The sequence below is a fragment of the Oncorhynchus clarkii genome, chromosome 18 (genome assembly GCF_045791955.1).
Source record: "Oncorhynchus clarkii lewisi isolate Uvic-CL-2024 chromosome 18, UVic_Ocla_1.0, whole genome shotgun sequence".
In the NCBI taxonomy this organism is placed as follows: Eukaryota; Metazoa; Chordata; class Actinopteri; order Salmoniformes; family Salmonidae; genus Oncorhynchus; species Oncorhynchus clarkii.
The window spans coordinates 68,812,768-68,956,946 of record NC_092164.1 but is presented as its reverse complement, the minus strand read 5'-3'; the positions used below and the strand labels follow the sequence as shown (position 1 = coordinate 68,956,946).

General features: G+C 43.4%; 6 protein-coding genes across 8 annotated transcripts; 3 read left to right on the top strand and 3 right to left on the bottom strand.

Annotated features, from left to right (window-relative positions):
• Positions 1-5,565: 5,565 nt before the first annotated feature.
• On the bottom strand, positions 5,566-7,449 carry LOC139372793 (brain and acute leukemia cytoplasmic protein). The gene is made up of 3 exons (XM_071112597.1): positions 7,246-7,449; positions 6,214-6,341; positions 5,566-5,883 (listed from the first exon to the last, which is right to left on the bottom strand). Exons 1-3 carry the CDS (start codon positions 7,427-7,429, stop codon positions 5,761-5,763), a joined length of 435 nt encoding a protein of 144 aa, XP_070968698.1. The 5' UTR covers positions 7,430-7,449; the 3' UTR covers positions 5,566-5,760.
• A 9,532-nt stretch (positions 7,450-16,981) lies between these two features.
• LOC139373876 (metadherin a) lies at positions 16,982-40,591 on the top strand. Its single transcript, XM_071114972.1, has 11 exons — positions 16,982-17,402; positions 17,786-17,875; positions 18,291-18,375; positions 24,444-24,599; positions 28,341-28,388; positions 28,590-28,757; positions 35,913-35,990; positions 36,110-36,181; positions 36,269-36,516; positions 37,201-37,294; positions 37,577-40,591. Exons 1-11 carry the CDS (start codon positions 17,061-17,063, stop codon positions 37,648-37,650), a joined length of 1,455 nt encoding a protein of 484 aa, XP_070971073.1. The 5' UTR covers positions 16,982-17,060; the 3' UTR covers positions 37,651-40,591.
• A 15,847-nt stretch (positions 40,592-56,438) lies between these two features.
• LOC139373875 (large ribosomal subunit protein eL30) lies at positions 56,439-59,633 on the bottom strand. The gene is made up of 4 exons (XM_071114970.1): positions 59,546-59,633; positions 58,675-58,820; positions 57,505-57,635; positions 56,439-56,534 (listed from the first exon to the last, which is right to left on the bottom strand). Exons 1-4 carry the CDS (start codon positions 59,564-59,566, stop codon positions 56,482-56,484), a joined length of 351 nt encoding a protein of 116 aa, XP_070971071.1. The 5' UTR covers positions 59,567-59,633; the 3' UTR covers positions 56,439-56,481.
• A 10,710-nt stretch (positions 59,634-70,343) lies between these two features.
• Positions 70,344-94,318, bottom strand: LOC139373874 (serine/threonine-protein kinase 3-like). Of its 3 annotated transcripts, XR_011627620.1 has the most exons (12): positions 94,147-94,302; positions 93,353-93,433; positions 92,890-93,018; positions 92,444-92,558; positions 92,135-92,299; positions 91,479-91,646; positions 89,066-89,203; positions 82,767-82,889; positions 80,591-80,786; positions 78,726-78,910; positions 73,687-73,973; positions 70,344-73,593 (listed from the first exon to the last, which is right to left on the bottom strand). XR_011627620.1 is itself a non-coding variant. In XM_071114969.1 (11 exons), exons 1-11 carry the CDS (start codon positions 94,167-94,169, stop codon positions 73,812-73,814), a joined length of 1,482 nt encoding a protein of 493 aa, XP_070971070.1. In that variant the 5' UTR covers positions 94,170-94,318; the 3' UTR covers positions 70,344-73,811. The 3 variants fall into 3 exon arrangements, 2 of the variants coding, with proteins under 2 accessions (XP_070971070.1, XP_070971069.1); XM_071114969.1 differs by having other exon boundaries at positions 70,344-73,970; positions 94,147-94,318; XM_071114968.1 differs by having other exon boundaries at positions 70,344-73,973.
• A 1,567-nt stretch (positions 94,319-95,885) lies between these two features.
• Positions 95,886-98,153, top strand: LOC139372792 (DNA-directed RNA polymerases I, II, and III subunit RPABC4). The gene is made up of 4 exons (XM_071112596.1): positions 95,886-95,995; positions 96,535-96,603; positions 96,873-96,965; positions 97,925-98,153. Exons 2-4 carry the CDS (start codon positions 96,543-96,545, stop codon positions 97,945-97,947), a joined length of 177 nt encoding a protein of 58 aa, XP_070968697.1. The 5' UTR covers positions 95,886-95,995; positions 96,535-96,542; the 3' UTR covers positions 97,948-98,153.
• A 7,374-nt stretch (positions 98,154-105,527) lies between these two features.
• Positions 105,528-130,926, top strand: LOC139373872 (sperm associated antigen 1a). Its single transcript, XM_071114967.1, has 8 exons — positions 105,528-105,984; positions 109,115-109,214; positions 113,613-113,765; positions 113,951-114,087; positions 120,157-120,298; positions 121,827-121,953; positions 128,015-128,152; positions 129,450-130,926. The coding sequence occupies exons 1-8, from the start codon at positions 105,645-105,647 to the stop codon at positions 129,453-129,455; spliced, it is 1,143 nt and encodes a 380-aa protein (XP_070971068.1). The 5' UTR covers positions 105,528-105,644; the 3' UTR covers positions 129,456-130,926.
• Positions 130,927-144,179: the final 13,253 nt, after the last annotated feature.

Here is a 144,179-nt window from a genome sequence, read left to right as displayed (position 1 = left end):
TGAATGGCCAGTAAGGGTTAAAGAAGCAGAGATTGTAGGATTAGAACTGTTCAACATGTCTCTTATGCTGAGCGAAAGTGGTTTGGCTGCCATGGAGACATCGCTGTCCATTGCTGGAGCAGTGACGTCCTCTCAGGTCTCTGGGTCTGCGGAGGGCTGCGAGTAAACTTGATTGACAATTATTTTTTGTTTTGTATGTTGTTGGTCCCCCCCCCCCCCAATTCCCTAAAACCCTACCAAAGAAGGTGTACGCAAGGGCTCCACCAGATGACCTTTCACCTCTCCAGCCATTTAGAAATTCTAATTAGTAAATATTACTTCAAGGAAGGGAGGAAGGAAAGATAAGCCTAGGATTGGATGAGCCCCTTTGTTTGTGTAGGAAAAGAAACCAAAAAAAACAGATCCCAAACCAAATCAGTTGTCAACAAAGATTGCTTGGTCAGATGAAACCACTTTATGAGGCTCAGATGGTTCAAACACATGCAGAACATATACTGTAAAACACAGGTGGCAAAAACTTCAAATTAAATGCATAAAAACATGTCATACATTCACTTCAGAAGCTTGTCCTGAGATAGTAGAATGGTAGAGGACTTTGTCCACTGATTAAAACCACTCTAAGACCCCATTACAGAGCAGCTTGATTAAAACCACTCTAAAACCCCATTACAGAGCAGCTTGATTAAAACCACTCTAAAACCTCATTACAGAGCAGCTTGATTAAAACCACTCTAAAACCCCATTACAGAGCAGCTTGATTAAAACCACTCTAAAACCCCATTACAGAGCAGCTTGATTAAAACCACTCTAAAACCCCATTACAGAGCAGCTTGATTAAAACCACTCTAAAACCCCATTACAGAGCAGCTTGATTAAAACCACATTACAGAGCAGTTTATCATATTCACAAGAACTAAACTCAACAACGAACCAGAGTTTGTATTCATCGAGTGTCTCAGAGTAGTATTGCTGTTCTAGGATACGTTTTTAGATTATAATAAGACTATATGGGGAGACCTGATCCGAGAACATTGCTCCTACTCTGACACACTTTATGAATACGAGCCCAGAAGAATAAGACAATATTATTGTATAGGCACATGCGGGATATTTATATTTAGTTGTAAAGCCCCCTGTAGTCGTCGGTCGACAGCACTTATGGTCTAACAACAACATGCCATTTTAGCAAGCGCTTTTATCCAAAGTGACTTAGAGTCATGCGTGTGTATCTAGCTGCTTTTAGTAATGCTAGTATTTACACGCTAGTGTTGCTGGGTATTAGAATAGTCCGCCGGAAGCCGTTTGTCAGTAACAAAATTGAATTTCAACTTACTCTGTCGATTTGTCTGTAGGCTTGGCCCTTATGCAGGGGAGAATGAGAGAGAAAAACATCTCATGGAATGTACTATAACTAAACAGACTTCCCAAACGTGGGTCTGTGTGGACCCGTGCAGTTCCTCAGAGGTCACTTTCTCTCTGCTTACCTCATGGCAAAATAAAAGTCGCCCACAAGTTCTTGCTTTTTTGTGCAGATATGGCACACATGCAGGACTTATTTTGACATGAGGTAAGCGGAGAGGAAGTGGGTCCACAACAGACCACGGTTTGGAAAGTAATTTATATGCTATTAGATGTGTTTCTTCAAATTCCTCCCTGCATTAGGACAGAACATACAGACAATTAAAATTTTAGTTAATTTAACTTCTGGCTTCCGGCGGACTATTCTGTTTTTTTGCAAGCTAATTCCCAGCACCACTAGTGTGTAAATACTAGCGTTACTAAATGCAGCTATTGGGTATAAATGTTACATAATGTTGTCCCCATCAGGAATCATACCCACGACCCTTGGCGTTGCAAGGCGCCAAGCTCTACCAACTGAGCCTAACAGAACCACACACATGTTTTAACTACCTATATATACACATCATTCAATCATTCATTGGCTTCCCACTCACCCACTCTGTTTCACCCATTCACCCAGTTCTCCCATCCATCTGCAGTTCTCCCATCCATCTGCAGTTCACCCATCCATCTGCATTTCGCCCATCCATCTACAATTCACCCATCCATCCATCTAAGGTTCACCCATCCATCTGCAGTTCATCCATCAACAGTTCACCCATCCACCTGCAGTTCATCCATCTACAGTTCACCCATCCATCTACAGTTCACCCATCCATCTGCAGTTCACACATCCATCTGCAGTTCGCCCATCCACCCATCTGCAGTTCACCCATCCATCCATCTGCAGTTCACCCATCCATCCATCCATCTGCAGTTCACCCATCCATCAACAATTAACACATCCATCAATCTACAGTTCACCCATCCATCCATTTGCAGATCACCCATCCATCCATCTACAGTTCTACAATTCACCCATCCATCCATCTGCAGTTCACCCCCCATCTATCCATCTGCAGTTCACCCATCCATCCATCCATCTACAGTTCTACAATTCACCCATCCATCCATCCATCTGCAGTTCACCCATCCATCCATCTACAGTTCATCCATCCATCCATCTGCAGTTCACCCATCCATCCATCTACAGTTCACCCATCCATTAATCTACAGTTCACCAATCCATCCATCTGCAGTTCACCCATCCATCCGCAGTTCTCCCATCCATCTACAGTTCACCCATCCATCTGCAGGTCTCCCATCCATCCATCCATCCATCCATCTGCAGTTCACCCATCCATCCACAGTTCTCCCATCCATCTACAGTTCACCCAACCATCTGCAGGTCTCCCATCCATCCATCCATCCATCTACAGTTCACCCATCTATCTGCAGTTCGCCCATCCATCTATAGTTCTCCCATCCATCTGTAGTTCACCCATCCATCTGCAGTTCACCCATCCATCTATAGTTCTCCCATCCATCTACAGTTCACCCATCCATCTGCAGATCGCCCATCCATCTATAGTTCTCCCATCCATCTATAGTTCACCTATCCATCTGCAGTTCACCCATCCATCTACAGTTCACCCATCGATCTGCAGTTCACCCATCCATCCATAGTTACCCCATCCATCTACAGTTCACCCATCCATCTACAGTTCACCCATCCATCTACAGTTCACCCATCGATCTATAGTTCTCCCATCCATCTACAGTTCACCCATCCATCTGCAGTTCACCCATCCATCTGCAGTTCACCCATCCATCTATAGTTCTCCCATCCATCTGCAGTTCTCCCATCCATCTACAGTTCTCCCATCCATCTGCAGTTCATCTACAGTTCACCCATCCATCTACAGTTCTACAATTCCCCCATCCATCCATCTGCAGTTCAACATCCATCCATATGCCGTTCACCCATCCATCCATCTGCAGTTCTCCCATCTGCAGTTCACCTATCTGCTGTTCACCCATCCATCCAACTGCAGTTCACCCATCCATCTGCAGTTCTCCCATCCATTTGCAGTTCACCCATCCATCTGCAGCTCTCCCATCCATCTACAGTTCACCCATCCATCTGCAGTTCACCCATCCATCTATAGTTATCCCATCCATCTACAGTTCACCCATCCATCTGCAGTTCACCCATCCATCTGCAGTTCGCCCATCCATCTATAGTTCTCCCATCCATCTGCAGTTCTCCCATCCATCTACAGTTCACCCATCCATATATAGTTCTCCCATCCATCTACAGTTCACCCATCCATCTACAGTTCACCCATCCATCCATCTGCAGTTCACTCATCCATCCATCTATAGTTCTCCCATCCATCTGCAGGTCACCCATCCATCCATCTATAGTTCTCCCATCCATCTGCAGTTCGCACTTCCATCTGAAGTTCTCCCATCCATCCATATATAGTTCTCCCATCCATCTGCAGTTCACCCATCCATCCATCTACAGTTCACCCATCCATCCATCTACAGTTCACCCATCCATCTACAGTTCACCCATCCATCTACAGTTCACCCATACATCTGCAGTTCACCCATCCATCCGTCTAGGGTTCTCCCATCCTTCTGCAGTTCACCCATCCATCCATCCATCTATAGTTCTCCCATCCATCTGCAGTTCTCCCATCCATCCATCTGCAGTTCACCCATCCATCTACAGTTCATCCATCCATCTGCAGTTCACCCATCCATCCATCTACAGTACATCCATCCATCTGCAGTTCACCCATCCATCCATCTATAGTTCTCCCATCCATCTGCAGTTCTCCCATCCATCTGCAGTTCACACATCCATCTGCAGTTCATCCATCCATCTGCAGTTCACCCATTCACCCAGTTCACAGTTCATCCATTGACAGTCAGCTTCATCCATCCCAGAACCATCTGCACCTCCTCCATATGTGTAATTAATCTCTCTGTGTAAGGGAGGGAGGGTGCATTGGTGTGAAGCAGGGGGTCATTTCAGCTAAACCAAATTGAAGCTCATTTACTTTATTTCTACAAAATTTAAAAATTCTTAAAAGCAAATGGGAGAACAGCAAAAACAAGCTAAATTGACTCCAGCCATTACCACCGTGTTCCTGTAGCACCGTTCACCTCAGTCAATAGGGGACTTAACATTCTACAAAACACGTCATTCAGTAATTAGCTGCTACACACTAGCTCAGCACAGGGATTAAAACTCTAGTCTAGTTTCATGTCAAGTCAAACATCAGTTACCTAGCCAAAGACATCTTAACTCTGCACTGTTTTGAGAAAAAGTTCCCTGCAGCTGTGTGCCCTCTTCATAAAGCCAACCAGCCAGCCAGCCATACAAACAGCTTTCCCTCCCGCTCCCTGACCTCCGTATAGTCCTAAAGTCAGTCATCAATACCCACTAAACTGCATTTGCCTTTTACTGGGGATTGGACTGATTTTAGTAGCCTATTTTAAATTGTTGGCGTTAAACTAGGGTATGTCTGCCTTACCCAATTGATGCCCCTGGGGTGAAGATAAAGAATGCATCCCAAATGGCACTCTATTCCCTACATAGAGCACTACATAGGGAACTACATAGGGCACTACATAGGGAACTACATAGAACACTACATAGGGAACTACATAGAGCACTACATAGGGAACTACATAGAGCACTACATAGGGAACTACATAGGGCACTACATAGGGAACTACATAGAGCACTACATAGGGAACTACATCAAATCAAATCAAATGTATTTGTCACATACACATGGTTAGCAGATGTTAATGCGAGTGTAGTGAAATGCTTGTGCTTCTAGTTCCGACAATACAGTAGTAATCTAACCTAACAATTCCAAAACTACTACCTTATACACACAAGTGTAAAGGGATAAAGAATATGTACATAAAGATATGAATGCGTGATGGTACAGAACGGCATAGGCAAGATGCAGTAGATGGTATCGAGTACAGTATATACATATGAGATGAGTAATGTAGGGTACATAGAGCACTACATAGGGAACTACATAGAGCACTACATGGGGAACTACATAGAGCACTACATAGAGAAATACATAGAGCACTACATAGAGCACTACATATGGAACTACATAGGGCACTACATAGGGAATCGGGTGCCATTTGGGACACAAGCAACATTTGTCACCAGGAATCAGGACTCGTCTGCAACCCTCCAGGCCTATTCCAGCTCAACCCTCCAGGCCTATTCCAGCTCAACCCTCCAGGCCTATTCCTGCTCAACCCTCCAGGCCTATTCCAGCTCAACCCTCCAGGCCTATTCCAGCTCAACCTTCCAGGCCTATTCCAGCTCAACCAGACAGTAGATCATCGTTCTCCAACCTCCTCTGGCTGTTTTCACCTTTCATCACCGGCCTGACTGAGTGGGACGGTGTCCCCACTGCCACTGACAGACTGGACCGCTTTAGACGGAGCAGGCACCTCCTTAGATGCTCTCCTTCTGGACTCCTTTTTTGTTTGCTGTAAAAGGACAAAAGACGATTTAATTCTAACAGTCATAGACATGGAGGCTTCAGTTTAGTATTACAGACCCTCTACAGTAGTATAGTTTAGTATATAGGCCCACACTGTCATCTTGAGTTACACTGATTCATTAAACCACCCATGTTATGTAGGCTACTAGTCTATGGTTTAGATAAGTACTGAGTAGACAAAGCAACAAGTTATATATGATAATCCCACCACTCCTGTTTTATACTGATTGTCGGGACATTGTCAAGAGACTGGTTTCATTGATTATGACAGTCATCATCTGATTATCAGGAGACTACCCATTTGGTATGGACATACAGTGAGGCCTATATCGTGGCAGGACCGCCAGTGGTTGGGTCCAGAGCTGGTGAGGGTCTGCTTCCCACACTGGGTCCCTGTGGTCACCATCATCCTCTTCTCCTTCTGAATACCCTCCAGCCCTTTACCTGAAGAAGAGGAAGAATCCACCTTTCAGCAGGACAATAACCTAAAACACAAGGCCAAATCTACACTGGAGTTGCTTACCAATAAGACAGTGAATGTTCCTGAGTGGCTGAGTTACACTTTTGACTTAAATCTACTTGAAAATCTAATCTAAGACCTGAAAATGGTTGTCTAGCAATGATCAACAACCAATTTGAAAAAGCTTGAAGAATTTAGAAAATAATCAAATGGGCAAATGTTGCACAATCCAGGTTTGGAAAGATCTTAGACTTACCCAGAGAGACTCACAGCTGTAATCACTGTCAAAGGTGATTCTACAAAGCATTGATTTAGGAGTGTGAATACTTATGTAAATTAGATATTTCTGTATTTCATTTTCAATAAATTTGCAACAATTTCTAAAAACATGTTTTCATTTTGTCATTATGGGGTATTATGTGTAGATGGGTGAGAATTTGTATTTATTTAATCCATTTTAAATTAAGGTTGTAACATGTACTTTGCTGACTAGGTAAATCACAGAGTAAGGGATTACATATCAATTACAAGGTAGCAAAAGTAGTGAGATTATTACCTTGTGTAGTTTGACTGTAGTGTACATGAAAACAGAATGGGGCATTGAGAGACTGACCCTTTGTAACAGAGGTGGATTAAAACAATCTTAACCACACAGTTCATATGGGCCATCTCACCACACTGGTGTGAAGATGATTCTGCATACAGTATTACTTATTATTGACCCGTTTTTATCCAATATATTTACACCAAATTGCCGCTGTTCACCATGACAATGAACAGATACATGATTCACTCACTGCCTCAATAAAAAAAAGTATAGGTAAACTACAGCAGGTCTATACAGCAGTATAATAGACAAGCTACATGATAGCTGCTACCCAACCCAACCTGCGTATTTTTCAGCTTTAAATCCAGAATATTTTCCACAATCACGACACTTCTTACTGTTGATAGTAGAAAGAGCAGCCTCGGCGTCTGTATTGGTGAGCCATGTCGACTCGGTTTCTCGGGTCCAGCTTTCATGATACCTCGGTTCGATTATTGTGTCGGACCGGCTTCCTCCACAACCCATCAGAATATCATCCACTGCACCGCTCGCTTCAAAGTGTCAATTTTTACTGACACACAGCTGTCCACGAAATGCCCGTTAGATTCATCTAGGCTAAAGCATCTTTTATTACTCCGTTTGCCTCCATCCACTGCGAAGATTCTGCGCTTTGCTGATCTACGCACGGTGCGCTTTGCAGCATCGCATAGCTCACAGAATGGTTAGTGCTATCCCAGCCTTGTCTCATAAACCAGACGTAACATAGTAAACGTAAATCCGGGACACTAAAATTATACTTAACAAAAATACAAACTAATCATGTAAAGTGTTGGTCCCATGTTTCATGAGCAGAAATAAAAGATCCCAGAAATTGGTCAAACGCAAAAAAAAACGTGTTACCCTCAAATTTAGTGAACAAATTTGTTTCCATCCCTGTCAGTGAGCATTTATCCTTTGCCAAGATAATTAATCCACCTGACAGGTGTGGTATAGCGAGAAGCTGATTAAACAGCATTATCAGTACTCAGGTGCACCTTGTTCTGGGGACAATAAAAGGTCACTCTAAAATGTGCAGTTCTGCCACACAACACAATGCAACAGATGTCTCAAGTTTTGAAGGAGTGTGAAATTGGCATGCTGACTGCAGGAATGTCCACCAGAGCTGTTGCCAGAGAATTGAATGTTAATTTCTCTACCATAAGCCACCTCCAATGTTGTTTTAGAGAATTTGGCAGTACGTCCAACCGGCCTCACAACTCCAGACCACGTGGAACCACGCCAGCCCAGGACCTCCACATCCGGCTTTTTTACCTGCGGGATCGTCTGAGACCAGCCACCCGGACAGCTGATGAATCTGAGGAGTATATCTGTCTGTAATAAAGCCCTTTTGTGGGGAAAACACATTTTGATTGGGTAGGCCTTTCACCCCAGTGGGTGGTCCAGTCTCCCAAGTGGGTGGACCTACGCCCTCCCAGGCCCACCCTTGGGGCTGCACCCCTGCCTAGTTATGTGAAATTAGGGCCTAATGAATTTATTTCCTTATGTGAACTGTAAATTTGTAAAATTGTTGAAATTGTTGCATATTGCATTGATATTTTTGTTTAGTATAGTATGATATGAAACATTTGGTATGGTTACATATATTCCGAACATCTGGCAACCCAAAAGTTGTGAGTTCGAAACTTTTCACATACAACTTTATCATTTTAGCTAATTAGCAATTTTTCAATTACTTACTACTTTTTAGCTACATTGCAACTATTTAGAATGTTAGGTTAAAGGGTTAGCTAACTTCTAACCTTAACCCCTAGCCTAGCTAACGTTAGCCACCTAGCTAGGATTCATAACATATCATAACATATAAAGCGAACATCTAGCAACCCAAAGGTTGCGAGTTCGAATCTTATAAGGGATAAATTTAGCATTTTAGCTAAATATCCACCTAGATAGAATTCATAACATATAAATGTTTTCAATTCGTAACATATAGTACATTTTGCGAATTCCTAACATTATACGTTTTGTAAATTCGTAACATATAATACGAATTGTAATTCATAACATATCAAACAAAATGGGTGATGGACATGCACAGATTAATCCATATCATAGGACATTTAAAACATTATAATAGATCAGGTGTCTCGGATTTACATACAGAATAGTCTCGGATTTACATACAGAATAGTAATACATGCTCTGAGACCAGGTTGACTTTCTGGGTCTTTGGGACATCTTTGGGACATCCCTACCCTAAACTCTTACCCTAACCTTACCTAGCCCTTGACCATTTTACATTTTAACTTCCCAATGATCCCAGATAGTAAAGACCCTCACATAATCTGTCAAAATCATGAACTTTGTAATGGACTCATTTGACACAGGCCAAATTCTAAATGTTACTGCAATTTAAACACAAAAAAGCCTGTTCGGAGATTGCTTAATGTTTCTCAGAGTTCAGTCTACGACCATGGACAGCAGCCGACCTGTTCAGGCCAAAATCCATTTCTGTCACAACCTACTTGCATTGGTGCTTCTGAAATCTTAAGCACACCGTTTTACAGCATAAGAAGAGAGCATTACATACATTTTAATTAGATGTTTGGTAGATTCTTTTCAATTACCATGCATCGGAAAGTATTCAGACCCCTTGAATTTTTCCTAATTTGGTTACATTACAGCCTTATTCTAAAATTGATTAAATTGTTGTTTTCCTCATCAATCTATACCCCATAATAACAAAGCAAAAACAGGTTTTTAGACATTTTTGCAAATTTATAAAAAATGAAATGTGCTTTGTTGAAACATCTCAGGCAGCGATTACAGCCTCCAGTATTCTTGGGTATGATACTACAAGCTTGGCACACCTGTATTTGGGGAGTTTCTCCCATTCTTCTCTGTAGATCTTCTCAAGCTGTCAGGTTGGATGGGGAGCGTTGCTGCACAGCTATTTTCAGCTCTCTCCATGTCATGTGTCTTTTACTAAGGAATGGCTTCTGTCTGGTCACTCTACCATAAAGGCCTGATTGGTGGAGTGCTGCAGAGATGGTTGTCCTTCTGGAAGGTTCTCCCATCTCCACAGAAGAACTCTGGAGCTCTGTCAGAGTGACCATCGGGTTCTTGGTCACCTCCCTGACCGAGGCCCTTCTCCACCGATTGCTCAGTTTGGCCGGGCGGCCAGCTAAAGGAAGAGTCTTGGTGGTTCCAAACTTCTTCCATTTAAGAATGATGGAGGCCACTGTGTTCTTGGGGACCTTCAATGCTGCAGAAATGTTTTGGTAACCTTCCCCAGATCTGTGCCTCGACACAATCCTGTCTCGGAGCTCTACGGACAATTCCTTCGACCTCATGGCTTGGTTTTTGCTCTGACATGCACTGTCAACTGTGGGACCTTATGTAGACAGGCGTGTGCCTTTCCAAATCATATCCAATCAATTGAATTTACCACAGGTGACTCCAACCAAGTTGTCGAAACATCTCAAGGATGATCAATGGAAACAGGATGCACCTGAGCTCCGTTTCGAGTCTCACAGCAGAAGGTGGTAATATTTATGTAAATATACCAAAGGGTCTTAACACTTTTGATCTGGTAATTTATTATACATTTTTATTTTTAATACATTTGCAAAATTTTCTAAAAACCTGTTTTCGCTTTGTCATTATGGGATATTGTGTGAAAATTGATGAGGAACATTTTAGAATAAGGCTGTAATGTAACAAAATGTGGAAAAAGTCAAGGGGTCTGAATACTTTCCGAATGCAGTGTATATCGACAACACTGTACACCGTATATATCGACAATACTGTACACTGTATATATCGACAATACTGTACACTGTATATATCGACAATACTGTACACGGTATATATCGACAATATTGTACACTGTATATATCGACAACACTGTACACTGTATATATTGACAATATTGTACACTGTATATATCGACAATATTGTACACTGTATATATCGACAATACTGTACACTGTATATATCGACAATATTGTACACTGTATATATCGACAATATTGTACACTGTATATATCGACAATATTGTACACTGTATATATCGACAATATTGTACACTGTATATATCGACAATACTGTACACTGTATATCGACAATACTGTACACTGTATATATCGACAATACTGTACACTGTATATCGACAATATTGTACACTGTATATATCGACAATACTGTACACTGTATATCGACAATATTGTACACTGTATATATCAACAATATTGTACACTGTATATATCGACAATATTGTACACTGTATATCGACAATATTGTATACTGTATATCGACAACACTGTACACTGTATATATCGACAATACTGTACACTGTATATATCGACAATACTGTACACTGTATATATCGACAATACTGTACATTGTATATATCGACAATAATGTACACTGTATATATCGACAATACTGTACACTGTATATCGACAATACTGTACACTGTATATATCGACAATATTGTACACTGTATATATCGACAACACTGTACACTGTATATATCGACAATATTGTACACTGTATATCGACAACACTGTACACTGTATATCGACAATACTGTACACTGTATATATCGACAATACTGTACACTGTATATCGACAATATTGTACACTGTATATTGACAATACTGTACACTGTATATCGACAACACTGTACACTGTATATCGACAATACTGTACACTGTATATATTGACAATACTGTACACTGTATATCGACAATACTGTACACTGTATATATCGACAATACTGTACACTGTGTATCGACAATATTGTATACTGTATATCGACAATACTGTACACTGTGTATCGACAATATTGTACACTGTATATATCGACAATATTGTACACTGTATATATCGACAATATTGTACACTGTATATCGACAATATTGTACACTGTATATATCGACAATACTGTACACTGTATATATCGACAATATTGTACACTGTATATCGACAATATTGTACACTGTATATCGACAATATTGTACACTGTATATATCGACAATACTGTACACTGTATATATCGACAATATTGTACACTGTATATCGACAATACTGTACACTGTATATCGACAATACTGTACACTGTATATATCGACAATACTGTACACTGTATATATCGACAATACTGTACACTGTATATATCGACAATATTGTACACTGTATATATCGACAATATTGTACACTGTATATCGACAATATTGTACACTGTATATATCGACAATACTGTACACTGTATATATCGACAATACTGTACACTGTATATATCGACAATATTGTACACTGTATATATCGACAATATTGTACACTGTATATCGACAATATTGTACACTGTATATATCGACAATACTGTACACTGTATATATCGACAATATTGTACACTGTATATATCGACAATATTGTACACTGTATATATCGACAATACTGTACACTGTATATCGACAATATTGTACACTGTATATCGACAATACTTGCACCACTTACACCAGGGTGGAGAGGAAAACACCTTAAAAAAAACGTAATTTCTAAGGATTCATTCTATATAAATATAGGAACATATAGCTTTCTTGTCATTTCCCCTGAACATTTAAAAAAAAACCTTGGTGTTTCTCTCTCTGAAAAAAGCTAAGATGATGGGAATGAAAAGCAATGTTAATTGAATTTCCAAAACACTTGAAAATTCAATTGTGAATGTTCTCTTGGAGAGAGCATGAGTGTCTACGAGTAGGCGTCATTCACTTCCACCCAATGTAAAAGAACAGGCGGCGGTAAAGGGGAAGTAAGACAAACACATTAATTAAGACAAAAAGAGGTGCAGGTGCAGGTGTGAGAGAAAGCTTTAGAGGATCAGTAAAATTAAAGCTGGAGTTGTCTGAGCGTTTCACATTAAAACACAGTGGGGTGGGACAGGGGAGGGGAGGGGAGGCGTTCCATGTGGGAGATGATGTCACAGGAAACAGGAAGTGACATTGTGGTTTCTACTTGAAGTCTAGCAGGCTGCAGTCTATCTTGTAGTTAACATAAGGGTAGTAGTCCTGCTGGCTCAGGTTCAACCCTGGGAAGTCCATAGTGGCCTGTTGGTCAGGGAGGAAGACAGAGAATCAGTACAACATATGACCACAATGTCATTTTAGAAGGTGTTTGGGGGTTTTAAAATGACAGGGGTGAGGGTGAGGTGGAGAACTAGGATGGATGAGAGGATATGTTAGGTGTAGTTCTCTATAACGGTCTTAACCATATAATTTCTAAAATGCTAGATGACAGTAGCTCAGGGGAATAGATGACAGTAGCTCACGGGAATAGATGACAGTAGCTCACGGGAATAGATGACAGTAGCTCAGGGGAATAGATGACAGTAGCCCAGAGGAATAAATGACAGTAGCTCAGGGGAATAGATGACAGTAGCTCAGGGGAATAAATGACAGTAGCTCAGGGGAATAAATGACAGTAGCTCAGGGGAATAAATGACAGTAGCTCAGGGGAATAGATGACAGTAGCTCAGGGGAATAGATGACAGTAGCTCACGGGAATAGATGACAGTAGCTCAGGGGAATAGATGACAGTAACCCAGGGGAATAAATGACAGTAGCTCAGGGGAATAAATGACAGTAGTTCAGGGGAATAAATGACAGTAGCCCAAGGGAATAAATGACAGTAGCTCAGGGGAATAGATGACAGTGGCCCAGGGGAATAAATGACAGTAGCTCAGGGGAATAGATGACAGTAGCCCAGGGGAATAAATGACAGTAGCTCAGGGGAATAGATGACAGTAGCCCAGGGGAATAAATGACAGTAGCTCAGGGGAATAGATGACAGTAGCTCAGGGGAATAACTGACAGTAGCTCAGGGGAATAGATGACAGTAGCCCAGGGGAATAAATGACAGTAGCTCAGGGGAATAGATGACAGTAGCTCAGGGGAATAAATGACAGTAGCTGAGGGGAATAGATGACAGTAGCTCAGGGGAGATTAGATGACAGTAGCTCAGGGGAATAAATGACAGTAGCTCAGGGGAATAGATGACAGTAGCTCAGGGGAATAGATGACAGTAGCTCAGGGGAATAAATGACAGTAGCTCAGGGGAATAGATGACAGTAGCTCAGGGGAATAAATGACAGTAGCTCAGGGGAATAGATGACAGTAGCTCAGGGGAATAGATGACAGTAGCTCAGCAGAATAAATGACAGTAGCTCAGGGGAATAGATGACAGTAGCTCAGGGGAATAGATGACAGTAGCTCAGGGGAATAAATGACAGTAGCTCAGGGGAATAAATGACAGTAGCTCAGGGGAATAGATGACAGTAGCTCAGGGGAATATATGACAGTAGCTCAGGGGAGATTAGATGACAGTAGCTCAGGGGAATAAATGACAGTAGCTCAGGGGAATAAATGATAGTAGCCCAGGGGAATATATGACAGTAGCTCAAGGGAATAGATGACAGTAGCTTAGGGGAATAAATGACAGTAGCTCAGGGGAATAAATGACAGTAGCTCAGGGGTATAGATGACAGTAGCTCAGGGGAATAAATGACAGTAGCTCAGGGGAATAGATGACAGTAGCTCAGGGGAATAAATGACAGTATTTGAGTAAGCCTAGCAGGTTTCTGAGAACAATTTGTTGTGATAATACCATGACAGTATTATAAACATGATAGTATTACAGAAAATACTCACCCTTGCATTTGCAACCCTTTGTTTGGCAGTGTGGTGCAGGTGTGTGGTGCAGGTGTGGCAGTGTGGTACAGTTGTGGCAGTGTGGTGCAGGTGTGTGGTGCAGGTGTGGCAGTGTGGTGCAGGTGTGGCACTGCCAAGCTGGAGTTGGCAGTGCCACATCAATTTACGGTTGCTAGGCTGCCATAACAATGTTGGATCACAATGATATTTTTTATTATTATGATGATGATGATCTGTTCAAAAAAGTAATGTGCGATTCACCAAAATTAATCCATTTGAAAGTATCTGCCTGAACCTGTTTCACTGTCAGCTGCTGTGTGAGCGAGTCACTCCCTTTCCCCACTGTGCGCCCAGAGGAGAGAGAGGTGCATTCTAATAAGCGTAACCACATGGCTGTTGCTCAGAATGCAATTTGCAGGAAAAATACCGTTTTCAAAGCAGCTACTGTTGTTCTAGATACAGAGAGGATCGTCAGCTTTCTGTGAGTATATCATTTATTACCACTTAATATTGAATTCACGGCACCCCTTTATACCCGGAGTACACTGTGTAGTATATGGTTTTGAAGAGGATTCTTTGACGAAAGCAAAGTTTGAAGGACACAATTATTAATTCAATTAAAAATCATTATTGACTATATTTCCTATTTATTTTTCCACTCATTTCATGGAAAACAAGGACATTTCTAAGTGACCCCAAACTTTTGAACGATAGTGTATATATTTTTTTACATTGTTTGCAAACTGATATGTGACACGTATTAATGCCAAAATAACATTCAAAACAGGCAAGCCCCCAAACAATATGGGGCTCAAAACATGACTGAAGAATAGTAACAGCCATACAGTAGAACATATGGCTGAAACTTAGCAAAGTAACAGGAAGTAATTAGTGGTAATTACCTACTTTTACACAGCATGTAAACTCACTAATAAATTCCCCCTGAACTTACATTTTGATGCAAGCACAATCACACATTGGTGTTACTGTCGACAATAAAAAAAAGTCCTCAAATGTGCATCTTCTCCCTTCAGAAGACTCTGACCTGAGTGGGCGGGTGCAGTATCTAGATGCGCATTTCAAAGCGCTCCGATTGGTTTGGAATGGCAGGGCTATGATGGGTGAGGGATAACTTGGGTAGGCTGAGCAGCCAAACAAACATGACTTAAGGGAGTAGAGCTATGGGTCACAGAAGAAGGGCTACAATATCACATTACACAGGACCTTATTAAGGAGCACACACAGCTTTTGTATTTGTCTTAAAATATAGTTCAATTTATTTTTGTAATGTAAGAAAATGTGGTGTTTTGTTTGTAAATTTACATTTGTGAATATGAAATTTGTCCAAAAGAATAATGAAATTAATGACATAAAATTGTTTCAGCTTATTTCTATCGTAGGTAAAGAATCCAAGCAGTACATCTCTCCATAATAGTGTAAAATCTTCATAAATGTGTTTGATTATAAATCTACTGATGTCTTTCCACAGTTTTCTTACATGAACACAATGCCAAAAAAGATGTAACACCGTTTCTGGGTGGTCATTACAAAAGGAGCAATTTGAGTTTATGTTTTCCTTAAACTTCTTCATATAGTGGTTGGCAGGATAATAGTTATGAATAATTTGAAAGGAAACTTCCTTAATTTTGTTAACAAGTAGGTATGTGTGTGGCAACATCCAAACTTTTCCCCAACAGATAATATCAATTGAACGTTCCAATAAGGCATGAGTTAAGGGTGTAGATACAACATACTCATATCGTTCTGTTGTTGAATGGACCAAAAGAGAACCAAATCTTTCCTACTGATGAGTCAACCGGGTTAACGGAAGGTAGGCTCTGAGGGTCAGGTCTTAACCATTCCTGAATAATAAAGCAACACCTGAGGGAATGGTATCTAAAACAATTGCAAAATCTTTAGATGTTTCAGGGATCTTGTAAAGTGATCAAAATTCCTTATAACTATAATTTTTTTAAACTCTGCATTTACAAGTTGTCTCACCAATAGGATATTATTTCGGAACCAATATTCTAAAAACAAAGAAGTATTTTATACAATATATCCCGATTTTATCAGGGCGCTCCTCGGTCCCCGCTTTCTCTCGATGACGTACCTGGCCTTTTCCGGGTGCCCCGCCGCCCGCCCGCACCTCCCCGCCGCCCACCCTGCCCCCCTGTAAACAGCTCGTCAGACCGTCCAAGCCCCTCCCCGCCGCCCGCCCCGCCGCCCTGTAAACAGCTCGTCAGACCGTACAAGCCCCTCCCCGCCGCCCGCCCCGCCCCGCCGCCCTGTAAACAGCTCGTCAGACCGTACAAGCCCCTCCCCGCCGCCCGCCGCCCTGTAAACAGCTCGTCAGTCCGTCCAAGCCCCTCCCCCAGCTAGCAGCGGTAGCTAACAAGTTAGTGGTGCTAGCAGTGGCTAAGCTACATGCTAGCTGGCGCTTTGAGAAGATGGCAACGGACTGGCAAACTTCAGCTATTGAGCAAGCCGAATTGATATCCAGTCGTCTCAGAGAGCTGTTATCCACCGGGGAGGGATATATCCGATCGGAGTTTGGGGTGGAATTGGGACTGACGCCTGAGCTGTACCCGTCATGGGCGATTCTCTCCGCGGCGGCCGCGGTGGGGCTGCTGGTCCTGTCGTGGGCCGCGGTCTGTAGCGGACTCTTCGGTGGGAAAAAGCTAGGAGCTCCGGTTACACAAGACAGTGGTGATTCCCTCAAGGCCCAAGTGAATAAGATTGTGAAGCCCGAGGCACAAAATAAAAAGACTAAAAAGAAATCTACTGAAAAGGTAGCTTCACATATTAGCCGGTTGTAAATGGCCATTGTCGTGGCACTGGCAAACTAGCTAGCTGAATATCGAAACCATTTCTATGATCTTTGTTTTGAAAGTTTACCGTGTAGATAGCTCTCTTCGTTAGTATGAGTCGTCGTATTCTCATGTAATGTTAGTTTGCTTTCAATTCCATGTGAATCATAAATCACCTAACTAGTACTAAGACATGCAAGTTTAACTAACTAGTCAATTTAGCTAGTTTGCGGTAGTAAGCTGCCTGGCTGGTTAACGATAGCTTGTCTGATCACCGCCTGCCTGATGTCTTGGTTTATCATGTTATTTGTCACTCACACACGGCTTCAGAAATAGTTCACATGTTGTCGTTTCTCTCTCAACAGAAGGCTCAGTATAATGGACGAACAGTTCCAGAGCCTCAGGAGGAAGTGACAGAAGAAATTACCAAACCTTCCCCAGAGATTACAACTGAGGTTTGTACCTAACAGTAACGTATGTTTAAGTCTTCTGAAAGTCTATTTTGGATGACAAGAGGGGAATGTATTTATCCAATTCCAAAAGACTAAGCGATCCTTGCATCTGTAGTAGTTAGAGTTGATGAAAGCCCTGTCTCCACAGTAGTTAGAGTTGATGAAAGCTCTGTCTCCACAGTAGTTAGTTGATGAAAGCCCTGTCTCCACAGTAGTTAGTTGATGAAAGCCCTGTCTCCACATTTTAATGAATGTATTTCTATTGCTTTGTGCCGAAGGAGACACTGTGGCTTCAACACAGTTGTGTGTGTATATATAAATCATTTCAATACACCCATTACCAGTGAATGACAATAAGGACTAATGTTGCTTGCACTTTTTGAAAGTTTGACTTTTTGTTGTCTTTTTAATTGAATAGGTGAAGAAAACCAAGAAGAAAGCCAAACCCGAGGTGAAACCAGCCATGAGGGTTTCTGCTGGCGATGGCAAAGAGCCTGATGATGGTATGACCCTTAACCCCTGTATGAACCCGGCACCTTGGTTGACTTCTTTAAACCCTTGTAGCTAAATGTATCCTTCAGAATTCTACTGATTTCATTCAGACTGTGCCGTAGAAGACCCTTGTATGAGGCCACAATGGCATTGTTAGGGGATTAGGCAGTGACACACAGGACAAGTCTCAAATGGCACCCTATTCCCTACATAGTGCACTATATGGGGACTAGGGTGTAATTTGGGATGCAACCCTAGTGTCCAACTGAACTTGCTTAGTCAGATGGGTGAGAGGTTATGACTAATGGTTCTGGTCCAGTCCAGGACTTCCAAACTTCATCTGGAAAGTGGCAGTTGTTTGGCCATTCAGCTCGTTGTGATCACCGATTTTAGAGAAACATCAAACGTCTGTACATATAAGTGTCTATATATCGTCTGAAAGCTTAAATTCTTGTTAATATAACTGCACTGTTCAATTTACAGTAGCTAATACTGTGGAAAAAATGCCATGCTATTGTTTGAGGAGAGCTCCTAACAACAAAAGTTTTCACCCAGATAGGTTTGATAAATTCACCTCTGAAGGTAAAATGTGTACTTACATTCTGAAATCTTGCTCTGATTTATCATCCAAAGGGTCCCAGAGATAACATGAAGTGTCTTTTTGTTAGATAAAATAATTTTTCATATCCTAAAAAGGTCTATATAGCATGCACAATCGATTTTGTTTTTCCACTCGTTCAATTTGCAAAGAAGGGAGTCTGTGAAAATCTAACCCTAAACGTTGTTTGAACGAGTCAAATCACGTTTGTATCTATTCCTCAGAGATCCTAGAAGGTAACAAAACTTCACTATTTCATTAGGGGTGTAGTATATCCTATAGGACATCATATTTGGTCAGAGAGCGACGACTTCATGGCACGCCGATGACGCGGGCAGCCATCACTTGAATGACAATCTTTGTCAAATAAGCACCAATCGGGGTCAAACAAAGATAGCTAGATAGCCAATGAGCTGGGCTTTACGGGAGTACCCGAAAACCATGTGTATGTCATAAAATGTAGCTGACAAATGAAAGCTATGATCGTTTGTATTTGTGAGAAATTTAAAATGTGTGTGTATATACTGTGCATTCGCAAAGTATTCAGACCCCTTCCCTTTTCCACATTTTGTTACTTTACAGACTTATTTAAAAATATATAAAATCATTAATCTACACACTACCCTGTAATGACAAAGCGAAAACAGGTTTTTAGAAATGTTTTAACATTTATTTATATATATATATTTATATACAGTGGGGCAAAAAAGTATTTAGTCAGCCACCAATTGTGCAAGTTCTCCCACTTAAAAATATGAGGCCTGTAATTTTCATCATAGGTACACTTCAACTATGACAGACAAAATGAGAGAGAAAAAATCCAGAAAATCACATGAGGATTTTTAATGAATTTATTTGCAAATTATGGTGGAAAATAAGTATTTGGTCACCTACAAACAAGCAAGATTTCTGGCTCTCACAGACCTGTAACTTCTTCTTTAAGAGGCTCCTCTGTCCTCCACTCGTTACCTGTATTAATGGCACCTGTTTGAACTTGTTATCAGTATAAAAGACACCTGTCCACAACTTCAAACAGTCACACTCCAAACTCCACTATGGCCAAGACCAAAGAGCTGTCAAAGGACACCAGAAACAAAATTGTAGACCTGCACCAGGCTGGGAAGACTGAATCTGCAATAAAATGCAAACTAATTACTTAAAAATCATACAATGTGATTTTCTGGACTTTTGTTTTAGATTCCGTCTCTCACAGTTGAAGTGTACCTATGATAAAAATTACAGACCTCTACATGCTTTGTAAGTAGGAAAACCTGCAAAATTGGCAGTGCCCCAGCCAGAGCCCAGATTTGAACCTGATCGAATATCTCTGGAGAGAGCTAAAAATGGCTGTGCAGCGACGCTCCCCTTCTAACCTGACAGCTTGAGAGGATCTGCAGAGAAGAATGGGAGAAACTCCCCAAATACAGGTAAAGGGAGATACCTAGTCAGTTGAACAACTGAATGCCTTCAACTGAAATGTGTCTTCCGCAATTAACCCAACCCCTCTGAACCAGGGAGGTGCGGCTTCGGTGCCCGGGGAACAGGGCCTTGCTCAGGGCCAGAACGACAGATTTTTACCTTGTTAGCTCGGGGATTCGATCCAGCAACCTTTCAGTTACTGGCCCAACACTCTAACCACTAGGCGACAGGTGTGCCAAGCTTGTCGTGTCATACCCAAGAAGACTCCAGGCTGTAATCGCTGCCAAAGGTTCGTCAACAAAGTACTGAGTAAAGGGTCTGTATACTTATGTAAATGAAGAAAAAAAAATTCAGTTATTTTTATTACATTTACAAAAATTTCTAAGAACCTTTTTTTGCTTTGTCATAATGGAGTCTTGTGTGTAGATTGCTGGGAAAAAATATTCAATCCCTTTTATAATAAGGTTGTAACGTAACAAAATGTGGAAAAAGTCAAGGTGTCTGAATACTTTCCCAATGCCCTGTATTTTACATTTCCAACCTAAAAAATAGGAAAAAGCAAATGCTTTAAATTTCTGGTCAAACAGGAAAAGGAAACATCTACCTGAAGTCTAAGAAGGTATAAATAAACACAATAATGTTGACGTACAGACCCCTGCCAACTAATATGAACACTTATATTTAGTTTGACATTTTTTTTTCCTTATGTACGTTTTAAGAAACATTGCCTTGTGCCTTGAAATTCCATTACCAAAAGCCCACATATTTAAGATATTTAAAACAAATCTCCCCCATGAAGAAGGATAATGAAAGTTCACAGAAGTAATAAGTAAAGAACCTATCAATTAATTTGTTTGATATCAAATTTGTTTATGAATTAAGTGATTAAAACTAAATTCTGTTAGAAAATTGGTAACAGAATTTCTGCAATTTTACATTTGCTACAATGGGAAATAAAAGTAGTCACAAACCACAGTTGGGTTCACAAGTTTGGACAGCACAGTAAAGTAAGAGTACTTTAATGTAGAGCACATGAGTTGAGTACACTAGTGGACTGGACTGAATAGTTTTTTACAGTATGCTGAAACTAATGCACTTTTGATACAACAAAAAAAATAGGTTCAGTACTAGAATTTATGTCGGGTACTTCTGTCAAATGGGGAAGTGTGCTCTTCAAGGATGAATCTCGGTTTCAACTGGACCAGGCAGATGGCAGACAGCGTGTATGGCTTCGTGTGGTTGAGCAGTTTGCTGATGTCAACGTTGTGAGCAGAGTTCCCCATGGTGGGGTTACTGTGTGGGCAGGCATAAGCTACTGACAACGAACACAAATTGCCATCGATAAAATCCAATTGAATGCACACAGATACCGTGATGAGATCTTGAGGCCCATTGCCGTGCCATTCATCCGCGGCCATCACCTCATGTTTCAGCATGGTAATGTACGGCCCCATGTCCCAAGTTATCACCTCATGTTTCACCATTATTAATTTTACCTTTAAAAAAAATAAAAAAATAAGCACACATAAAACTTGAAAAGGCCATACATGCACATGAATAAAATGTCCCAGTTCTTCCACGGCCTGCATACTCACCAGACATATCACCCATTGAGCATGTTTGGGATGCTCTGGATTGACGTGTACAACCACATGTTCCAGTTTCCGCCAATATACAGCAACTTCACACAGCCATTGAAGAGGAGAGGAACAACATTCCACAGACCACAATCAACAGCCTGATCAACAGGCTGACACTAACATTAATTCACTACCCTACTACTTGGTTTGTGATAAGCTAACCATAGTGCAAAATATACTGATTTCAAAGCTGATTGTCCCCAAAACTTTATTAATCACGTCTTTGTCTACCTCGCCACCCGTCTGGTTTCCACTAGATTCCACAGCCACGTTCTGCCTCGCCTCCCGTCTGGTTTCCACTAGATTCCACAGCCACGTTCTGCCTCGCTTCCCGTCTGGATTCCACTAGATTCCACAGCCACGTTCTGCCTCATGTCGTTCTGCCTCATGTCGTTCTGCCTCATGTCGTTCTGCCTCATGTCCTTCTGCCTCATGTCCTTCTGCCTCATGTCGTTCTGCCTCGTGAATAACGTCATTACTTTCTTAGAAACAGTGCACACTTTTTATAAAAGAGAGAGCTTCTTCTATGCAAATGTTAATCAGTACAATAACATATGTTCTCTTACATTTAGGATGGATTTTTTTGGCAAATGCTATGGGGTTGTTTGTCATCTATAGCACCATGATACCAGCTAAAACAAGCTGACTAACTCGATGCATTCATACTCCTATTGAATGTGTGTTAACCTGTGTTGTTGGGGCGGCAGGGTAGCCTAGTGGTGAGATATCAGCTGATGTACGAAGGGCTATATAAATAAATTTGATTTGATATTGAACAGCACAGTAGCTGAGATTATTTGTCTGGATAAAGTGTAGTTCTGGGACTTTTTGGCTAATACGCCTTTGTTTTTGTGTCATGACGGTATCAGGTATCATGAAATTTTAAACCTGGTATCGAAGTAAAATTTCTGATATCATGACAACACTAGTACTGGACTGTAGTCTAATCTACTATGCGTTGATGTCCAAACTTGAGAAACATGGAAGTCTATGATTGGTTCAGATTTGGTCCGGACCAACCAAATTTGGTTATGTTTGGGCTCATTAATATAATAGCCAGTGTGTAGAATAATACCAAAATATGCAAAGGAGGATATTGTGTATTTCTACCTTTTTTTAGTGTATCTATTTAGGATACATCACCATGAAGAGAATTCTATTCATATCTGTAATTATGGATTTCTGTATAGTTCAGATCAAGGATCCACGCTTCGTTATCACTAGTCTGCTACTGGGTATAAATCCACTTCACTTACTGTAGTTCATTAACCCAAAATATATTTTTTTCAATGTGTCATATCATAGCTGACACCCCATTTCTTTCTGCAGACATTTTTTTATCTTAATCCAGAGTAGATATTTAAGAGTTTTTGGAAAACGTGGACACAACTTTTTGTGTGATTTTACTGAAATTCTGTTACCAAACTTTGCAAATGCACAGCTCTTTCAGTAAATGTTTTTGTAAAATGTTATAAGTAGTCCTTGTGCATAGAGTTTTATGGTTTGTTAAACTTCGAAATTATTTTTTTAATTTGGCATACATTCGAAGTGGAAAATCAGTCTCGCCGCAAATCCGTTACCTTGGAAATACCCTCAATGTTAGAATGTGGGAGGGGAAGCTGATCCTACATCTTTACCTAGGGGAAAATTCACCCCAGATCTCTTAAAGGTAGGGAGATGAAACAAAATGTTATAATCCTAGTAGATTTAAAGAAGCCAAACCCCTGCTCTTTCTTCCAGGTGAAACAACATTTATAATCCTAGTAAATTGAAAGAAACAAAACCCCTGCTCTTTCTTCCAGGTGAATCAACATTTATAATCCTAGTAGATTGAAAGAAACCAAACCCCTGCTCTTTCTTCCAGGTGAATCAACATTTATAATCCTAGTAGATTGAAAGAAACCAAACCCCTGCTCTTTCTTCCAGGTGAATCAACATTTATAATCCTAGTAGATTGAAAGAAACCAAACCCCTGCTCTTTCTTCCAGGTGAATCAACATTTATAATCCTAGTAGATTTAAAGAAGCCAAACCCCTGCTCTTTCTTCCAGGTGAAACAACATTTATAATCCTAGTAGATTGAAAGAAACCAAACCCCTGCTCTTTCTTCCAGGTGAAACAACATTTATAATCCTAGTAGATTTAAAGAAGCCAAACCCCTGCTCTTTCTTCCAGGTGAAACAACATTTATAATCCTAGTAGATTGAAAGAAACCAAACCCCTGCTCTTTCTTCCAGGTGAAACAACATTTATAATCCTAGTAGATTGAAAGAAACCAAACCCCTGCTCTTTCTTCCAGGTGAATCAACATTTATAATCCCAGTAGATTGAAAGAAACCAAACCCCTGCTCTCTCTTCCAGGTGGAACAACATTTATAATCCTAGTAGATTTAAAGAAGCCAAACCCCTGCTCTCTCTTCCAGGTGCGTGGGAGACTAAGGTGAGTAACCGGGAGAAGCGGCAGCAGAAGAGGAAGGAGAAGGGGCCTGACGGGTCAGGAAGCCCGGAGGGGGTGGCGGTACCTCACCGCCAGGTGGAACAGCCTCCTCTCACCGCCCCGGTCAACAGGAAGAACAGAGGTATGCCATCTGTATTAGTCTGGTAACTTTCCCATGTCTCCCAGAAATCCTGGTTGGAAGATCATCAGAATCAGTAAGGAATAAATAGAAAATCTGTGACTCTGGGCATTTTGGGAAAGTTACTGAGAGCTTGCAACCCTAGCACTGACTCACTGTGTCTTTTGTCTTCACAAAGTGTGCCAGAGGCTCTCAAGGATATGTACTGGTGTGTAGTTAAAAAATGTACTACATTGAACAGACGTATGTGTATGAAGCCGTTTATAGGGCCAGTTTATTCCAAAGCATGTCATATTTCGCTCCCTTTTTAGTTGGGTTTGAACACCTGAAACTAATTTCACTCCTCTCCTGGGGAGGGCTCCGGTGTTATGTGATCTCCTGGGGAGGGCTCCGGTGTTATGTGATCTCCTGAGTAGGGCTCCGGTGTTATGTGATCTCCTGAGGGGGGCTCCGGTGTTATGTGATCTCCTGAGGGGGGCTCCGGTGTTATGTGATCTCCTGAGGGGGGCTCCGGTGTTATGTGATCTCCTGAGGGGGGCTCCGGTGTTATGTGATCTCCTGAGTAGGGCTCCGGTATTATGTGATCTCCTGAGTAGGGCTCCGGTGTTATGTGATCTCCTGAGTAGGGCTCCGGTGTTATGTGATCTCCTGGGGAGGGCTCCGGTGTTATGTGATCTCCTGAGGGGGGCTCCGGTGTTATGTGATCTCCTGAGGGGGGCTCCGGTGTTATGTGATCTCCTGAGTAGGGCTCCGGTATTATGTGATCTCCTGGGGGGGGCTCCGGTGTCATGTGATCTCCTGGGGAGGGCTCCGGTGTCATGTGATCTCCTGAGTAGGGCTCCGGTGTTATGTGATCTCCTGGGGAGGGCTCCGGTGTTATGTGATCTCCTGAGGGGGGCTCCGGTGTTATGTGATCTCCTGAGGGGGGCTCCGGTGTTATGTGATCTCCTGAGGGGGGCTCCGGTGTTATGTGATCTCCTGAGTAGGGCTCCGGTGTTATGTGATCTCCTGGGGGGGGCTCCGGTGTCATGTGATCTCCTGAGTAAGGGCTCCGGTGTTATGTGATCTCCTGAGGAGGGCTCCGGTGTTATGTGATCTCCTGGGTAGGGCTCCGGTGTTATGTGATCTCCTGAGTAGGGCTCCGGTGTTATGTGATCTCCTGAGTAGGGCTCCGGTGTTATGTGATCTCCTGAGTAGGGCTCCGGTGTTATGTGATCTCCTGAGTAGGGCTCCGGTGTTATGTGATCTCCTGAGTAGGGCTCCGGTGTTATGTGATCTCCTGAGGAGGGCTCCGGTGTTATGTGATCTCCTGAGGAGGGCTCCGGTGTTATGTGATCTCCTGAGGGGGGCTCCGGTGTTATGTGATCTCCTGAGGGGGGCTCCGGTGTTATGTGATCTCCTGAGTAGGGCTCCGGTGTTATGTGATCTCCTGAGTAGGGCTCCGGTGTTATGTGATCTCCTGAGGAGGGCTCCGGTGTTATGTGATCTCCTGGGGAGGGCTCCGGTGTTATGTGATCTCCTGAGTAGGGCTCCGGTGTTATGTGATCTCCTGAGGGGGGCTCCGGTGTTATGTGATCTCCTGAGGGGGGCTCCGGTGTTATGTGATCTCCTGAGGGGGGCTCCGGTGTTATGTGATCTCCTGAGGGGGGCTCCGGTGTTATGTGATCTCCTGAGGGGGGCTCCGGTGTTATGTGATCTCCTGAGGGGGGCTCCGGTGTTATGTGATCTCCTGAGTAAGGGCTCCGGTGTTATGTGATCTCCTGAGGGGGGCTCCGGTGTTATGTGATCTCCTGAGTAGGGCTCCGGTGTTATGTGATCTCCTGGGGAGGGCTCCGGTGTTATGTGATCTCCTGAGTGGGGCTCCGGTGTTATGTGATCTCCTGAGGGGGGCTCCGGTGTTATGTGATCTCCTGGGGAGGGCTCCGGTGTTATGTGATCTCCTGAGTAGGGCTCCGGTGTTATGTGATCTCCTGAGGGGGGCTCCGGTGTTATGTGATCTCCTGAGGGGGGCTCCGGTGTTATGTGATCTCCTGAGTAAGGGCTCCGGTGTTATGTGATCTCCTGAGGGGGGCTCCGGTGTTATGTGATCTCCTGAGTAGGGCTCCGGTGTTATGTGATCTCCTGGGGAGGGCTCCGGTGTTATGTGATCTCCTGGGGAGGGCTCCGGTGTTATGTGATCTCCTGGGGAGGGCTCTGGTATTATGCGATCTCCTGGGGAGGGCTCCGGTGTCATGTGATCTCCTGAGGAGGGCTCCGGTGTTATGTGATCTCCTGAGTAGGGCTCCGGTGTTATGTGATCTCCTGAGGAGGGCTCCGGTGTTATGTGATCTCCTGGGGAGGGCTCCGGTATTATGTGATCTCCTGAGTAGGGCTCCGGTGTTATGTGATCTCCTGGAGAGGGCTCCGGTGTTATGTGATCTCCTGAGTAGGGCTCCGGTGTTATGTGATCTCCTGGGGGGGGCTCCGGTGTTATGTGATCTCCTGAGTAGGGCTCCGGTGTTATGTGATCTCCTGGGGAGGGCTCCGGTGTTATGTGATCTCCTGGGGGGGGGCTCCGGTGTTATGTGATCTCCTGAGTAGGGCTCCGGTGTTATGTGATCTCCTGGGGAGGGCTCCGGTGTTATGTGATCTCCTGAGTAGGGCTCCGGTGTTATGTGATCTCCTGAGGGGGGCTCCGGTGTTATGTGATCTCCTGAGTAGGGCTCCGGTGTTATGTGATCTCCTGAGGGGGGCTCCGGTGTTATGTGATCTCCTGAGGAGGGCTCCGGTGTTATGTGATCTCCTGAGTAGGGCTCCGGTGTTATGTGATCTCCTGGGGAGGGCTCCGGTGTTATGTGATCTCCTGAGTAGGGCTCCGGTGTTATGTGATCTCCTGAGTAAGGGCTCCGGTGTTATGTGATCTCCTGAGTAGGGCTCCGGTGTTATGTGATCTCCTGGAGAGGGCTCCGGTGTTATGTGATCTCCTGGAGAGGGCTCCGGTGTTATGTGATCTCCTGAGTAGGGCTCCGGTATTATGTGATCTCCTGAGGAGGGCTCCGGTATTATGTGATCTCCTGAGTAGGGCTCCGGTGTTATGTGATCTCCTGGGGAGGGCTCCGGTATTATGTGATCTCCTGAGTAGGGCTCCGGTGTTATGTGATCTCCTGGGGAGGGCTCCGGTGTTATGTGATCTCCTGGGGAGGGCTCCGGTGTTATGTGATCTCCTGAGTAAGGGCTCCGGTGTTATGTGATCTCCTGAGTAGGGCTCCGGTGTTATGTGATCTCCTGAGTAGGGCTCCGGTGTTATGTGATCTCCTGAGGAGGGCTCCGGTGTTATGTGATCTCCTGGGGAGGGCTCCGGTATTATGTGATCTCCTGAGTAGGGCTCCGGTGTTATGTGATCTCCTGAGTAGGGCTCCGGTGTTATGTGATCTCCTGAGTAGGGCTCCGGTGTTATGTGATCTCCTGAGTAGGGCTCCGGTGTTATGTGATCTCCTGAGGGGGGCTCCGGTGTTATGTGATCTCCTGAGGGGGGCTCCGGTGTTATGTGATCTCCTGAGGGGGGCTCCGGTGTTATGTGATCTCCTGAGGGGGGCTCCGGTGTTATGTGATCTCCTGAGTAGGGCTCCGGTGTTATGTGATCTCCTGAGGAGGGCTCTGGTGTTATGTGATCTCCTGGGGAGGGCTCCGGTGTTATGTGATCTCCTGAGGAGGGCTCTTTAGTTTGTTCTCTCCATTGAGACAGTGTCTTCTCTTCCCCCTTAGAGCCCTTGCACCTGAGGCCTGGGAAAGGAGATTCTTTCACGACACCAGGTAAAGTACCGCTGTCTCCTGGTCTGATTCTTGTCCCGTCAATAACTGAACTGTTCAATCCTGTACAGACATATTTTATCCTGGACTGTCCTTTCCTGTGAAGAACACCGCTTGTTGCATCCAGCTGAGTGTGTCCATGGAAGGATAACATTTTCACTAAGCCAAAGTAACACTGACCGATCCATGTCTCCCTCCCTCTAGTGTCCACCAGCTGGAGAGAGGAGCCGTCAGTGAACGGTGGAGGGTGGCCAGATATCTCCATGAAGCTGCCCACCCATATATGCTCTTCAGATGTGGAGAAGTGGCCGGCCATCCCTAAAGGACCCCGACACCTGAACTCTGAACCCACCTGGAGACAGGACACTGAAGGTAACCTATTGGGCTTACCCCTAACCCACCTGGGCACACCTAACCCTACCTGGGTACAGGACACTGAAGGTAACCTACTGGGCTTAACCCTAACCTTACCTCGGCACACCTAACCCTGCCTGGGCACAGGACACTGAAGGAATTGAATTCCTTGCAGCATAGAGAAAATGTTGTTGTATTGTAAAGCAAATTTTCAGCATGCCTTTCTAGCTAATATACTGTTAGTTTACACTTCTTCTTCCAATTCACTTTGGGGAGGTCACAATAATGAAAATTGACCATCTATTCATTTTAAAAATGTTGATTACTTGTACTTGCCATTATCATTCACCTGATAAGACAAGATGTGACCTTTGTTGTTGCTAACATATCATATTATGGGATCTCTGGGTCACCGGTTTGCCTGGGTGGGAGTCCCTGGGCAAGAAAAGTTGGAAAACCACTCCTACCCACCTGGGGATAGGACACTGAAGGTAACCTACTGGGCTTAACCCTAACCCACCTGGGGATAGGACACTGAAGGTAACCTACTGGGCTTAACCTTAACCCACCTGGGGATAGGACACTGAAGGTAACCTACTGGACTTAACCCTAACCCACCTGGGGATAGGACACTGAAGGTAACCTACTGGGCTTAACCCTAACCCACCTGGGGATAGGACACTGAAGGTAACCTACTGGGCTTAACCTTAACCCACCTGGGGATAGGACACTGAAGGTAACCTACTGGACTTAACCCTAACCCACCTGGGGATAGGACACTGAAGGTAACCTAGGCTTGGGTTTGGATGGTGGAGTCATCATCTTGGTACTGTTAAAGTTGTTTTATTTTTTTTATTTTTTATTTTGGACTTTTAGCACGTATAGCATTTTAGCACATTGGTGTCTTGTTAGTGGGAAGGTGGGAAGGTGTTTCACCTGTGTTGGCCCAGGTGCTATTTAGGAGTGGCTGACCCAGCCCAGTGCTTCATTGGAGCGTGATAGATGTTGGGGAGAGCTACACTTCACATCAGCTGAGGTGTGAATTAATGCTCAAGCTATATAAGGTTGAAAGAAGTCTGAGTTTTGGTTTTCCCTGTTCGTTTTGCTCCATATTCTTTTTACTCCCTATCCTAAGTTGTGGGTTTTTACCGCCCTTCAGTCAGGACCACCCCCCTCGGTCAAAAAGCAGACCTTCCTACAGAGCACAGTGGGGAGAGAGAGCTCACACCTCCTTTCGACATTACGTCTCAGTGTACGCAAGTCTGCGGTAGGAACCTCACCGACAGGTCTTGCTCTGAGATCTGCCTTGTCAAAATCTACCCAACAGGCAACCGAGAGAGAGCAGTGAAATTCTATACCATCCTCGACGAGCAAAGCAACAGATCATTCATTGGTGGTTCTTCGATATCTTCAGGGTACAAGGCCCCAGCTCTCCCTACTCCCTTAGTCCTGCGCTGGAGTGATGGAGACAGTTGGAAGAAGAGCCAACGGCTACCAGGTAGAATCTATGGATGGGCAAGTCAGTCTTCCGCTGCCAGCTCTCATCGAGTGTAATGAGATCCAGAACAACCGATCTGAGAAACCAACTCCAGACGTAGCGCTCCACCATGCTCACCTCATCCCAGAACTCGAACCCAAGGCTCTCATCATGCTCCTTCTTAGAAGAGACATTACCAGAGTCTACAAGGTGCGCAAATAAGTTAATGGGTCCCATGACTTATCTTTCGCCCAGAAGTTTGACCTCGGATGGGTCATAATAGGCCATGTCTGCCTATGCAGTGCAGCTTGGGTCTCAAATGGGACCTCAGGACCGACACTTTCACCTTCAAGGTAGCCGAAGATGAGAAGCCCTTCACACACCGAGGAGTGCGATCAACTGGGAACAGTCTGTACGACCCTCTGGGATTTGTGGCCCCTGTCACCATTCAAGGCAAGTCTATTCTCAGGGAGCTCACAATGGCGAATGGGACTCCCCCCTGCCTCCAGAAATGGAGGAGCCATGAGTTGCATGGAGAGAGTCTTTGAAAGAGCTATGTAACCTCCATATCCCTTGGGCCTATACTAAGGTCTCACCCTATGAAGCGAGACGAAGAGAACTATGCATATTCTCGGATGCATCCACAAAGGCAATAGCCGCAAGTGCCTACCTCAGTGACAGACGTCATAGGATTGAGTCACATGGGCTTTTGTTATGGGTAAAGCAAAACTGACGGCACACCCAGAACACACGATTCCAAGGTTGGAACTCTGCGCAGCAGTCGAGTTGGCCGGGCTCATCACCTCAGAAATAGACATTGAGATTGATGATACAACCTTCCACACAAACAGCTGGGTGGTGTTAGGCGTTTCTACGTCTGTCAGTAATTGAGTCCATCGGATAAGGAGATCTACCTACAGATCAGCAGACCTCTGACACAACCTGGCTCTCTGGCCCAGCGTTTCTGACACGCCGGTCTCTGTCTTGAAAGGGATGCTTTTGAGCTTATCAACCTCCCCCCCGAAGACAACTTCCTTACGCTTTTCAAGGTTCTCCACGTGGAAGTTGCCGACTCGTGCCATCACTCACCTCGTCCACGTCCCTCGTCTCTTTATCAACACTACTGCGGGGAAAAACAGCAACTATAAGGGCTGGCACTACTGTCACAGCATGCACACCAGACAGATTCTCTCAGTCAAAGGATATTGTCATACAGACAGTCCAAGAGGAAATCAATCCAAGAGAGTTTGAGTGGATCAGGAACCAGGAAAAAAATCCTTATAAAAGCTATCTGAGAGCCTTAGATCCATTAACTTATAAAGACGGCCTCCTGAGAGTTGGGGGTCGCATCACAGAAGCAAAACATGGACATGACGAGAAGAACCCCCTGATCATCCCGGGGAAGCATCACGTCGCAACTTTACTGGTGAGACACAAACGGATCCAACATCAAGGATGCCTTTTCGCAGAGGGAGCCAGCCGTACAACCGGTGTTTGGATAGTTGGCAGCAAAAGGTGCGTGAACAGCATCATCCACCAGTGTCACCTGTCAGAGACTTCACTGTCCTCCTTAGGCACAGAAGATGGCCAGCCTTCCTGCTGATCATCTTTCCACCGAAACTCCGTTCACCCATGTCGGCCTGGATGTGTTTGGTCCATGGACCGTTGCCTCTCGCCAGACAAGAGGCCTCGCCCACAGTAAGCGGTGGGCCGTCATATTCACCTGTATGAGCGTGAGAGCCGTTCATATTGAAATCCTTGAGTCACTGGATACATCAAGCTTTATCAGCGCTCTGAGGGGTTTCTTCTTGATCCGAGGCCCAGCAAAGCAGATTCACTCCAACCGTGGGACCAATTTCATTGGGGCCTGCAAGGAACATAAGATCCCCTCGAACATCAACGACGACTCTGTGGATACCTACCTGTCAGAACAGGGCTGCATCTGGATATTCAACCCCCCCACATGCCTCTCACATGGGTGGTGCCTGGGAGAGGATGATTGGTGTAGAATCCAGGATTCTCCTTGCTATGTTCCTCCAACAGGGTCATTCAACGCTAAGTCACGAAACACTCATTACTCTGATGGCAGAAGTGGCTGCCATCATCATTGCCAGACCTCTGGTTCCAGTCTCTACAGATCCAGATGACCCCCTCATACTTACACCTGCTGCTCTCCTCACACAGAAAGTGAGTATCACTTCGATTTCTGCTGGTGACTATGGAGCCAAGGACCTCTTTAAGCGGCAGTGACTTCAGGTTCAACATCTTGCAAATACCTTCTGGGATAGGTGGAGGAAACCATACCTGTCTTCACTTCAGATAAGAAGGAAGTGGCAGTCAAACCAGCCCAACCTTGAGCCTGGAAGCATTGTCCTCCTCAAAGACAAACAAGTCAATGAATGGCCTGTTGGACTGGTAACTCAGGTCTTCCCCGGCAAGGATGGAAAAGTTGAGGTTAGACCCTGCAAGCAAGAAGGAACTAAGTTCTTTCTTAGGCCCGTCACAGAGACGGTCCTTCTCCTCCCTCCAGAGGTCTAAACAAACAAGTTCTCTTATATGGACATTCCATAGTTATCAGTGGTTCAGAGTTCTAGTACTTACCTATATTACTAACCTTGAATTTAGCTCCCCCTAGTGTTGATCTGGAGTATTTTCCTTTACCGAGAAAATATGTTTCTGTTGTCTGCCTACGATCTTCGTCCATCCATTACGTTGTATGCCTTAGGAAGCTTTGTCAGTTAGTATTTTCATTCCTTTCGCATACATCTTTCCTTTCAGAGCATTATTTGGATGTGTATGTGTACTTTGTGGAATAGATGGACAGCACTAGCTTAATTGCTACAGTATGTTAGCCTAGCTTTTACTTGTTGTCAGTGTGAGCAAAATATCATGTTACATTCATATCCCGTTTGTATTTTAGGACAGATTACATTGGTTTATGCAGACATTATTGTCTTTGTCTCAGTTTCATGCTGTTTCAACTCAATACATCTTGTGAACATGGAGATCATGCTTTGAGGATTATTGATGTGAAGGCGTTTAACTTGCTGTTAAAATATGCACTGTAATGCATATGGAGGTCAGTACAGTGTGTCAGTGCCGTGTGTAAGTTGACTCTGCAAATAACTTGGAATTTCCAACACATTGTTCCTTATTAAAACATGAAGTGATGCAGTCAGTCTTTCCTAAACTTTTAGCCAAGAGACACTGGGATGCATAGTATTAATATCAGCCCTCTGATTACAATGAAGAGCAAGACGTGCCGCTCTGTTCTGGGCCAGCTGCAGCTTAACTAGGCCTTCCTCTGCAGCACTGGACCACATGGCTGGACAATAACCAAGAGTGCACTGTACCTGGCTAGTTACGGCTAAGGTTGAAAAGCCAAACAGGTTATGGTCAATAACATCAAATGTTGTGCTGTTGGTTCCCATTATTTGGCAGAGCCTACCTTATCATTCCATTTAATACCCTTGTTCCCATCAGTTGGTATAGCCCACCATATCATTTGCTTCCTTTAAACGCTGTCACAGCCATGTTGCTGAGAATCATTAGTACCAGTTGATAATATTGATATAAAAGACATGTCGGCTAATTAAATCTTTATGCAGCGCAGCTCAAGACCTAACAGTTTGAACCCGACGCATGGCACAATAGTTGACTGTCATCACACAGTTCCATGATTAGTGCAGGCAATAGACGAGAGTATAACCTAGTTTTGTACAGTGTTCTCCCTGTTATAATTATATGTACACTAATCTTCCAACATTACCATGGGTTGAAGAACTGAACGAATCAAACCACCATTTTCTTTATTTTGTGTGAAGGCTTTCCAGGCCAGTTTAAATACATAACTAAACCTAAATAATCTACACAATCAGAGTATTTTTCAATCTACCATTTGGTGCTGAACTGGAGACACATATTTAGATGACTTTCTTTAAATTACATTTATTCAGAGTGGGCAAGGTAGCCACACCTACAGGGCGTGTTACACGACTGAATTGAGCCCCACAGTAGATACCCATAAAACCTAGTGGTCAAACGGAAATGGTTCCAATCGTTTTCCCACCATTTATTTTTCCCATGGGGGATTTTAGAAACATTTAAAATAAGGGCTGTGTAGAGTGTAGAGAGATGTTTTGATAACCATGTAAATCGAGGACAAAGGTGACTTCTATCAATATATTCGGCTCTATTTACTCTGATTTGACAAATGCTAATTAGCATCAAAGTAAACAAAATGCAAAACTACAAATCCCTGCACGCTCCTGACACCTTTGCTAACAGGTATTTTGTCAATTAAAACTTACAAAAGACTGTTAACAGAATTGTACATTTTTAAAGCAATTTATCCTATTTAATCTTTACTACTGTTAGTCTTCGGTTTTTCCATTTATATTTCGAGATTGGACATTAGCACATAGGGCGCACCGATTTGGTGTTACCTCGTTAGTCAGTATGTGTTACACCTTTGCTGGCCCAGGTGATATTTAAGAGTGGATAAGTGGATGGCCTAGTGCTTCAGTTGTCTTATAAAAAAAATACAATTTTAAAAATCCTTTATCTGATCTTCATTGTTTTCATTTTGCTCCACTTTGTTTGCTTCCTTGGTGTGGGTTTTAATTGTTTTCCTCTTCTTGGGTAAATTTAGTGGGTCTAATGGTGGGTGTCTTTTAGGTCCCAGTTGTTGTTGCTAGTCATCTTTCAGAACCTCCCCTAGAACCCACCCCCCCACCTGTTTAGTTTTGGTTGTTGATGATTCTGTTAGTTCCCTCTTCTGTTTGAGATAGTTTATTTGGTTTTCTCGCTGGGAAACGTCACACTACAGTTAGCTAACATTAGATAGTTAATCCAGAGATTCTTCCCTTTGTCTCGATTCGTCAGTCTCGTCCAGATCATCATGGCATTTGTTAGCCACATTAGCAGCTAATTAGCGTTTCATTTTGGGGGGTGGGTGAATTATAAGCGGATATTATGATAAAAGTCACCTTGTCCCAGAGAGATTTACATGGTTATCAAAACGCCACGCCAGGGTAAACCTACATGGGTTTCTAAAATTCCATATGGGAATAACAAATACTGCAATAAAGGATTTGAAAAATTGCCCTGTTTGACTGCTAGGTTTTATGGGTATTATGACTCATACTGTGGTACTTACTATAAGGTAAGTCTGAATACCAAATACTGAGATGTGTGTACGAAAAGTATACATTCATAAGTCTGAATACCAAATACTGAGATGTGTGTACGAATGGTATACATTCATAAGTCTGAATACCAAATACTGAGATGTGTGTACGAATGGTATACATTCATAAGTCTGAATACCAAATACTGAGATGTGTGTACGAAAAGTATACATTCATAAGTCTGAATACCAAATACTGAGATGTGTGTACGAATGGTATACATTCATAAGTCTGAATACCAAATACTGAGATGTGTGTACGAATGGTATACATTCATAAGTCTGAATACCAAATACTGAGATGTGTGTACGAATGGTATACATTCATAAGTCTGAATACCAAATACTGAGATGTGTGTACGAATGGTATACATTCATAAGTCTGAATCGGCCCCTTAACGTTTCCATCTGTTAGATGGATTTGAGAATGCCAACTGAATTTCAAAGCTTTTGTGTTTTTCTGGATGTACTGTGATAACAACAGTCTCTATTGGTTTATTCCTTCCAGGGTCGTGGAGTGGGGTTGATGGGAGGATGAAGACTGAACTAAACACATTACCCTCTGTACTTGGACTGAAGACTATAGGTGATTAACACTTATCACTGATGTCAGGGACTGTAGAATTGACTATTTTGTATGGTTTGAGGAAGGCTAAGATGCACTGTCTGTCTGTGTCTGTCCGTCTGTCTGTCTGTCTCCTCCAGAGCACATCACCCATCCTGCCTCTGAGCTGCAGTGGGAATGCCCCTCTCCTTCTGATGAGTGGTCAGGATTAAGTAAGCAACAATTAGTTTAGAGTAAATATAGCAACTGTGCTGTGATTTCTGCCTTCGCTGGGTGGGGTAACTCTGTTCTGTTTCCAGGCGGTATTGCAGCAGCGGACCCCAGCTCAGACTGGAACGCCCCTACGGAGCTGTGGGGGAACTATGAGGGACCCCCGGTGGTAGAGGCCCCCGGCCCCCCGCCCCAGGACCCTGCACCCAACCACCCCCAGGGGGCACAGGGGTCAGACGATGACAAGGAGAAGGATGACTCTGCCGGGGGGGCTGCCAGGTCCAAGAAGAAGAAGAAGAGGAAGAAGAAAGTCGAGGAAGGTGGTCCTACAGGCCAGGTGACAGACGTGTGGTCCTACAGGCCAGGTGACAGACGTGTGGTCCTACAGGCCAGGTGACAGACGTGTGGTGCTACAGGCCAGGTGACAGACGTGTGGTGCTACAGGCCAGGTGACAGACGTGTGGTGCTACAGGCCAGGTGACAGACGTGTGGTCCTACAGGCCAGGTGACAGACGTGTGGTCCTACAGGCCAGGTGACAGACGTGTGGTGCTACAGGCCAGGTGACAGACGTGTGGTGCTACAGGCCAGGTGACAGACGTGTGGTGCTACAGGCCAGGTGACAGGCGTGTGGTGCTACAGGCCAGGTGACAGGCGTGTGGTGCTACAGGCCAGGTGACAGGCGTGTGGTGCTACAGGCCAGGTGACAGGCGTGTCTGCATGCCAAATGGCTAAAAAAGCTGTAATGAATATCTATGTATTCTACATGACATGGAATTATGTGTTGTATTTCCAGTGTCCTGTAACATTGTAACGTCTTGAGCAGTTGAAACAGGATGTAAAAGGTGTGTTGCTGGTCATATTTGCAGCCTATTCCCTATATACAGTAGTGCAGTGTTTTTAACCAAGACCCCTGGTCAAAAGTAGTACACTATAAAGGGTGCTATTTGGGACTCAGCCCCTTGACTGTGGTGTGTTGTGTAACCAGCTATGACATGGTGTGACTTGTCCTTCTCTGTACAGGTGACCTCTGACAGCATGACAGTCACACCAGTGGAGAGTTCAGCACTTCCCCCAGCAGGGACCAAACAGTCCATCTCCCAGCCGTCCTCACAGAGTAAGATACTAGTAGTAGCAACCTTAACCATAGTTTACGTCCAAAATGGCACCCTATTCCCTTTTATAGCGCACTACTTTCTAAATAGGGTGCCATTTTGGGACAGTCAGTGTGTTGCTACTCATGTGTATCAACACTGAACAGAAGGCAGATCAGATCTCTCTCATTGTGAAGCCAAACTATTTTCTTACAATGGTTGGTGTCACTACTGCTGACTTGCTTTTCCATAATAAATATCATGTATTTCTGTTTTTGACACATTGTCCATTCTTTTCTCTTCAGAAATATCCGACCCGAGCTTCGATGCTCCCAAGCCGTCCCAGAAGAAGAAGAGCCGGAAAGAGACAGGAAGTTAAGAAACAAGAACCCACATGAATTATTATGCAAAAGGATTGTTCAATGTGTTATAAATGCAATCAATAATTTGCAAGTACAAACTTTTATACAGAATAGTTTGACTGTACTTTTTAAATATCCCCAAAAAAGAGAGAGAACAGCTCATTTAGCTGGGGACTGGTCCTATCAGCCTAATCTAACCTAATTATACTAAATGCTACACTGAAGTGGAATAGGGGGTTTAGGAGGGAGGTTGTTAACTTGTGGTGAGGTAGAAGTGTGAATTATTCAAAAGTAGCCTGTGTACCGGAGTCCTAGCTAGCTAGCTGGTACAGTGTCGCCCCACCTCCCACCTGTGTACCGGAGTCCTAGCTAGCTAGCTAGTACAGTGTCGCCCCCACCTCCTGCCTGTGTACCAGAGTCCTAGCTAGCTAGCTGGTACAGTGTCGCACCGCCTCCCACCTGTGTACCGGAGTCCTAGCTAGCTAGCTGGTACGGTGTCGCCCCCCACCTCCTGCCTGTGTACCAGAGTCCTAGCTAGCTAGCTAGTACAGTGTCGCCCCCCACCTCCTGCCTGTGTGTCTCCCCACCTCCCACCTGTGTACCGGAGGCCTAGCTAGCTAGCTGGTACGGTGTCGTCCCCCACCTCCTGCATGTGTACCAGAATCCTAGCTAGCTAGCTAATACAGTGTCGCACCCCCACCTCCTGCCTGTGTACCGGAGTCCTAGCTAGCTAGCTGGTACAGTGTCGCCCCCCCCCCCAACCTCCTGCCTGTGTACCGGAGTCCTAGCTAGCTAGCTAGTACAGTGTCGCCCCCACCTCCCGCCTGTGTACCGGGGTCCTAGCTCGCTAGCTGGTACAGTGTCGCCCCCCCCCCCCAACCTCCTGCCTGTGTACCGGAGTCCTAGCTAGCTAGCTAGTACAGTGTCGCCCCCACCTCCCGCCTGTGTACCGGGGTCCTAGCTCGCTAGCTGGTACAGTGTCGCCCCCCCCCCCCCCCCAACCTCCTGCCTGTGTACCGGAGTCCTAGCTAGCTAGCTGGTACAGTGTCGCCCCCCCCCCAACCTCCTGCCTGTGTACCGGAGTCCTAGCTAGCTAGCTAGTACAGTGTCGCCCCCACCTCCCGCCTGTGTACCGGGGTCCTAGCTAGCTAGCTGGTACAGTGTCGCCCCCCCCCCAACCTCCTGCCTGTGTACCGGAGTCCTAGCTAGCTAGCTAGTACAGTGTCGCCCCCACCTCCCGCCTGTGTACCGGGGTCCTAGCTAGCTAGCTGGTACAGTGTCGCCCCCACCTCCCGCCTGTGTACCGGGGTCCTAGCTAGCTAGCTGGTACAGTGTCGCCCCCACCTCCTGCCTGTGTACCGGGGTCCTAGCTAGCTAGCTGGTACAGTGTCGCCCCCACCTCCAACCTGTGTACCGGGGTCCTAGCTAGCTAGCTAGTACAGTGCCGCCCCCACCTCCCGCCTGTGTACCGGGGTCCTAGCTAGCTAGCTGGTACAGTGTCGCCCCCACCTCCTGCCTGTGTACCGGGGTCCTAGCTAGCTAGCTAGTACAGTGTCGCCCCCACCTCCCGCCTGTGTACCGGGGTCCTAGCTTAAATATGGACCAATTGAAGTATAAAGAGGGGTGAAGATATGAAGTACTTAGACACCAGTAGAGACAGTATGAGACATGAAGTACTTCTAGACACCAGTATGGACAGTATGAGACATGAAGTACTTCCAGACACCAGTAGGGACAGTATGAGACATGAAGTACTTCCAGACACCAGTATGGACAGTATGAGACATGAAGTACTTCCAGACACAAGTAGGGACAGTATGAGACATGAAGTACTTCCAGACACCAGTAGAGACAGTATGACAGGAAGTACTTCCAGACACCAGTATGAGATATTAAGTACTTCCAGACACCAGTATAAGACATTAAATACTTAGACACCAGTAGAGACAGTATGACAGGAAGTACTTCCAGACACCAGTATGAGACAGGTACTTAGACACCAGTAGTATTGTGCTCTTCTGTGTATTAGAGGGTTCTTATCTTAACCTCTTTTCTTCCATCCTATCTGGTGGGAAAAGGCCGTGCCATATGTACAGAACAAGGGCTTTTCCTAATGTGTCATTTTTCTGGGATTGATTGCACTGTCAGGCTGGATCCTATATGTTATCTTTGTCTTTTCATGATTGTTTTTTAAAAAGACCGTTTAGCAGAATGTGAAGGTGTAATTCCTGGTTGTGACTTTAGATGGAAGTCGATGTGTTGATAAGGGAGAGGTGGCTGGGGTGGGGAGGTACTGAAGATGAGACGTCGTGTGGAGCAGCTTTAATTCCATGTCAGTAATTTTAAAGGTATCAGGAACTGAATTGTATTGCCTTAACCTGTAGTATATTAGTATGTGCATTTATTTACATCTCTTTTGTGATAGTTTTCAGATCAAGGGCTGGGGAGTTACCGCATCCATCCTATTGCAAGTTTGGTTCTAAAAAAATGCATTTAGTCTCTTGACTGACGACCGTACTCATACAGTATGATTTAAAGAATGGGTGGGTTACTACTTCTGATTGGTACTTTATCACTCACTGTATATAGCCTTGAATGAGCAGAAGGACTGGGCTTGAAGATTGAGGGCTGACAGCCTGCCTACGCTTTAGCTGAAATCAAATGGACTGTATTATTGGTAGCTTTTGAGTGTGTAAAGAAGAGCGTTGCCGAATGGAGGCTCTTAGCTCAGTGTTTTACAGCCCATAGTTCTCTGTAGACTAGATCAGTCAAGTCTGGTGGCGCTGCACTCACCTGACTCTCTCTGTTGATCATTAACCTTTTTAAAAGATGATTCAATCATGTATTTATACCTTCTCCTTTAGAAGAATGAATTAAGAATGATTTTGTTTATGAAGAAATGCAATGATTTTTCAAGGTTTGTTGAAATAAAACAATATAACTCCTAATGCTTTACTGTAACTACGACCAGTTTCTTATTAGACAGCAATTCAACACATTCACAGCAATTCATGTATACATAATAAGACTGGGGCGATTTCGCCTAAAAATTATATCTCCATTACTATTATATATTTTTTTCAAACTTATGGCTAATTCACAATATATAAAGATTAAATGTTTTCTCTTTGTTGTACAATTTAACAGTCAAATGCATTTAAAACAGTCAGCTATAATGTAATTAATTCAGGGCTTGTTAAGTTATACCTAGGCTAGATATAAACCTTCCACAACCATCAGACCCACTAATAATTACATTATTTTTATCAGCTTTTTACAAAAATCACTGTCGCTTTCAAGTCCGTCTGAAAATACGCTTTTGTTACAAATTTAACCAGAGCCATGCATAACACACACACACACTAATAATGACTAACTTATTATAGCAGGCATTATAGAAAATTAACACAGGTCTCAACCATCTCTCAAGCACAAGCCCACGTGCTAGTGAGTAGCCAGCTCATCTCTATGGGAATCTAGTAAGTAGCCAGCTCATCTCTATGGGAATCTAGTGAGTAGCCAGCTCATCTCTATGGGAATCTAGTAAGTAGCCATCTCATCTCTATGGGAATCTAGTGAGTAGCCAGCTCATCTCTATTGGAATCTAGTGAGTAGCCAGCTAGTGAGTAGCCAGCTCATCTCTATGGGAATCTAGTGAGTAGCCAGCTCATCTCTATGGGAATCCAGTGAGTAGCCAGCTCATCTCTATGGGAATCTAGTGAGTAGCCAGCTCATCTCTATGGGAATCTAGTAAGTAGCCAGCTCATCTCTATGGGAATCTAGTAAGTAGCCAGCTAGTGAGTAGCCAGCTCATCTCTATGGGAATCTAGTGAGTAGCCAGCTAGTGAGTAACCAGCTCATCTCTATGGGAATCTAGTAAGTAGCCAGCTCATCTCTATGGGAATCTAGTGAGTAGCCAGCTCATCTCTATGGGAATCTAGTGAGTAGCCAGCTCATCTCTATGGGAATCTAGTAAGTAGCCATCTCATCTCTATGGAAATCCAGTGAGTAGCCAGCTCATCTCTATGGGAATCTAGTAAGTAGCCAGCTAGTGAGTAGCCAGCTCATCTCTATGGGAATCTAGTGAGTAGCCAGCTAGTGAGTAGCCAGCTCATCTCTATGGGAATCTAGTAAGTAGCCAGCTCATCTCTATGGAAATCTAGTGAGTAGCCAGCTCATCTCTATGGGAATCTAGTGAGTAGCCAGCTCATCTCTATGGGAATCTAGTGAGTAGCCAGCTCATCTCTATGGGAATCTAGTAAGTAGCCAGCTCATCTCTATGGGAATCTAGTAAGTAGCCAGCTCATCTCTATGGGAATCTAGTGAGTAGACAGCTCATCTCTATGGGAATCTAGTGAGTAGCCAGCTCATCTCTATGGGAATCTAGTGAGTAGCCAGCTCATCTCTATGGGAATCCAGTGAGTAGCCAGCTCATCCCTATGGGAATCTAGTGAGTAGCCAGCTCATCTCTATGGGAATCCAGTGAGTAGCCAGCTCATCTCTATGGGAATCCAGTGAGTAGCCAGCTCATCTCTATGGGAATCTAGTGAGTAGCCAGCTAGTGAGTAGCCAGCTCATCTCTATGGGAATCTAGCCAGCTCTGTACTGTACTGAACAAAAATATAAATGCAACAATTTCAACAACTTTACTGAGTTATAGTTCATATAAAGAAATCAGTCAATTAAAATAAATGTATTAGGCCCTGATGACTGGGCAGGGGCATAGACATGGATGGGCCTGGGAGGGCATTGGTCCACCCACTGGGGAGCCAGGCCCAGCCAATCAGAATGACTTTCCCCCCCATCAAAGGGCTTTATTAAAGAAATATTCAATTTCATCAGCTGTCCGGCTGGCTGGTCTCAGAAGATCCCGCAGGTGAAGAAGCCGGATGTGGAGGTCCTGGGCTGGCGTGGTTAAGCGTAGTCTGCGGTTGGACGTACTGGCAAATTCTCTAAAACAACAGAGACTGCTTATGGTAGAGAAATTAACATTCAATTATCTGGCAACAGCTCTGGTAGACATTCCTGCAGTCAGAATGCTAATTTTACACTCCCTCAACTTGTGGCATTGTGTTGTGTGACACAACTGCACATTTTAGTGGCATTTTGTCCACAGTACAAGGTGCACCTGTGTAACAATCATGCTATTTAATCAGCTTCTTGATATGCCACACCTGTCAGGTGGATGGATTATCTTGGCAACGGAGAAATGCTCACTAACAGGGACGTAAACAAATTTGTGCACCAAATTGAGAGAAGCTTTTTGTGCGTATGGATAGTTCCTGGAATCTTTTATTTTAGCTCATGAAACATGGGACCAACACTTTACATGTTGCGTTGTATATATTTTTTCTGCATATTTGCTTGCTAACATGGTAGACAGTTGAATCGTTAGGAAACCCCTTCAACTGTTTGAACAGCATGCAAGCCTGTCCAATTTGTTCAGATTTTGAAATCAAGTGGCCTATCTTATTTCTCATCATGAGGACTAGTTGCCAATTCCTTTTATAATTGTTGTATGCTTATTGCACATTTATAAAACACACAGACAGCTAGTATAAGTCTTTGGCTAAAATGCTGCCGTACATGGTACCACAATGCCGCGCACGACAAACTGAGCATTAATTTTCCACAATCAATGTTCATTGATACTCCTGTTTTGGAAGTGTCTGCTCTGAACTGCAATTAGAGCAGTTGAGACATAAAAAGGGTATCGGTATACTTCTCTACAACAGTCAAATAATGTCTCAATAGTATCTGCGTCCATATGAGCGATTCTGTTGGAACAAACCTCAAATGCAAATAGCGAGTTGAAACCGCTTGTCAGTGAGGAAGATGTGAGCAAATGTTATTACAGGTACTACAGGTGTAGTAGACCTCACAGTGAAATGCTGAATACAACAGGTGTAGGTAGACCTCAGTGAAATGATGAATGCAACAGGTGTAGTAGACCTTACAGTGAAATGCTGAATGCAACAGGTGTAGTAGACCTTACAGTGAAATGCTGAATACAACGGGTGTAGTAGACCTTACAGTGAAATGCTGAATACAACAGGTGTAGTAGACCTTACAGTGAAATGCTGAATACAACAGGTGTAGTAGACCTTACAGTGAAATGCTGAATACAACAGGTGTAGTAGACCTTACAGTGAAATGCTGAATACAACAGGTGTAGTAGACCTTACAGTGAAATGCTGAATACAACAGGTGTAGTAGACCTTACAGTGTAATGCTGAATACAACAGGTGTAGTAGACCTCACAGTGAAATGCTGAATACAACAGGTGTAGTAGACCTCACAGTGAAATGCTGAATACAACAGGTGTAGTAGACCTCACAGTGAAATGCTGAATACAACAGGTGTAGTAGACCTCACAGTGAAATGCTGAATACAACAGGTGTAGTAGACCTTACAGTGAAATGCTGAATACAACAGGTGTAGTAGACCTTACAGTGAAATGCTGAATACAACATGTGTAGTAGACCTTACAGTGAAATGCTGACTTACAAGCCGTTAACCAACAATGCAGTTAATAAAAATATGTTAATGAATGATTTTATTAAGTAACAAATAATTCCTGGCTAGTACAGTGTCGCCCCACCTCCCACCTGCGTACCAGAGAGAGCAGGAGTAAAATATCGATAGCAAGGCTATCTACAGGGGGTGTCGGTTATTGAGGTAATATGTACATGTAGGTGGAGTTATTAAAGTGACTATGCACAGATGATGGAGTATCATCATTGAAAAAGGGGGGGGGGGTAATGCAGATAGTCTGGGTAGACATTTGATTGGATGTGCAGGAGTTTTATGGCTTGGGGGGTAGAAGCTGTTTAGAAGCCTCTTGGACCTAGACTTGGCGCTCCGGTACCGCTTGCCGTGCGGTAACAGAGAGAACAGTCTATGACTAGGGTGGCTGGAGTTTTTGACAATTTTTAGGGCCTTCATCTGACACCGCCTGGTATAGAGGTCCTGGATGGCAGGAAGCTTGGCCCCGGTGATGTACTGGGCCATACGCACTTCTCTCTGTAGTGCCTTGAGGTCGGAGGCCGAGCAGTTGCCATACCAGGCAGTGATGCAACCCATCAAGATGCTCTCGATGGTGCAGCTGTACAACTTTTTGAGGATCTGAGGACCCATGCCAAATCTTTTCAGTCTCCTGAGGGGGAATAGGTTTTGTCGTGGCCTTTTCACGGCTGTCTTGGTGTTCTTGGACCATGTTAGTTTGTTGGTGATGTGGACGCCAAGGAACTTGAAGCTCTCAACCTGCTGCACTACAGCCCCATCGATGAGAATGGGGGTGTGCTCGGTCCTCCTTTTTCCTTGGTCCACAATCATCTCCTTTGTCTTGATCACATTGAGGGAGAGGTTGTTTTCCTGGCACCACACGGCCAGGTCTCTGACCTCCTCCCTATAGGCTGTCTCATTGTCGGTGATCAGGCCTACCACTGTTGTCATCGGCTAACTTAATGTCACCAAAGTCCCATATACTACCCATCATTGCGGCCTGTATGCTCTCGTTGGCTGGCCCTTGCTTCATGTTCGTCGCCAAACCCACTTGCTCCAGGTCATCTAAAAGTATTTTCTAGGTAAAGCTCCGCCTTATGTCAGCTCACTGGTCACCATAGCAACACCCACCTATAGCACACACTCCAGCAGGTATATTTTACTGGTCATCCTCAAAGCCAACACTTCCTTTGGCTGCCTTTCCTTCCAGGTCTCTGCTGCCAATGACTGGAACGAATTGCAAAAATCACTGAAGTTGGAGACTTACAGTTGAAGTCATTAAAACTCATTTTTCAACCACTCCACAAATTTCTTAACAAACTATAGTTTTGGCAAGTCAGTTAGGACATCTACTTTGTGCATGACACAAGTCATTTTTCCAACAATTGTTTACAGACAGATTATTTAACTTATAATTCACTGTATCACAATTCCAGTGGGTCAGAAGTTTACATACACTAAGTTGACTGTGCCTTTAAACAGCTTGGAAAATTACAGAAAATTATGTTATGGCTTTAGAAGCTTCTGATGGCCTAATTGACATCATTTGAGTCAATTGGAGGTGTACCTGTGGATGTATTTCAATACCTACCTTCAAACTCAGTGCCTCTTTGCTTGACATCATGGAAAAATCAAAAGAAATCAGCCAAGACCTCAGGAAAAAAAATGGTAGACCTCCACAAGCCTGGTTCATCCTTGGGAGCAATTTCCAAAAGCCTGAAAGTACCACGTTCATCTGTACAAACAATAGTACGCAGGTATAAACACCATGGGACCAAGCAGCCGCCACACTGCTCAGGAAGGAGATGCGTCTCCTAGAGATGAGCGTACTTTGGTGCGAAACATGCAAATAAATCCCAGAACAACAGCAAAGGACCTTGTGAAGATTCTGGGGGAAACAGGTACAAAAGTATTGTGGCAAACCTCTTCAAGGTTAGGAGCGTTTGTCACAAATTAAGTGGTAAACTGTCACCAAATCACCCAAGAATGAGAGTTCTTTCGAACAGGACAGTACCTGTGTGTTTGTTTCTCCGTCCTGGTCCACCCAGGCCGTAGGCGAGGTCAAGGATAGCAGGGTTCGGTACACGAATCGGGTTCTCGGTAGGTCCAGGTCCAAACGCCAACAGGTAAGTCCAAAACAATCCAGCTCATACACGGTAAATCCAGGCAATCTCTATCGTCTCTTTCTCTATTGTTCATAGATCCTTCCAGCACTCTCTCTCCCTCTTCCTGGTTTTTCTTGACCCTTTATCTGTGGGTCGGCTCCACCTTCTGAGGGTTCCCCTTGCTTCTGGGACTTGTAGTTTTGGCGGTCGGCCATTTTGTGATCTGTAGTTCTGACGGGGGTGGCCATTTTAGTGATCGGGCAGAGACCATTTATTACTTCTGCTCTCACATATCTGCCATTTATCACTCGACCCCCTTCTTTGCCACAGTATCTATATCCACAGTAAAACGAGTCCTATATCGACATAACCTGAAAGGCCGCTCAGAAAGGAAGAAGCCACTGCTCCAAAACCGCCATAAAAAAGCCAGACAACGGTTTGCAACTGCACATGGGGACAAAGATCGTACTTTTTGGAGAAGTGTCCTCTGGTCTGTTGAAACAAAAATAGAACTGTTTGGCCATAATGACCATCGTTATGTTTGGAGGAAAAAGGGGGAGGCTTGCAAGCCGAAGAACAAGCCGAAGCTTGTGGAAGGCTCCCCGAAACATTTGACTCCAAGTTAAACAATTTAAAGGCAATGCTACCAAATATAAATTGAGTGTATGTAAACTTTTGACCCATTGGGAATGTGATGAAATGAATAAAAGTTGAAATAAAACATTCTCTCTACTATTATTCTGACATTTCACATTCTTAAAATGAAGTGGTGATCCTATCTGACCTAAGACAGGACATTTTTACTAGGATTAAATGTCAGGAATTGTGAAAAATTGAGTTTAAATGTATTTGGCTAAGGTGTATGTAAACTTCCGACTTCAACTGTATATATTACCTCGACTAACCGGCGCCCCCGCACATTGATTCTGTACCGGTACCCCCTGTATACAGCCTCCACATTGACTCTGTACCGGTACCCCCTGTATATAGCCTCCACATTGACTCTGTACCGGTACTCCCTGTATATAGCCTCCACATTGACTCTGTACCGGTACCCCCTGTATATAGCCTCCACATTGATGGTGGGCAGGGGGCGGTGGGCAGGGGCGGTAGGCAGGGGGCGGTGGGCAGGGGCGGTAGGCAGGGGGCGGTGGGCAAGGGCGGTAGGCAGGGGCTTTTCAGTACAGTAGATGAAGGTAATGTACCATCACTGCTGATAAACACCACAGAAGAGGTGACAACGGTAGCTAGCTGGGACAATGGTAGACTGTGTCCTTCGCCCCGCCTGTCGGGGACCGTTGTCCCGCAGTAATTTAGGGCACTGGGTGTTAGCAAGTTAGGACTCCGGTACACAGCAGGCGGGATAGGTAGCTATCGATAGCTAGGACACTGGTAGACAGTGTACATCGCCCCGCCTGTCGTTCAGTTTTCCAGCAGTTCTGTGAACGACGGTGAGGGAAGGCTTTAGCGAAGGACACTGTGTGCTAGCTAGTTAGCTAGGACTCTGGTACACAGCATGTTGGATAGGTAGCTAGCTAGTTAACAATAGCTACGACACCGGTAGACAGTGTCCTTCGCCCACGCTAGTCGTACACTGCTTTCCCGCAGGTGTTCGGCAGGCGGGAGCGAAGAACACTGTTTACTAACTTGTACACACGACTCCGGTACGACACTTGGGAGGCCCACGGCATCGCCATACTGAGCTTGATTTGGCCTCCGCTAATGCATCACACCCTCAGTACGGAGCCTCTGCTCCACATTTCCGGATTCTCACTTTTAACAAAGGAATGAATCTATTATAAATATTTAACGTTTTCTCACGTCTCTCAGTAGGTGTTGGCAGTGGCAACTGCTGGAGTGGGTGTTGTTATCGTGACCAGTGAGCTGAGATAAGGCGGAGCTTTACCTAGCATAGACTTGTAGATGACCTGGAGCCAGTGGGTCTGGCGATGAATATGTAGCGAGGGCCAGCCGACTAGAGCATACAGGTCACAGTGGTGGGTGGTATAAGGCGCTTTGGTAACAAAACGGATGGCACTGTGATAGACTGCATCCAATTTGCTGAGTAGAGTATTGGAAGCTATTTTGTAGACGACATCGCCGAAGTTGAGGATCGGTAGGATAGTCAGTTTTACTAGGGTAATTTTGGTGTCGTGAGTGAAGGAGGCTTTGTTGCGAAATAGGAAGCTGATTCTAGATTTGATTTTGGATTGGAGATGTTTGATATGAGTCTGGAAAGAGAGTAAACAGTCTAGCCAGACACCTAGGTATTTGTAGTTGTCCACGTATGCTAGGTCAGAACCGTCTAGAGTAGTGATGCTAGTCGGGCGGGCGTATGCAGGCAGCGAACTGTTGAAAAGCATGCATTTGGTTTTGCTAGCGTTTAAGAGCAGTTGGAGGCCACAGAAGGAGTGTTGTATGGCATTGAAGCTCATCAAGAGGTTAGCTAACACAGTGTCCAAAGAAGGGCCAGATGTATACAGAATGGTGTCGTCTGCGTAGAGGTGGATCAGGGAATCACCCGCAGCAAGAGCGACATCGTTGATATATACAGAGAAAAGAGTCGGCCCGAGAATTGAACCCTGTGGTACCCCCATAGAGACTGCCAGAGGTCCGGACCACAGGCCCTCCGATTTTACACACTGAACTCTGTCTGAGAAGTAGTTGGTGAACCAGGCGAGGCAGTCATTTGAGAAACCAAGACTATTGAGTCTGCCAATAAGAATACGGTGATTGACAGTCGAAAGCCTTGGCCAGGTCAATGAAGACGGCTGCACAGTACTGTCTTTTAACGATGGTGGTTATGATATCGTTTAGTACCTTGAGCGTGACTGAGGTGCACCGTGACCAACTCGGAAACCGGATTGCACAGCGGAGAAGGTAAGGTGGGATTCTAAATGGTCAGTGATCTGTTTATTAACTTGGCTTTCAAAGACTTTAAAAAGGCAGGGAAGGATGGATATAGGTCTGTAACAGTTTGGGTCTAGAGTGTCACCCCCTTTGACCGCGGCAGCTTTCCTATCTTTAGGGATCTCGGACGATACAAGAGAGAGGTTGAATAGACTGGTAATAGGGGTTGCAACAATGGCGGCAGATAATTTTAGAAAGAGAGGGTCCAGATTGTCTAGCCCAGCTGATTTGTACGGGTCCAGGTTTTGCAGGTCTTTCAGAACATCTACTATCTGGATTTGGGTGAAGGAGAAGCTGGGGAGGCTCGGGCAAGTAGCTGCGAGGGGTGCGGAGCTGTTGGCCGTGGTTGGGGTAGCCAGGAGGAAAGCATGGTCAGCAGGAGAGAAATGCTTATTGAAATGTTCGATTATCATGGATTTATCGGTGGTGCACATTTCAAAATGGCTGAAGTAAATCCAATTAACACACTCACTAGTAGAACTACATTTCAAAATGGCTGAAGTAAATTCAATTAACAGTTAACAGTGTACCCTCTGCTGTCTAGGTGGGTAATGTCAAGAACATTACCATGGCTAGAATGTTCCAGTCCAAATCTGATACATTGCTTCAACCTGTCCAATTGTAATCAGTAACATAATGTTTGGATTACCCAAACTCAGTAACGTAATCTGATTACATTCAGTTACTTTTAGATTACTTTCCCCTTAAGAGGCATTAGAAGAATACATAAATGTATGTTACCAATTGAACCACATCTATTGCAGGATAGATTAATGTTAAAGTTTACATAGCTGGCCATACATGGATGTTTAAATTGTACTTTATCTGTTGGTTCTGTAGGCTTCTTCTAACCCATCGCTTTCTAATACATATATTAATATGATTAAATTATATATTTACATTAAAAACCAAAGTCTATCAGAATTCCAGCCGTTCCAATAAATGTTATACCCCTTGATCTTCAAGAACAGGACATGGAAATATGGAAGTATAGATTAGCCACATTGTTTTACCTGAGCATGACCCCAAAACGAAGGACTCTGTTGGCTATGGTTTTGTTGTCATGGAGGACTGATTTGACTCATTGATTCAAGTTCAAAAATAAATGCTGAGCTCATGGAATGACATGCTTTGAGCACTACTGAAAAATGCATTCCATATGCTGCATTTGCTATAGACCTATTGTTTACCTTTTTGTTGTTGACGCTTTAAAGAGCTGCATTGATATCAAAGGGAAAATCCACAGATGAAACAATAACAACTGGTGCCCCACCTCTGTGTTGGTAAGAAGCTGAGGGATGGGCCTGGAGAAATGTAACCACTCTCAGATTAATAAACAGAGCTATGGATGTAAGGACTGACCATCCATGATATCAAAATGATAGCTTTAACCACGTTAGGCTATACATTGTGTTTTTACATGAACAATGTTTACAAACATTGGAGAAAAACAAGCTTATATTTTGGGTTCTGATGGAGTGTGACAGTTGAACTAAGCTTCAAGAATCTATTTATGTATGTATATATATATATATATATATATATATAATTTATCAATCCAAAAATGAATGTAGCAACTACAGATAGACTTAAAGGGAAAATCAGAAATGTGCCAGTTAGAGCATGTGTCCATTAGGCCTATGTTTTTTTTATCAGCATGTATTAGATGGAGCAAGAGGCTGGGATCCGCACTATGCAGCAAGAAGCATTGTGTACTGGCTGTCCACTGATTTCAAAAACAATGATTGATGCGCAGCTTAAACATTTTGAATTCAACCATTATCGGGTTCAAATACACATTTAGATTTGTGAACAGCCATCCACAACAACCACAATCCATACGACGCAAATAGCTAAATGAGAGCGTAGCAGTGTGATTCACATCAATGCGCTATGTAGATATCAATAATAAGTGATATCCGTATCGCCGTAGACTACACCACTGCTGTCATCCTTACCTCCAAGCGTTAATTCAAGTTGGATAATCTTTGGATGCCGACAGCAATCGCTGTAGTCTACAAAAGCCTATTCCTGCTCTTTTCCTAGTGATCCATCAAACACATTTGGTGTGTCATCATAGTGGTCTCTGACATCATAGTGGTCTCTGACATCATAGTGGTCTCTGACTTGTGGTCAAACTCACTCAGGTGGAACAAACTTACATTTGCGCCTTTTTTTCAGTGCTAATTTTGATGCCATTGAGAAAACATTTGTTTTGTTCCTTTCTCTCAAAAGAAATTGGGCAAACCTCCTTTCTGAATTTAAAAGTAATCTAGTTTTTAAATATTTTTGCTGGAAACAACGGATTACAGTCACCATTTTTTTGTAATCCGTTACTCCCGAACCCTGGTATCAACCGATATAATTTTGAAACAAAATGTCATTTTGTAATGATTTATTTAGCAGTGGCTGTGAAATTTTGATTGTACTTTCTCAAACAAATCTACATGTCAAATAATCATGAGCTACTTTCGGAGTTGACTTCTGTTTTTAGAGGATTGTTCTTAGTCTTAAAAACAGTTCTAATGGTAATAAACTTTTAACCAATTAAATGTAATCCTCAAAAGTAAGTATTTATCATGAGAGGGTCATAAACAATAACTAGTAATGCTGCATACTCCAAGAAAGGTTAATCTCACCTTTCTGGTAAAAAATAGTTGTAAATTGCTGAGGTGTCGTCACTTCTGAAGACATGAGCTCCAGTACACAGGACATGAGCTCCAGTACACAGGACATGAGCTCCAGTACACAGGACAAATGGAATATTTGATATGATGTATTTCCTGTTCAACTAAACTGGATGAATAAGACTTGAAATGACTGATATGCTTTCTAAATATAGTAAAATCATAAAAAAGACTAACTATACTTCCTTATAACTGTAAAATACTTATTTGAATGTTTTAATGTTAGAGAAAATGTGCATATTTTGTAAAGGTCTCAAAACGTCTGACCCAATGTCTCACAGAGCTCAAGCTTTGCTTCCTGAACTCGTTAGGAACTCACTTTTCATCTCATTAATATTGTACATCTATGACAAACAGATAGTGTTTGTTTAATGGCTTTAAACCGATCTCTGGATGTGCTACCGTGCTACGATGTATGTCCACCAGAGCTGTTGCCAGATAATTGAATGTTCCTTTCTCTACCATAGGTTTCCTCAATAGTCGTTTTAGAGAATTTGGCAGTACGTCCAACCGGCATCACAAATGCAAACCACATGTAACCACGCCAGCCCAGGGACCTCCACATCCGACTCTTTACACGTGAGATCGCCTGCGACCAGCCACCTGATGAAACTGTGGGTTTACACAACCAAAGTCAGTATCTGCATGTCAGTTTGGGGCAGCAGGGTAGCCTAGTGGTTAGAGAGTTGGACTAGTAACCGGAAGGTTGTTAACCCACTGTTCCTAGGCCGTCATTGTAAATAAGAATTTGTTCTTAACTGACTTGCCTACTTAAATAAAGGTAAAAAAAAAAAAAAGTATTTCTGCACAAACCGTCTGCGTACTTGTCATCCTCACCAGGCTCTTGACCTGACTGCAGTTTGGCGTTGTAACCGACTTCAGTGGGCAAATGCTGACCTTCAATGGTCACTGGCACGCTGGAGAAGTATAACCTTGAAGGATGAATCCCGGTTTCAACTGTACCGGGCAGGTGGCAGCTGATGATGTAAACAGGTGGTGGGGTTTTGGTAAGTTACTGACAACTCGATAGCATTTTATCGATGGCAATTTGAATGCAGAGATACCGTGACGAGACCTGAGGCCCATTGTCATTCCATTCATCCGCCACCTCACATTATCACGACAAGGATCGGTACAAAATTCCTGGAAGCTGAAAACAGACTTGTTATTAATTAACCAATCGCTGCAGCTGTACATAGTCTATCGGTAAATAGCCCACCCAATTTACCTACCTCATCCCCATACTGTTTTTATGTATTTACTTTTCTGCTCTTTTGCACACCAGTATCTCTACCTGCACATGACCATCTGATCATTTATCACTCCAGTGTTAATCTGCAAAATTGTAATTATTCGCCTACCTCCTCATGCCTTTTGCACACAATGTATATAGACTCTTTTTTTCTACTGTGTTATTGACTTGTTTATTGTTTACTCCATGTGTAACTGTGTTGTTGTCTGTTCACACTGCTATGCTTTATCTTGGCCAGGTCGCAGTTGTAAATGAGAACTTGTTCTCAACTAGCCTACCTGGTTAAATAACGGTGAAATAAAAATAGAATACATTTTTTAAATGAGCATGTTTGGGATGCTCTGGATCGACATGTACAACAGCATGTTCCAGTAACTTTGCTGATGTGTCGGGATTCAAGGGATGGTCACACCAGATACTGACTGGTTTTCTGATCCACGCCACTGCCTTTTAAGGGATATGTTACCAAATTCAAAAGGCACTCACACATCTGAGCAATCTAATTTGCAGGTGCATGGCAACAAATTAACAAGATGAAGCTTGGTCAAAAACTCTGACGAAGGCCGTGTGGCCGATACGTAAGCTTATTAAAGATCAGTGATACTATCAAGAGCAGTGTGCGGTTTCCTTTTTCCTTCAAGGGATATGTTACCAACAGATGCATACAGTGCCTTGCGAAAGTATTCGGCCCCCTTGAACTTTGCGACCTTTTGCCACATTTCAGGCTTCAAACATAAAGATATAAAACTGTCTTTTTTTGTGAAGAATCACAAAAAGTGGGACACAATCATGAAGTGGAACGACATTTATTGGATATTTCAAACTTTTTTAACAAATCAAAAACTGAAAAATTGGCCGTGCAAAATTATTCAGCCTCTTTACTTTCAGTGCAGCAAACTCTCTCCAGAAGTTCAGTGAGGATCTCTGAATGATCCAATGTTGACCTAAATGACTAATGATGATAAATACAATCCACCTGTGTGTAATCAAGTCTCTGTATAAATGCACCTGCACTGTGATAGTCTCAGAGGTCCGTTAAAAGCGCAGAGAGCCTCATGAATAACAAGGAACACACCAGGCAGGTCCGAGATACTGTTGTGAAGAAGTTTAAAGCCGGATTTGGATACAAAAAGATTTCCCAAGCTTTAAACATCCCAAGGAGCACTGTGCAAGCGATAATATTGAAATGGAAGGAGTATCAGACCACTGCAAAACTACCAAGACCTGGCCGTCCCTCTAAACTTTCAGCTCATACAAGGAGAAGACTGATCAGAGATGCAGCCAAGAGGCCCATGATCACTCTGGATGAACTGCAGAGATCTACAGCTGAGGTGGGAGACTCTGTCCATAGGACAACAATCAGTCGTATATTGCACAAATCTGGCCTTTATGGAAGAGTGGCAAGAAGAAAGCCATTTCTTAAAGATATCCATAAAAAGTGTTGTTTAAAGTTTGCCACAAGCCACCTGGGAGACACACCAAACATGTGGAAGAAGGTGCTCTGGTCAGATGAAACCAAAATTGAACTTTTTGGCAACAATGCAAAACGTTATGTTTGGCGTAAAAGCAACACAGCTGAACACACCATCCCCACTGTCAAACATGGTGGTGGCAGCATCATGGTTTGGGCCTGCTTTTCTTTAGCAGGGACAGGGAAGATGGTTAAAATTGATGGGAAGATGGATGGAGACAAATACAGGACCATTCTGGAAGAAAACCTGTTGGAGTCTGCAAAAGACCTGAGACTGGGATGGAGATTTGTCTTCCAACAAGACAATGATCCAACACATAAAGCAAAATCTACAATGGAATGGTTCAAAAATAAACATATCCAGGTGTTAGAATGGCCAAGTCAAAGTCCAGACCTGAATCCAATCGAGAATCTGTGGAAAGAACTGAAAACTGCTGTTCACAAATGCTCTCCATCTAACCTCACTGAGCTCGAGCTGTTTTGCAAGGAGGAATGGGAAAAAAATTCAGTCTCTCCAATGTGCAAAACTGATAGACATACCCCAAGCGACTTACAGCTGTAATCGCAGCAAAAGGTGGCGCTACAAAGTATTAACTTAAGGGGGCTGAATAATTTTGCACGCCCAATTTTTCAGTTTTTGATTTGTTAAAAAAGTTTGAAATATCCAATAAATGTCGTTCCACTTCATGATTGTGTCCCACTTGTTGTTGATTCTTCACAAAAAAATACAGTTTTATATATTTATGTTTGAAGCCTGAAATGTGGCAAAAGGTCGTAAAGTTCAAGGGGGCCGAATACTTTCGCAAGGCACTGTATCTGTATTCCCAGTCATAAGAAATCCATAGACCAGGGCCTAATGAATTTCCTTATGAACTCTAACTCAGCAAAGTCTTCGAAATTGTTGCATGTTGAGTTTATATTTTTGATCAGTATAATATACTTTAGCAGTCAAAGTTTGGACACATGAACTCATTCCAGGGTTTTTATTTGTACTATTTTCTACATTGTAGAATAATAGTGAAGACATCAAAACTATGAAATAACACATATGGAATCATGTAGTAACCAAAAAGTGTTAAAAAAAAGCTAATATATTTTTAAAAGTAGCTACCCTTTGCACACTTGTGTGATTTGTTTAACACTTTTTTGGTTACTACATGATTCAGTTTGTGTTCACTATTATTCTACAATGTAGAAAATAGTTCAAATAAAGAATAACCAATCAAAGGGTAGGTTTGCTCTTTCCATAAGACAGACTGACCAGGTGAAAGCTATGATCCTTTATTGATGTCACCTGTTAAATCCACTTCAGTGTAGATGAAGGAGAGGAGTCAGGTTAAAGGTTACTAAACCTTGACACATGGATTGTATCTGTGTCATTCAGAGGGTGAATGGGCAAGACAAAAGATCTGTGTCTTTGAGGGGGTTATGGTAGTAGTGCTGCTGGGTTTTTCACGTTCAACAGTTTCCTGTGTGTATTAACAACGGTCAACCACCCAAAGGACGTCCATCCAGCCAACTTGAAAACTGTGGCCGTGTCATTACAGAATGTAGTCGTATTCTATCCTGTGGCAGTAGGCCGTGTCATTATAGAATGTAGTCGTATTCTATCCTGTGGCAGTAGGCCGTGTCATTATAGAATGTAGTCGTATTCTATCCTGTGGCAGTAGGCCGTGTCATTATAGAATGTAGTCGTATTCTATCTTGTGGCAGTAGGCCGTGTCATTATAGAATGTAGTCGTATTCTATCCTGTGGCAGTAGGCCGTGTCATTATAGAATGTAGTTGTATTCTATCTTGTGGGAGGAGGCCGTCGTATTCTGACGCGGTCTAGTAGCTAAATGTTGGTGCACACTAAGACAGACAGACCAAAGAAACACCATTCGACCAAGTTTATTTGTAACATTAAGAGTGAAATGTCTACTTCTCCCCCTGCGGCTGGTCTGGCATACTCCTGATGATGTCAGAATCACCTGTTAATAGACCAATATTACATTTAGCATACAAGATCCAATCAACAACCCAGGTGATATAGGCAAAACCAGTGGTGTAAAGTACTCTATCAATATGTTTGACTACTTTTACTTCACTCCTAAAGAAAACAGTATTTTTTACATTTTGAATACTTAGGGGGAAAACGGTCTGATTCACACACTTAAAGGGAACGTCCCCACTGCCTCTGATCTGTCAGAATCACTAAACATTTGTAAATTGTTGGCGCATGCCCCTGGCTATCTGCATATAAATAAATAGAAAATGTGGCCGTCTGCTTTGCTTAATATAAGGAATTTTATAAATTATTTACACTTATATCAAAAGTACCAATACTTTCAGACCCTGTCGTGTTTTTGCATCAAACAGCAGAAAATACAATATTTGTGGTTATAGAAAACATTTCACATCGGTTTAGATGGTACAATGATTCTCTAAACTACACTTGTTTTGTCACAAAATGAAATTAGCGAACTAATAGAATTTTAGCAACCAGGAAATGGTGGAGCAATTTCTGCATAGTGCATCTTTAACTTGGAGAACTAAGGCATTGTCACTAATGAGGTAGGAAGTAACTGACTAGAGCAGAGCGCCCAGCCAGTTCAGGTAAATGCACCAGTGGGTGTTTAGCTATTGAATCCCTAGTGCTGGTCAGACCACCGTATATCCAACTGATGCAAAAATCCACAACGGGAAAATTGGTGCGCAACGGTATAAGACACATCTACACATTCGTGAAAAACGATTGAATCAAACATACTCATGTCATGTGAAAGTAGAGCAGTTTGATAAGGTTGTGTTGACCATTCTCCTGACGTTCATGTGATCTTTGAAAACAATGATGTTTGAATGAACCGTATCAAACTGCTCACTACTAAAGGATTGTCTGCAGACTATACATCAACAGAATAGGCGTGGTAAACAGGACATGCAGTCTGATTGGACACTCACCGGGGTCGATGATAGCCAGTGTGCACACCCTGAAGTACTTTCCACAGGCCGTGCCCAGCTCGATGTTGTTCCCACTGTAGTGATGGACGCCAGTCTTGGCCAACATGGCATAGTACTCCACTTCAGACTTCCTGAGGAAGGACAAATACCTTTTATCAAAGTATGCCCACGTGTGTATATTATTGAATGAAACATGATCCTGTGTGTGTATGGGGAAAGCAACATGAACACAAGTACACTGCACCAGTGATCCACTTCTGTCTAATGCTGTAGTTCTTTGGGGCTCCCGAGTGGCGCAGCGGTATATGGCAGTGCAAGAGGCGCCCCCCTGGTTCGATTCCAGGCTTAATCACAACCGGCCATGATTGGGCATCCCATAGGGTTGCGTACATTTGGCCCAGCATCGTCCGGGTTTAAATTTGTAAAATAAGAATTTGTTCTTAACTGACTTGTCTAGTTACATAAAAAAGGTACAGAAAGAGAGAAAAGGCTAGTTGTTTTCTCAAGGTGTCTGATTGCTGAATGATCAACTGCAGAAGCAGCCAGTAACACAAAACCAGCCCTCATTTCAATGTTCCTCCTGTTCTTACACACCTGCAAGCAGACCAATACAGGTGTGCCTTTGTAGGAGGAGTACAGAAAAATAAAATTACCCATAAGAACACACAAGCAACACTTTATATGCTTATTTGGTTAATTCAATGTGACTAACTATTTAAAACACTTATGGAAGTAGAAATTGAACTATTCCTAGGATTACTGGGACCCCATTAGGAAGATTGTAAGTCCATCACACCAAGCCTAACTACCCAGCTGGCTTTGAAAATCCATTCACGTGGTTCCAGACACTATGGTGGATGAGGGCCCTGACATGTATTCATTCAATCGGATTCCGTTGCAAGACGTGATGTCTATTGCAAAACCCTTTGCAACGGGAACTGTTAACCATTTACTCCAGGGACTTACATGTCCAACAGCAACTCTAGTTTCCATTTGGCGCAAACGGTTTCCATTGCAAAATGTTTTGTAACGGAATCCGACTAATGAACACAACTCAGGCTAGCACAGTAAACTTTAGCTCACCAAGTTTGCGTGAGAAGTGTATTATTGATAGCTTTAACTTCATTAGCGAATACTGCTACATAATTGTGATGTAGGCCAACTAGTTACCTGAGGGCAGGTGTGTTGTTGGCCAGGATGACCAGCTTGGCTTTTCCCTGGCGGATCATCTTCTGGGACTGCTTGTATCCCAGAACGTATTTGCCGCTCTTCATCACCAGCTGGAGACGGGAGTTTATGGACTCCAGGGACTTTTTCTACCACCAAAGAAACAATTGGTGTTTAGTGACAAACATTTGTGAACTATGAATATAGCCCACGTCCATTGAACCAAACATGATACGGTCTTAGTCTAGTGGTTAGAGCCCTGGACTAGTAACCGAAAGGTTGCAAGTTCAAATCCCTGAACTGACAAGGTAAAAATCAGTCGTTCTGCCCCCTGAACAAGGCAGTTAACCCACTGTGCCTAGGCCATCAATGAAAATAATTTGTTCTTAACTGACTTGCCTAGTAAAATAAATGTTACAAAAATACATGTGATTTGAGTGCATATAGCATACTCGTTTATTTCTTAATCTGCTTGGCTGTTAGCTAATTGTACACGCCGACATGGTGTTGCAGAAGAGCTGCTAACTGGATTTATCAGATATATTTCCGAGAACAGTACTGTTACATAGCGTTTCTCGATTAGCCAACTCAAAATACCCCAATGCAATCATTCAAATTGCCGTCTGGACAACTAGTTAAAACGTTAACTAGTCGCTAACTGGCGAGTCGGCGAATGTTACGAGAGAGCTGGCTATATGGCTAGATTAGGCAAGTTGGCAAAAACTAGACCTGGGAATTAGAAAGTTGTATGTTGGGGCAAATTAAACATATATACGGTCAACATTGCCAGTTAGCTCAACACATGTGATGGTTTAGCCCAGAAACCACGACTCCACGTGAGTTGCTTTCCACCGTTCATGAGAGCTCGACTCACCGTCTTCTTTGCGGCAACCATAGCTGCGATTTAGTCCGTTCTGGCCAACCTGAACAAAACATTAAGAGATTGGACAACCTTACGTTAGTAATCAACCGGGTGATGTGCACCAAAATGGCCTAAATATATTTATTTTTAAAGAATAAACACAGAGCTGAACTTACAAGTATGTCGCTCCAATATGGCCTCGGAAAGAAAGGAAGTCCCAGGGTGCTTTGCGGCCCATTGGCTTGCTCATGCGGGACCGCCTGGCCTGGCACTGCGCAGACTCGCTGATCTGTGCAGAATGCGTGTTAACTAAAGCAGGTGTGCGCCATTTCAGGTGATTTGTAGATCAGATCATGTCCACTGCGCCCTTACCCAGCCCGAGCATGTTATCGCGAGAAAGCAAGGGCCAATACACTACAGATCTAGAAACAGCTTTTATAATGGAAAGTGTTTATTTACCAACTAGAGGACAAAACACAAAACTGATCCTTGTCTGTTTTTAGAGTCTGCTGTTTGTGTCATAATAATGGCACAGAAGGAAGAGAAAGGCCCACTTCTAGGAGAATGTCGAATTTGGATTGTCTCGGGATTGTGCGGGACAATGGTTATTACTGCATTGTCGGAACTAGAAGCACAAGCATTTCGCTACACTCGCATTAACATCTGCTAACCATGTGTATGTGACAAATAAAATTTGATTTGATTTGGGCCCAAACAATCATTTTATCAACACATTTAAACACCACAACAACAAAAAAGTTGATTTGTCCCGTATTTCAGTCAGACATTCCGACTGGTCTCTTGCAATCACATAGAGTTTATGAAAGGAGCTATAGGCTATCATAAGGATGTGGAAGACTAAGCCACAGGTGACGTTAAACACTTGAGTTCTGATATTCTGCTGAGGACAAGAGATGTAGATCAATAGGCCGATCCTCAACCAATCATATTTCTCACATCTTATCGGGCTAAATTCCAGCTGACATTGGAGAGGACAGTGAGGCCTAACAATTTACAAAAGGCGTGCTGCTGATTAAGAGCTACAACAGTAACTACACAGCCGTATTAAACTGAAAGGTAATTTCTTCAAACTTGTGAGGCTCTCCATCCTCATTATTTGCTGCCACTCCACTCAATCCCGTTTTAAAATTCTCCCTTCCTAACTGATTTACATTCCCTGAGACCAACCATTAAAAAGTTTCCTTTGCCAAATATTACCAGATTTTCACCAAATTTTGCACGGGGAAAAAGAGTAGGAGTTGTGATTGAATTGTTCATTGGGTGCAGCGGACTGCAGGGGTGCAGTGCTGCCTCCCAGGGCGCACCAGAGCGTCGATCCGCCACATTTCACAATGGTGCTCATTTAGTAAAGTTAGATCGAAGCTGAATCAATTTCTTGGAAGATCACAATGATTAATTAGTATTCTAAATAACATACAATGCATGCAGAAAGTATTCAGACCCCTTCACTTTTTCCTAATTTTGTTACGTTACAGGCTTATTCTAAAATGGATTGAAAAACAATCTTTCCTCACCATTCTACACACAATACCCCACAACGATAAAAACATGTATTTTTTTGCACATTTATTTATTTAAAAAAAATATATATATATACACACACACACATAGGAGAGTCTGACATTCGGAAAGTATCAGACCCTTTCCGTTTTCCACATTTTTGTTAGGTTACAGCCTTATTTTAGAACGAATTCATCTGCACACAATACCCCATAATAACAAAGCAAAAAACATTTTTTTTTTATACATTTTTGTAAATGTATAAAAATAACTAAACAGAAATACCTTATTTCCATAAGTATTCAGACCCTTTGTATGAGACTAGAAATGAGTTCAGGTGCATGCTGTTTCAATTGATCATCCTTGAGATGTTTCTACAACTTGCTTGGAGTCCACCTGTGGTAAATTGAATTGATTGGACATGATTTGGAAAGGCACACACCTGTCTATAAGGTCCCACAGTTGACAATACATGTCAGAGCAAAAACCAAGCCATGAGGTCGAAGGAATTGTCCGTAGAGCTCTGGGACAGAATTGTGCCGAGGTACAGATCTGGGGAAGGGTACCAAAAAATTTCTGCAGCATTGAAGGTCCCCAAGAACACAGTGGCCTCCATCATTCTTAAATGGAAGAAGTTTGGAACCACCAATACTCTTCCTAGAGCTGGCCGCCCGGCCAAACTGAGTAATCGGTGGAGAAGGGCCTTGGTTAGGGAGGTGACCAAGAACCCGATTGTCATTCTGACAGAGTTCCAGAGTTCCTCTGTGTAGGTGGGAGAACCTTCCAGAAGGACAACCATCTCTGCAGCTCTCCATCAATCAGGCCTTTATGGTAGAGTGGCCAGACGGAAGCCACTCTTCAGTAAAAGGCACGACAGCCCCCTTGGAGTTTCCAAAAAGCACCTAAAGAACTATCAGACCATGAGAAACAAGATTCTCTGGTCTGATTAAACCAAGATTGAACTGGCCTGAATGCCAAGCGTCACATCTGGAGGAAACCTGGCACCATCCCTATGGTGTAGAATGGTGGTGAGAGCATCATGCTGTGGGGATGTTTTATAGCAGCAGCGACTGGGAGACTAGTCAGGATCGATGGAAAGATGAACGGAGCAAAGTACAGAGAGATCCTTGATGAAAACCTGCTCCAGAGCGCTCAGGACCTCAGACTGGGGCGAAGATTCACCTTCCAACAGGACAACGACCCTAAACACACAGCCAAGACAACGCAGGAGTGGCTTCAGGACAAGTCTCTGAATGTCCTTGAGTGGCCCAGCCAGAGCCCAGATTTGAACCTGATCGAATATCTCTGGAGAGACCTGAAAATAGCTATGCAGCGACGCTCCCCTGACAGCTTGAGAGGATCTGCAGAGAAGAATGAGAGAAACTCCCCAAATACAAGTGTGCCAAGCTTGTAGTATCATACCCAAGAAGACTCAAGGCTGTAATCGCTGCCAAAGGTGCTTCAACAAAGTACTGAGTAAAAGGTCTGAACTTACGTAAATTGGATATTTCCCGTTTTTCATTTTTAATACTTTTGCAAAAAATTCTAAACCTGTTTTTGCTTTGTCATTATGGGGTATTGTGTGTAGATTGCTGTAAAGAAAAAACAATTTAACCAATTTAGAATAAGGTTGTAACATAACAAAATGTGGAAAAAGTAAAGAGTCTGAATACTTTGAAGGTATTATCTAATTATAGACAAGTTGACTAACAAAAATTATAGCGTAATGTTACTGTTACACCAAAAACACCACCTAATTTCTCAAGAGATTTTAGGATGGTTAGCTGAATAGGATGGTTAGATGAATAGATTTTAGAATGGTTAGCTGAATAGATTTTAGGATAGTTAGCTGAATAGATTTTAGGATGGTTAGCTGAATAGATTTTAGGATGGTTAGCTGAATAGATTTTAGGATGGTTAGCTGAATAGATTTTAGGATGGTTAGCTGAATAGATTTTAGGATGGTTAGCTGAATAGATTTTAGGATGGTTAGCTGAATAGATTTTAGGATGGTTAGCTGAATAGATTTTAGGATGGTTAGCTGAATAGATTTTAGGATGGTTTGATGAATATATTTTAGGATGGTTTGATGAATAGATTTTAGGATGGTTAGCTGAATAGATTTTAGGATGGTTAGCTGAATAGATTTTAGGATGGTTAGCTGAATAGATTTTAGGATGGTTAGCTGAATAGATTTTAGGATGGTTAGCTGAATAGATTTTAGGATGGTTAGCTGAATAGATTTTAGGATGGTTAGCTGAATAGATTTTAGGATGGTTAGCTGAATAGATTTTAGGATGGTTAGCTGAATAGATTTTAGGATGGTTAACTGAATAGATTTTAGGATGGTTAGCTGAATAGATTTTAGGATGGTTAGCTGAATAGATTTTAGGATGGTTAGCTGAATAGATTTTAGGATGGTTAGCTGAATAGATTTTAGGATGGTTAGCTGAATAGATTTTAGGATGGTTAGCTGAATAGATTTTAGGATGGTTAGCTGAATAGATTTTAGGATGGTTAGCTGAATAGATTTTAGGATGGTTAGCTGAATAGATTTTAGGATGGTTAGCTGAATAGATTTTAGGATGGTTAGCTGAATAGATTTTAGGATGGTTAGCTGAATAGATTTTAGGATGGTTAGCTGAATAGATTTTAGGATAGTTAGCTGAATAGATTTTAGGATGGTTAGCTGAATAGATTTTAGGATGGTTAGCTGAATAGATTTTAGGATGGTTAGCTGAATAGATTTTAGGATGGTTAGCTGAATAGATTTTAGGATGGTTAACTGAATAGATTTTAGGATGGTTAGCTGAATAGATTTTAGGATGGTTAGCTGAATAGATTTTAGGATGGTTAGCTGAATAGATTTTAGGATGGTTAGCTGAATAGATTTTAGGATGGTTAGCTGAATAGATTTTAGGATGGTTAGCTGAATAGATTTTAGGATGGTTAGCTGAATAGATTTTAGGATGGTTAACTGAATAGATTTTAGGATGGTTAGCTGAATAGATTTTAGGATGGTTAGCTGAATAGATTTTAGGATGGTTAGCTGAATAGATTTTAGGATGGTTAGCTGAATAGATTTTAGGATGGTTAGCTGAATAGATTTTAGGATGGTTAGCTGAATAGATTTTAGGATGGTTAGCTGAATAGATTTTAGGATGGTTAGCTGAATAGATTTTAGGATGGTTAGCTGAATAGATTTTAGGATGGTTAGCTGAATAGATTTTAGGATGGTTAGCTGAATAGATTTTAGGATAGTTAGCTGAATAGATTTTAGGATGGTTAGCTGAATAGATTTTAGGATGGTTAACTGAATAGATTTTAGGATGGTTAGCTGAATAGATTTTAGGATGGTTAGCTGAATAGATTTTAGGATGGTTAACTGAATAGATTTTAGGATGGTTAGCTGAATAGATTTTAGGATGGTTAGCTGAATAGATTTTAGGATGGTTAGCTGAATAGATTTTAGGATGGTTAGCTGAATAGATTTTAGGATGGTTAGCTGAATAGATTTTAGGATGGTTAGCTGAATAGATTTGAGGATGGTTAGCTGAATAGATAAACAAATAAAAATAACTATATAGCTAGTTAACACCATCTGCTCACTAACAGTAATTCAGGAAGATTTACATCCATATTCCAATGATACTGATTGAGATCAAATTATTGGCATGTAGATGCAGTTTGGACATTTCACTGGTAAGGGACTACATTATTTCAAATGAGGGATCTCTCTGAAATGAAAATGGATGGCCCTCCCTTCAGTGAAATATATTTTTACCAAACCTGAAAAAAAAAAAAATAATCAAAACAAAGTGAATATCAGAGAACATTCCTACCATTTACCCTCACTTCTAGGGCAGACCAGAGTAGTTTTATAAACTGTTCTTCGTTTTGTAGACATTACATGGCAAAGTAGCCAGAAGGTTGTGGATTCGCAGTCCACCACAGACAAGGGGGTGTGAAAATAATTTCATTATAATAAAAGCACTGCATGAATCTATCATCTTATTTGAGAAAAGGTTGCCTTTCATAAACACATTTCATGCAATTCTAAGTCATTTTACATGACTGGAAACAAACAGAATATTTTATAATACCATGACAATGAATAAGAGCCGCAACACTGGAAACGTTTAGATTTTTACACCGTTGTTAAAAAGAGGATAGTTGAAGTTTGGAACAGGGCTGAAGTTGTCTATCAACTGTAAAAACGGAGCTCAACAGAACCAGTTACAACTGAAGTATCTGATCATCAATGAATAGAAGAAAAAGCCATTCATTGTTTACATATCATCAGGTAGGCCTAAATGCACTTGTCAAAACAAATCATTTGGGAAACTATAATTTTCTAATTTATTCCATGATATTTTTGTTACAAAATAAACTCAGCAAAAAAAGAAAAGTCCTCTCACTCAACTGCGTTTATTTTCAGTAAACTTAACGTGTAAATATTTGTATGAACATAAGATTCAACAACTGAGACACAAACTGAACAAGTTCCACAGACATGTGACTAACAGAAATGGAATAATGTGTCCCTGAACAAAGGGGGGTCAAAATCAAAAGTAACAGTCAGTATCTGGTGTGGCCACCAGCTGTGTAAAGTACAGCAGTGCATCTCCTCCTCATGGACTGCACCAGATTTGCTAGTTCTTGCTGTGAGATGTTACCCCACTCTTTCACCAAAGCACCTGCAAGTTCCCGGACATTTCTGGGGGGAATGGCCCTAGCCCTCACCCTCCGATCCAACAGGTCCCAGGCATGCTTAATGGGATTGAGATCCGGGTTCTTCGCTGGCCATGGCAGAACACTGACATTCCTGTCTTGTAGGAAATCATGCACAGAATGAGGAGTATGGCTGGTGGCACTGTCATGCTGGAGGGTCATGTCAGGATGAGCCTGCAGGAAGGGTACCACATGAGGGAAGAGGATGTCTTCCCTATAACGCACAGCGTTGAGATTGCCTGCAATGACAACAAGCTCAGTCCGATGATGCTGTGACACACCTCCCCAGAACATGAATGACCCTCCACCTCCAAATCAATCCCGCTCCAGAGTACAGACCTCGGTGTAACGATCATTCCTTTGATGATAAACGCGAATCCGACCATCACCCCTGGTGAGACAAAACCGCGACTCGTCAGTGAAGAGCACTTTTTGCCAGTCCTGTCTGGTCCAGCGATGGTGGGTTTGTGCCCATAAACAACATTGTTTCTGGTGAGGACCTGCCTTACAACAGGCCTACAAGCCCTCAGTCCAGCTTCTCTCAGCCTATTGCGGACAGTCTGAGCACTGATGGAGGGATTGTGCGTTCCTGGTGTGACTCGGGCAGTTGTTGTTGCCATCCTGTACCTGTCCCGCAGGTGTGATGTTCAGATGTACCGATCCTGTGCAGGTGTTGTTACACGTGGTCTGCCACTGCGAGGACAATCAGCTGTCCGTCCTGTAGCGCTGTCTTAGGCGTCTCACAGTACGGACATTGCAATTTATTGCCCTGGCCACATCTGCAGTCCTCATGCCTACTTGCAGCATGCCTAAGGCACGTTCACGCAGATGAACAGGGACCCTGGGAATCTTTCTTTTGGTGTTTTCAGAGTCAATAGAAAGGCATCTTTAGTGTCCTAGGTTTTCATAACTGTGACCTTAATTGTCTACCGTCTGTAAGCTGTTAGTGTCTTAACGACCGTTCCACAGGTGCATGTTCATTAATTGTTTATGGTTCATTGAACAAGCAATGGGAAACAGTGTTTAAACCCTTTACAATGAAGATCTGTGAAGTTTTGGATTTTTACGAATTATCTTTGAAAGACAGGGTCCTGAAAAAGGGCCATTTCTTTTTTTGCTGAGTTTAGATGCGTGTTGACTGTGATTAGGACATGGGAATATAAGAGCATATGCTAGGCTAAATTAACAAATTTATAGCTCACCATATGATCCTCAAACCTGATAGTGAAAGAATCCAACATTAGGTTACTTTTCAAACAAAGTAATTTGTTTTGTCTCCTATAGAAGGTTGTAGCGTGGCCTCAGTAATATCAGAGACAAACTAAAGATATCCCATATGCATCGATCACGTCTTTCCCCGGCATTTTACAGCTCGTTTCTAGCATAAAGCATGCTGTACTAAAGCGTTGCTATAGATCGCTTTATATAAACCAGGTACAATTATTTAACAATACCCTCACGTCCCCCCCACTTCGAGCCCTGGTTTTAATTTAACACATCAAGCTCTTCACTGACACTGAGATATTTAAGGAGTGCATGGTAACTAGGGCTGAATAGCAGTACTGGGTTACCGAGATTTCCCACCCAAACCCACTCCTTTTCCCAGGAATAAATAACTGAGAAATTATTCAATTATAATACATTATTTATATGAACAGCATAATGTAAAATGGAACTGTTAAATGATATGCAATGTCTAAATCTGGCTTCTCTTCTCTGTTTTTCCTAGCCACCGTGCTTCTACACCTGCATTGCTTGCTGTTTGGGGTTTTAGGCTGTACAGCACTTTGAGATATCAGCTGATGTACGAAGGGCTATATAAATACATTTGATTTGATTTTGATTTTGATTTGCTACCTGCATGATCAATCAACGCTCAGGATGGGGACAGAGTGCATTTCAGTATGGAGTGCAGTTCACAATGCATGTAGACCTATCATCTGATCATGGTTACATTTTTCTTGTGACAGGTTGTTGCAACACAATCTCACAGTCAATTTGTGCACATATGTACAAAAAGTATTTCAGCAGATTTCGTGAGTTTTGTGTGGCTTAATTCATGTGAAAATACACTTTTGTGCGACTTCATTCGTAGGAAAATGTATTTATTGGGGGCAAACTTCGGAACAATCTTTTAAAAGTTATTAGATGGACAATGGTGTTCTACACTTCCTATTGTGTCACACATGTATTTATATATAAAAAACAGGTTGTCACCAAAATAATTATAATAGTAGCCTGTATATAGTCTCATTAGTAACCTGTACCCCCTGTATATAGCCTCATTACTAACTGGTGCCCCCTGTATATAGTCTCATTACTAACTGGTGCCCCCTGTATATAGTCTCATTACTAACTGGTGCCCCCTGTATATAGTCTCATTACCATCCTGTGCCCTCTGTATATAGTCTCATTACTAACTGGTGCCCCCTGTATATAGTCTCATTACCATCCTGTACCCCCTGTATATAGCCTCATTACTAACTGGTGCCCCCTGTATATAGTCTCTTTACTAACTGGTGCCCCCTGTATATAGTCTCATTACTAACTGGTGCCCCCTGTATATAGTCTCATTACCATCCTGTGCCCTCTGTATATAGTCTCATTACTAACTGGTGCCCCCTGTATATAGCCTCATTACTAACCGGTACCCCCTGTATATAGCCTCATTACCATCCTGTGCCCCCTGTATATAGTCTCATTACTAACCGGTGCCCCGCACATCGACTCCAAACCGGTACCCCCTGAATATAGCCTCATTACTAACCGGTACCCACTGTATATAGCCTCATTACTAACTGGTGCCCCCTGTATATAGTCTCATTACTAACCGGTACCCACTGTATATAGTCTCATTACTAACCGGTGCCCCCTGTATATAGTCTCATTAGTAACCGGTACCCCCTGTATATAGTCTCATTACTAACCGGTACCCCCTGTATATAGTCTCATTACTAACCGGTACCCCCTGTATATAGTCTCATTACTAACTGGTGCCCCCTGTATATAGTCTCATTACTAACCGGTACCTCCCTGAATATAGCCTCATTACTTACCGGTGACCCCTGTATATAGCCTCATTACCATCCTGTGCCCCCTGTATATAGTCTCATTACTAACCGGTACCTCCCTGAATATAGCCTCATTACTAACCGGTGCCCCGCACATCGACTCCAAACCGGTACCCCCTGAATATAGCCTCATTACTAACCGGTACCCACTGTATATAGTCTCATTACTAACCGGTGCCCCCTGTATATAGTCTCATTAGTAACCGGTACCCCCTGTATATAGTCTCATTACTAACCGGTACCCCCTGTATATAGTCTCATTACTAACCGGTACCCCCTGTATATAGTCTCATTACTAACCGGTACCCCCTGTATATAGTCTCGCTATTGGTATTTTACTGCTGCTCTTTAATTACTTGTTACTTTTATTTCTTATTTTTTTTAAGCGGCATTGTTGGTTAGGGGCTCGTAAGCATTTCACTGCAAGGTTGTATCCGGCGCATGTGACTAATAAAATGTATTTGAAATAAGGAGGTCAGGGACACAGGAATAGATTCACTCATTCCGGAATGGGAAATAGTGAAATAAAACTATAGTGAAATAAAACTAACTGTATAAAATAATCATGGACATTGAAACTATAGGGTTCTTCAATAACATGATGTGCAACACTCCGGGACCCTGGACATTAAGGGGATGTGTATCATTAGGTATAGGAGGCACAGCTATGTCACGTGCAAGAGAGGGGTCAGAGTTCTTAAGCTGTCATTCTTGTTTAGTTGTTTCATGAATGTGTGATGTTATGTCTGGCCTATGTCATGTCTCACTGCGTCTTCCAGTATGTAAAGTAAATATCTCTGAAAATCAGACAAAGGAATATCTAATCTTATCCACTCCTCTATCCTCCTACAGCCTCTATACGCTCCCCACTCAATTTAAACCATTTTAAATTCAGGCTGTAACAAAATGTGGAAAAAGTTGAGCGATGTGAATACTATCTGAAGGCACTGTATAATGCACAATGTCTCAGGAAAGAGTCTGGGTTTCAATAATCCGTATAGAATCCTGGACCTAGAGGCCAGCGTGAAAGCATCTGTAGCTACTATAGGACTCGACATAGAACCCTTGTTTCATTGACCTTGACTGCAGACTATTTGTTTAGGCTATTAGCCAGACAAACCCCACTGAGTTCAACAATAAATAGTGAATTTATCCTCAAGCCGACTACTTTTTTCCTCTTAATAGGCTATTTGATGTGTAATTTTTACAAGTTTATAAATAGCTGCTAAATACTGTATATAGCTATAGAAAGTACTCTGCATAATGAGACAATCCCTAGTTAACTAGTGTTGAGGGTGGACTGATAGTACACCACATTATAATCCCTAGTTAACTAGTGTTGAGGGTGGACTGATAGTACTCTGCATTATAATCCCTAGTTAACTAGTGTTGAGGTTGGACTGACTATTAATTGGCATTAATAGACAGGTTTTACTCAAATGTGTATATATAATTGCTTTAAACAAAACTATTATATAACCTGAAAAACTGGAATTTCCAACTTTAATTACTGAACAAGTAATTCCATTATTGCCGCCAGCCAGCAGTATAAATGGTACCCGTGGAACACTGCATATTGCTTCATGTAGGATATATACAGTATATACATTTTTTTTTTAAAACAACCAATAAATATTGAACCATTAGCTAAAGCAAAGCTATTAGGCTACATGCCCTGGCACCACAGGAAGCCTAGGATCGATTCCACAGGCAGACAACTGCAACCTTGTAGGGCACCCGAGAAACTGCGTACAGGTTGTACATTGTGGAAGTAAATGAAGAGGAACTACGGCAAAATATTAAAAGCTGAGGAGTTTTTCCATATTACAAAAACTTTATATGGGAATCTCCCATCTATGGCAAGGGTCTTCTAGGTTGTGTAATGGTACTGTAAAGTAGTTTGTTAAAAGCTGAGGAAGAGAAGTGTGAACCATGACAGTACTATATACAGATAGTACTGTCATTCTGTATAGTATATCACATATCCCACTACACAGCGGATTGATGCAAAGAGCAACATGCATAGTATTAGGCAAACATCATGAAACCAGAGACATCTGAAATGACCACAAGTCTTACAGAAATGTTTCACAACATTCAATAACTCATGTGTTGCTATGGCAATAGACTGAACAGCTTTAGTAAATGGACGATGCAAGGTAAGTCCATCCTTCACTCTCACCGTCCACCTAAAGGAATGCTGGTCCTATTGGGTTTAGTGATTCTCATCAAGCACGGAAACAATATTAATTAACCACAACAATAAAAAAGACTCAATATAAAAGTGACTTGACTCCTTGTCGAAGCCTCTGTCTGAACCCTACAAAGTAAGATATCACACCACGGCCTCAATCATCACCTGGATAAAACCCCTTTGACGTGGTTGTAAAAGAGCAGTTACTAGGATTCATTATTACATGACTGACAGGATATTCTCTCCTCTGTCCATCAAGTGGTTTCATTCCTTATTATTCAACCTCCCAGGGAACACAGAGTCAGCCATCTCTACAGAACGTCATACAGAATCACTACTCACAGAAATAACATAGTCAGACAGGAGCTGCTCTCTGTCTCTGGGAATATACAGTCAGACAGGAGCTGCTCTCTGTCTCTGGGAATATACAGTCAGACAGGAGCTGCTCTCTGTCTCTGGGAATATACAGTCAGACAGGAGCTGCTCTCTGTCTCTGGGAATGTACAGTCAGACAGGAGCTGCTCTCTGTCTCTGGGAATGTACAGTCAGACAGGAGCTGCTCTCTGTCTCTGGGAATGTACAGTCAGACAGGAGCTGCTCTCTGTCTCTGGGAATATACAGTCAGACAGGAGCTGCTCTCTGTCTCTGGGAATATACAGTCAGACAGGAGCTGCTCTCTGTCTCTGGGAATGTACAGTCAGACAGGAGCTGCTCTCTGTCTCTGGGAATGTACAGTCAGACAGGAGCTGCTCTCTGTCTCTGGGAATATACAGTCAGACAGGAGCTGCTCTCTGTCTCTGGGAATATACAGTCAGACAGGAGCTGCTCTCTGTCTCTGGGAATATACAGTCAGAGGCAGTGTTCCAAATGCACCCTATACCCTGTGTAGCACCTATGGGTCCGGGTCAAAAGTAATGCACTACATAGGGGACAGTGTTCCATTTGGGACAGACCCAGAGTATGGAAATCTTTTGACAGTGAGCGCACGTTAAGACTCATGAAGCACTAAGAGTACAGGAAACCTAAAGCCTGTGTCTACATTACAGGGAAACATATAGTAACCTAGTAACCAACTGGGTCAGAATATCAAGCAGAACAGGAAAGGATAAAAAACTGGCAGACGTTCCAATGAACAGGGGTTAACTTCTCGGTGCACATCAGATGACATCCCCTCCATTAGGTTTTCAGATCGAGTTCCTAATGGGAGAAAATATTCTGTCCACTCAGATCACATAAATGAATTGCTTAAAATATATATATATATATATTTTTAAGGCATTTATTCTCATCCAGTTAGTGTTTGGTAGTTGACAAACCTCAACAGTTGTATTATATACAGTATTACATCATGATGTATCAAATACACACCACAGGGTTTCCATCGATGCACTACTCTATCATCCCCCAGGCTGGCTGCCACTACCACAGTGGAACTGATATGAATAGTGGGGCTATATTGAAGGTGCGACAGTACATGTAGAATGTCCCATCCGTGTGGAAGCTAGGTGAACTGCAACAACTAGGCTCCATTCCAAACAACTCCAATCCCCTACCTCGCATCCCATTTCCCTGTAACATGGTGGTTAGTGCTATCTGGATTTCAGGGAACGTCCCTACCCTGAACCATAACACTTACCTAACCTTAACCATTTTCAACTTCAATGGGGTAACGTTAGAGTTACATTCTCAGGACCAATTGTCGTTATGGCTACAGACTGTACAAGGATACCGGATAGCATGGACAATGATGGTGGACGTCCAAAGGACCCCGGATAACAATTCACTTTCAGTTTCGTCCAACTTTCAACAGCCGTAAAAGAAAGTTGTTATTGAAAATAGATTTTATAGCGATTTAGATGGTTTCTCACACATTATTGTTTTCTTTGTATCACCTGGAAACGACAGCCATTTCTACAATGGCCGCTTCCCCCAATCTGCCATTTCTCGTTGAGATGACCACGCCTCTTAGTGACGCCGATGTAAGGATGGTGAAGCTTCCCCATCTTAACAACATAAACTAGCTTTTCTTGTCAAGTAGAACGTCTGCAGTTTACAATGCGTTGTTGTATCCTCCTTTAACATTATTTTCCATATCGCTGGTCATTTCCCAAGAGGCAAATAAACCCAGACAGTTTATCAGAGGATGCTCTAAAGGGGAAAAACATATCTTTAAGTAAATGTTAATCAATCATACTTTGGGATATAAGTCTATCTACTGGTTCATAATTAACAGAGGGGTATAAGGCTACCTACAGGTTCATAATTAACAGAGGGGGAGGCTAATAATTGTTTAAAATAGTCCTGAGGGCCAGCAGAGCCATGGGAAGATAGGATAACTCCAGGTCACACTGACTACTGGGGTGGTGATGAGAGACAAAATGGAGGACATTTAGAAGCACAGAAGCAGGGTGAATTAAATTCCAGACAGCGGTCAGGTCTCTCCTCTCCCTTGATCAGGTCTTAACAGAAAGCACCAGGTCAGAATTCCTTTTCTAAGGTCCTCAGCAGTTCTGCTGCCAGAGTGCTGATCTAGCATCAGTTCTGCTGCCAGAGTGCTGATCTAGCATCAGTTCTGCTGCCAGAGTGCTGATCTAGCATCAGTTCTACTGCCAGAGTGCTGATCTAGCATCAGTTCTACCTTTTAGATCATAAGGAATAAGATTACATGGAAAGTGGACTTTAGCCTAGATCAGCACTCTGGAATGTGAGACGCTGTATGAACACGGGCCCAGGTCAGAATGTGTTCCTCAGGTCAGGCTCTTCAGAAGTTCTGCTGTCTGCGTTTCTTGGCGTCCATTGCGTCGAGGATGGGTTGTCTCTTGGCGGTGTAGCGCTGGCGCAGCTCCTCGATCTCTCTCTCCATCATGGGGTCCAGAGCCGTCAGACGCAGCTGCAGCTCCTCAAAGTCAAGGTTCTTCAGCTGCTTAGACAGAGAACACGCAGGGACACACACACACACACACACACACACACACACACACACACACACACACACAGGGAGAGAAGCAACTTTAGAACACGGCACAACCTAAATCACTGTGTCAGATAGGAAGTAAAGACCAAGGGATGGACAGAGATAATGTCACATGACTATGGATCACAGAGATAATATCACATGACTATTGATCACTGAGATAATGTCACATTACTATTGATCACTGAGATAATATTAGATTCCTATTGATCAGAGATGACATCACATACTACAAATCACAGAGATAATATTACATTCCTATTGATCACAGACATGCTATTACAAACCACCAGGGGTCTTTTCACAGTCCCCAAATCCAGAACAAATTCAAGAAAGCGTACGGTATTATAGAGAGCCATTATTGCATGGAACTTCCTTCCATCTCATATTGCTCAAATGAACAGCAAACCTGGTTTCAGAAAACAGATAAAGCAACACCTCACGGCACAACGCCTCTCCCCTATTTGGCGTAGATAGTTTGTGTGTATGTATTGATATGTAGGTTACATGTGCCATTGTCAATTTTTTTTACATTGTAGAATAATAGTGAAGAAATCTAAACTATGAAACAACACATACAGAATCATGTAGTAACCAAAAAAGTGTTAAACAAATCAAAATGTGTCACCAGCAAAGCACCACCACACCTCCTCCTCCTCCATGCTTCACGGTGGGAACCATACATGCGGAGATCATCCATTCACCAACCCTGCGTCTCACAAAGACACGGCGGTTGGAACCAAAAAACTAAAAATTGGACTCATATACAGTGGGGCAAAAAGTATTTAGTCAGCCACCAATTGTGCAAGTTCTCCACGCAAGATCTCACCCCGTAAGGTCAAAATGATCACAAGAACGGTGAGCAAAAATCCCAGAACCACACAGTGGACCTAGTGAATGACCTGCAGAGAGCTGGGACCAAAGTAACAAAGCCTACCATCAGCAACACAGGGAGAACTTGCACAATTGGTGGCTGACTAAATACCTTTTTGCCCCACTGTATGTACTTGGTCTTTAATCAAATAGGGCTTTCTTCTGAATACCAAACCTACCTTGTCACAACACAACTGATTGGCTCAAACACATTAAGGATAGAAATTCCACAAATTAATTTAACAAGGCATACCTGTTAATTGAAATGCATTCCAGGTGACTACCTCATGAAGCGTGCGTGTGCAAAGCTGTCATCAAGGCAAAGCTTGGCTACTTTCAAGAAGCTCAAACACTTTTATGGTTACAACATCATTCTATGTGTATTATTTCATAGTTTTGATATCTTCAATATTATTCTACAATGTAGAAAATTGTAAAAACCCTGGAATGAGTAGGTGTGTCCAAACTTCTGACTGGTACTGTAGTTCTATAGGCGGCTCTATATGAAGTTCTAGAGAACGCTCTACATGTTGTTCTATGTGTAGTTCTATGTGTAGTTCTATATGAAGTTCCATGGATGGTTCTATATGTAGTTACATGGATGGTTCTATATGTAGTTCTATGGATGGTTCTATATGTAGTTCTATATGTAGTTCTACATGTAGTTTTATGGATGGTTCTATATGTAGTTCTATATGTAGTTCCGTGGATGGTTCTATATGTAGTTCCATGGATGGTTCTATATGTAGTTCCGTGGATGGTTCTATATGTAGTTCCGTGGATGGTTCTATATGTAGTTCCGTGGATGGTTCTATATGTAGTTCTATGGATGGTTTTTATATGTAGTTCTATGGATGGTTTTATATGTAGTTCCATGGATGATTCTATATGTAGTTCCATGGATGGTTCTATATGAAGTTCCATGGATGGTTCTATATGAAGTTCCATGGATGGTTCTATATGAAGTTCCATGGATGGTTCTATATGAAGTTCCATGGATGGTTCTATATGAAGTTCCATGGATGGTTCTATATGAAGTTCCATGGATGGTTCTATATGAAGTTCCATGGATGGTTCTATATGAAGTTCCATGGATGGTTCTATATGAAGTTCCATGGATGGTTCTATATGAAGTTCCATGGATGGTTCTATATGAAGTTCCATGGATGGTTCTATATGAAGTTCCATGGATGGTTCTATATGAAGTTCCATGGATGGTTCTATATGTAGTTCTATGGATGGTTCTATATGTAGTTCTATGATGGTTCTAAATGTAGTTCTATGGATGGTTCTATATGTAGTTCTATGGATGGTTCTATATGTAGTTCTATGGATGGTTCTATATGTAGTTCTATGGATGGTTCTATATGAAGTTCTATGGATGGTTCTATATGTTGTTCTATGGATGGTTCTATATGTAGTTCTATGGATGGTTCTATATGTCGTTCTATGGATGGTTCTATATGAAGTTCTATGGATGGTTCTATATGTAGTTCTATGGATGGTTCTAGATGTTTATCTATATGTAGTTCCAGGGATGGTTCTATATGTAGTTCTATGGACGGTTCTATATGTAGTTCTATGGATGGTTCTAGATGTTTTTCTATATGTAGTTCCATGTATAGTTCTATACGTAGTTCCAGGGATGGTTCTATACGTAGTTCCATGGATGGTTCTATATGATGTTCTATGGATGATTCTATATGTTGTTCTATGGATGGTTCTATATGTTGTTCTATGGATGGCTCTATGGATGGTTCTATATGTAGTTCCATGGAAGGTTCTAAATGTAGTTCCATGGACGGTTCTATTTGTAGTTCTATATGTTGTTCTATGGATGGTTCTATATGTAGTTCTATGTATGGTTCTATATGTCGTTCCATGGATGGTTCTATATGTAGTTCCATGGATGGTTCTATATGTAGTTCCATGGATGGTTCTATATGTAGTTCCATGGATGGTTCTATATGTAGTTCCATGGATGGTTCTATATGTAGTTCCATGGATGGTTCTATATGTAGTTCCATGGATGGTTCTATATGTAGTTCCATGGATGGTTCTATATGTAGTTCCATGGATGGTTCTATATGTAGTTCCATGGATGGTTCTATATGTAGTTCCATGGATGGTTCTATATGTAGTTCCATGGATGGTTCTATATGAAGTTCCATGGATGGTTCTATATGAAGTTCCATGGATGGTTCTATATGAAGTTCCATGGATGGTTCTATATGTAGTTATATGGATGGTTCTATATGTAGTTCTATGGATGATTCTATATGTAGTTCTATGGATGATTCTATATGTAGTTCTATGGATGTTTCTATATGTAGTTCCATGGATGGTTCTATATGTTGTTCTATGGATGGCTCTATGGATGGTTCTATATGTAGTTCCATGGATGGTTCTATATGTAGTTCCATGGATGGTTCTATATGTAGTTCCATGGATGGTTCTATATGTAGTTCCATGGATGGTTCTATATGTAGTTCCATGGATGGTTCTATATGTCGTTCCATGGATGGTTCTATATGTCGTTCCATGGATGGTTCTATATGTCGTTCCATATGTCGTTCCATGGATGGTTCTATATGTCGTTCCATGGATGGTTCTATATGTCGTTCCATGGATGGTTCTATATGTAGTTCCATGGATGGTTCTATATGTCGTTCCATGGATGGTTCTATATGAAGTTCCATGGATGGTTCTATATGAAGTTCCATGGATGGTTCTATATGAAGTTCCATGGATGGTTCTATATGTAGTTCTATGGATGGTTCTATATGTAGTTCTATGGATGATTCTATATGTAGTTCTATGGATGGTTCTATATGTAGTTCTATGGATGGTTCTAGATGTTTTTCTATATGTAGTTCCATGGATGGTTCTATATGTAGTTCTATGGATGGTTCTATTAGTTGATCTATGGATGGTTCTATATGTAGTTCCATGGATAGTTCTATATGTAGTTCCAGGGATGGTTCAATATGTAATTCCATGGATGGTTCTATACATAGTTCCATGGATGGTTCTATATGTAGTTCCATGGATGGTTCTATATGTTGTTCTATGGATGGCTCTATGGATGGTTCTATATGTAGTTCCATGGATGGTTCTATATGTAGTTCTATGGATGGTTCTATATGTAGTTCTATGGACGGTTCTATATGTAGTTCCATGGATGGTTCTATATGTTGTTCTATATGTAGTTCTATGGATGGTTCTATATGTAGTTCTATATGTAGTTCTATGGATAGTTCTATATGTAGTTCTATGGATGGTTATTTTTGTAGTTCCATGGATGGTTCTATATGTAGTTGCATGGATGGTTCTATATGCTGTTCTATATGTAGTTCCATGGATGGTTCTATATGTAGTTCCACGGATGGTTCTATATGTAGTTCCACGGATGGTTCTATATGTAGTTCCACGGATAGTTCTATATGTAGTTCCATGGATGGTTCTATATGTAGTTCCATGGATGGTTCTATATGTAGTTCCATGGATGGTTCTATATGTTGTTCTATGGATGGTTCTATATGCTGTTCTATATGTAGTTCCATGGATGGTTCTATATGTCGTTCAATGGATGGTTCTATATGTAGTTCCATGGATGGTTCTATATATCGTTCAATGGATGGTTCTATATGTTGTTCTATATGTAGTTCCATGGATGGTTCGATATGTTGTTCTATGGATGGTTCTATATGTTGTTCTATATGTAGTTCCATGGATGGTTCTATATGTAGTTCCATGGATGGTTATTTTTGTTGTTCTATGGATGGTTCTATATGTTGTTCTATGGAAGGGTGATTAGGTGTAACTCACAAAGTCAAAGTCTCCATCCTGAGGAACCTTCCAGTTGTCAGGGAAGACGTCCTTAGCCTGGCTGATGTGATAGCCTGGTTCCTGCTGCCGGTTATGGTTAAAGCTCTCCTGTTGGACCTTAGAGTCCTGCTTGTCAAAGTAGTCCATGAAGGAGGGTCTCAGGGCCTGCTGGGAGGTGGGGTGTCCTGTGCAGAGAGAAGGAAACATTTACTCTACTCTTCCTAATGAATAACAAAACCACACAGTGTGGAGTGAGGTAGAGCTAGGCATGTTGGAGTAATGAACACATGTTAAAGGGATACTTCCGGATCATTATGTCTCTGTTTCCAGTATGAAGGAAGTTGGAGGTAGTTTCGTGAGCCGCTATGACTGGAAGCCTATGGGTATCAGCTTCCCATAGACTTCTAAGTGATTGCGCTAACGCTAGTTAGCAACTTCCTTCAAACTGTACGTAGAAACATAAAAATGGTTTCCACGAGGTCATTGACTCTGGGGAAGTAGATTAAGAGCCTCATTGCCAAAATCCTGATGTATCCCTTGAATATAATAATTTTCTAACTGTGAAGATTTATATCTACGAGGAATAGATAAGGTTTTAAAATATACCGACCAAAAATATAAAAACGCAACATGTAAAGTGTTTCAAGAACTGAAATAAAAGAGCCCAGAAATGTTCCACATGCACAAAAAGCTAATTTCTCTCAAATGCTGTGCACAAATTTGTTTATATCCCTGTTAGTGAGCCTTTCCCCCCCAAGATAATCCATCCACCTGACAGGTGTGGCATATCAAGAAGATGATTAAATAGCATGATTATTACACAGGTGCACCTTGCGCTGGAGACAATAAAAGGCCACTAAAAAAGGTGCAATTTTGTCACAACACAATGCCAAAGATATCTATATTTTTGAGGGAATGTTCAATTGGCATGCTGCCCACAGGAATGTCCACCAGAGCTGTTGCCAGATAATTGAATGTTCATTTCTCTACCACAAACCGCCTCCAACATCGTGTTAGAGAATTTGGCAGTACGTCCAACCGGCATCACAACCGCAGACCACATGTAACCACGCCAGCCCAGGACCCCTACATCCGACTTCTTCACCTGCTGAATATTCTGAGATCAGCCACCGGGGCGGCAGGGTAGCCTAGTGGTTAGAGTGGAGGGGGGGCAGGGTAGCCTAGTGGTTAGAGTGGAGGGGGGGCAGGGTAGCCTAGTGGTTAGAGCGTTGGACTAGCAACCGGACTGTTGCAAGTTCAAACCCCCGAGCTGACAAGGTACAAATCTGTCGTTCTTCCCTTGAACAGGCAGTTAAACCCACTGTTCCTAGGCCGTCATTGAAAATAAGAATTTGTTCTTAAGAATTTGCCTGATAAAATAAATAAAAACCCGGACAGCTAATGAAACTGAATATTTCTGTCTGTAATAAAGCCCTTTTGTGGGGGAAAAACTAATTCCGATTGACTGGACCTGGCTCCCCAGTGGGTAGGCCTATGGCTGCGCCCAGTCTTGTGAAATCCATAGATTAGGGTCTAATGAAGTTATTTGAATTGACTGACTTCCTTATATGAGCTGTAACTCAGGAATTGTTGTATTTTGCATTGATATATTTGTTTACAGTAGCAACACTACTAAACTAAAGACAGAGACAGTTACAGGACGGAGGTCCTGAGGTTGGGGGTTTAAGTCTTTCTCCATGTGCATCTAGTCTCAAATCAAATAAAAATCTATCACAAAAACTAGATAATGTCAGCTACAGCCTAATGGGTACTACGCTGACAGCTCACTAAAATAAATATAACTAAATTATCACAAAATATACTATGTTACAGCCTACGGTACTATCCTGACAAGCTCTACTCACTCCTCATTGAGCCTTCATCGTTGTCCTCCTCATCACTGTTGATGACCATGGTTCCCAGGTCTGCCTCTAACATGGTACTGCCGTGCTCGATCATGGTCTGAGCTCCGTCACTCATGGTGCTGGTAGCTCTCATGGTGCCAGCCCCCTCTGACCCAGACTTCACCATGGTGTGGGAGTCCACTTCCACCTCCTCTTCCTGGACACAGAGAGAGAGGACAGTCAGGTCAATCAAACTAACTTGTAAAGTCCTTTTTACATCAGCAGGTGGACAGTAAGGTGCTGGGATTCATTCATACAAATACCCACTAACTGCGGAATGTGCAGGCCCAAACCTGAGCTGTGTAGAAGGACATGTTACCCAGGAAATAAAAAATTACGTTCAAAGTATCAACTGCAAATATATAAAATGTGTGCTGGCCCATTATTCTGCTTTCATACTAGGTATCTATTAACACAAAAACAACCTTTGAAGTGTAAACTAAGCATTGGTCTTAAGCAACAAAAGCACTAATGTGTAATCCACCCATGCTCTACCATGGTTTTCCAACACACAGCTTTAACCTACTACAGTAGTTATGTTGGTCTATTGTACTTCAACGCTATGTAGGCAGGTTGCTTAGGATTCAAACCTTCTTTGTGGAAGTGGAAGAATGTAGGACTGGCATTTGGACATGAGCTAGCTGACGTTATTCTAAAATGGATGAAATTATTTCAAATCAATCTACACACAATACCCAATAAGAACAAAGCAAAAACAGGATGACATTTTTGTAACTTTGAAACTACCTTATTTACATAAAGGTATTTCTGGGGGGTCTGAATACTTTCGGAATGCACTGTATGTTGAATGAGCATGGAGACGAGAGAGCCTCACAAGTTTGACGAAATTACCTTTACATATTGACCTTTACATATTGACCGTTATATATTTCAGTCTAACATGGCTATTGACTTACTTTTGGAGCATAGGGTAGACCAATTATATACCAAAGACATCTTACATTTGTATTCAATAACTCTCTGCCACGTATAATATAATGGCACAATCATTTTAATTCAGGGTTTTTTGGGGGGCTCATATATAGGCCTATGGGTGTTGGGAACTAAAAGCACTGTCCATTTTGTTGTATATCAACTGCAATACTGTTTGATGTGACTTTAGATTGCATTGATGTCAGAGTGGTTAGAGGGACAATAGAGCCCTGAGTACCAGGCCATTAGGACCTGATGGAGGGACGATAGAGCCCTGAGTACCAGGCCATTAGGACCTGATGGAGGGACAATAGAGCCCTGAGTACCAGGCCATTAGGACCTGATGGAGGGACGATAGAGCCCTGAGTACCAGGCCATTAGGACCTGATGGAGGGACAATAGAGCCCTGAGTACCAGGCCATTAGGACCTGATGGAGGGACAATAGAGCCCTGAGTACCAGGCCATTAGGACCTGATGGAGGGACGATAGAGCCCTGAGTACCAGGCCATTAGAACCTGATGGAGGGACAATAGAGCCCTGAGTACCATGCCATTAGGACCTGATGGAGGGACAATAGAGCCCTGAGTACCAGGCCATTAGGGACGGGTACTACCAACGCAAGACCACTGTGCATAAAATGAGATTACCGTGACTCAATGGTCACGTGGAATTGTACTGCGGTCATGACTCGTGACTGCCGGTGTGGCTGTAATACAGTCACCGCAACAGCCCTAGTTGAATTAGAGTTCCAGACACTTGTAGAATCTATGCCAAGATGCACTGTTCTGGCTCATGGTGGGCCAACGCCCTATTAAGACACTGTTGGTGTTTCCTTTATTCCTTTATTTTACCTGTAGCTTTTATGTGAAGTGTTGAGGTCAACTGTTGTTGTCTAGCTCTAGCTAGCTAGCTAATGGCAAAAGTAATTTGTGTCAAGGTTCCATGACCTTTTCTTTGCCTGTTCAGCAGACTGGTGTTAGCTAACTATTAAGATATTGGTGTCATATTGACTTAGATGAAATGGTAGGAATATTTTAATATAACATTCAGCATCAACCAATCCCCTACTTGTAGTTGACGATCATCAGAACTATAACGCCCCTAGAAGCCCAGCCATTAAGGCAGCTTGGTGAACATGTCTGAACCCAGCTGCTTTAATGGCTGTGTACTGTGTACATAGATCCTAGACTAAACTATACGTACAGAGTCGTCCTCCTCCTCCAGCTCTCTCTGCTGCTCCTGTTGTCTCTTAGCCTTCATCTCCATGGACTCAGTGATCAGGTCTCTCAGGATGGTGACTGGCTTGGCTGCTGTGATGAACGGATGCTACAGGAGAGAGCGAGAGAAGGAAGGCAGTTAGTTGACGAAGCTCCACATGCCTGCCAGTGGTTTAATATGTTGGTAGAGGAAGGGACAGCATAGACAGATAACTGTCAAGGTGCTAGGCTCTGATGAGCTACAGAAGACCACACTATGATGTTCTACCAGTATACAGGAGTCTGTCTGTCTGTCTCACCTGTGGTAGTCGTCCGTCCGTGTGTCTCTCACCTGCGGTAGTCGTCCGTCCGTCTGTGTCTCACCTGCGGTAGTCGTCCGTCCGTGTGTCTCTCACCTGCGGTAGTCGTCCGTCCGTGTGTCTCTCACCTGCGGTAGTCATCCGTCCGTCTGTGTCTCACCTGCGGTAGTCGTCCGTCCGTGTGTCTCTCACCTGCGGTAGTCGTCCGTCCGTGTGTCTCTCACCTGCGGTAGTCGTCCGTCCGTGTGTCTCTCACCTGCGGTAGTCGTCCGTCCGTCTGTGTCTCACCTGCGGTAGTCATCCGTCCGTCTGTGTCTCACCTGCGGTAGTCGTCCGTCCGTGTGTCTCTCGCCTGTGGTAGTCGTCCGTCCGTGTGTCTCTCACCTGTGGTAGTCGTCCGTCCGTGTGTCTCTCATCTGTGGTAGTCGTCCGTCCGTCTGTCTCTCACCTGCGGTAGTCGTCCGTCCGTCTGTCTCTCACCTGCGGTAGTCGTCCGTCTGTGTCTCACCTGCGGTAGTCGTCCGTCTGTGTCTCACCTGCGGTAGTCGTCCGTCTGTGTCTCACCTGCGGTAGTCGTCCGTCCGTCTGTGTCTCACCTGCGGTAGTCGTCCGTCCGTCTGTGTCTCACCTGCGGTAGTCGTCCGTCCGTCTGTGTCTCACCTGCGGTAGTCGTCCGTCTGCGTCTCACCTGCGGTAGTCGTCCGTCTGCGTCTCACCTGCGGTAGTCGTCCGTCTGCGTCTCACCTGCGGTAGTCGTCCGTCTGTGTCTCACCTGCGGTAGTCGTCCGTCCGTCTGTGTCTCACCTGTGGTAGTAGTCTGTCTGTGTCTCACCTGCCAAGGCAGCAGCTACTCATCCTGGGGTCCAGCATAATTAAGACAGTTTATACAACTTTAAAACATTACAATACCTTCACAAATCTCACAAAACACGGTGTGCCCTCAGGCCCCTACTCCACCACTACCACATCTACAGTACTAAATCCATGTGTATGTGTGTGTATAGTGCGCATGTTATCGTGTGTCTGTGCCAATGGTTGTGATGCTTCAGTCCCCACTGTTCCATAAGGTGTTTATCTTTTTTTAAAATCTGATTCTACTGCTGCATCAGTTCCTCTTATGTGGAATAGAGTTCCAACTAGTCATGGCTCTATGTAGTACTGTGTGCCTCCTGTCATGACGTTGCCCTCTTTTGGTACAGCAAGCCCATCCCCCTCTCCCTGCCTCCTTCAACTAGGCTGCTGTGGTCAGAGAAAGGTCGTAAATTCCTGAAAAGACCCTGCCTCATGGCCACACAGTATAGAGAGAGAGTGTAGTTTCATAGAGAACAAAGGAATTTCTTCCACCTCACAGAACTGGAGGTCCGAACAACGTTTACGTTCCGGACAAGGTATAAAAGGTCGGTGAAGAATCCAGCTACGAACTGGTCCGTTTGTTACATTTTGGGGAAGCTCATGGGAGACGGTGTGGCCACATTACCATAACGCCGTTTATATAATAGCCTCAGATATGAGGTTTACATCTAATTGTTGTATAAGATGAATGAGTGAGTATGATACTGTTTGTAAAATTGTGTAATATGATTTTTAACTGTTTAATGAAGGAAAATCCAACTCCCCTTTGATTTGAACTAAGAGGACCGCCCCTGAGCCCAGTTAGGGTCAGACATCCTGGACCGCCCCTGAGCCCAGTTAGGGTCAGACATCCTGGACCGCCCCTGAGCCCAGTTAGGGTCAGGCATCCTGGACCGCCCCTGAGCCCAGTTAGGGTCAGGCATCCTGGACCGCCCCTGAGCCCAGTTAGGGTCAGGCATCCTGGACCGCCCCTGAGCCCAGTTAGGGTCAGGCATCCTGGACCGCCCCTGAGCCCAGTTAGGGTCAGGCATCCTGGACCGCCCCTGAGCCCAGTTAGGGTCAGGCATCCTGGACCGCCCCTGAGCCCAGTTAGGGTCAGGCATCCTGGACCGCCCCTGAGCCCAGTTAGGGTCAGGCATCCTGGACCGCCCCTGAGCCCAGTTAGGGTCAGGCATCCTGGGACAGCTCCTTTTCTGAAATTCAGAATAAAACCAAACTTTGAGAAATTATCACCAGACCATGCTTTTCTCCATTAGGAGGGAACAAAGGTTGTAGACCATTGCTGAATCTTTTAACCATACCACGTGGTTAAACTCTTAGACTATTGATACCGACAGAATAAGAACAAGTCTTTGTTATTAATTACTAGTCTGCAGCTAGGAATTCGGTATCATTGAATGCGAAGAACGACACGACAACCGCCGAAACATCCATCCTACAACAACATGAATGAATGTCACTCTGAACTGTCCACTATAACCACGACAGAGAGAGACGGACAATTCTACAAAATAAACAACTTTTCAACAGCGATCAATACGACACACTGAGGGTAAATATATATATTGATTGCAATTGTTCCCGAATGAGTGAGCGTTCATGTGTAAAGGATTAGCATTTAAATTGTTATAATTATCAACTCTGTAGTGACTTCTCAGCTGACCCCCACTCCCCCTAGTGCCCCGACTTCCTAGATAATTACAGCTACATGATTAATCAATTTGATCGCGTAATACTAATTACAGAGAATCTTTGATAAAAACGAAGTCTTCAATTTAATGATAGTAAAGACACGACACTCCCTTTGCCTGTGAAGAGACCTCTGGTGGCATGTCTTGTGGGGTACGAATGGGTGTCTGAGCTGTGTGCTAGTAGTTTAGATAGACAGTTCGGTACATTCAACATGTCAATACCTCTCATAAATACAAGTAGTGATGAAGTCAATCTCTCCTCCACTTTGAGCCAGGAGAGATTGACATGCATATTGTTAATATTAGCTCTCTGTGTAGATCCAAGGGCCGTGCTGCCCCGTTCTGAGCCAATTGCAATTTTCCTAAGTCCCTCTTTGTGGCACCTGACCACACGACTGAACAGTAGTCCAGGTGCTACAAAACTAGGGCCTGTAGGACCTGCCTTGTTGATAATGTTGTTAAGAAGGTAGAGCAGCACTTTATTATGGACAGACTTCTCCCCATCTACACACTGTATCCAGATGATTCTATTGTGTTTGTTTATGTGTAACTCTGTGTTGTTGTTTGTGTTGCACTGCTTTGCTTTATCTTGACCAGGTCGCAGTTCTCAACTGGCCTATTAAATAAAGGTGAAATAAAATTTAAAAAATCTTAGCTACTGTTGTATCAATATGTTTTGACCATGACAGATTACAATCCAGGGTTACTCCAAGCAGTTTAGTCACCTCAACTTGCTAAATTTTCACATTATTCATTACAAGATGGAGGTGAGGTTTAGGGTTTAGTGAATGATTTGTCCCAAATCTTTTTACGCTGCTGCTACTCCCTGTTTATCATATATGCAGTCCCTTTAACCATATCTACATGTACATACTACCTCAATAAGCCTGACTAACAGGTGTCTGTATGTAGCCTCGCTACTTCTATAGCCTCTCTACTGTATATATCCTGTCTTTTTACTGCGGTTTTATTTCTTTACTTACCTATTGTTCACCTAACACCTTTTTTGCAATATTGGTTAGAGCCTGTAAGTAAGCATTTCACCTGTTGTATTCAGCGCACGTGACAAATAAACTTGGATTTTGATTTGAAATACAATGCTTTTAGTGTTATAAATATTTAGGACTAACTTATTCCTTGCCACCCATTCTGAAACTAACTGCAGCTCTTTGTTAAGTGTTGCAGTCAGTTTCAGTCGCTGTAATAGTTAACGTGTATAGTGTTGAGTCATCCACATACATAGACACGCTGGCTTTACTCAAAACCAGTGGCATGTCATTAGTAAAGATTGAACAAAGTAAAGGGCCTAAACAGCTGCCCTGGGGAATTCCTGATTCTACCTGGATTGTATTTGAGAGGCTTCCATTAAAGAACACCCTCTGTGTTCTGTTAGACAGGTAACTCTTTATCCACATTGTAGCAGGGGGTGTAAAGCCATAACATTATTCCAGCAGCAGACTATGATCGAAAATGTCAAAAGCTGCACTGAAGTCTAACAAGACAGCCCCCACAAACTTTTTATCATCAATTTGTCTCAGCCAATCATCAGTAATTTGTGTAAGTGCTTGTTGAATGTCCTTCCATATAAGGGTGTTGAAAGTCTGTTGTCAATTCGTTTACTGTGAAATAGCATTGTATCTGGTCAAACACCATTTTTTCCAGAAGTTTACCTAGGGTTGGTAACAGGCGGCTAACAGGTCGGCTAACAGGCGGCTAACAGGTAACAGGTCGGCTATTTGAGCTAGTGAAGGGGGCTTTACTATTCTTAGGTAGAGGAATGACTTTGATTCCCTCCAGGCTTGAGGGCACACTTTCTAGTAGGCTTAAATTGAAGATGTGGCAAATAGGAGTTGCAATATTGTCCGCTATTACCCTCAGTAATTTTCGATCCAAGTTCTCAGACCCCGGTGGTTTGTCGTTGTTGATCAACAATACTTTTTTCACCTCGTCCATACTGACTTTACGGAATTCAAAAATACAATTCTGGTCTTTTATAATTTGGTCCCTCGATATATTTGGATGTGTAGTGTCAGCGTTTGTGTGGCTGTATCTCTCACCTGTAGTAGTTGTGTGGCTGTATCTCTCACCTGTTGTAGTTGTGTGGCTGTATCTCTAACCTGTAGTAGTTGTGTGGCTGTATCTCTCACCTGTAGTAGTTGTGTGGCTGTATCTCTCACCTGTAGTAGTTGCGTGGCTGTATCTCTCACCTGTAGTAGTTGCGTGGCTGTAGCTCTCACCTGTAGTAGTTGTGTGTATCTCACCTGTAGTAGTTGCGTGGCTGTAGCTCTCACCTGTAGTAGCTGCGTGGCTGTAGCTCTCACCTGTAGTAGTTGCGTGGCTGTATCTCTCACCTGTAGTAGTTGCGTGGCTGTAGCTCTCACCTGTAGTAGTTGCGTGGCTGTAGCTCTCACCTGTAGTAGTTGCGTGGCTGTAGCTCTCACCTGTAGTAGCTGTGTGGCTGTAGCTCTCACCTGTAGTAGTTGCGTGGCTGTAGCTCTCACCTGTAGTAGTTGCGTGTATCTCACCTGTAGTAGTTGCGTGGCTGTAGCTCTCACCTGTAGTAGTTGCGTGGCTGTAGCTCTCACCTGTAGTAGTTGCGTGGCTGTAGCTCTCACCTGTAGTAGTTGCGTGGCTGTAGCTCTCACCTGTAGTAGTTGCGTGGCTGTATCTCTCACCTGTAGTAGTTGCGTGTATCTCACCTGTAGTAGTTGCGTGGCTGTAGCTCTCACCTGTAGTAGTTGTGTGTATCTCACCTGTAGTAGTTGCGTGGCTGTATCTCTCACCTGTAGTAGTTGTGTGTATCTCACCTGTAGTAGTTGTGTGTATCTCACCTGTAGTAGTTGCGTGTATCTCACCTGTAGTAGTTGCGTGGCTGTAGCTCTCACCTGTAGTAGCTGTGTGGCTGTAGCTCTCACCTGTAGTAGTTGCGTGGCTGTATCTCTCACCTGTAGTAGTTGCGTGGCTGTAGCTCTCACCTGTAGTAGCTGTGTGGCTGTAGCTCTCACCTGTAGTAGTTGCGTGGCTGTAGCTCTCACCTGTAGTAGTTGCGTGGCTGTAGCTCTCACCTGTAGTAGCTGTGTGGCTGTAGCTCTCACCTGTAGTAGTTGCGTGGCTGTAGCTCTCACCTGTAGTAGTTGCGTGGCTGTATCTCTCACCTGTAGTAGTTGCGTGTATCTCACCTGTAGTAGTTGCGTGGCTGTAGCTCTCACCTGTAGTAGTTGTGTGTATCTCACCTGTAGTAGTTGCGTGTATCTCACCTGTAGTAGTTGCGTGTATCTCACCTGTAGTAGTTGCGTGGCTGTAGCTCTCACCTGTAGTAGCTGTGTGTATCTCACCTGTAGTAGTTGCGTGGCTGTAGCTCTCACCTGTAGTAGTTGTGTGTGTCTCACCTGTAGTAGTTGCGTGGCTGTAGCTCTCACCTGTAGTAGTTGTGTGTATCTCACCTGTAGTAGTTGCGTGGCTGTAGCTCTCTGTTCTGGGTTCTTCACCAAACATTTCTTTACAAAGTGTGTGAAGTCGTCTGTCCACAGCTCAGGCTTCCTGAACGTAGGTGGAGGGTTGGTTGGGATCATGAAAATAGCCTGACAGTAATACAGAGGAAGGAGAGACAGAAAACACCTAGTTAAGCAGGTAGTATAGAAGCCTCAATGTAAACCCTAATGAATGTCTATAGACCAGTTGGTACGGCACCTCTCTGTAAACCCTAATGAATGTCTATAGACCAGTTGGTACGGAACCTCTCTGTAAACCCTAATGAATGTCTATAGACCAGTTGGTACGGAACCGCTCTGTAAACCCTAATGAATGTCTATAGACCAGTTGGTACGGAACCTCTCTGTAAACCCTAATGAATGTCTATAGACCAGTTGGTACGGAACCTCTCTGTAACCCTAATGAATGTCTATATTACCGCACAGCAAACGATACCGCTGCACTAAGTGTGGAACCAACAGGACCCTGAACAGCTTCTACCCCCATGCCATAAGACTGCTAAACAAGACCGCTAAATAACTAATCAAATGCCTACCCGGACTACCTGCATTGACCTTTTTTTCCACTAACGCTCTTGCACGGACTCTATGCGCACACACACAGTACCAGTCAAAAGTTGACACACCTACTCATTCAATAGTTTTTCTTTTTACTATTTTATACATTGTAGAATAGCAATGAAGACATCACAACTATGAAACACATATGGAATCATGAAGTAACAAAAAAAAGTGTTAAACAAATCAAAATATACTTTATATTATTCAAAGTAGCCACCCTTCACCTAGATGACAGCTTTGCACACTCTTGGCATTCTCTCAACCAGCTTAACCTGGAATGCTTTTACATCAGTCTTGAAGGAATTCCCACATATGCTGAGCATTTGTTGTCTGCTTTTCCTTCACTCTGCGGTCCAACTCATCCTAAATCATCTCAACTGGGTTGAGGTTGGGTGATTGTAGAGGCCAGGACATCTGATGCAGCACTCCATCACTCTCCTTCTTGGTCAAATAGCCCTTACACAGCCTGGAGGTGTGTTTTGAGTCATTGTCCTGTTGAAAAACAAATGATAGTCTCACTAAGCCCAAACCAGATGGGATGGCGTGTTGCTGCAGAATGTTGTGGTAGCCATGCTGGTTATGTGCCTTGAATTCTAAATAAATCACTGACAGTGTCACCAGCAAAGCACCCCCACACCATCACACCACCTCCTCCATGCTTTACGGTGGGAAAAACACATGCGGAGATCATCCGTTCAGCCACACCGCATCTCACAAAGACACGGCGGTCTCCAATTTGGACTCATCAGACCAAAGGACAGATTTCCACAGGTCTAATGTCCATTGCTTGTGTTTCTTGGCCCAAGAAAATCTCTTATTATTGGGGTCTTTTAGTAGTGGTTTCTGATTCACGCAGTCTCCTCTGAACAGTTGATGTTGAGATGTGTCTGTTACTTGAACTCTGTGAAGTATTTATTTGGGCTGCTATTTCTGAGGCTGGTAACTCTAATGAACTTATCCTCTGAAGCAGAGGTAACTATGGGTCTTCCTTTCCTGTGGCGGTTCTCATGAGCGCCAATGTAATCATTGCGCTTGATGGTTTTTGCGACTACACATGAAGAAACTTTCAGAGTTCTTGAAATGTTCCGTATTGACTGACCTTCATTTCTTAAAGTAATGATGGATTGTTGTTTCTCTTTGCTTATTTGAGCTGTTTTTGCCATAATATGGACTTGGTCTTTTACCAAATAGAGTTATGTTCTGTATACCACCCCTACCTTGTCACAACACAACTGATTGGCTCAAACACATTAAGGAAAGAAATTCCACAAATGAAGTTAAGGCACACCTGTTAATTGAAATGCATTCCAGGTGACTACCTCATGAAGCTGGTTCAGAGAATGCCAAGAGCGTGCAAAGCTGCCATCAAGGCAAAGCTTGGCTACTTTGAAGAATCTCAACTATATTTTGATTTGTTTAACACTTTTTTAGTAACTACATGATTTCATGCATGTTATTTCATAGTTTTGATGTCTTCACTATTATTCTACAATGTAGAAAATAGTCAAAATAAAGAAACACTTTTGACCAGTCAAAAGTTGACACCTACTCATTCAAGGGTTTATCTTTATTTGTACTATTTTCTACATTGTAGAATAGTAGTGAAGACATCGAAATTACACATATGGAATCATGTAGTTACCAAAAAAGGGTTATAAAATATATTTGGAAGAATGTTTATTTGTGATTCTGAGACATCCAGGTGTTTGTGAAGTATCCCAGATGTCTTATTTTTCAGCTAGGTGAATTATAATCAACATGTAGACTAACCTCACTGAACTGTCCTGCCCAAACTCAGACTCACCCTCATGGGATGTATATCAGCGTAGGGAGGTTTGCCCTCAGCCATCTCTATAGAGGTGATGCCCAGGGACCAGATGTCTGCCACACAGTTATATCCTATCTCCTGGATGACCTCTGGAGCCATCCAGAACGGAGTCCCGATCACCGTGTTCCGCTTTGCCATCGTGTCCTAGACAGGGACAGAATAATACGAGCATTAGTCTCATCTATATATAAACTTCTGTGATACGCTGCTACAATCACTACAAGGATAATAAGAACGCCTGATCAAACTGACACCAGATTACATCGTTAGACAGTCAGAATTCACTTTAGGGAGACAGAGAGAGTTGAAGACAGACATGCAGACTCAGACAGGCAGACTCAGACAGGCAGACTCAGACAGGCAGACTCAGACAGGCAGACTCAGACAGGTAGACTCAGACAGGTAGACTCAGACAGGTAGACTCAGACAGGCAGACTCAGACAGGCAGACTCAGACAGGCAGACTCAGACAGGCAGACTCAGACAGGCAGACTCAGACAGGCAGACTCAGACAGGCAGACTCAGACAGGCAGACTCAGACAGGCAGACTCAGACAGGCAGACTCAGACAGGCAGACTCAGACAGGCAGACTCAGACAGGCAGACTCAGACAGGCACAGACAGGTAGACAGACCGTGAGTTGTCCCGCTACTCCAAAGTCAGCCAGTTTGGCATGGCCCTCTGTGTTGAGGAGAATGTTGCCTGCCTTGATGTCTCTGTGTATCTTCCTCATGAAATGCAGATACTCCAGACCTTTCAATGTGGACTTGAGGATGGTGGCTATCTCATCCTCTGTGAGCTTTACAAGAAGAGATGGTATAAATGATTAATTCTGATAATTCAGTAGTCTATGAATACACATTAACATGAGAAATGAATGGTAAAAGGCTACCGAAATACCAAAGGTCATCTTCATTCTCACACTTTTAGTCAATATACTGACCGTCTTATTGCGTAGTCTGATGATGTCTGAAACAGAGCCGGCTCCACAGTACTCCATCACTATCCACAGGTCTGTGTTCTTAAAGTAGCTGCCATAGTACTTCACCACATAGGGACTGGACAAGAGGAGAGACAGAACAAACAATTATTGATGAAAGGTGAGCAAACAGAGTGTGTGGTACTGGTTATAGTAACAGAGTGTGGGGTACTGGTTATAGTAACAGAGTGTGGGGTACTGGTTATAGTAACAGAGTGTGGGGTACTGGTTATAGTAACAGAGTGTGGGGTACTGGTTATAGTAACAGAGTGTGGGGTAGTGTGTGTGGTACTGGTTATGTGATTGTGGAGGAGGAGACTGTTCTCCTCTCACTAGCCTCTGGAGCCATGCTAGCTCTGCCTGATGAACGTCTGGGCCAGAGAGTCTTTCCTCTCTTACATACAGAATACCTGTCACACTGCTGCATGATGGATATCTCCTTGATGATCTCCTGAAGGTCTGACTCAACAGGCACCTGTTTGATAGCCACCACCTGGCCTGACTCCTTATGGATGGCTTTAAACACACTGCCATAGGACCTGGAGATTAAGAAAGACAGTGGAAATGATGCAGAAAGTACCAAAGACCAGAGCCCATTCACAAAACACATGTAAAAACGTAAGCATCTTAAGAAAAAATAAGAAGTTCATGATAGTTTGTAAGGGTAATACCTCAACAATATCTTAAGATACATATTAGTGGTTCCATCAGCTGTTGCATAAATAATCTAGTCATTATTATAATGTCAATTTACATGAACATCTCTTTATTTTCATTATAAGTGTTATTCTGTAAGAAATTATAATGTTATAATATTATAATATTATAATTATAATGCTGTAAGAAAATATATGAATGAATGAATATTCTCACCCTTCACCTAGTTTTTCCAGAAGATCAAAGACCTCCTCCGGTTGTTTTGTGAGACTGTCTTCACTCAGTTTCTTCAGCTTGCTGTGGAGGAAGTTTGAGCATGAACAATAGAAATATAATGGATAGAACAGGCGTCCCTATTCAAGTCAATGATGGCAGACCCCACACTATAACCAGTACCACACAGTGTACCCATGCCTGGAAGTAAAAGCAGGAAGTGTACCATTCAATCTGCATTGTGATTTGTTGATTAAACAAACAAAAAATTACATTCCATGAGCTACATCAGTTAGCATCATATGAATTAGCATTCTACATTACCATGACAAATCCAACATCAGTTTTAAGATATGTTTAATTAGCATGGAAATGATGGCATCACAACACCAGGCGGCCATTAGAGTGACCCATTATTTTCTCGTCAAATTGCCAGAGTTAAGAGGGTTCAATATCTTTCTATTCATTTCAATTTCTACAGCATGAACAACATGACTGGCATTGTAGAACTGGGTCTACATGGATTTTAATGTAAGTTATGTCAAAGTAGTTAGCTAGCTTTTCAGGCATAAATGTAAACATGACAAGAACATATAATACATTTTCAGACCGTTTCTGTCTAACTAGACAACTAGCCCGCCGGTAGCTACATTAAGGTAAAGCATAAAATGTCTAGTTAGATAACTACAAGTCAAACTTTGACTCATAATGGTGAAGCTAACACTCTAGCTGGCTAGCTTATAAAACATGACAAATATTGTTAGTAAACTTTCTAAATGTATCTAACTCCCACACACCTTTTGGGCGCTGTCGGCTCCATGCTTTACAACTTCAAATAGTCACCCTTGTTTAAAACGCTAAAATATAACAAATTCAAACTAATATTTGTGATATTTTCTGTTTCTGTCGTTGTTTTTAGGCAAGAGGTCCGGTCAGCTGTGTGTCAAAGGTTTATTCTTCTTTAACTTTTATCGGGGGAATCGCAACCAACTGATGCGCATACAACGCCACCTACTGTACCGGAGTGTGAGGCCACACCACATCTACCACCTCCGATACTTCACCCTGCTTTCACTTCAATTTCTCCTCCTGTCATCAGCTCACTCTGCTTACATTTTCTACCATTCTTCTTTAAACAAACCATCTCCCTTTTTTAACCGATTCAAGCGTACCCTCATCCTCCCACTCTCTTAGGCCTCCTCTGCCTCTATTTTTCCCTCCATTCCTCCTATTCCAAGTATACGTGTCCTTATGAAAGTACTGCACTTCTCCTGACATATATGTTGTTCTTGTCTTCTCAAGGAACGCCATTTAACGGCTGCCACAATCTCAGTAGCGCTCCACAGTACAACGCTTTTCCATTTAAAAAAAGCGCACTCTTCCAACCACATCCACTCTTCCACACATCCCCCAGTTGAGTTTCCCTTCCTATAGAAGAACAGAATTCCTTCCATGAACCTTTCTTGGCATTCTAGAAAACACTCTCTTTCTCTGAAAGACTATCATGCTATCAAATGTCAAATTATTCTTTAAAGTTTTAAAAGGCTTGCTTGCTTCAGTGGACTGCTTCAGTCCACCAAGGAACTATATTTTGTCTTATTTGAAAAGCCTTTAAGGCATCGTCAAAGATTTTTATAACTAACTCATTTTATAACTAACTCATTGTGTGGCAGTATCAATGATAATCTAGACAAACCTACAGCCTGTTATTTGCAATGGGAACAATTGAGTCATAGTGGGCAGAACACGCAAGGATGGGGCAGAGCCATGCACGAGTTAGCCTATTGGCGTGTTCTAGCATATATTTTCATTTTTCCGTTAGGGAACGCCTGCTCTGTGAAGTGTTCATGTGCAATAACTCTATTTTATTTTATTTAACCTTTATTTAACTAGGCAAGTCAGTTAATAACAAATTCGTATTTACAATGATGGACTACCAAAAGACAAATGGCCTCCTGCGTTTGTCTTAAACTTTGGCAAAGGGTGAAGTCTACAATACTTAGTCCACTCTGTTTGTAACATATTTTAGTTTTGGGAACAGAAAACTGTATTGAGATCAAATGTTTCAACGATGACAACATTTTGTAGAATTCCATCTCATCCCATCTTCCCACACTGCCCGCCACTGGGCTTCTTCTCATCACCATATTTGGTAGTGAGTGGAAACGCCAAACGGATGCTTCACATTTATACATCCGGTAAAATATCTGTCTCATTGTTCTATCTGTGGTGATGTCGTCTTCGGATTTGCAGTGTGTAACGGTGCTTACATGAACCGAACAGCGCCCTCTGCTTTTCTGGAGCTGTGAACCTAAAATCATCCAAGTCCCATCGAGAAAAAAACTAAGTATGGCTTGTGACAAACATAGAAAGACTCCTATGTACCGATTGTTATATTTAATTTGACATCAAACTGCTAGAAAATATATTGAATAAAGAGTCATTGTAAATAAGAATTGGTTCTTTAACTGACTTGCCTAGTTAAATAAAGGTTAAATAAAAAATAAAATCTAGCCAAGCATTGATGGACCAATTACAATGGAGGATTAGGTAACCAATCACGAATCACGTTGTTGCGACGTCCATTACGACTGCGCACGCTGGCATGAGAGAAACAAAAAACATATTTATCAACTTTCTAAACCGGTAGGCTACCTAAATGACTAATTATTTCAAGTTGAATTGGTTTTAAACACGCGATATATGCTTTGATATTTCTCAGTTATTATTTTGAAGTTAGCCTGCTAACGCTAGCCAGGAAACCATTCATAGCAGGGTAACTAGCTAAGGCTAAACCACAGATACAAGGGGTTAGTTATCATAATATTTGGCTAAATTGCTGTGAGATAATTATGCTTTTGGCTCACTTTGCAAACCTGTTATATGTTAGCTAGTCATTACAATCTCATTTATAAGCCATGCTGGTTCGGCTATTTCAGAAATGTGTCATATGCCTACACACACACTATACTATACACATGTTCACAATTATTTTGTGTGGTAGTACAGGAGTGGCCTGAGGGCATACACTTATTGGGTTGTGAAATGTATTGTATTGTTTTTAAAATTGCATAACTGCCTTAATTTTGCTGGACACCAGGAAGGCAACAGCTAATGGGGATTCATAATACATACAAATACACTCCCAAACTGTACTGACAATGTTTAATCTGATTTTTCTCCAGATTCAAGCATGGACGCTCAAAAAGATGTGCAACCCCCCAAGCAACAGCCTATGATCTACATATGTGGGGGTAATGTCTGCTGTTCTGAAACTAATATTCTATTATACTGTACATGGGGTGCTATTTTTCAAAAAATCCATGCTTTGTCTTTGTACTGTAACTAAGACTATTAGTAACTTTTCATAACATGCCCCCTCAGTTGTCTACCCTTGTTTTATTCACCCATATCTATACATGTATCTACGTGGTTGATGTACTACTGCAGCTCCTGCCTTATAGAATGCTTACCAGTATGTCTGCTGTAGTAGTGGCTGAAATGTTGTTTTCTCTCCAAACAGAATGCCACACTGAAAATGAAATTAAGGCTCGTGATCCAATCAGATGCAGAGAGTGTGGATACAGAATCATGTACAAGAAGAGAACAAAGAGATGTATCCTTTTAAATAGTGTTTCTGCTGCACTTATTTTCCTGTTTGCTGCTATTTGCCACAGAAAAATCATTGCCGCCAAGCAAAAAAAATAATATTTAATGTGAAAATATATTTCTGCTGAGGCACACTTTGAAGATGCTAGAACAGTAGACATTTTACTTTTCCTGTGCAAATGAAATGAGTGATTAATAGAAAAATCTGACAAGCCCATAGTAGAATAGTTGGTCTATTTACCTAGTTGGCTTGTTGTGTGTTCTATGCGAAAGGAATATTCTATTATGGCTCAAGTTATGAGTGCCATAGGGCATTGTGTCAAGAAGCAGTGCGGTTTGGTTGGGTTGTGTTTCAGAGGACACACGGCTCTCCCGAGTCCGTACAGGGGTTGCAGCGATGAGACAAGATTGTCACTACCAATTGGATACCACGAAAAAGGGGTACATTTTTTATTTTTTACATTTTTTTTTATTTCATGAGTGCCTTAGGGAATATGGATTCTGACAAGCAGTCAATGAACAACAATTCTTGCAGTCGCAAAAACAAATATTCCCAAAATGTTAAAAGAATTCTAACAAATAATTTTACCGATGTGTTATTAGGCTCATTTCTGGAGGTGGAAATTCTATTTTAGATGGTGTGTGCATAATTTTATTGTCATTCATTTTGGAGTAGAATGACCTTTTAAAAGGTCACCAGAACGGAGCTTCGGTCCTTCTACATAAGAATTCTAGGAGGGACCCAATCATTACTGTACATTATAGAAAATTGCCCTGTAATAGACTAACATCCTGTCCAGGGGGTGTACTTGTACATCAAGCTGACTCACGCTACAAAAACAGGAGATAGGCCCAAGCTCATATTAGCCGTTATGGCTCGCACAAGCCAAGACTCGTGCAAGGCTACTTACTATATGAAATAATATTTTCAATTCTTGTTGCTATTCCTCGACTCCCAGACTCCAGTGGTTGTGTTTGACGCGCGGTGAAGTGGACGACTACAACATTGACTCATTTTTGTTCTGTTAGTTTTTAGTGTGTCACAGTGTTGCACCAAGTCACCAACACTTCATATTCTTTCTAGGAAATCCCACAGGCTTGGGAAGCAGTGCCAGTATGGGTGCCCAGTTGGTTGATTATGTTCCTGCAACTGTAATCAATGATAGATATGGTTTATAAAATACATCCCGATTGATTGAGCTTGTGGTTTTTGCACATCAAGAAATGAAACTGAACAATATTTTATCATTTGAAAATACAAAGAATGCAAATGTGTTAGTTAGAAACAACAGAATCTATATAAATCAGATTTATAAGTTAGGGGTGTCAAACTTATTCCATTATTCCTAGTGTCTGCTGGTTTTTGGTTGTTCCTTTCAATTAAGACCTAGAAAACCAGGTTAGGGGAGTTCCTTACTGAGATCTAGACAACCAGGTGAGGGGAGTTCCTTACTGAGACCTAGACAACCAGGTGAGGAGAGTTCCTTACTGAGACCTAGACAACCAGGTGAGGGGAGTTCCTTACTGAGACCTAGACAACCAGGTGAGGGGAGTTCCTTACTGAGATCTAGACAACCAGGTGAGGGGAGTTCCTTACTGAGATCTAGACAACCAGGTGAGGGGAGTTCCTTACTGAGATCTAGACAACCAGGTGAGGGGAGTTCCTTACTGAGATCTAGACAACCAGGTGAGGGGAGTTCCTTACTGAGATCTAGACAACCAGGTGAGGGGAGTTCCTTACTGAGATCTAGACAACCAGGTGAGGGGAGTTCCTTACTGAGATCTAGACAACCAGGTGAGGGGAGTTCCTTACTGAGATCTAGACTACCAGGTGAGGGGAGTTCCTTACTGAGATCTAGACAACCAGGTGAGGGGAGTTCCTTACTGAGTTCTAGACAACCAGGTGAGGGGAGTTCCTTACTGAGATCTAGACAACCAGGTGAGTGGAGTTCCTTACTGAGATCTAGACAACCAGGTGAGGGGAGTTCCTTACTGAGACCTAGACAACCAGGTGAGGGGAGTTCCTTACTGAGATCTAGACAACCAGGTGAGGGGAGTTCCTTACTGAGATCTAGACAACCAGGTGAGGGGAGTTCCTTACTAATTAGTGACCTTAATTCATCAATCAAAACAAGAGAGGAGCAAAAACCCGCAGACACTCGGCCCTCTGTGGAATGAGTTTGACCCCTGTGCTTTAAGTGGTCCGCAAAAAATTTAAAATACTTAGGATTCTTAATAAGTGCCAACAAATATATAAAGATAACTTTATTCCATTACTCAACCACATGAAAGCAGATCTAATTAAATTGAATAAACTTCCATGAATCTTACAGGGAGAATAAAACTCTTTAGAACGGCAAGGTTTTGGTTTTATTTTTGGTAATACCAATTACCCCACCGAAGACATTCTTTAAAAAGTATACTCTGTCAAAACAGACTTTATGGGCAGTTAAAACTCATAGAATAAAAAGGAAAGTTTTACATCTTCCTGAGTCTGAGGGTGGTTTTAACCTTCCTGAGTCTGAGGGTGGGTTTTAACCTTCCTGGGTCTAAGGGTGGTTTTAACCTTCCTGAGTCTGAGGGTGGGTTTTAACCTTCCTGAGTCTGAGGGTGGTTTTAACCTTCCTGAGTCTGAGGGTGGTTTTAACCTTCCTGAGTCTGAGGGTGGTTTTAACCTTCCTGAGTCTGAGGGTGGTTTTAACCTTCCTGAGTCTGAGGGTGGGTTTTAACCTTCCTGAGTCTGAGGGTGGTTTTAACCTTCCTGAGTCTGAGGGTGGTTTTAACCTTCCTGAGTCTGAGGGTGGGTTTTAACCTTCCTGAGTCTGAGGGTGGGTTTTAACCTTCCTGAGTCTGAGGGTGGGGTTTAACCTTCCTGAGTTTGAGGGTGGTTTTAACCTTCCTGAGTCTGAGGGTGGGTTTTAACCTTCCTGAGTCTGAGGGTGGGTTTTAACCTTCCTGAGTCTGAGGGTGGTTTTAACCTTCCTGAGTCTGAGGGTGGTTTTAACCTTCCTGAGTCTGAGGGTGGGTTTTAACCTTCCTGAGTCTGAGGGTGGGTTTTAACCTTCCTGAGTCTGAGGGTGGGTTTTAACCTTCCTGAGTCTGAGGGTGGTTTTAACCTTCCTGAGTCTGAGGGTGGGTTTTAACCTTCCTGAGTCTGAGGGTGGGTTTTAACCTTCCTGAGTCTGAGGGTGGGGTTTAACCTTCCTGAGTCTGAGGGTGGTTTTAACCTTCCTGAGTCTGAGGGTGGGTTTTAACCTTCCTGAGTCTGAGGGTGGGTTTTAACCTTCCTGAGTCTGAGGGTGGGTTTTAACCTTCCTGAGTCTGAGGGTGGGTTTTATCCTTCCTGAGTCTGAGGGTGGGTTTTATCCTTCCTGAGTCTGAGGGTGGGTTTTAACCTTCCTGAGTCTGAGGGTGGGGTTTAACCTTCCTGAGTCTGAGGGTGGTTTTTAACCTTCCTGAGTCTGAGGGTGGTTTTTAACCTTCCTGAGTCTGAGGGTGGTTTTAACCTTCCCGAGGGTGGTTTTAACCTTCCCGAGGGTGGTTTTAACCTTCCCGAGGGTGGTTTTAACCTTCCCGAGGGTGGTTTTAACCTTCCTGAGTCTGAGGGTGGGGTTTAACCTTCCTGAGTCTGAGGGTGGTTTTAACCTTCCCGAGGGTGGTTTTAACCTTCCCGAGGGTGGTTTTAACCTTCCTGAGTCTGAGGGTGGTTTTAACCTTCCTGAGGGTGGTTTTAACCTTCCTTAACCTTCCCGGGGGTGGTTTTAACCTTCCCGAGGGTGGTTTTAACCTTCCCGAGGATGCTTTTAACCTTCCTGAGTCTGAGGGTGCTATTAACCTTCCTGATTCTGAGGGTGCTTTTAACCTTCCTGAGTCTGAGGGTGCTTTTAACCTTCCTGAGTCTGAGGGTGCTTTTAACCTTCCTGAGTCTGAGGGTGCTTTTAACCTTCCAGACTTGGAATTGTATCAACTCTCTACCCAAGGCTTTTACTTGTGACATATAGTTAAATGCACTAACGAGGAACAATGGGTACATAATCAAAATGCGCATGCTCATCCCCAGAATCTTTTTACGTGTCTATTTTCAAAGATTGAGCTAAGAACATGAACAACTTCATAGTTTAAAACAGTATAACAATATGGAAGAAAATGAAACGTATTTTACAAGAACCCTTGTCACTCCCTAAAAACACAACCTTTTGGAAGAATTCTTGGATAGCTTTTCACAATTCACTGATAAATTGGTCCACATGGAAAACTAAAGGCATAGAAACCATAAATGACTTGGTAACAGGAAATAAATGTATTTCCATGACAGAATTAAAAAGTCATTTTGGACTGACCAATGTAGATACAGTATTTTCAAATACATGCAACTTAAAAGTTTCATATCATGAAATGTTGCTTTTTAAGGCATTTGGATATGAGAGAAACCTCGAGGGAATCTTATTTGAGTCAAAAAAGGCTGTTCATGTGATAGCTAAGATATATAAAACCTTGCAGAGAGCATATCCAACTGACAACCTCTTAGAAAAAAAATATAAACTATTGGAACCAAGACTTAAAAATAACTGATGTTGGAGGGAATATTGGGACATAACTAATGAAGTTACAGTTGTCAAAAATGTAGGCTTAATCCAGTATAAACTAATGTATATAATTTCTTATACAAGAGACATGATTCACAAATTCTACAGCACAATCATCTCTGAAGTGTAAAACTAACAATGACTCAATAATCCATGAGTTCTGGGAACGTCATAAAGTCCAAAAGTTATGGGCAGAGTTAAACAGATGGCTGTCAGAAGTATTACAATTTAAATTGAATTTTTATTTGTTTGTCTGCACACCGACCGGGCATGCATAATGTCCTTGTTTTTGAAAGAAAAGCACATTTTTTGTCCATTAAAATAACATCAAATTGATCAGAAATACAGTGTAGACATTGGTAATGTTGTAAATGACTATTGTAGCCACCCCGCTGATCCTCAACACTGGGGCTTCACAAGGGTGCGGGCTCTGCCCCTTCCTGTACGCCCTGTTCACCCACAACTGCGTGGCCATGCACGCCTCCAACTCAGTCAAGTTTGCAGACGACACTAGAGTGGTAGGCTTGATTACCAACAACGACGAGACTGCCTACAGGAAGGAGGTGAGGGCCCTCGGAGTGTGGTGTCAGGAAAATAACCTCGCACTCAACGTCAACAAAACAAAGGAGATGATTGTGGACTTCAGGAAACAGCAGAGGGAGAACCCCCCCATCCACATCGATGGGACAGTAGTGGAGAAGGTGGAAAGTTTTATAGGCGCAGCAGCGCCTATCAACCTCAGGAGGCTGAGGAAATTTGGCTTTTCACCAAAAACACTCACAAACTTTTACAGCTGCACAATCGAGAGCATCCTGTCGGGCTGTATCACTGCCTGGTACGGCAACTGCCCCGCCCACAACTGTAAGGCTCTCCAGAGGGTAGTGAGGTCTGCACAACGCATCACCGGGGGCAACCTACCTGCCCTCCAGGACACCTACACCACCTGATGTCACAGGAAGGCCATAAAGATCATCAAGGACAACCACCACCCGAGCCACTGTCTGTTCACCCCGCTACCATCCAGAAGGCGAGGTCAGTACAGGTGCATCAAAGCTGGGACCGAGAGACTGAAAAACAGCTTCTTTCTCAAGGCCATCAGACTGTTAAACAGCCACCACTAACATTGAGTGGCTGCTGCCAACATACTGACTCAAATCTCTAGCCACTTTAATAATTAAACATTGGATGTAATAAATGTTTCACTAGTCACTTTAAACAATGCCACTTTATATAATGTTTACATACCCTACATTACTCATCTCATACTGTACTCTATACCATCTACTGCATCTTGCCTATGCCGTTCGGCCATCACTCATCCATATACAGTGGGGAGAACAAGTATTTGATACACTGACGATTTTGCAGGTTTACTTACAAAGCATGTAGATGTCTGTAATTTTTATCATAGGTACACTTCAACTGTGAGAGACGGAATCTAAAACAAACATCCAGAAAATCACATTGTATGATTTTTAAGTAATTCATTTGCATTTTATTGCATGACATAAGTATTTGATCACCTACCAACCAGTAAGAATTCTAGCTCTCACAGACCTGTTAGTTTTTCTTTAAGAAGCCCTCCTGTTCTCCACTCATTACCTGTATTTACTGCACCTGTTTGAACTATTTACCTGTATAAAAGACACCTGTCCACACACTCAATCAAACAGACTCCAACCTCTCCACAATGGCCAAGACCAGAGAGCTGTGTAAGGACATCAGGGATAAAATTGTAGACCTGCACAAGGCTGGGATGGGCTACAGGACAATAGGCAAGCAGCTTGGTGAGAAGGCAACAACTGTTGCCGCAATTATTAGAAAATGGAAGAAGTTCAAGATGACGGTCAATCACCCTCGGTCTGGGGCTCCATGCAAGATCTCACCTCGTGGGGCATCAATGATCATGAGGAAGGTGAGGGATCAGCCCAGAACTACACGGCAGGACCTGGTCATTGACCTGAAGAGAGCTGGGACCACAGTCTCAAAGAAAACCATTAGTAACACACTACTCCGTCATAGATTAAAATCCTGCAGCGCACGCAAGGTCCCCCTGCTCAAGCCAGCGCATGTCCAGGCCCGTCTGAAGTTTGCCAATGACCATCTGGATGATCCAGAGGAGGAATGGTAGAAGGTCATCTGGTCTAATGAGACAAAAATATAGCTTTTTGGTCTAAACTCCAGTCGCTTTGTTTGAAGAAAGAAGAAGGATGAGTACAACCCCAAGAACACCATCCCAACCGTGAAGCATGGAGGTGGAAACATCATTCTTTGGGGATGCTTTTCTACAAAGGGGACAGGACGACTGCACCGTATTGAGGGGAGGATGGATGGGGCCATGAATCGCAAGATCTTGGCCAACAACCTCCTTCCCTCAGTAAGAGCATTGAAGATGGGTCGTGACTGGGTCTTCCAGCATGACAACGACCAGAAACACACAGCCAGGGCAACTAAGGAGTGGCTCCGTAAGAAGCATCTCAAGGTCCTGGAGTGGCCTAGCCAGACCTGAACCCAATAGAAAATATTTGGAGGGAGCTGAAAGTCTGTATTGCCCAGCGACAGCCCCGAAACCTGAAGGACCTGGAGAAGGTCTGTATGGAGGAGTGGGACAAAATCCCTGCTGCAGTGTGTGCAAACCTGGCCAAGAACTACAGGAAACGTATGATCTCTGTGATTGCAAACAAAGGTTTCTGTACCAAATATTAAGTTCTGCTTTTCTGATGTATCAAATACTTATGTCATGCTATAAAATGCCATTTAATTACTTAAAAATCATACAATGTGATTTTCTGGATTTTTGTTTTAGATTCCGTCTCTCACAGTTGAAGTGTACCTATGATAAAAATTACAGACCTCTACATGCTTTGTAAGTAGGAAAATCTGCAAAATCGGCAGTGTATCAAATACTTGTTCTCCCCACTGTATTTATATGTACATATTCTTATTCATTATTTTACACTTGTGTGTGTGAAAGGTAGTTGTGAAATTGTTCAATCATTTGTTAGATATTACTGTATGGTCGGACCTAGAAGAACAAGCATATCGCTACGCTCGCATTAACATCTGCTAACCATGTGTATGTGACAAATACAATTTGATTTGATTTGTAGAACAGTGTCATGTTTCTACTGGTCAAGACATCTGCACTACAGGACCTTGATGAGTGTGGATGTAGAATTGTGTCATGTTTATTGTAGTGACTGAAGGGTTCAGTTGTCTGTTTGTCCCCAAGGAGTAGGAGTCCAAAGTAGGTTAGGAGTTTCCTAGTCTTGGAGTATAACCTTACACATCTATACATATGCTAATTATAAGTTAGGAGTTACCTAGTCTAGGAGTTTCACCTATAAATATGCTAATTATTTCGACACCCTAAAGAGATACTGGAGCAATATCATTCATAGCACTCTATCATTAATATTACTACTTACTGGATATGACTTTGAACTGAATACAGAGGCCTATCGGCCCTGGTCAGAAGTAGGGTACTTCATATGAAATAGGATTCCATTTAGGATGTAGAGTAGTGCACTACTTAGGGAATAGGATTCCATTTAGGATGTAGAGTAGTGCACTACTTAGGGAATAGGATTCCATTTAGGATGTAGAGTAGTGCACTACTTAGGGAATAGGATTCCATTTAGGATGTAGAGTAGTGCACTACTTAGGGAATAGGATTCCATTTAGGATGTAGAGTAGTGCACTACTTAGGGAATAGGATTCCATTTAGGATGTAGAGTAGTGCACTACTTAGGGAATAGGATTCCATTTAGGATGTAGCATATTTCACTGGTTTCCCAGAGAGTTCTGTTCCTGAAGTGTCCCTAGAGGAATATCCTCATTCTTCCCTGACATCACCTAACTGCTGGCAGCATAACTGGCTCCTCTCTCCTGCCAAGCACCAGTTCTCCCTCATGCAGTGGCCTCATGAAATATCTCTCCTCTCTCTGCACTGCAATGCAACAACACCGCCCCCTTTTGTGATGTCACTGCTGACTCCACCAGTAGGGGCGTGTCCTGACACCAGATCTTCCATCCAGCTTAGACTAGGCTGCTGCTCTAGGGGGAGGAAAGCTTTGACACTGCAGCGTACAGAGATAATAATGGGGAATGCACAGGATAAGCCCTCTGGATCCGGGGGGGCTAAAACGGACCAGGCCACCCCAGGATTCAGGAGGAGAAGCAGAGCCGGGAGTACGGAGAAGCCCAAGGCAGGGAAGGGTCCCCCAGAGAAGGGGTCGATGGCCAACGGAGCCACCCAGGGGGACAGGAACCAGAGTAAGGACATCCCACCAGACACCAGCTATCTGGACGCCCCCGCTGGAGCTCTGCCACCCCACCTGGGCCGGCTCAAGAACGAGGGTAACCACCTCTTCAAAAAAGGACAGTTTGCAGATGCTGTGGAGAAATACTCTGCAGCCATCGATGGCTGCTGTGACGCAGGTGGAGTACAATCAATAGCAGTGGCTTGTTACAGAGTTTGATGTCTCAGGATGGGGTTTAGTCTCAGAGTTCATGACCTCATACATGTCTTTGATGTGTGTTTCATCTCAGCAGGCAGCAGCGTGTTACTCAATCAGGACCGGCTCTAGTCTTTTGGGGGCCCTAAGCTAGATTTGGTTGGGGGGCCTCGCGCCTTATGTATGCGGGTGTTTGAAAAGCCAGAAATTTCAGCCTGTTTTGGTGGGATGGAGTTTTGGCCTTCCATGGTGACATCACCATGTGTTAAAAGAGTTAATCGACCAATAAGAAAGAGAGTTCCCAACCTCTCTCTCAATAACAGCACATTCTTTGTTTCCCCCTCGCCACTCCTTGACAGTTCTAGCAAAATTCTTGATTAAGAAATTGCCTTTTGCTAAGAAGCTATTTTAGTTTATTTTGAACCATTTTAATTTAAAACAATCTCAGTAAGGTACTTAAATATGACAAGAAATTATTTATTATTGAGAAAAAAACTGCTGCATTGGACCATTAAAGCATGTTTCCTGCAATTCTTATTCTACACATTTTCACATGGGGCAGAGAGGAAGTTGCAATTGTACAACACATTTTATGCAATTCTACCCATTTTGCAATGGGGTGGAGATATTTATTTAGCAGTTTTAGAGCAAATTTCCTGCAATTCTATTAATTTTACATGGCTTATGCTGTGTTAATGACATCTGAGTGAGAATGACAAACAAAATCAATGGGGGCCCCCTGGAGGTCAGGGCCCCTGGACACGTGCCCTGCGTGCCCGGTCGCTGTTTGGCCATGATTAATACAAGTTTAGATAGCTGGCAAAAAAAAATTGTTAGCTGGCGGCTAATTGAGTGACTGTCGGTGATGGACATAACCAGACAAACTGCTGATGCACAACCACATTTCTAAATTCTACTATTTTAACTCTCAATAGTAAGTTGAGACCCCGACTGAGTTCCTAATTTACAACAACAACAACAAAAATGTCAAGTGACCGCTTATATTGCTTATGCCTGGAACCGGCCCTGAACTTAATATTTCAGGTTCCAGCAGTGAAGGAAAGTGGGTTAGTGAAACATCCATTTGATATAACTGAGGAAACAGGCCTACACCAGATGTTTTAACAGGAAACAGACCTACACTAGATGTTTCTACAGGAAACAGGCCCAACACCAGATGTTTTAACAGGAAACAGACCTACACCAGATGTTTTAACAGGAAACAGGCCTACACTAGATGTTTCTACAGGAAACAGGCCCAACACCAGATGTTTTAACAGGAAACAGGCCTACACCAGATGTTTTAACAGGAAACAGACCTACACTAGATGTTTTAACAGGAAACAGGCCCAACACCAGATGTTTTAACAGGACACAGGCCCAACACCAGATGTTTTAACAGGACACAGGCCTACACTAGATGTTTTAAGAGGACACAGGCCTACACTAGATGTTTTAACAGGAAACAGGTCTACAGCAGATGTTTTAACAGGACACAGGCCTACACTAGATGTTTTAACAGGAAACAGGCCTACACCAGATGTTTTAACAGGACACAGGCCTACACTAGATGTTTTAACAGGAAACAGGTCTACAGCAGATGTTTGAACAGGACACAGGCCCAACACTAGATGTTTTAACAGGAAACAGGCCTACACCAGATGTTTTAACAGGAAACAGGCCCAACACTAGATGTTTTAACAGGACACAGGCCCAACACCAGATGTTTTAACAGGACACAGGCCTACACTAGATGTTTTAACAGGAAACAGACCTACACCAGATGTTTTAACAGGAAACAGGCCTACACTAGATGTTTTAACAGGAAACAGGTCTACACTAGATGTTTTAACAGGAAACAGGTCTACACTAGATGTTTTAACAGGTCACAGGACTAAGAGGCCCACTGTCAGTGATGTAGGATATTGTGGGTACTTGAATAATGACAATGAAGGTAGTCATAAGGACTGCGACAGGAAGATCATGTTCCTCCCAGCTGCAGTGTGTGTGTGTCATGGAGGAAATGGGTATTAGACCCAGGTTCACGTTAAGTGTCACTCGTTCCTAGTTTCTACAGGGTCCATTTCCTGACACAGGCCTCTTTGTTGTCATTGGGCTTTATGATAGTCATCCCAGAGCCCTCATCAGCCAATCCCTATTGCTGGTAGTGTGTCTGGAGTATGGGCTCGTGACATGCTGCTGCGTAGGCATTAACATTACACTCCTGCAAATTGGATTCAGTTGAATTTCCAAAACGTCACGAAAGCTCGTGGGTGGCAACACAAATAGATGCTAGTAGCAGGGAAAAACACAACAGCCAACAACATTATCTAGACTGACAGGAATCCATCACTACTGTGTAATGACTGATGATGGTCAACACTGGCTGATGCTGCAGATTGAGCTCCTTGGAGAAAGGGCAGTGGAAAGCCTTTTCCTTGTAAATGGATTGACCATGCAAACTGTACGGTGTGCACACACACACACTCAACACCATAGTCTGTCCTATTAACAAGTTTAACTGGAAAAAATGCTCTCTGTTATTTTCGTTGCTCGCTTTGTTATTTTTAAAATTATATTTTTATTTAAATGACTTTGAAATACAAGTTGTCTTTGTTGTTAAAGGTATAGAGAGTGGAGAGGACCTGTGTATTCTCTACTCTAACAGAGCTGCTTGTTGTTAAAGGTATAGAGAGTGGAGAGGACCTGTGTATTCTCTACTCTAACAGAGCTGCTTGTTGTTAAAGGTATAGAGAGTGGAGAGGACCTGTGTATTCTCTACTCTAACAGAGCTGCTTGTTGTTAAAGGTATAGAGAGTGGAGAGGACCTGTGTATTCTCTACTCTAACAGAGCTGCTTGCTGTTAAAGGTATAGAGAGTGGAGAGGACCTGTGTATTCTCTACTCTAACAGAGTTGTTTGTTGTTAAAGGTATAGAGAGTGGAGAGGACCTGTGTATTCTCTACTCTAACAGAGCTGCTTGCTGTTAAAGGTATAGAGAGTGGAGAGGACCTGTGTATTCTCTACTCTAACAGAGCTGCTTGCTGTTAAAGGTATAGAGAGTGGAGAGGACCTGTGTATTCTCTACTCTAACAGAGCTGTTTGTTGTTAAAGGTATAGAGAGTGGAGAGGACCTGTGTATTCTCTACTCTAACAGAGCTGCTTGCTACCTGAAGGATGGGAGCAACACAGAGTGTATCCAGGACTGCACCAGGTGAGGAGGCCTTGCTATCGCCCCTTCTACAGGCCAATACTCTTCTACATCTGTGTCCCAAATGGAACCCTATTCCAGATATAATGTATTACTGTTGACCAGGGCCCTGGTTATAGTGCACTATATAGGGCATATGGTGCCATTTGAAAAACACTCTCCCTGGGCTCAGTAAACATGTTAATAGTGGCAGGAGTATTAGGCTGTCTGAGAGACAGAGTATTAGGCTGTCAGAGAGAGACAGCGAGAGACAGAGTATTAGAATGTCTGAGAGACAGAGTACTAGGCTGTCTGAGAGACAGAGAGAGACAGAGTATTAGTCTGTCAGAGAGAGACAGACTATTAGGCTGTCAGAGAGACAGAGTATTAGGCTGTCAGAGACAGAGTATTAGACTGTCTGAGAGACAAGAGTATTAGACTGTCAGAGAGTCAGAGTATTAGACTGTCAGAGAGAGACAGAGTATTAGACTGTCTGAGAGACAGAGTATTAGGCTGTCCGAGAGAGAAACAGAGAGACAGAGTATTAGGCTGTCTAAGAGAGACAGAGAAAGACAGAGTATTAGACTGTCTGAGAGAGACAGAGTATTAGACTGTCTGAGAGACAGAGTATTAGGCTGTCCGAGAGAGAAACAGAGAGACAGAGTATTAGGCTGTCTAAGAGAGACAGAGAAAGACAGAGTATTAGACTGTCTGAGAGAGACAGAGTATTAGGCTGTCTGAGAGAGACAGAGTATTAGGCTGTCAGAGAGAGACAGAGTATTAGGCTGTTTGAGAGACAGAGTATTAGACTGTCAGAGAGACAGAGTATTAGGCTGTCAGAGAGAGACAGAGATAGACAGAGTATTAGGCTGTCTGAGAGAGACAGAGAGAGAAAGAGTATTAGACTGTCAGAGAGAGACAGACTAATAGGCTGTCAGAGAGACAGAGTATTAGGCTGTCAGAGACAGAGTATTAGACTGTCTGAGAGACAAGAGTATTAGACTGTCAGAGAGTCAGAGTATTAGACTGTCTGAGAGACAGAGTATTAGGCTGTCCGAGAGAGAAGCAGAGAGACAGAGTATTAGGCTGTCTAAGAGAGACAGAGAAAGACAGAGTATTAGACTGTCTGAGAGACAGAGTATTAGACTGTCTGAGAGACAGAGTATTTGACTGTCTGAGAGAGACAGAGTATTAGGCTGTCAGAGAGAGACAGAGAGAGACAGAGTATTAGGCTGTTTGAGAGACAGAGTATTAGGCTGTCCGAGAGAGAAGCAGAGAGACAGAGTATTAGGCTGTCTAAGAGAGACAGAGTATTAGACTGTCTGAGAGACAGAGTATTAGACTGTCTGAGAGAGACAGAGTATTAGGCTGTCAGAGAGAGACAGAGATAGACAGAGTATTAGGCTGTCTGAGAGAGACAGAGAGAGAAAGAGTATTAGACTGTCAGAGAGTCAGAATATTAGGCTGTCAGAGAGACAGAGTATTAGGCTGTCAGAGAGACAGAGTATTAGGCTGTCTAAGAGAGACAGAGAAAGACAGAGTATTAGACTGTCTGAGAGAGACAGAGTATTAGACTGTCTGAGAGAGACAGAGTATTAGGCTGTCCGAGAGAGAAACAGAGAGGCAGAGTATTAGACTGTCTGAGAGAGGCAGAGTATTAGGCTGTCAGAGAGAGACAGCAAGACACAGAGTATTAGACTGTCTGAGAGAGACAGAGTATTAGACTGTCTGAGAGCGACATAGTATTAGACTGTCAGAGACAGAGTATTAGAGTGTCTGAGAGAGACAGAGAATTAGACTGTCAGAGACCGAGTATTAGACTGTCTGAGAGAGACCGAGTATTAGGCTGTCTGAGAGAGACAGAGAGAGACAGAGTATTAGACTGTCTGAGAGAGACATAGTATTAGACTGTCTGAGAGATACAGAGTATTAGGCTGTCTGAGAGAGACAGAGAGAGACAGAGTATTAGACTGTCTGAGAGAGACAGAGTATTAGGCTGTCTGAGAGATACAGAGTATTAGGCTGTCTGAGAGATACAGAGTATTAGGCTGTCTGAGAGAGACAGAGTATTAGGCTGTCCGAGAGAGAAACAGAGCGACAGAGTATTAGGCTGTCTAAGAGAGACAGAGAAAGACAGAGTATTAGACTGTCTGAGAGAGACAGAGTATTAGACTGTCTGAGAGACAGAGTATTAGGCTGTCAGAGAGAGACAGCAAGACACAGAGTATTAGACTGTCTGAGAGAGACAGAGTATTAGACTGTCTGAGAGAGACATAGTATTAGACTGTCAGAGACAGAGTATTAGAGTGTCTGAGAGAGACAGAGAATTAGACTGTCAGAGACAGAGTATTAGACTGTCTGAGAGAGACCGAGTATTACACTGTCTGAGAGAGACATAGTATTAGACTGTCAGAGACAGAGTATTAGAGTGTCTGAGAGAGACAGAGAATTAGGCTGTCAGAGACAGAGTATTAGACTGTCTGAGAGAGACCGAGTATTACACTGTCTGAGAGAGACATAGCATTAGACTGTCAGAGACAGAGTATTAGAGTGTCTGAGAGAGACCGAGTATTAGACTGTCTGAGAGTGACAGAGTATTAGACTGTCTGAGAGAGACAGAGAGAGACAGAGTATTAGACTGTCTGAGCGAGACAGAGAGAGACAGAGTATTAGACTGTCTGAGAGAGACAGAGTATTAGACTGTCTGAGAGAGACAGAGAGAGACAGAGTATTAGACTGTCTGAGAGACATAGTATTAGACTGTCTGAGAGAGAGAGAGTATTAGGCTGTCTGAGAGAGACAGAGTATTAGACTGTCTGAGAGATACAGAGTATTAGGCTGTCTGAGAGAGACATAGTATTAGGCTGTCCGAGAGAGAAACAGAGCGACAGAGTATTAGGCTGTCTAAGAGAGACAGAGAAAGACAGAGTATTAGACTGTCTGAGATACAGAGTATTAGTCTGTCAGAGAGAGACAGCAAGACACAGAATATTAGACTGTCTGAGAGAGACATAGTATTAGACTGTCAGAGACAGAGTATTAGAGTGTCTGAGAGAGACAGAGAATTAGACTGTCAGAGACAGAGTATTAGACTGTCTGAGAGAGACCGAGTATTACACTGTCTGAGAGAGACATAGTATTAGACTGTCAGAGACAGAGTATTAGAGTGTCTGAGAGAGACAGAGTATTAGACTGTCAGAGACAGAGTGTTAGACTGTCTGAGAGAGACCGAGTATTAGACTGTCTGAGAGTGACAGATTATTAGACTGTCTGAGAGAGACAGAGAGAGACAGAGTATTAGACTGTCTGAGAGTGACAGAGAGAGACAGAGTATTAGACTGTCTGAGAGAGACAGAGTATTAGACTGTCTGAGAGACAGAGAGAGACAGAGTATTAGACTGTCTGAGAGAGACATAGTATTAGACTGTCTGAGAGATACAGAGTATTAGGCTGTCTGAGAGAGACAGAGAGAGAGAGTATTAGACTGTCTGAGAGAGACAGAGTATTAGGCTGTCTGAGAGAGACAGAGTATTAGACTGTCTGAGAGATACAGAGTATTAGGCTGTCTGAGAGAGACAGAGTATTAGACTGTCTGAGAGAGACATAGTATGAGGTTGTCTGAGAGAGACAGAGTATTAGACTGTCTGAGAAAGACAGAGAGAGACAGAGTATTAGGCTGTCTGAGGAGACATAGTATTATACTGTCAGAGAGACAGAGAAAGACAGAGAGAGACAGAGTATTAGACTGTCTGAGAGAGACAGAGTATTAGACTGTCTGAGAGAGACAGAGTATTAGGCTGTCAGAGAGAGACATAGTATTAGGTTGTCTGAGAGAGACAGAGAGAGACAGAGTATTAGGTTGTCTGAGAGAGACAGAGTATTAGGCTGTTAGAGAGAGACAGATTTCCAGTCTGTATTAAACTCATTCATGCTCATCATGTGGTTGTTGTTGTAGTGTTTAACACATGTTCGTGGCACTACAAACACATTATTCACAGACTGTCTGCCTCTGTTTACAGACTGTCTGCCTCTGTTCACAGACTGTCTGCCTCTGTTTACAGACTGTCTGCCTCTGTTCACAGACTGTCTGCCTCTGTTCGCAGACTGTCTGCCTCTGTTCGCAGACTGTCTGCCTCTGTTTACAGACTGTCTGCCTCTGTTTACAGACTCTCTGCCTCTGTTTATAGGTTAGACAAATGGCATGTGTTTTAGGTTTCCATTCACACACACACTCTCTCTATCACGTGTTTCTAAATGGCAGACATTATCTGCTGCAGCCTAGAGTGTCAGGACTGAGGTGAAGTCTTGTCCCACCACCTGGAACACAACGTGACCAAACGCAAAGTGGGGGTTGTGATCCTCTCTCTGTCTCTCTCACTCTCTCTCTCTTTCTCTCCCTCCCTCTGATCCTATTAACCCCAGGGCATTGGATCTTCAGCCCTTCTCCCTGAAGCCCCTCCTCCGCAGGGCCACGGCCTATGAGTCAATGGAACGTTACCGACAGGCCTACGTGGATTTTAAGACTGTACTGCAGATAGACATCGGGGTGCAGGCGGCACACGACAGTGTCCACAGGTAAACCAAGGATTTAAAGCAGCCCCCCTCAGAGGACATTGTGTATGGCCATACAACCATGACAGTGGAGGTTCCCCTGCAGTGAAATTCTGATGTGAAAATGAACTTGCAGTTGTCTCTGTCAATATGGTGTCAGGGTTTATTTTAGGATGTGAACTGTGTGACCTGAGTGTGTTTTCCTCCAGGATCACCAAGCAGCTTATTGAGCAGGACGGCCCTGACTGGAGACAGAAGCTTCCGGAGATCCCTCTAGTCCCACTGTCAGCTCAGCAGCACCACAGGCAGAAAGACCCCAGCGCTGAGCTGGTCCAGGCTAGAGAAGGTCAGAGGTCACTTCCTGTTTACTGGCTAGCCACATCCTGGTTACTGGCTAGCCGTACCGTGAAATGACCAGATATTTTTTTTACCTTTATTTAACTAGGCAAGTCAGTTAATTAAGAACAAAGTCTTATTTTCAATGATGGATTTGTACCTTGTCAGCTCAGGGATATGAACTTGACACCTTTTGGTTACTAGTCCAACGCTCTAACCACTAGGCTACCCACTAGTTCAGACCTAGCAGATATCAAACATGTTTCATTGTGATCTAATTAAAAAAAATGTTTTATTTATTTTATTTCACCTTTATTTAACCAGGTATTTATATATATAACCCTAACCCTTTATTTAACCAGGTATTTATATATATAACCCTTTATTTAACCAGGTATTTATATATATAACCCTTTATTTAACCAGGTATTTATATATATAACCCTAACCCTTTATTTAACCAGGTATTTATATATATAACCCTAACCCTTTATTTAACCAGGTACGCTAGTTGAGAACAAGTTCTCATTTGCAACTGCGACCTGGCCAAGATAAAGCAAAGCAGTTCGACACATACAACAACACAGAGTAACACATGGAATAAACAAAACAGTCAATAATACAGTAGAACAAAAGAAAACAAAAAGTCTATACACAGTGAGGGCAAATGAGGTAAGATAAGGGAGTTAAGGCAATACATAGGCCATGGTGGCGAAGTAATTACAATATAGCAATTAAAACACTGGAATGGTAGATTCCAGAAGATGAATGTGCAAGTAGAGATACTGGGGTGCAAAGGAGCAAAATAAATAAATAAATACAGTATGGGGATGAGGTAGATTGGATGGGCTATTTACAGATGAGCTATGTACAGGTGCAGTGATCTGTGAGCTGCTGCTTAAAGCCAGTGAGGGAGATATGAGTCTCCAGCATCAGAGATTTTTGAAGTTCGTTCCTGTCATTGGCAGCAGAGAACTGGAAGGAAAGACCGGGTATTGAACCTGGGTTGTCCATGCAATTCAAGACAGCTTTAGTCCACTGAGCTAAAGCCTAGGCAATACACAAGTCTTCAGGTCTGAGGAAAGGATTACTCATCACAATGAAACATGCGAAGTTGACCAAATCCATCCAAGTGCTGAAGTTGTGTTCTTGATCTAATAGCTGCAACATATAGATATATAAGTGTGTCACAGGGAATCTGAGTGAATGGTAGAAGTATTCCTGATGAGGTGTCTCAAGGGGAATCAATGAATTATGTAGAGTGTAACCTAATACCCACGGGTCTGCCAGTCACAGTGACAATGGCACCGGAGGGGACGGCTGCTGTTTTACAGGCTCCTAACCAATTGTGCTATTTTGTGTTTTTTTTTAACTTATTTTGTACATAATGTTTCTGACCGAAAATAGCTTCTGGATATCAGAACAGCAATTACTGACCTCAAACTGGACAAAGATTTTTTCTTTAATGAGTCTGACGCGAAGGATATACTGTTGCTCCCGGACCAGGCCCAAATCCCTGTCATTCACATGAAGAGGAGACGGAGATCCGATTCCCTGACTTTCCATAACAAAGCCATCACCTACAAAGAGATGAACCTGGAGAAGAGTCCCCTAATCAAGCTGGTCCTGGGGCTCTGATCACAAACACAAACACACCCCACAGAGCCCCATGACAGCAACACAACAAGACCCTACCAAATCATGAGGACACGAAAAGATAATTACTTGGAAAGAATTTACAAAACAACGGAGCAAACTAGAATGCTATTTGGCCCTAAACAGAGAGTACACAGTGGCAGAATACCTGAGCACAGTGACTGACCCAAAATTAAGGAAAGCTTTGACTATGTACAGACTCAGTGAGCATAGCCTTGCTATTGAGAAAGGCCACCATAGGCAGACCTGGTTCTGAAGAGAAGACAGGCTATGTGCAACACTGCCCACAAAATTAGGTAGAAACTGAGCTGCACTTCGGAACCTTCTGCCAAATATATGCCCATATTAAAGACACATATTTCCCTCAGATTATACATACCAACAAATATATATATTTTTTTGATAAACTCCCATATCTATTGGGTGAAATCCCACAGTGTGCCATCACAGCAGCAAGATTTGTAACCTGCTGCCACAAGAAAAGGGCAACCAGTGAAGAACAAACACCATTGTAAATTCAACCCATATTTATGTTTATTTATTTTCCCTTTTGTACTTTAACTATTTGCACATCGTTGCAACACTGTATTTAGACATATTATGACATTTGAAATGTCTTTATTCTTTTGGGAACTTTTGTAAATGTTATACTTACTGTTCACCTTTTATTGTTTATTTCACTTTTGTTTATTATCCATTTCACTTGCTTTTGCAATGTAAACATGTGTTTCCTGAGCCAAGGCCCCTTGAATTGAATTGATAAAGGGGGCACAGATCTGGGTGCCTTGTGAGAATTTGTCGGCGAGTGTGTAACCCGCCTCTACCATCCGTGCTACTGGCCAACGTGCAATCACTGGAGAATAAACTGGATGAGCTCCGTTCGAGACTATCTTACCAACAGAGACATTAAAAACTGTAATATCTTATGTTTCACCGACGACACAGATAATATACAGTTGGCTGGGTTTTCCGTGCATTGGCAAGACAGAACAGCAACCTCTGGTAAGACGAGGGAGGGGTGGTGCTTGCCTGCGGTAAAGTACCTCATGATAAGCTGTAGACCACACGATCTACCAAGAGAGTTCTCATCTATATTTTTCATTGCTGCCTATTTACCACAACAAACCGATGCTGGCACTAAGACTGCACTCAACCAACTGCATAAAGTCATACATAATTATTTTTTATTTTATTTTATTTAACCTTTATATAACTAGGCAAGTCAGTAAAGAACAAATTCTTATTTACAATGTCGGCCTACCCCGGCCAAACCCAGACGACGCTGGGCCAATTGTGTGCTGCCCTTCGGGACTCCCAATTGTGGCCGGATGTAAAACAGCCTGGATTCGAACCAGGAACTGTAGTGACACCTCTTACATTGAGATGCATTGCCACTCGGGAGCAAACAAGGAAATGTTCATCCAGAAGCGGCGTTCCTAGTGGCCGGAGACTTTAATGCAGGCAAACTTAAATCAGTTTTACCTCCTTTCTACCAGCATGTTAAATGTACAACCAGAGGAAAAGAAACTCTAGACCACCTTTACTCCACACAGAGACGTGTACAAAGCTCTCCCTCGCCCTCCATTTGGCAAATCTGGCCATAATTCTATCCTCCTGATTACTGCTTACAAGCAAAAACCAAAGCAGGAAGTACCAGTGACTCGCTCAATACGGAAGTGGTCAGATGAAGCGAATGCTACGCAACCGGACTGTTTTGCTAGCACAGACTGGAAAATGTTCCGGGATTCATCCAATGAAATTGAAGAGTATACCACCACAACCAACGGCTTCATCAATAAGTGCCTTGAGGACGTCATCCCCACAGTGACTGTACGTACATATCCCAACCAGAAGCCATGGATCACAGGAAACATCCTCACTGAGATAAAGGCTAGAGCTTCCGCTTTCAAGGAGCATGCCGCTTATAAGAAATCCCGCTATTCCCTCAGACAAACCATCAAACAGGCAAAAGCATCAATAAGGTACTAAGATTGAATCCTACAACACCGGCTCTGACACTCGTCGGATGTGGCAGGGCTTGCAAACTATTACGGACTACAAAGAGAAACCCAGCCCTGAGCTTCACAGTGACTCGAGCCTACCAGATGGGCTAATTTTCTTTTTATGCTCGCTTTGAGGCAGCACCAGCTGTTCCAGACGCTTTCCATAGCTGATGTGAGCAAGACCTTTAAACATGTCAACATTCAGAAGGCAGTGGGGCAATTACCAGGACGTGTACTCGGAGCATGTGTGGACCGACTGGCAAATGTCTTCACTGACAATTTCAACCTTTCCCTGATTGAGTCTGTAATACCAACATGTTTCAAGCAGACCACCACAGTCCCTGTGCCCAAGAATGCAAAGGTAACCTGTCTAAATGACCACCGCCACATAGCACTCAGGTCAGTAGCCATGAAATGCTTTGAACGGCTGGTCATGGCTCACATCATCACCATCATGCCTGAAACTCTAGACCCACTCCAATTCGCATACCGCCCAAACAGATCCACAGATGGCGCAAACTCAATTGCACTCCACACTGCCCTTTCCCACTTGGACAAAAGGTACATTACTGTATGTGAGAATGCTGTTCATTGATTACAGCTCAGTGTTCAACACCATAGAGCCCCCAATGCTCATCACTAAACTAAGGACACTGGGACTAAACACCTCCCTCTACAATTGGATCCTGGACTTCCTGACGGGCCGTCCCCAGGTGGTAAGGGTAGGCAACAACACATCTGCCACGCTGATCCACAACGCGGGGGCCCCTCAGGGGTGCATGCTTAGTCCCCTCCTGTACTCCCTGTTCACTCATGACTGCATGGCCAAGCATGACTCCAACAGCATCATTAAATTTGCTTATGACATAATGGTGGTAGGCCTGATCACCGACAACGATGAGACAGCCTATAGGGAGAGAACTGACAGTGTGGTGCTAGGACAACAACTTATCCCTCAACCCGAGCAAGACAAAGGAGCTGATTGTGGACTATAGGAAAAAGAGGGCTGGACACGCCCCCATTCTCATCGACAGGGCTGTAGTGGAGCGGGTTGAGATCTTCAAGTTCCCTGGTGTCCACATCACCAACAAACTATCATGGTCCAAACACACCAACACAGTTGTAAAGAGGGCACAACAATGTCTATACCCCCTCAGTAGACTGAAAATATTTGTCATGGGTCCCCAGATCCTCAAAAAATTATACAGCTGCACCATCAACAGCATGCTGTCTGGTTGCATCACCGCTACAGAGGGTAGTGAGTATGGCCCAGTACATCACTGGGGCCAAGCTTCCTCCCAACCAGGAGCTCTATACTAGGTCGGTGTCAGAGGAAAGCCCCAAAAATGGTCAAAGATTCCAGCCACCCTTGTCATAGACTGTTCTCTCCACTACCGTATGGCAAGCGGTACCGGAGCACCAAGTCTAGGTCCAAGAGGCTTCTAAACAGCCCCGTTTTGTGTTTACACTCGCTAGAGTGTAACCTGATACCCACAGATCAGCCAGTCAGAGTGTGGTAGTTATGTAGAGTGTAACCTGATACCCACGGGTCTGCCAGTCAGAGTGTGGTAGTTATGTAGAGTGTAACCTGATACCCACGGGTCAGCCAGTCACAGTGTGGTAGTTATGTAGAGTGTAACCTGATACCCACAGGTCATTCAGTCACAGTGTGGTAGTTATGTAGAGTGTAACCTGATACCCACGGGTCATTCAGTCAGAGTGTGGTAGTTATGTAGAGTGTAACCTGATACCCACGGGTCAACCAGTCACAGTGTGGTAGTTATGTAGAGTGTAACCTGATACCCACGGGTCAGCCAGTCACAGTGTGGTAGTTATGTAGAGTGTAACCTGATACCCACGGGTCAGCCAGTCACAGTGTGGTAGTCATGGAACAAACAGGGTCTGGTTGCCTGGCTGCTGCTGGCTCCCTTCAGGCTTCAGCATGACAACATTCTGTTGATTATCTTACCACAGACCGACTGTTAGTTTTTACCCACTGTCCAGAGTCAGACTGGTAGAAAGAGATTGTCCATGCAGATTATTCAGAAATAGATACAGATTAATAAAACAGGGTCTGTCATGTGAGACACCAGCACTCCTTAAGGGAGCACCTTAATCAGACTTCTCTACCCAGACTACCCAGTGTCCTGAATATGAAATGTCATATCTGTTGAGTTGACCAGAATGGTGTGCAGTGGATTAGACATAGTTCATCGAGTCACAGCTCTGTTAAACTCAACAGAGGCTCAACCAGTCAGCTTTTGCTCATTTGACATTAGAAGTCATTGTAGGAAAGTTTGTTTTATATTTACAGTCAGCTAGAAGTAGTTTAATTAGTTAGAGAAACAAATCATATTGCTCTGAGTCTGCAGATTTCCTCTTGCATCACTACTGATAACTGCTTCTCTCTCTCTCCGCAGCCAAAAAAGCAGAGGCTCGCTTTGCCTCTCTCAAAACAGAAGGAAATGAGCATGTGAGGAAAAGCCAGTTCCATGACGGTCTAGAAAAGTACAGTGAATGCCTTAAGATCAAACCTGACGAGTGTTCCTGCTTTACCAACAGGTGACCCCTAACCCTGCTAAGCATACTAACCCTAATCCTGCTAGCATACTAACCATAACCATGTTAGCATACTAACCCTAACCCTGTTAGCATACTAACCCTAACCCTGCTAGCATACTAACCCTAACCTTGCTAGCATACTAACCCTAACCCTGCTAGCATACTAACCTTAATCCTGCTAGTATACTAACCCTAACCCTGTTAGCATACTAACCCTAACCCTGCTAGCATACTAACCCTTACCCTGCTAGCATACTAACCCTAACCCTGTTAGCATACAAACCCTAACCCTGCTAGCATACAAACCCTAATCCTGCTAGCATACTAACCTTAATCCTGCTAGTATACTAACCCTAACCCTGTTAGCATACTAACCCTAACCCTGCTAGCATACTAACCCTTACCCTGCTAGCATACTAACTCTAACCCTGTTAGCATACTAACCCTAACCCTGCTAGCATACAAACTCTAATCCTGTTAGCATACTAACCATAATCCTCATAGCATACTAACCCTAACCTGACAAGTGTTCCTGCTTTAGCAACAGGTGACCCCTAATCCTTCAGATCAAACCTAAGTTAATACTTACAGTAGACAATAGGAAGTGCTTATAGACAAGATTTACATTTGAGTTCAGCAGATAGATCTCCAGAGCCACTTACAGTTAGTGAATTCATCATAACCACATATCTCAGTCAAGTCCATTTTTCCTCAGTAATGTCCATGCTAGTAGGGGGAAGTCCAGTTTTCCTCAGTAGTGTCCATGCTAGTAGGGGGAAGTCCATTTTTCCTCAGTAATGTCCATGCTAGTAGGGGGAAGTCCATTTTTCCTCAGTAGTGTCCATGCTAGTAGGGGGAAGTACATTTTTCCTCAGTAATGTCCATGCTAGTAGGGGGAAGTCCATTTTTCCTCAGTAATGTCCATGCTAGTAGGGGGAAGTCCATTTTTCCTCAGTAATGTCCATGCTAGTAGGGGGAAGTACATTTTTCCTCAGTATTGTCCATGCTAGTAGGGGGAAGTCCATTTTTCCTCAGTAATGTCCATGCTAGTAGGGGGAAGTCCATTTTTCCTCAGTAATGTCCATGCTAGTAGGGGGAAGTCCATTTTTCCTCAGTAATGTCCATGCTAGTAGGGGGAAGTCCATTTTTCCTCAGTAATGTCCATGCTAGTAGGGGGAAGTCCATTTTTCCTCAGTAATGTCCATGCTAGTAGGGGGAAGTCCATTTTTCCTCAGTAATGTCCATGCTAGTAGGGGGAAGTCCATTTTTCCTCAGTAATGTCCATGCTAGTAGGGGGAAGTCCATTTTTCCTCAGTAATGTCCATGCTAGTAGGGGGAAGTCCATTTTTCCTCAGTAATGTCCATGCTAGTAGGGGGAAGTCAAGTGCGAGTGGCATTTATTTGATTAATTTTTATATGATTGTAAGCACAGTTCTTTATCAGTGTAGTACTGTACACATAAATTGCCATGGTACATGACCACTTTCAAGCCCACTGTTAGTCCTTAACTCCTACCCTTCACCCCCAGAGCCATCTGTTATCTGAGACTGGGTTGTTTTGAAGAGGCCAGACAGGACTGTGACTCCGCCCTCAAGCTGGAACCAACCAATAAGAAGGCCTTCTATAGACGGGCGCTGGCGTTTAAAGGCTTACAGGTGGTTATCTATTATTCAAAGTCCTAGTTGGTTCAACGCATTTTTTTGTTGTTGTGAAGAACAAGGAAAACCAATGAACACTGTGTTTTCCAAAAACAGGAAAACGGCTTGTTTTTTGTTAACTCAGCAGATTAACCAAAAACAATTAACATGTGGGTGGGGTTACATGTGGAATGCATTTTATTGGCCAAATGCACAACCAATACTTCCTGTCCCTTCAAAATAGGAGTTCACCCTTCTAACCTCATCTACTATCTATTAAGTCACCAATTAATAGCTATTTATTCATCTATTAATTAAGTCACCAATTAATAGCTATTTATTAATCTATTACTGTAAATGGTTAGCTGGTTAGCAAATTGATCAGAAACCCCCGCCCACCAGTCTCAACGTCAACAGTGAAGAGGCGACTCCAGGATGCTGGCCTTCTAGGCAGAGTTCCTCTGTCCAGTGTCTGTGTTCTTTTGCCCATCTTAATCTTTTATTTTTATTGGCCAGTCTGTGATATGTCTTTTTCTTTGCAACTCTGCCTAGAAGGCCAGCATCTTGGAGTTGCCTCTTTGCTGTTGACGTTGAGACTTGTGTTTTTCAGTTACTATTTAATGAACCTGCCAGTTTAGGACTTGTGAGGCGTCTGTTTCTCAAACTAGACACTCTAATATACTTGTCCTCTTGCTCAGTTGTGACCTGGGGCCTCCCACTGCTCTTTATATTCTGGTTAGAGTGCGCTGTTCTGTGAAGGGAGTAGTACACAGAGTTCAAATCAAATCATTGATTTGAACTTTTGAAATCTGTGTACTAATTCAAATCAAATCAAATTTTATTTGTCACATACACATGGTTAGCAGATGTTAATGCGAGTGTAGCGAAATGCTTGTGCTTCTAGTTCCGACAATGCAGTAATAATAAGTAATCTAACTAACAATTCCAAAACTACTGTCTTGTACACAGTGTAAGGGGATAAAGAATATGTACATAAAGATATATGGATGAGTGATGGTACAGAGCAGCATAGGCAAGATACAGTAGATGGTATCGAGTACAGTATATACATATGAGATGAGTATGTAAACAAAGTGGCATAGTTAAAGTGGCTAGTGATACATGTAATACATAAGGATGCAGTAGATGATATAGAGTACAGTATATACGTATACATATGAGATGAATAATGTAGGGTATGTAAACATTATATTAGGTAGCATTGTTTAAAGTGGTTAGTGATATATTTTACATCATTTCCCATCAATTCCCATTATTAAAGTGGCTGGAGTTGAGTCAGTGTGTTGGCAGCAGCCACTCAATGTTAGTGGTGGCTGTTTAACAGTCTGATGGCCTTGAGATAGAAGCTGTTTTTCAGTCTCTCGGTCCCAGCTTTGATGCACCTGTACTGACCTCGCCTTCTGGATGATAGCGGGGTGAACAGGCAGTGGCTCGGGTGGTTGTTGTCCTTGATGATCTTTATGGCCTTCCTGTAACATCGGGTGGTGTAGGTGTCCTGGAGGGCAGGTAGTTTGCCCCCGGTGATGCGTTGTGCAGACCTCACTACCCTCTGGAGAGCCTTACGGTTGTGGGCGGAGCAGTTGCCGTACCAGGCGGTGATACAGCCCGCCAGGATGCTCTTGATTGTGCATCTGTAGAAGTTTGTGAGTGCTTTTGGTGACAAGCCGAATTTCTTCAGCCACCTGAGGTTGAAGAGGCGCTGCTGCGCCTTCTTCACGATGCTGTCTGTGTGAGTGGACCAATTCAGTTTGTCTGTGATGTGTATGCCGAGGAACTTAAAACTTACTACCCTCTCCACTACTGTTCTGTACTACTGTACTGATGTGGATAGTGGGGTGTTCCCTCTGCTGTTTCCTGAAGTCCACAATCATCTCCTTAGTTTTGTTGATGTTGAGTGTGAGGTTATTTTCCTGACACCACACTCCGAGGGCCCTCACCTCCTCCCTGTAGGCCGTCTCGTCGTTGTTGGTAATCAAGCCTACCACTGTTGTGTCGTCCGCAAACTTGATGATTGAGTTGGAGGCGTGCGTGGCCACGCAGTCGTGGGTGAACAGGGAGTACAGGAGAGGGCTCAGAACGCACCCTTGTGGGGCCCCAGTGTTGAGGATCAGCGGGGTGGAAATGTTGTTGCCTACCCTCACCACCTGGGGGCGGCCCGTCAGGAAGTCCAGTACCCAGTTGCACAGGGCGGGGTCGAGACCCAGGGTCTCGAGCTTGATGACGAGCTTGGAGGGTACTATGGTGTTGAATGCCGAGCTGTAGTCGATGAACAGCATTCTCACATAGGTATTCCTCTTGTCCAGATGGGTTAGGGCAGTGTGGTTGAGATTGCATCGTCTGTGGACCTATTTGGGCGGTAAGCAAATTGGAGTGGGTCTAGGGTGTCAGGTAGGGTGGAGGTGATATGGTCCTTGACTAGTCTCTCAAAGCACTTCATGATGACGGAAGTGAGTGCTACGGGACGGTAGTCGTTTAGCTCAGTTACCTTAGCTTTCTTGGGAACAGGAACAATGGTGGCCCTCTTGAAGCATGTGGGAACAGCAGACTGGTATAGGGATTGATTGAATATGTCCGTAAACACACCGGCCAGCTGGTCCGCGCATGCTCTGAGGGCGCGGCTGGGGATGCCGTCTGGGCCTGCAGCCTTGCGAGGGTTAACACGTTTAAATGTTTTACTCACCTCGGCTGCAGTGAAGGAGAGTCCGCTTGTTTTCGTTGCAGGCCGTGTCAGTGGCACTGTATTGTCCTCAAAGCTGGCAAAAAAAGTTATTTAGTCTGCCTGGGAGCAAGACATCCTGGTCCGTGACTGGGCTGGTTTTCTTCTTGTAGTCCGTGATTGACTGTAGACCCTGCCACATACCTCTTGTGTCTGAGCCGTTGAATTGAGATTCTACTTTGTCTCTATACTGACGCTTAGCTTGTTTGATAGCCTTGCGGAGGGAATTGCTGCACTGTTTGTATTCGGTCATGTTACCAGTCACCTTGCCTTGATTAAAAGCAGTGGTTCGCGCTTTCAGTTTCACTCGAATGCTGCCATCAATCCACGGTTTCTGGTTAGGGAATGTTTTAATAGTTGCTATGGGAACGGCATCTTCAACGCACGTTCTAATGAACTCGCACACCGAATCAGCGTATTCGTCAATGTTGTTATCTGACGCAATACGAAACATATCCCAGTCCACGTGATGGAAGCAGTCTTGGAGTGTGGAATCAGCTTGGTCGGACCAGCGTTGGACAGACCTCAGCGTGGGAGCTTCTTGTTTTAGTTTCTGTCTGTAGGCCGGGATCAGCAAAATGGAGTCGTGGTCAGCTTTTCCGAAAGGAGGGCGGGTCAGGGCCTTATATGCGTCGCGGAAGTTAGAATAACAATGATCCAAGGTTATTCCAGCCCTGGTTGCGCAATCGATATGTTGATACAATTTAGGGAGTCTTGTTTTCAGATTAGCCTTGTTAAAATCCCCAGCTAGAATGAATGCAGCCTCAGGATGTATGGATTCCAGTTTGCAAAGAGTCAAATAAAGTTCGTTCAGAGCCATCGATGTGTCTGCTTGGGGGGGGAATATATACTGCTGTGATTATAATCGAAGAGAATTCTCTTGGGAGATAATGCGGTCGACATTTGATTGTGAGGAATTCTAAATCAGGTGAACAGAAGGATTTGAGTTCCTGTATGTTTCTGTGATCACACCACGTCTCGTTAGCCATAAGGCATACGCCCCCGCCCCTCTTCTTACCAGAAAGATGTTTGTTTCTGTCGGCACGATGCGTGGAGAATCCCGCTGGCTGCACCGCCTCCGATTGCGTCTCTCCAGTGAGCCATGTTTCCGTGAAGCAAAGAACGTTACAGTCTCTGATGTCCCTCTGGAATGCTACCCTTGCTCGGATTTCATCAACCTTGTTGTCAAGAGACTGGACATTGGCGAGAAGAATGCTAGGGAGTGGTGCACGATGTGCCCGTCTCCGGAGTCTGACCAGAAGACCGCCTCGTTTCCCTCTTTTACGGAGTCGTTTTTTTGGGTCGCCGGCTGGGATCCATTCCGTTGTCCTGGTTGAAAGGCAGAACACAGGATCCGCTTCGCGAAAATCATATTCTTGGTTGTACTGATGGTGAGTTGACGCTGATCTTATATTCAGTAGTTCTTCTCGACTGTATGTAATGAAACCTAAGATGACCTGGGGTACTAATGTAAGAAATAACACGTAAAAAAACAAAAAACTGCATAGTTTCCTAGGAACATGAAGCGAGGCGGCCATCTCTGTAGGCGCCATGGCAACAGAACAGTTGTACGAGATCTTCAGTTTCTTGGCAAATTCTCTCATGGAATAGCCTTCATTTCTCAGAACAAGAATAGACTGATGAGTTTCAGAAGAAAGTTCTTTGTTTCTGGCCAATTTGAGCCTGTAATCGAACCAACAAATGCCGATGCTCCAAATACTCAACTAGTCTACAGAAGGCCTCTTTAATCAGCACAACAGTTTTCAGCTGTGCTACCATAATTACAAAAGGTTTTCTAATGATCAATTAGCCTTTTAAAATTATAAACTTGGATTAGCTAACACAACGTGTCATTGGAACACAGGAGTGATAGTTTCTGATAATGGGCCTCTGTGCGCCTACGTAGATATTCCATTTAAAAAATCAGCCGTTTCCAGCCACAATAGTCATTTACAACATTAACAATGTCTACACTGTATTTCTGATCATTTTGATGTTATTTTAATGGACAAAAAAGGTGCTTTTCTTTCAAAAACAAGGACATTTCTAAGTGACCCCAAACCTTTGAACGGTAGTGTACGTATAGACAGGGACACACTCCAACTCTCCAACATAGTTTACAAAGGCAGTATTTGTTTAGTGAGTAAAAATTAAAACTTATAATCAATATAAATAGTAAAGTCAGGTAATGATACTCCAAAATATCTACTTACAATAAGTAGTACTTTACAGATACACCCAAAACACTACTTAAATAGTCCTTAAATAGTCCTAGTCCTTACAGTATTTTTACTTAAGTACTTTACACCACTGGCATTAATGTATGACTTAATAGGTATTAATAGATGTCTTAATAGATAGTAGATTAATAGAATGAAGTTAGAAGGATGAACCTCTATTTTGAAGAGACAGGAACTGTTGCATTTGGAAAATGACAGGCATTCCACATGTAACCCTAACCCACTTGTGAAAATAGAAACATGAAGTCGTTTTTTTGTTTATATGTAAAAAAAAATATTTAAAAAAGCCTTTTTCACGTTGCAGATTTTTCTGTTATAAACTTGGAAAAAATGGTTTTGTGCCCATGTTTTTGTGTGAAGCCAATGGACACTATCGCCCTTGAGGATAGAAGAGATGCAACATGTTTTTATTATTATTGTCCAGCCATGTGGTCCAGTGCTGCAGAGGAAGGCCTAGTTAAGCTGCAGTTGGCCCAGAACAGAGCGGCACGTCTTGCTCTTCATGTTAATCAGAGGGCTGATATTAATACTATGCTGCCAGTCTCTCTTGGCTCAGAGTTGAAGAGACTGACTGCACCACTTCTTCTTTTTATAAGAAACATGAATGTGTTGAAAATCCCAAATGGTTTGCAGAGTCAACTTACACGCAGCTCCAGAACAAATAGAAAGCGTACAGTATTATATAGAGCCATTATTGCATGGAACTTCCTTCCATCTCATATTGCTCAAAAGAACAGCAAACCTGGTTTAACAAAACTAATAAAGCAACACCTCACGCCTCTCCCCTATTGGACCTAGGTAGCTTGTGTGTATTGATATGTAGGATATGTGTGCTGTTTTTAAAAAATGTATGTAGTTCTCTTCTTGTCTATTAATGTTCTGTAATATGTTTTGTGTGGATCCCGGGACGAGTAGTTGCTGCTGTCGCAAAGTCTAATGGGGATCCTAATAAAATACCAAATACCATTGATTTTTAACCCCTTTTTGACATTCTACCTCCCCTCCTTCTCTCACTCTTTCTCCACACACGCTCACCCTTTCTTCATCCTCACTCTCTTTTCCTCTACCCCACTCTCTTCGCCTCCTCTCCCTCCCTTCCCAGGACTACCTGTCTTCCAGCAGTGACCTCCAGGAGGTGTTACAGCTGGACCCCAACGTCCACGAGGCTGAACAGGAGCTGGAGACTGTGACAGGGCTGCTCAGACAGAGCCTCATGGACGGAGCCCAACTCACACCCAGGGTAGGTGCCCAACACACCCCCAGGGTAGATACCCAACACACACCCAGGGTAGATACCCAACACACACCCAGGGTAGATACTCAACACACACCCAGGGTAGATACCCAACTCACACCCAGGGTAGATACCCAACACACACCCAGGGTAGGTGCCCAACACACACCAAGGGTAGATACCCAACACACACCCAGGGTAGGTACCCAACACACACCAAGGGTAGGTGCTCAACACAAACCCAGGGTAGATACTCAACACACACCCAGGGTAGATACCCAACTCACACCCAGGGTAGATGCCCAACACACACCCAGGGTAGGTACCCAACACACACCAAGGGTAGGTCCTCAACACACACCCAGGGTAGGTTCTCAACACACACCCAGGGTAGGTACCCAACACACACCCTGGGTAGGTCCCCAACACACACCCAGGGTAGGTACTCAACACACACCAAGGGTAGGTGCTCAACACAAACCCAGGGTAGATACTCAACACACACCCAGGGTAGATACCCAACTCACACCCAGGGTAGATGCCCAACACACACCCAGGGTAGGTACCCAACACACACCAAGGGTAGGTCCTCAACACACACCCAGGGTAGGTTCTCAACACACACCCAGGGTAGGTACCCAACACACACCCTGGGTAGGTCCCCAACACACACCCAGGGTAGGTACTCAACACACACCCAGGGTAGGTCCCCAACACACACCCAGGGTAGGTCCCCAACACACACCCAGGGTAGGTACTCAACACACACCCAGGGTAGGTCCCCAACTCACACCCAGGGTAGGTCCCCAACTCACACCCAGGGTAGGTCCCCAACTCACACCCAGGGTAGGTACTCAACACACACCCAGGGTAGGTACTCAACACACACCCAGGGTAGGTCCCCAACTCACACCCAGGGTAGGTTCTCAACACACACCCAGGGTAGGTTCTCAACACACACCCAGGGTAGGTCCCCAACACACACCCAGGGTAGGTACCCAACTCACACCCAGGGCAGGTACTCAACACACACCCAGGGTAGGTACCCAACTCACACCCAGGGTAGGTACTCAACACACACCCAGGGTAGGTCCCCAACTCACACCCAGGGTAGGTACTCAACACACACCCAGGGTAGGTCCACAACTCACACCCAGGGTAGGTCCCCAACTCACACCCAGGGTAGGTACTCAACACACACCCAGGGTAGGTACTCAACACACACCCAGGGTAGGTACCCAACTCTTTATTCCACCTCAGGTTTGATGTCAGAGATCAGACTGAACTCTTTATTCCACCTCAGGTTTGATGGCAGAGATGAGACTGCCACAGGAGACTGTATAGGAGGCTGATGAAGAGAGAGACTGATGGAGACCTGGGAAGGCTGTTCAGGCCTCATCATCCCTCACAGAGTTGACATGAACTAAGGTGAACTATGCTGGATGTTGGGCTCTGACTCCATCTGCCTTCAAAGAGCATCATTAAAGCATTGCGTCGACGACGTCTGAGCGTTGTTCAATAATTCCCAGCAGGCAGCTGCATCCTTCATTTCCATTCTGGAGACTCTAAAGATACTTTAGATGCAATGCAGCTTCTTACATTTACATTTGTCATTTAGCAGATGCTCTTATCCAGAGAGACTTACAGTAGTGAGTCATTTAGCAGACTCTCTTATTCAGAGAGACTTGCAGTTAGTGCATTCTTTACCTCAGCATGCTCAGACCCCCTACAGCAACACACTGTAGAGAAAGGGTGCGTCACAAATGATGCCCTACTCTCTATAAAGTGCATTATGTTTGACCAGGGCTCATAGGTCTATCATCAAATGTAGTGCACTATATAGGGGATAGGGGTGCCATTTGGGACTCAGACCCAAAATCTTAAAAGCTAGGAGTGACTAGTTTTGCAGAAGTATTTGATTTCTTCCCACTAACAGCAGATTATGCAGACCGGCGGTATTACAGATTGGAGAAGCGATCGACAGAAGCTCTAGAAGCACACTGGAACACAATGTGGGAGAGATGTGGTGTGCCTTATTGAGATTCAAGTTGAACCATATATTTGGGAAGTGTAATCTGAACCTCAGAGAAATAACATCCTTGTATATATGTAATAAACTGCTGCTTTGATACACTGCAGAGTATTTTACATGTGGAAACCAAAAAATATGTTGCCACTGTATTGACAGTCATGCATGTACCTTTTCAACCTTTAAAGGGCACTGTTGGCTAATTAATGCATAATGAAAGATGGACAACTGTGTATATCATGTACTGTATGCTTTTAATCTCAGGTTCAGTCTTGAACATGACCATGATTGTATGGTAAATGTTAGCTCTGGTCCATGGCGTAAGAGGAATTGTAACGGCCTGGACCAGAGCTAGGTAAATGTGTATAGTAGTCAAACACTGATCTGCTAGTTTTCAGATGTTGCTCTAATGCTTTATAAAATCCCCAAACCCCCTTCAGATAGTTATCTGTTGAGTTAGAGATCAACCCCCTTCAGATAGTTATCTGTTGAGTTAGAGATCAACCCCCTTCAGATAGTTATCTGTTGAGTTAGAGGTATTTCAGTTAGTGTCTGAAACTGATTAATAACAAGCTGCGTGTGTTGAATATATTGTGAATGTTCTGCTTTCACCACAGATTGGTCTATTTAGAACATAGACCCCTCTGAGGTGGTTGTTCATGATTAAACACTTCTGCTTTGTACTGTATACCATGTGTTCATTCTGAAAGATGTCTAGAGTTGACTTCATGCAGTCAGTTACTGATGATATGTAGGACTGATGATATGAAGCAACTTACTTGATGACTCTCAGTATTTTAGTTGTCCCGATGACAAATCCATTTTGTATGTTCAACAACAAAGTATTAGCCTGAGTTCCAGTCTGTTTGAGCTGTCATGCCAAACAGTTTGGTTTGAGCTATGGAGTTGGCCAGAGCACAAACAGATCTGGGACCAGGCTACAAAAGGAGACTACAGATCTGGGACCAGGCTACAAAAGGAGACTACAGATCTAGGACCAGGCTATAGAAAGAGACAACCAGATCTGGGACCAGGCTATAAAAGGAGACAACAGATCTGGGACCAGGCTATAAAGAGACAACAGATCTGGGACCAGGCTATAAAAGGAGACAACAGATATGGGACCAGGCTATAGAAAGAGACAACAGATCTGGGACCAGGCTATAAAAGGAGAACATATCTGGGACCAGGCTATAGAAGGAGAACAGATCTGGGACCAGGCTATAGAAAGAGACAACAGATCTGGGACCAGGCTATAAAAGGAGAACAGATCTGGGACCAGGCTATAGAAGAAGACCACAGATCTGGGACCAGGCTAACAACTTACACTCATGGGTTTATTTTTGTGAAATATGCATTTACATACCAATTATGAAGCAAATTAGAAAACAAATATACAAATACCATAAGCTCCAATCGCTCTCTACAAGTTAGACACTAGTCATCAAAGTATCATACAGAATCACAGGAAGTGGGAAAAGGGGGGTGGAAACAAACGGACAAACTGCAGCTTGTGGCATGTTATCAATCCAGACTGATAGTTGAGCAGCACCACAACAGCAGATAAATGAACAGTTTAGGTGTCAACTTTTAGTTTAGAACATACATCCATGCATTCTGAGGTATTGCATGTACATGAACGTAGATTCGATCCTAACGGAACTGTTTCATTTAACATGTACTAAGACGTCAAAGAATACGTCTTCCTATGTCTCCTTCCTGTTGATGAAACTATATCCATTCTTGACGTTGAACCACTTGACTGTACCTTTGTGACATACAGTGTAAAAGTGAAAGGGAACAGTACACACCTCAGAGAGACACTACACACCTCATCAAGGGTCCTTAGGAGTGAGGAGGGTTCATCCACAGTAGCCTGAGAACTGTTCTGTCTTTGGTAGGCTAGGTGGTTACCAGGTTGGTGTGTCCATGAAACTGTTCTGTCTTTGGTAGGCTAGGTGGTTACCAGGTTGGTGTGTCCATGAAACTGTTCTGTCTTTGGTAGGCTAGGTGGTTACCAAGTTGGTGTGTCCATCAGCATCTCTTGACTTGTTCAACACAGTGATGAGGGGGATGGTTAGCATCTCTTGACTTGATACATTTAAAAAAAATATTTAAAACATACAATATACTTGCAGTGAAGCCACTCAACAACCACATCACACCAGTCAACTAACAGACTCCAATCCAGAGCGATACACAGACGCAACCAGGGTCAACGTCCTGCTCAAGAGCATGTTGACAGATCTCCCACAAGGTTTTTACCTCTTGGTGATGTCATTTGAAAACATAATGTTAACTTTCACTGCTATGCAGATGACACACAGCTGTACATTTCAATGAAACATGGTGAAGCCCCAAAATTGCCCTCGCTAGAAGCCTGTGTTTCAGACATAAGGAAGTAGATGGCTGCAAACTTTCTACTTTTAAAATCGGACAAAACAGAGATGCTTGTTCTAGGTCCCAAGAAACAAAGAGATCTTCTGTTGAATCTGACAATTCATCTTGATGGTTGTACAGTCGTCTCAAATAAAACTGTGAAGGACCTCGGCGTTACTCTGGATCCTGATCTCTCTTTTTGACGAACATCTCAATACTGTTTCAAGGACAACTTTTTTCCATCTACGTAACATTGCAAAAATCAGAAACATTCTGTCCAAAAATTATGCAGAAAAATTCATCCACGGTTTTGTTACTTCTAGGTTAGATTACTGCAATGCTCTACTTTCCGGCTAACCGGTTAAAGTACTAAATAAACTTCAGTTAGTGCTAAATACGGCTGCTAGAATCCTGACTAGAACCAAAAAATGTGATCATATTACTCCACTGCTAGCCTCCCTACACTGGCTTCCTGTTAAGGCAAGGGCTGATTTCAAGGTTCTACTGCTAACCTACAAAGCATTACATGGGCTTGCTCCTACCTATCTTTCCGATTTGGTCCTGCCGTACATACCTACACAAACACTACGGTCACAAGACGCAGGCCTCCTAATTATCCCTAGAATTTCTAAGCAAACAGCTGGAGGCAGGGCTTTCTCCTATAGAGCTCTATTTTTATGGAACGGTCTGCCTACCCATGTCAGAGACGCAAACTCGGTCTCAAGCTTTAAGTCTTTACTAAAGACTCATCTCTTCAGTAGGTCATATGATTGAGTGTAGTCTGGCCCAGGAGTGTGAAGGTGAACGGAAAGGCTCTGGAGCAACGAACCGCCCTTGCTGTCTCTGCCTGGCCGGTTCCCCTCTCTCCACTGGGATTCTCTGCCTCTAACCTTATTACAGGGGCTGAGTCACTGGCTTACTGGTGCTCTTCCATGCCGTCCCTAGGAGGGGTGCGTCACTTGAGTGGGTTGAGTCACTGACGTGATCTTCCTGTCTGGGTTGGCACCCCCCTGGGTTGTGCCGTGGCGGAGATCTTTGTGGGCTATACTCGGCCTTGTCTCAGGATGGTAAGTTGGTGGTTGAAGATATCCCTCTAGTGGTGTGGGGGCTGTGCTTTGGCAAAGTGGGTGGGGTTATATCCTGCCTGATTGTCAAATGTATTTATATAGCCCTTCGTACATCAGCTGATATCTCAAAGTGCTGTACAGAAACCCAGCCTAAAACCCCAAACAGCAAGCAATGCAGAGCAGATGTAGAAGCACGGTGGCTAGGAAAAACTCCCTAGAAAGGCCAAAACTTAGGAAGAAACCTAGAGAGGAACCAGGCTATGTGGGGTGGCCAGTCCTCTTCTGGCTGTGCCGGGTGGAGATTATAACAGAACATGGCCAAGATGTTCAAATGTTCATAAATGACCAGCATGGTCAAATAATAATAATCACAGGCAGAACAGTTGAAACTGGAGGTTGGACTGGGGACAGCAAGGAGTCATCATGTCAGGTAGACCTGATGCATGGTCCTAGGGCTCAGGTCCTCCGAGAAAGAGAAAGAAAGAGAGAGAGAGAGCATACTTAAATTCACACAGGACACCGGATAGGACAGGAGAAGTACTCCAGATATAACAAACTGACCCCAGCCCCCCGACACATAAACTACTGCAGCATAAATACTGGAGGCTGATCAGAATACAGAAAGTTGATATTTCCCCAACAGTGTTTCCTGTCAATGCAATTTTTTTTAACCTTTATTTAATTAGGCAAGTCAGTTAAGAACAAATTCTTATTTACAATGACAGCCTAGGAACAGTGGGTTAAATGCCTTGTTCAGGGAAAGAACACAGATTATTACCTTGTCAGCTCAGGGATTCGATCTTGCAACCTTCCGGTTACTAGTCCAATGCTCTAACCACTAGGCTACCTGCCACCCCTCCACTCTAACCACTAGGCTACCTGCTGCCCCTATTTACTAAACCATGTATTAAATTCTAACTACAATACTAATCCAGAAGTGAAAGATGTTCCAAAATGGAGAAGGAAACTAAAAGGCATGTCATACATTTTGTCTGGACTATCTGAAAACCTGCAGTGATTGAGCCTGCTAGTAGGTGGAGACACAGATCACTCCAAACTGCATGTTGAGTGCCTCCAGGGCATTTAAGGAGTGATAGATGGATAGATGGATGACCCCTCTCAGATACCGCCATCTTTGGGGGTCATCATATTCATCATCCTAAAGATAAGTGTTAACAATCAGTCCTTAGCGTAGAGTGGGTTAGTGTTAGTGTAGTAGTTATTGTGTGGGTGAGACATCAGAACAGGGACTGTAGTAACAGTGATTAGTTAATGTGTGGGTGAGACATCAGAACAGGGACTGTAGTAACAGTGAGTAGTTAATGTGTGGGTGAGAGGTCAGAACAGGGACTGTAGTAACACTGAGTAGTGATTAGGGACAGGGAGTCATCGGAAATCAGTTTTAGCTGCTGACAGTATTCAAGAAATCTCCCAGTAGATAATACTCCTGTTCTGTCAATAGGATTGTGAACTGGGTGGCCGTACTTCAGAACCATTCCTACACTACCAACTATAGTATAGAATGGACGGTACTACTGTGACATTTACTCTGTAGCTTACAGAGTCTTCTGAAAGTATTTACACCCTTGACTTTTTCCACATTTTGTTGTGTTACACCCTGAATTTAAAATGTATTAAATTGATATGTTGTATAACTGGCCTACACACAATAGCCCATAATGTCAAAGTGGAATAATGTTTTGTTTTTTTATAATCTCAAATTAATTAAAAATGAACATATGAAATGTTGAGTCAAAAATAATTCAACCCTTTTGTTACGGCAAGCCTAAATAAAATGAGCTTAACAAGACAAGTTGCATGGACTAACTGTGTGCAATAATAGTGTTTAACATGATATTTTAATGACTACCTCATCTCTGTACCCCACACATACAATTAGCTGTAAGGTGCCTCAGTCGAGCAGTGAATTTCAAGCACAGATTCAACCACAAAGACCAGGAAGGTTTTCCAATGCCTCACAAAGAAGGGCACCTATTGGTAGATGGCTAAAAATAAAAAAGCACACATTAAATATCCCTTTGAGCATGGTGAAGTTATTAATTACACTTTGGATGGTGTATCAATACACCCAGTCACTACAATGATGCAGGCGCCTTTCAAAACTCAGTTGCCGGAGAGGAAGGAAACCGCTCTGGGATTTGAACATCAGGCCAATGGTGACTTTAAAACTGTTAGAGTTTAATGGCTGTGATAATGGCTGCTGGCCCAGACAACATCCTTAGCCGCGTCCTCAGAGCATCCGCAGACCAGCTGGCTGGTGTGTTTACGGACATATTTAAACCGCTCGCTATCCCGTCTGTTGTCCCCACATGCTTCAAGATGTCTACCATTGTTCCTGTACCCAATAAGGCAAAGATAACTGAACTAAATGACTACCGCCCCGTAGCACTCACTTCTGTCATAATGAAGTGCTTTGGGTGGCTAGTCAAGGATCATATCATCGCCACCTTACCGGCAACCCTAGACCCCACTTCAATTTGCATACCACCCCAACAGGTCCACAGATGATGCAATCGGCATCACACTGCACACTGCCCTATCCCATCTAGACAAGAGGAATACCTATGTAAGAATGCTGTTCATTGACTACAGCTCAGCATTCAGCAACATAGTACCCTCCAAGCTCATCATCAAGCTAGAGGCCCTGGGTCTCAACCCCTCCCTGTGCAACTGGGTCCTGGACTTTCTGACGGGCCGCCCCCCAGGTGGTGAAGGTAGGAAACAACATCTCCACTTAATGTTGTAAATGACTATTGTAGCCACCCCGCTGATCCTCAACACTGGGCCTTCACAAGGGTACGTGCTCAGCCCCTTCCTGTACTCCCTGTTCACCCACGACTGCATGGCCATGCACGCCTCCAACTCAATCATCAAGTTAGCAGATGACACAACAGTAGTGGGCTTGATTACCAACAACGACGAGACAGGCTACAGGAAGGAGGAGAGGGCACTTGGAGTGTGGTGTTAGGAAAACAACCTCTCACTCAACGTCAACAAAACAAAGGAGATGATTGTGGGACTTCAGGAAACACCCCCTATCCACATCGAAGGGACAGCAGTGGAGAAGGTGGAACGTTTTAAGCTCCTGAGCGTACAGCCTGGTACGGAAACTGCACCACCCTCAACCACAAGGCTCTCCAGCGGGTGGTGAGGTCTGCACAATGCATCACCGGGGGCAAACTATCTGCCCTCCATGACACCTACAGCGCCCGATGACACAGGAAGGCCAAAAGGATCATCAAGGACAACAACCACCTGAGCCACTGTCTGTTAATACTGCTACCATCCAGAAGGTGAGGTAAGTACAGGTACATCAAAGCTTGGACAGAGAGACTGAAAAACAGCTTCTATCTCAAGGCCATCAGACTGTTAAACAGCCACCACTAACATTGAGTGGCTGCTGCCAACACACTGACTCAACTCCAGCCACTTTAATAATGGAAATTGATGGGAAATGATGTAAAATATATCACTAGCCACTTTAAACAATGCTACCTAATATAATGTTTACATACTCTACATTATTCATCTCACATGTATTCGTATATACTGTACTCTATATCATCTACTGCATCTTTATGTAATACATGTATCACTAGCCACTTAAACTATGCCACTTTGTTTACATACTCATCTCATATGTATATACTGTACTCGATACCATCTACTGTATCTTGCCTATGCTGCTCTCTACCATCACTCATATATCTTTATGTACATATTCTTTATCCCCTTACACTTGTGTCTATAAGGTAGTAGTTTTAGAATTGTTAGCTAGATTACTTGTTGGTTATTACTGCATTGTCGGAACTAGAAGCACAAGCATTTCGCTACACTCGCATTAACATCTGCTAACCATGTGTATGTGACAAATAAAATTTGATTTGATTTGATTTGCTTACCAAGAGGACATTGAATGGTCCTGAGTTGCCTAGTTACAGTTTGGACTTAAATGTGATTGAAAATCTATGGCAAGACTTGAAAATGGTTGTCTAGCAACAGGCTTGGGCAGTATCCAGATGTTCATATCGTCATACTGTCCATCTCTCACAAGGGGCGCCAAAAATGCAAGAAAATCCCATTGGGCCTCCATTACCAGGATGCTAAATGAGCGAAAGCAAACAAACTAATGGCAAAGATAGGCAAATCCAATTCATAAAATTACTGTATACAAGCATAGTTTAGTAGTCCCATTTAGCTCAGTTGGTAGAGCATGGTGCTTGCAACACTAGGGTTGTGTGTTCGATTCCCACGGGGGACCAGATTGAAAATGCATGCACTCACTACTGTAAGTCACTCTGGATAAGAGCGTCTGCTGAATTACTAAAAATGTTTTTGAAGTAGCTACCAAGTGTCATTTTCGGTGAGTGTGGACAATTACAAGTGAAAGTGAACAAGAGACATTGTACAAATGAAGAAAGTTGTGATGCATGCTTTTCTGATGGAAGAGCAGCATGTGTACACAGAGCAGAGGGGCGAAGAATGGAGGAGGAAGCACAGGAACAAAATGGCAACTGTACAGATAACTCAGATAAGAGCTCTTTGACATTTGGCAGAAAGCTGTTGTAAGATATCCGATGGCAACATTTTTATTAGAGAATTGTATACAAGTGCACCTTCATCACCTCATGTATGCCGTACAATAGAGACTTGCTGATAGATATAGACCGATGTGGACTCACGATCTCCCTGTGGACTCACCATCTCCCTATGGACTTACTATCTCTCTATGGACTCACCATCTCCCTATGGACTCACCATCTCCCTGTGGACTCACCATCTCCCTGTGGACTCACAATCTCCCTGTGGACTCACCATCTCCCTATGGACCCACCATCTCCCTGTGGACTCACCATCTCCCTATGGACTCACCATCTCCCTGTGGACTCACCATCTCCCTGTGGACTCACAATCTCCCTGTGGACTCACCATCTCCCTGTGGACTCACCATCTCCCTGTGGACTCACAATCTCCCTGTGGACTCACCATCTCCCTGTGGACTCACAATCTCCCTGTGGACTCACCATCTCCCTATGGACTCACCATCTCCCTGTGGACTCACCGTCTCCCTGTGGACTCACAATCTCCCTATGGACTCACCATCTCCCTATGGACTCACCATCTCCCTATGGACTCACCCAATGGACTCACCATCTCCCTATGGACTCACCCTATGGACTCACCATCTCCCTGTGGACTCACCAACTCCCTGTGGACTCACCATCTCCCTATGGACTCACCATCTCCCTGTGGACTCACCATCTCCCTGTGGACTCACCATCTCCCTGTGGACTCACCATCTCCCTGTGGACCTACCATCTCCATATGGACTCACCATCCAGCTGTGGACTTACTATCTCTCTATGGACTCACCATCTCCCTTTGGACTCACCATCTCCCTATGGACTCACCCTATGGACTCACCATCTCCCTATGGACTCACCCTATGGACTCACCATCTCCCTGTGGACTCACCATCTCCCTGTGGACTCACCAACTCCCTGTGGACTCACCATCTCCCCGTGGACTCACCATCTCCCTGTGGACTCACCATCACCCTATGGACTCACCATCTCCCTATGGACTCACCTATGGACTCACCATCTCCCTATGGACTCACCCTATGGACTCACCATCTCCCTATGGACTCACCCTATGGACTCACCATCTCCCTGTGGACTCACCATCTCCCTGTGGACTCACCATCACCCTATGGACTCACCATCTCCCTATGGACTCACCTATGGACTCACCATCTCCCTATGGACTCACCCTATGGACTCACCATCTCCCTATGGACTCACCCTATGGACTCACCATCTCCCTGTGGACTCACCATCTCCCTGTGGACTCACCATCTCCCTATGGACTCACCATCTCCCTATGGACTCACCCTATGGACTCACCATCTCCCTATGGACTCACCCTATGGACTCACCATCTCTCTGTGGACTCACCATCTCCCTGTGGACTCACCATCTCCCTATGGACTCAACCATCTCCCTATGGACTCACCCTATGGACTCACCATCTCTCTGTGGACTCACCATCTCCCTGTGGACTCACCATCTCCCTATGGACTCACCATCTCCCTTTGGACTCACCATCTCCCTTTGGACTCACCATCTCCCTTTGGACTCACCATCTCCCTATGGACTTACCATCTCCCTTTGGACTCACCATCTCCCTATGGACTCACCCTATGGACTCACCATCTCCCTGTGGACTCACCATCTCCCTGTGGACTCACCATCTCCCTATGGACTCACCATCTCCCTATAGACTCACCAACTCCCTATAGACTCACCATCTCCCTGTGGACTCACCATCACCCTATGGACTCACCATCTCCCTATGGACTCACCTATGGACTCACCATCTCCCTATGGACTCACCCAATGGACTCACCATCTCCCATGACTCCCTATGGACTCACCATCTCCCTGTGTACTCACCCTATGGACTCACCATCTCCCTATTGACTCACCCTATGGACTCACCATCTCCCTGTGGACTCACCAACTCCCTGTGGACTCACCATCTCCCCGTGGACTCACCATCTCCCTGTGGACTCACCATCACCTTATGGACTCACCATCTCCCTATGGACTCACCTATGGACTCACCATCTCCCTATGGACTCACCCTATGGACTCACCATCTCCCTATGGACTCACCCTATGGACTCACCATCTCCCTATGGACTCACCATCTCCCTGTGGACTCACCATCTCCCTGTGGACTCAACATCTCCCTATGGACTCACCATCTCCCTATGGACTCACCTTATGGACTCACCATCTCCCTATGGACTCACCCTATGGACTCACCATCTCTCTGTGGACATACCATCTCCCTGTGGACTCACCATCTCCCTATGGACTCACCATCTCCCTTTGGACTCAGCATCTAACTTTGGACTCACCATCTCCCTTTGGACTCACCATCTCCCTATGGACTTACCATCTCCCTTTGGACTCACCATCTCCCTATGGACTCACCCTATGGACTCACCATCTCCCTGTGGACTCACCATCTCCCTGTGGACTCACCATCTCCCTATGGACTCACCATCTCCCTATGGACTCACAAACTCCCTATAGACTCACCATCTCCCTGTGGACTCACCATCACCCTATGGACTCACCATCTCCCTATGGACTCACCCTATGGACTCACCATCTCCCTATGGACTCACCATCTCCCTGTGTACTCACCCTATGGACTCACCATCTCCCTATGGACTCACCCTATGGACTCACCATCTCCCTATGGACTCACCCTATGGACTCACCATCTCCCTATGGACTCACCCTATGGACTCACCATCTCCCTGTGGACTCACCATCTCTCTATGGACTCACCATCTCCCTATGGACTCACCCTATGGACTCACCATCACCCTATGGACTCACCATCTCCCTATGGACTCACCTATGGACTCACCATCTCCCTATGGACTCACCCTATGGACTCACCATCTCCCTATGGACTCACCATCTCCCTATGGACTCACCCTATGGACTCACCATCTCCCTGTGGACTCACCATCTCCCTGTGGACTCACCATCTCCCTATGGACTCACCATCTCCCTATGGACTCACCCTATGGACTCACCATCTCCCTATGGACTCACCCTATGGACTCACCATCTCCCTATGGACTCACCCTATGGACTTACCATCACCCTATGGACTCACCATCTCCCTATGGACTCACCCTATGGACTCACCATCTCCCTATGGACTCACCATCTCCCTATGGGCTCACCATCTCCCTGTGGACTCACCATCACCCTATGGACTCACTATCTCCCTATGGATTCACCCTATGGACTCACCATCTCCCTATGGACTCACCCTATGGACTCACCATCTCCCTATGGACTCACCATCTCCCTATGGGCTCACCATCTCCCTGTGGACTCACCATCACCCTATGGACTCACCATCTCCCTATGGACTCACCCTATGGACTCACCATCTCCCTATGGACTCACCATCTCCCTATGGACTCACCATCTCCCTATGGACTCACCATCTCCCTATGGACTCACCTTATGGACTCATCAGCTCCCTATACACTCATCATCTCCCTATGGACTCATCAGCTCCCTATACACTCATCATCTCCCAATGGACTCACCAGCTCCCACTTTCTTCTGTTGTGCTATTTAGAAACAAACACGTGACTGGCTCAACTGTTCTGGGGAACTACAGTAAGCTTCATAATGTGACCAGTTGAAGTGAAGACGCAATCTGCTTTATCTTCCATTGCACAAGTTGACTGCAGGTATTAACTTAAAGTAGCTACAAATATTCACATTTATTTAACAACTTCAAAAAGGTATTTGACGGTATTAAAAAACCATTCCGTGGCTTTTTCCAAATACCCCGGTATATCGCCCAAACCTATCTAGCAACAATCAACAACCAATTTGACAGAGATTGAAAGATAAAAAAAATGTATAATAATGTTGCGCAATCCAGGTGTGGAAATCTCTTAGAGACTTAGCCAGAAAGACTCACAGCTATAATCGCTGCCAAAGGTGATTCTAACATGTATTGACCCAGGGCAGTGGTCAACAACTGGTCTATCCAAGGCGTCTTCCATGTCTGCTAAGAACGTCTGAATGTCGTTTATGATCAATAATATGATCACATTTTTTGGTTCTAGTCAAGATTCTAGCCGAAGTGTTTAGCACTAACTGAAGTTTATTTAGTGCTTTATCCAGGTAGCCGGAAAGAAGAGCATTGCAGTAGTCTAACCTAGAAGTGACAAAAGCATGGATACATTTTTCTGCATAATTTTTGGACAGAAAGTTAGATTTTTGCTATGTTACATAAATGGAAAAAAGCTGTTCTTGAAACAGTCTTGATATGTTTGTCAAAAGAGAGATCAGGGTCCAGAGTAACGCCGAGGTCCTTCACAGTTTTATTTTTAGACAACTGAGCAACCATCAAGATTAATTGTCAGATTCAACAGAATATCTCTTTGTTTCTTGGGACCTAGAACTAGCATCTCTGTTTTGTCCGAGTTTAAAGGTAGACATTTGCTGCCATCCACTTCCTTATGTCTGAAACACAGACTTCCAGGGAGTGCAATTTTTGGGCTTCACCATGTTTCATTGAAATGTACCGCAGTGAAAGTTAACATTATGTTTTCGAATGACATCACCAAGAGGTAAAATACACAGTGAAAACAATAATGGTCCTAAAACGGAGCCTTGAGGAACACCGAAACTTACAGTTGATTTGACAGAGGACAAACCATCCACAAAGACAAACTGAGTGGGAGGGTGAACAGAAAGGCACTAGAGCAACGAACCACCCTTGCTGTCTCTGCCTGGCCGGTTCCCCTCCCTCCACTGGGATTCTCTGCCTCAAACCCTATTACAGGGGCTGAGTCACTGGCTTACTGGTGCTCTTCCATGCCGTCCCTAGGAGGGGTGCATCACTTGAGAGGGTTGAGTCACTGACGTGATCTTCCTGTCCGGGTTGGCACCCCTCTTGGGTTGTGCTGTGGGGGAGATCTTCATGGGCTATACTCGGCCTAATCTCAGGATGGTAAATTGGTGGTTGAAGATATCCCTCTAGTGGTGTGGGGGCTGTGCTTTGGCAAAGTGGGTGGGGTTATATCCTGCCTGTTTGGCCCCGTCCGGGGGTATCATCAGACGGGGCCACAGTGTCTCACGACACCTCCTGCAGTATTTATGCTGCAATAGTTTATGTGTCAGGGGGCTAGGGTCAGCAGGTAGCCTAATGGTTAGAGTGTTGGACTAGTAAACGCAAGGTTGTAAGATTGAATCCCCGAACTGACAAGGTAAAAATCTGTCGTTCTGCCCTTGAACAAGGCAGTTAACCCACTGTTCCTAGGCCATCATTGAAAATAAAAATTTGTTCTTAAATGACTTGCCTAGTTAAATAAAGGTAAAAAAAATATCTGAAGTATTTGTCTTGTCCTGTGTGAATTTAAGTATTCTCTCTGTTTCTTTCTCTCTCTCTCGGGGGACCTGAGCCCTAGGACCATGCCTCAGGACTATCTGGCCTGATAACTCCTTGCTGTCCCCAGTTCACCTGGTCGTGCTGCTGCTCCAGTTTCAACTGTTCTGCCTGCGACTATGGAAACCTGACCTGGTCACCGGACGTGCTACCTGTCCCAGACCTGCTGTTTTCAACTCTCTAGAGACAGCAGGAGTGGTAGAGATACTCTGAATGATCGGTTATGAAAAGCCAAATGACATTTACTCCTGAGGTGCTGATCTGTTGCACCCTCGACAACGACTAATTATTATTATCTGACCCTGCTGGCCATCTATGAACATTTGAACATCTTGGCCATGTTCTGTTATAATCTCCACCCGGCACAGCCAGAAGAGGACTGGCCACCCCTCATAGCCTGGTTCCTCTCTAGGTTTATAATCTCCACCCGGCACAGCCAGAAGAGGACTGACCACCCCACATATCCTGGTTCCTCTCTAGGTTTATAATCTCTACCCGGCACAGCCAGAAGAGGACTGACCACCCCTCATAGCCT

What these genes read in the sequence shown, in the direction of transcription:
- LOC139372793 (XM_071112597.1), bottom strand. Translation starts at nt 7,429, where the DNA reads ATGGGTTGTGGAGGAAGCCGGTCCGACACAATAATCGAACCGAGGTAT. An exon ending in TAAAGCTGAAAAATACGCAG is followed by an intron (nt 6,342 to 7,245) that starts GTTGGGTTGGGT and finishes CCTCTTCTTCAG; the next exon opens with GTAAAGGGCTGGAGGGTATT. An exon ending in GCCACGATATAGGCCTCACT is followed by an intron (nt 5,884 to 6,213) that starts GTATGTCCATAC and finishes GTCCTTTTACAG; the next exon opens with CAAACAAAAAAGGAGTCCAG.
- LOC139373876 (XM_071114972.1), top strand. Translation starts at nt 17,061, where the DNA reads ATGGCAACGGACTGGCAAACTTCAGCTATTGAGCAAGCCGAATTGATA. An exon ending in TGGCAAAGAGCCTGATGATG is followed by an intron (nt 18,376 to 24,443) that starts GTATGACCCTTA and finishes TCTCTCTTCCAG; the next exon opens with GTGCGTGGGAGACTAAGGTG. An exon ending in AGATTCTTTCACGACACCAG is followed by an intron (nt 28,389 to 28,589) that starts GTAAAGTACCGC and finishes CCCTCCCTCTAG; the next exon opens with TGTCCACCAGCTGGAGAGAG.
- LOC139373875 (XM_071114970.1), bottom strand. Translation starts at nt 59,566, where the DNA reads ATGGTTGCCGCAAAGAAGACG. An exon ending in TGGTTGCCGCAAAGAAGACG is followed by an intron (nt 58,821 to 59,545) that starts GTGAGTCGAGCT and finishes CTTTGGTGGTAG; the next exon opens with AAAAAGTCCCTGGAGTCCAT. An exon ending in ACTGGCTATCATCGACCCCG is followed by an intron (nt 56,535 to 57,504) that starts GTGAGTGTCCAA and finishes GTCTATTAACAG; the next exon opens with GTGATTCTGACATCATCAGG.
- LOC139373874 (XM_071114968.1), bottom strand. Translation starts at nt 94,169, where the DNA reads ATGGAGCCGACAGCGCCCAAAAG. An exon ending in GAGCCGACAGCGCCCAAAAG is followed by an intron (nt 93,434 to 94,146) that starts GTGTGTGGGAGT and finishes CTTCCTCCACAG; the next exon opens with CAAGCTGAAGAAACTGAGTG. An exon ending in CGATGAAGGCTCAATGAGGA is followed by an intron (nt 78,911 to 80,590) that starts GTGAGTAGAGCT and finishes CTCTCTGCACAG; the next exon opens with GACACCCCACCTCCCAGCAG.
- LOC139372792 (XM_071112596.1), top strand. Translation starts at nt 96,543, where the DNA reads ATGGACGCTCAAAAAGATGTGCAACCCCCCAAGCAACAGCCTATGATC. An exon ending in TATGATCTACATATGTGGGG is followed by an intron (nt 96,604 to 96,872) that starts GTAATGTCTGCT and finishes CTCTCCAAACAG; the next exon opens with AATGCCACACTGAAAATGAA. An exon ending in CAAGAAGAGAACAAAGAGAT is followed by an intron (nt 96,966 to 97,924) that starts GTATCCTTTTAA and finishes CCCAGACTCCAG; the next exon opens with TGGTTGTGTTTGACGCGCGG.
- LOC139373872 (XM_071114967.1), top strand. Translation starts at nt 105,645, where the DNA reads ATGGGGAATGCACAGGATAAGCCCTCTGGATCCGGGGGGGCTAAAACG. An exon ending in CGATGGCTGCTGTGACGCAG is followed by an intron (nt 105,985 to 109,114) that starts GTGGAGTACAAT and finishes TTGTTGTTAAAG; the next exon opens with GTATAGAGAGTGGAGAGGAC. An exon ending in GCTGGTCCAGGCTAGAGAAG is followed by an intron (nt 114,088 to 120,156) that starts GTCAGAGGTCAC and finishes CTCTCTCCGCAG; the next exon opens with CCAAAAAAGCAGAGGCTCGC.